Source organism: Carcharodon carcharias, chromosome 2, assembly GCF_017639515.1.
Source record: "Carcharodon carcharias isolate sCarCar2 chromosome 2, sCarCar2.pri, whole genome shotgun sequence".
NCBI lineage: Eukaryota > Metazoa > Chordata > Chondrichthyes > Lamniformes > Lamnidae > Carcharodon > Carcharodon carcharias.
In genome coordinates, this window is record NC_054468.1 from 73,192,758 (window position 1) to 73,336,936 (window position 144,179).

At 45.3% G+C, this 144,179-nt stretch overlaps 3 protein-coding genes across 3 annotated transcripts; 1 reads left to right on the top strand and 2 right to left on the bottom strand.

Moving 5' to 3' along the window:
- Positions 1–836: 836 nt before the first annotated feature.
- Positions 837–84,038, top strand: LOC121286797 (integral membrane protein 2C-like). Its single transcript, XM_041203842.1, has 6 exons — positions 837–1,097; positions 52,052–52,189; positions 80,142–80,333; positions 81,160–81,270; positions 81,842–81,992; positions 83,456–84,038. Exons 1-6 carry the CDS (start codon positions 1,005–1,007, stop codon positions 83,545–83,547), a joined length of 777 nt encoding a protein of 258 aa, XP_041059776.1. The 5' UTR covers positions 837–1,004; the 3' UTR covers positions 83,548–84,038.
- Positions 84,039–132,627: 48,589 nt separating this feature from the next.
- LOC121287535 (lysophosphatidic acid receptor 6-like) lies at positions 132,628–133,572 on the bottom strand. The gene has a single exon (XM_041205471.1). The coding sequence runs from the start codon at positions 133,555–133,557 to the stop codon at positions 132,628–132,630; it is 930 nt and encodes a 309-aa protein (XP_041061405.1). The 5' UTR covers positions 133,558–133,572.
- Positions 133,573–141,624: 8,052 nt separating this feature from the next.
- LOC121287546 (lysophosphatidic acid receptor 6-like) lies at positions 141,625–142,539 on the bottom strand. The gene has a single exon (XM_041205481.1). The coding sequence runs from the start codon at positions 142,537–142,539 to the stop codon at positions 141,625–141,627; it is 915 nt and encodes a 304-aa protein (XP_041061415.1).
- Between the last annotated feature and the right edge of the window lie 1,640 nt (positions 142,540–144,179).

Sequence of the window (144,179 nt, forward strand, 5' to 3'; positions counted from 1 at the left end):
TGAGAAAGGAGTTTTTACACCCACGGCGTTACTATGGCTGAGGTTTTGAGCCCTTGGGAGATGGGTCACTCTGAATAAGGGCACAGTGCTCTGGGTGCTGATCGTTTTTGTGGGAATCCTCCATCCTGGGAAGCCACAGGAAGAGGCCTGGGGCCTGGCTAAGGAACCAATGTCATAAAAGTTCAAGGAAGTTTTTTTTTAATCACGTTGGAAAAGTCATCGCAATCATGGATGCGGCTTACAGGTTTGAATCGAAGAGGCAGAATCATGAATTACAAGCAAAAAGGCAATCATGTGAAGTATCTGCCTGGGTTGCTGTGCCCGGGGCTGGCTGTGCTTCTCACGGGCCACTGACTATGGTCCACCGGACACCCAAATAGGTGAAACACTATAGCGTTTCTGATGCTAACAGATGGGTTTGATATTCTTTTATCCAATATTGTATTTTAATTGAATGGTGGCCCATAAAATAACGCCTGATTATGGTGTACCAATGTTGCAAACTGTAATAGGTATTTTAGTATTTTCCTATCAATAAGGTCGGCATTTCTGTTTGAAAACCTATTTCCCACCACTCGCACTTTCCACTCTGAACAGCACCCACAAGATGTTTTGATGCTTTATTTTGTCTGAAATAAATAAAATGGATCGCGACAAAGATGACATTTGTAATAAAGATATGTTAACGCTCTAAATTTATAGGAGAGTAACTAAACAGGGGAAAAGCAAGATGATCTTGCGTTACAATTAAATGAACATTGTTTTCAGCACCTTCAGGACTTCCGCTCTTTCGCATACCCTCCCAAGAAAATGAACACAAAAGGCGTTCCCCTTCTACACACACGCACACAAACCCTGAAACTTCCGGAAACCAAACGAAAGGGCAGATCAGAAGCAGGAAGCGCAGGCAACTGGCGACGTTTTTCATATTTTAAAACATATATTTTAAGATCTGAGGAACGAGAGAGAGTTTAATATATTCCCATCACCCTAAACCAAAAAAAATGGTGAAAATCTCTCTCCCTGCAGCTCTGGGGCAGAAGCCGGAAAAAACAGAAAGCGAAGCGGACAAAACCGAGATCCTCATCCCCCAAGATGTAAGTCTGTTTCAGTTTTAATCAATCGCTTGCCAATAGCGTCACAGCTGTAAACATCGTTTCTTCCTTCGCTGTCTCCGATTGTGGCTCCAAATGTTTCCATGGACTGACAGCTACAAGCCGTGTCTTTCATGTCCATTAAAACTGGAAAGGGTACAGTAAAGTACCATGGAGAAGGGAATGAATCGCGTCGGCAGTGCACCTCGCTGAGTTTTTTGCTCAGCACCCCCTCCCCCTGCGTATTGACAAAAGGATGAACTGGAGCAATTGAACGGTGTTTGAGTTATGCTTTCCGCGCACAAAAAAAACCTACCGCCTTTGCTATCATTTAACGCACAATGTGACGAATTTCGATTTCTAGAATGTCACAGTTAAAATAAGTATGCTTTTAACCTGAGAAATTTCTACTGCATTTTTAATTTCAGAATTACATTTCGTATTGAAAACAGGTTGGTTTTAGCACAACAGGAATTATAAATACTTTTTTTTAATACTAATTATTGACATTCCATCCACTCCTCCGCTCATGGACTAGTGAATAGGGTTATTATTTCAGCTGAAATCCGTTTCTGGGTTACATTATATTGGAAAGCGGTGACAACAGTGTTTATAGCTGGAACTGTTCAAGACTATATTCAAGTTATAGCCGGAAGGTTGAGGCGAAAACATGAATAGGAGGAAGGAATACAGCACTAAATCAAAAGGAAATATAGCGAGAACGCCAACATACTTCACGTACCAGTACTTTTGCAATAATGTTCATTCCTCCGTTCATCATTGTTTCCCCTTTTTTTAAAAAAAGTCACTTGTTAAGTTCATGGCTAATTATAAACAAATGCATTTCCTGATTATTCTACTGAAGGAGAATAATCTGTCAAACTATTTACCTTTCATCCCATTATAGCAAATTCCACAGCAATGGATGACATTAAAATTCAAAACATATCCAGAACACAAACTATTGCTCCATCAGTTAATTTTTAAAAACATTCAGTTGCTCATTTCAGTTTTAAATAACAGTACAATGGAAATGATTGATGTAAAAAAAAGAATGATAGAATTGGTGATTGTCACTTATGATAGAGACTTACAATTTGACAATTTTTCTTCATTTTATTGAAATCCAAATATATCCTGCAAACTGATGCACTAACGTTCAGGTATTTGCATTTAATCTATTCTTGCTGCACTGTTCAGATATTTTTTTGATTTCTGAAAGGGATTAATAAAACCCAAAGGGCAACCAGTTCCAAAACTTTGCACAAGTTATGATGAATCTTTATAAATCATTGGTTTGGCCTTGACTGGAGTATTGTGTCCAGTTTTGGGCACCATGCTTTTGGAAGGGTGTGGAGAATTTAGCGAGGGTGAGGAAAAGATTTATGAGAATGGTTTGAGAGACTTCAGATACAGCAATTGGGTGAATTGGGGAAGCTGGGAGTGTTCTCCGTAGAGAAGAAAAGGTTGAGAGGAGATTTGATACATGTGTTCAGAATCATAAAGGGTCTAGACAGAATATCCATAGAATAACTGTTCCTATTGCAAAGGATCGAGAATCAGAGAACACTGATTTAAGGTGACTTGCAAATGAATCAAAGGTGATATTCAGAAAAAACTTCTTACTCAGCGAGTGGCTAGAATTTGGAATTGGATGGCCTGAGAGTGTTGGAGACAGATTCAATCATGGCTTTCAAAAAGGAATTGGATAAGCACCTGAAGAGGAAAAGAAAATGCAGGGCACATGGAAAGGTCAGCGGCGGGGGCAGGGTGTAGGAGTAGGACTAAGCTCTTTCAGAGAGCTGGCACAGGCTCAATGGGCTGAATAACCTCCTGTGTTGTGATGATTCAATGATTCAATCTTCTATACTGAGGTGACAGCCTTGAACACTGACTGTAGACTATATTGAAAATGTTTCTTTAATCTGCTCAGTTTTTGGGATTGTCTTTATTGTTTTACTGCATAAGGCAATATAGTGGAAAGTGACCAGAAGGAATGCATTTCTATAGAGGAAAATCCAACTTCCATTTAGCTATGATTCCAATACATGGGGTTTACTCCTGTGGACAAATCCCCACGCTAAATGATTTCTATCACTTGACCTTATCTGTGAAAGTGAGTTCTAAGTTGGATGTTTTCCACTTACCCATTGACTATTTTGGAAAGATTGTCATATCATCATGATGAGATAGGGATTTACTGTATTAGTTGAATGCACATAATGAACTTAATTTTTTTATTCATTCATTGGATGTGGGCGACGCTGTCTAGGCCAGCATTTATTGCCCATCCCTAATTGCCCTTAAGAAGATGGTGGTGTGCTGCCTTCTTGAACTGCTGTAATCCATGTGTTGTAGGAACATGCACAGTGCTGTTAGGAAGGGATAATTTTCAGTAGAGGAGTTGTTAGAAACATGATACTCAATTTACACCTTCAAGGTCCCACAAACAGCAATAGCCAGATAATTTTAGTGAAATAAAAACAGAAAGTGCTGAAAAATGTTCAGAAAGTCAAGCAGCACCCATGGAGAGAAAATAGTGATAATATTCTAGGTTAATGACCTTTCATCAGAATCTGTTTTAACAGTATTGGTGAGGGATAAATATTGGCTAGGACATCCAAGAGAATTCCCCTGCTCTTCTTCGAATGGTGTCTTGGGATATTTTATGTTCACCTGAAAGATCAGGCAGATCTTAGTTTAGTGACTCATCTGAAAGACAGTACCTCTAACAGTGCAGCATTCCCTCAGTATTGCACTGAATTGTCTGGCTAGATTTTGTGCTAAGGTTTCAGGAGTGAGGCTTGAATGCACAGCCTTCTGACTCTGAGGTGAGTGCTACAACTGAGTCAGATTCTTTCCCATCACAACGGCTGCAGATCTCTACAAAGGGCAAAGAAAACAGAAATTAAAAAGGAAGAACTCATAGCCCCCGTTAAGCACCATTTTTCTTTAAGGCAATTATCTGCAGAGCATTGGATCTAAAGTCCTTGTCTCCTATTCATTATTAGCAGCTTTAGCAAATAGGCATTGTTCTTTTTTTAAATTCTTGGGATATTGGCATCACTAGTAAGGTCAGCATTTATTGCCCATTCCTAGTTGCCCTTGAGACTTCGTGAACCAGCTATAACGTATTTTTATTATCGAGTTTGAACCTTGTGCTGAAATAGTAGATTAGTATGCAGTATGCCTTGCTGTGACAGAGGAATTCCAATATTTCATTGAACATCTTGATAACTCAAAAAGCCTAAATTTACAACTTCCTTTGAAACATTATTTTATGAGATTTTTTTCCCCAAATTTGATTCTGACTTGTGATTATGTCCCCTTTAGTCAAAAGCCAGATGCCCAACATTTTTCAAAAAAACTTTTTTTTCTGGAGTGGGAGATGATGTGAGTGAGAATGACATGGAGTAAGGGGAACTGGCTCAAAAACCTGGTCACAGAGTTAAGTTTTAAGGACGAAAGAGATAAGACAGATACAGAAAGGGGGAGGGTTTAGAGAGGGAATTTCCAGTGTTTAGGGCCTTGGCAGGAGAAGGCATGGAAGAAATTTCTGCTATTTCAGCACTGTATAACAGACAGTAGTGTGACAATTTAGTAACAGTGGAGGATTCATGAGAGAGCTGAAGAGCTGGGGTGGGGTATCATCAGTGTACATATACAAACTAACACTATGTTTTCAAATGATGTCAGTGAGGGGCAGTATGGTAGATTAGAAATATTCTGCTGATATACTGGTGCCTTTGTGTTTTATCAGTTGTGCCTGAATGTGGTACTTACTTGCCATCAACAAAAGGTAGGATGTGCAGTTCATTTGCAAAGCAAAATTGACTTGAAATGCATGATAAATTGTTGAATAACTTTTACAAAAAGTTAAGCAATTGATGTACTGCTTCTGCTTCAGCTAATTTAATAATAAAGGACCCCTGTCATTAATTTTTTGCACTTAATTGGGTCCAGTTTGTCACCATTAGAAAAAATGGTAGTGGTCCCCCAAGCTTGTTGTACTTCCAAATAACTTATGATTTGTGAACCATTTCAGAACACACCCAAATGAGACAGTGCCCATAATGTCCACACAATGTAAATGCAAGAAATGTATAATCCCCTGATAACTCAGATTATCCAGTGTATACCTGAACTATACAAAACAGTAAGGTCTCCATTTTGATGCCATATGTTTGCTGAGATGGTTGATTACAGTAGGGGGCTAAAATTGATGATGATGCCCTTGTGTTAGGGAAAATTGTCTAGGATGCCTGCTATTGATCATCAACCAATGGCCCCTATTGGAAGTACATACCTGTAAATGCCAAGTAAGAACCAGATCAGGCCCAGCTGCAAGTGCTAGGATTCAGTCAAAAGATTTACGTTTGAATAATGGCCACTTGGTCGAGGTACCAAGGTGTGACCACCACCCTTGGAAATGTACCTACTAAGTGAGGCAATAGCTTTGAGATGATAAAGGAGAAAGTGCTTCAGTATTCAAAGACCAAATTATGGCTGCTTTCAGAGCGTGTTTGTAATCACATAATGCTGGCTAAAAGTAAGCATACATAATTATGTGGACAAACAAGAGTTAAAGGTCCATGTTGGTGTCAGTGTCCTTTCTAAGCACGCTTAATGAATCTCCACCACAGGGGATATTCTGTAGTTTTTGCCAATTACATGGTAGGGTGAATTGAAACAATCATCAAATAACTCATGTTGAGGCTGACAAAGCTCAGTTTTGAGTGGGTGACTAATAGTAAAGGAAAAGATCATACAGATTAAGAAAGTTTGATAATGTAGGTATAAGATGATTTGGAGAAGCCTTTTGCTGTGCTAAATGGCCTTTCCTTGTTTCAAGCTCGTTTCCATTATTTTATTATAGCTTAAGCTAATGAGTGTGACACCATGGTCAAATCTGACCTACTTTGTACTGTAAACTTTCATAATGGAAGATTCCAAATATATATATTTAAGTATGAAGGTAACAACCCTCATTTGAATGACCAGTCTCTGTTAGGAGCTATGCTGTCAGCTGGAGACCTGGGAGGCAGCTTTGTGGAAGAAGCAGGAGTTTTTTTTATCAGCAATACAATTAGCCTGAATAACTTGGTACCATTTATTCCCAGTTACTACAGCTGTGCTGCAGATTCATTGTCAGTTTGTAACACAAGTAGTTTTTTTTAAATTTACCTGTTTGTAATTACAACTCTTGCTTATAAAGATGCCCACGTTATCAAGAAAATTCATTCTGTTTCACCTAAAGGTCAGACTGTACTATTGATAGCTGTCACCAAGGAGCAGCTGTATCCAATACACTGTTCCTGTGCAGCCACTACAGAACAGCTGTGTTCATCATCATGTCCCTGTACTGTTCTGTAAAATAGATTCATTGTAACCTTTTTTCTTCATCCAGATATTGCCTTTACTTTCTTGTACTGTTTGGATGCTCATTTGTTAGGTATAGACTTTATCTACTTCCTATATCTTCTGAAGCTGAGGTGCAGTATGATTAAAAGTGTTGTATAACAAACCAATATCTAGAAGATCTGTCTGTGCTGTGCTGTATTAAAGGAATATACTTAAGCAATTTCCTCATGTACACACTGTTTGATGTGCATAAACCCACAATCTGTAGGATCAACAACAACTTGCATTTCCATAGCACCTTTAATACAGCACAATGTTAATGGGGGAAAGTAGCATTGGGGTAATATAACTGAACTACTGAGACCTGGACTGATGCTCTGGAGACAATCCCACCCTGGAGGACTTTAAATTCAATTAATTAACCTGGACTAAAAAAATTGTTGCAAAAACCCATCTGATTCACTACTGTTCTTCAGGGGAGAAAATCTGGCATCCTTACCTAGTCTAGCCGACATGTGACTCACAAACCAAATCAGTGTGTTTGGTTCTTAACTGCCCTCTGAAATGGCCTAACAAACCACTCAGTCTTAAGCAGCTCACCAAGGCCTGCTCAAGGGCAATTAGGGATGGACAAAAAATGCAGGCCTTGCAGCAATGCTCACATTTCAGGAACAATTTAAAAAAAGAAAAATTGCCAAAATACTTCAAAGGAATGTAACCAAACAAAATTTCACACCCAACCACTTAAGGACAGATGAGCAGATGCTTTAAGAGGGGGTTTTACGGAGCATCGTAAAGGAGGAGTAAGACGTAGCAGAGGCAAGGAAAAAGACAAAGGATGAAACAGACCAGTGCTCATAAGAAATAAACAGAATAAAAATGTAGATTTATAGACAGAACATGTGGCAAATATACATTAGTTCAGCCAGCATCTAGTTTGCAGTTCAGGTGAAGGGTACTGTTAAAGCGTTATGTTTTGATCTTGAATACCTTTGTTGTGCGGTCTTGTCCCCTATTTGTAATAAGTTGCTCTGCAGACAACTTTCTAAGTGGGAACATTAAGTTTATTTATAATGCAGCAACTACATGTGTGCTTTCAGCTCCATCTCTATCTCTACACTCACTGAGAAGCTGGCTGACATTGCTAACACATTGGTTTACACAGATCATGTGATCTGACGTCACACGATTATTCTTAAAGGTACATTTCAACATTTAACAAAACCATAATTGCTACAAATACAGGGTCTGCTAATTACTTCTGAGTGATCGGAGCATCTTATGTTTAAGGGTGTGTCCATACTACCCAATGTCTAACTGTCAAACAGCTTAGGCCATAAGTATAACAACAGTTTTCATTGAGGACCTAAACTGGATATTTGTATATTTCACATATGCTCCCATGTGCATCTTTACAATCTTTTCCAATCTTTTTGGAAAGCTTATGGAGTATACACTTAGTAAGATGAGGACAGAGTGTAATTGTTAAGCTGCTTATTTCATAGCAAGTAAACATACTGATCTATGGTTAAAATTAGCTTCACTGAACTCAAACAGTGCAACTTGTCTTCTTGTACAAAATAATGAATAGCTTCAGATTACTCACAACAATGGATCATATTGGTTCACTTAAACAAATTAACTTCTAATTACTCTCCTGTATTATAATCTTCTGAATCAAGCAAATGGTTGTCAATGCAGCTTTCTGCTAAAAATGTTGACTGATTCTAACCTTTTTTAATCAGTTGAATTATAATTTATAAATTTTAAACAGGCAATTAGTTGCTCAAACAAATAGAACTATAAAATTCAGCTCTTGCACTTGTGGTTTCAGTGCTATGGATGCCGTTTTGGTACAAAAATGGCACTGCTGTGCGAGCACACTTCTGATGTGGCCTCATATGTTAAGCCTTTCATTCCTGGGATCATTCTCGTGAACCTCCTCTGGACCCTCTCCAGGGCCAGCACATCCTTCCTGAGATACGGGGTCCAAAATTGCTCACAATATTCTAAATGGGGTCTGAGCAGAGCCTTACAAAGCCTCAGCAGCACATCCCTGCTTTTATATTCTAGTCCTCTCGAAATAAATGTCAACATTGCATTTGCTTCCTTAACTACCGACTCAACCTGCAAGTTAACCTTAAGAGAATCCTGGACGAGGACTAGTCTGCTGGAGGACAGGTTTCTGGATTGCTGTGACATCCTGCAAAACACTGTAAGCATTGCTGTCTGCAGCCATGATGGCAGCAGGCTGAGCCTGCGTGGCTTCAGTCTGAGTTCCCATTGCAGCACTCAGACATTGGGTGCCTTCTGCTTGTGCTAAGACATCGGTCATCAGATGCTGCATGATGGTTGGGTCTGCAAGTGCTCAGGTGGAGCTGGCTACCACTTCCACTCTGAAAAGCATGGTATCCAAGCTCTATGCAAAGCCCTATGCCAAGGTGGTGCAGCACCACTCCATGACCTGAGAGTGGTATCAAGCTTTCTGGCAGGATTCTTGATGCACCAAGCATTTCAATGTGCATGCCCATCAGCATTTTTCTATACACTGCCTCAACATATTCTTCAACCAAGTCCTCTGCAGTTTAACATGTGCGACCTCACCCTCCTGGGAGCTGGCTCCTGTGGAGCCCTTTCTCCTGCCCTAGTTTCAGGCTGCTCATGCCCATTGACTTGCCACATGCAGATTAGCTTCTATGCTACCCTTTGAAGTATATGCGGTGTCTGTGCTGGTGGCTACAAGTGACAGATCAAGTGACAATGTGTCTTCATTATCAGTCTCTTCTTCCGCTCTGACTTCATGCTCCCACAACAGTACCTGACCACGTGGTACTTCTTGGGCATCTGAAAGGATACCCAAGATCTTTGTCAATGTCCGCATCTTCATTTCCTGCTTGCAGATGTCCTTGTAGCAGACGTATGGACATCCAGAAGGTCATGACCTAGTGGCCAGTTCACCAAACAGAGGTCTTTGGGTGTACAGCCATCATCCATCCGATGAATGTGGCTGAGTCAGCAGAGCTGTCATTGGCTTAGTAATGAGCATATGCTGATGGAACTAGCACATTCAGAACCTCTTCGTTGGTGACCTTATCCTGCCAAGGGATGCCAAGGAAAAGTCTGAAACAGTGAAGGTGGAAACTGCTCAGCCTTTTCTCCAGCCTAGCATATGTTGCCCAGGTGTCACTACATTGGAGGAGTGCATTGAGAGTGCAGAATGGTAGACTTGCAGTTTGGTGTTCTCAGTCAGGTTGCTGTTGTTCCACACTCTCCTCTGGACATGAACTGGCCACTGTGTCATGACCTCCTGGGCGTCCATACATCCACTACAAGAATACCTACAAGCAGGATATAAAGATGGCGGGATTGACACTGACAACTGGGAGACAGTCATTGACGGATGTGACTTCAGGAAGCTGTTTAGAGGAGCATTGGAAGAAAGAAGCAGAAACGAAAAGCTCAGCTGGCCTGAGGCCTAGAGAAAACAGTGAATTCTGCACCTTCACCAGTGGGTGTGGATGGGGTTGGCAGTGAAGAGGGGAGTCAAAGCAAGGATGGGGAGCAGTTTCAGTGGGGCCCCCTTCCTGATCCTGGGTCCTTCGAGGTGAGCTTCCGACCTCATATTCACTCCATTACTAAGACTACCTCCGTAACATCGCCTAACTTCATTCTGTTTCAGCTCATCTGTTGCTGAAACCCACATCCATGCCTTAGTTACCTCTACACTTGACTATTCCAAAACACACCTCTAATTTTGGCCTCTTGAGCATCCGTGATTTCTAATTGCTATACTGTCGGTGGCTCTGCCTTCAGTTGCCCAGGCCTAAACTCCAGAACGCCCTCCCGATACCTCTCCACCTCTACCTTTCTTCCTTTGAGGTACTCCTTAAAACCTACCTCTTTGACAAAGCTTTTGGTCATCTGACCTAATATTTCTTTGTGGCGCGGTGTCTTGTTTTATAATGCTCCTAGCGAGCACCTTGGGACATCTTAGTTTATTAAAGCTGCTATGTAAATATAAGCTGTTGCTGTGAATGGTCATGGAACAGCACTCTGCTGTAGTTCCAGATGATGTTCAGTACACTTTATCTTCTACCTTGTTGCACTCAGGATTAATGTAGACTTTTAGAATAATGTAGACTTTTCAGCTTTATGACATTTAAAATATAGCTTTACAGCTGATTATTAAACTAAGAGCCCTTGGGAGGTTTTAGGTGCTTGTCATTGACACTGATGGAGGTTTGCACTGAAAAACAGGCATAAGGGTACTGGAAAACTGCAATGGGAAAATGTTAAATAATTTTATTGGATAATTCAAACATTTCAGAATTAGCAAGTACATTATTTTACATCTAGTGTTACAGAGCCGTTGCTTCTCAATGTATTGGTGTTGCCTTTTCCGTTTAGTTCTGGTGATTGTAGCCATTGTAAGTGCATAGTGTAGATTCATGGTTTATATATCTTTTCTAACCATAAGTTATTTTGGCTCTTCTAGCTTAGATTTCATGGAGAGTCTCAAGTGTTGAAAGTGTCGAGCCTTCACCTCGAAACATCAAATCCTGATTGAGAATTGCATTTAGCTACATGATTTATCCTATGCCTCCGCAGAATCTCACTCAATTTTTCAAGCAATAAAGCATCACTTTGAGACTCATTTTAAGTTTAAAAAGTATCAAAAGAAATTATTTTACAAAACGTGGAGCAAGAACATCAGTAACAGTTGTAGAATATTGATATATATTTACAATAGATACATCCTCCCCAGACCCTTGAGTGGACATAATATCATCTCTTCAGCCTCTGAAAGACACAGTAGTCAGGGAGAAACAGTTCCCATTGACAGAATGATCGAGAACCTGGGGGACCGATTTAAGGGTGATCGGCAAAGAGGCAACTGCAACATGAAGAAAAGCTTTCTTTATGCAGCAGGTGGTTAGGATCTGGAATACGCTGCTTGAGACTGTGGTGGAGGCAGCTTCAATCATGATTTTCAAAAAGAGAATTAGATGACTGTCTGGACAGAAAGAAAACTTGCAGGACTATGGGGAAAAGGTGGTTGGGGGTGGGGGGCGGGGGGTGGGGGGTGGGGGGGGCGGTGCGGCAGGGGAGAGGAACTAGGTGTGTTGTCTTTCCAGAGAGCCAGCATGAACACAATGGGCTGAGTGGCCTCCTGTGTTGTAACTATTCTATGATTCTAGCTTTTGGTATGACATTCACGAGATACACAGTGCCTCCCTATATCAATTATTATCAATTGCTGTGTTCCACTCCTTCATCAAATTTTTCTTCCCTGCTCTTCTGAGGTATAGACTTCATAATACTTCACCCAAGTATACCTAGATCTTAACTGGAGTGTACCTAGGCAGTAATTGTTAACAGATTACTTAACAAATTATTTGAGCATGAAGGGCATTACACAAGAGCACAATTCTATTCTCACTCAGTGTTCACACACATGAATTTCCAGCTGGAAAAGCAAACAGGAGTGGGCACTTTGATTATTTTTTCTAACTTTATAATCCAAGGGCTGCTGAATCCAGTTTTATCTCTCTCATTGCTGCTCTGTCTAAGAGCAACTAACTTTCATCTTATTGAGAGGCCAAACCCTCTATCGGAATCATGTCAGTCGTTAAATGTGCAAGGATCCTTTATTCCTATCCATACCCAAATTATGATATAACTCTGGTATGATTCAGGATGCCTTTTTTTAGGCAAGTGCAATAATAATTAGAAAGTGTCCAATTATTAGTGATACGCTTTCCCACCAGTAATGGTGCTTAGCAAGTGTATCACCCATATTGGGAAAGAACACATACATCCTCAATATACAAAGCACCCAGTGATGAGATATTCCCCATGTTTTGCTGGCACCTTGTTATTTTCCCACTATTTTCTAGCCTGCACCTGATGCTTCATTATTTGTTGTGCTTCTTCCCCATCCTACTGACTTGCCCCTCATGTATGAAAACTGCCTACATTTTATTTCCTTTAAAAGATTAATTTTCTGTGGTTAAAATTCAGATACCTTTGGTGGGTGGAAACAGAACATAGGAAAATTAGAAAAAGAAAATCACCAAAGCATTGCTGAACTTGTTCCAAGCACTGACGTGCAGTTTGTATTTGAACCATTGTGGAAAATTGAAAAGAAATAGGTTAGTTGAAATATTCCATTCTCATCCTTAAATAAATTTCCTTGACTTCTTTGTACAGTACACAAGCATGTATACAGTATTATGCTTGATATCTCTATAAATAGATGCAATTGGACAACAAAGCTTGTATGTTGAAGCCCTTGGTGATGATGCAATGCACATAAGACTTCACTGTTGTATTGCAAGCACTTGAGTAGGGAAGGAAGATTTCAACACCAGAATAAAAACATCAACAAAACGCTATGTGTTTACTCTGAGGACGTTGTGTAAAATTATGAAGGGCCTAGCGAGAGTGATTAGGAAGAATCTATTTCCTTTGCAGAGATGTAATAGCCAGGGGTCATAGATTTAAAGTAATTGGAAGAAGGATTAGAGGGGATTTGAAGAGAATTTTTTTTTCTACCCAGAGGGTGGTTAGAATCTGGGATTCACTGCCTGAAAGTATAGTAGAGGCAGAAACCCTCATCATTAAAAAATACTTGGATATGCACTCGAAGTACGGTAACCTAAAGGGCAATGGACGAACCTAGAAAGTGGGATTAAGCTAGATGGCTCTTTTTTTGGCTGGCACAGGCACAATAGGCTCCTCCTGTGTGGTAAGTTTTCTGTTAGTGCTAATGAAGAGCTGCTCTTTTTGACCCTGCATCATCCTCCGGCTCTCCTTATTGTTACAAATTTATATGTAAAAAAGATTTCTTACAACACTAAGAGAGAAAATAAATTAGTATATTGGAGATTGCACATGCACTAAACATTCAGAGGGTTAGATATATCTTTATTGGCATATTTGCTTTTTTATATTCTTTCTTGGGATGTGGGCATGGTTGAAATTTGTTGCCCATCCTTAATTGCCCTTGAACTGAGCAATTTGTTAGGCCATTAAAGAGTCAATCACATTGCTCTGGGTCTGGAACCACATGTAGGCCAGACCAGGTAAGGACAGCAGATTTCCCTCCCCAAAGGACATTAGTGAACCAGATACAAAAACAGAAAATGCTGGAAAAACTCAGCAGGTCTGACAGCACCTGTGGAGAGGAAAACCGAGTTAATGTTTTGAGTCTGTATGACTCTTCTTCAGAGTCAAAGAGAAGTAAAAATGTGATGAAATTTATCCTGTTTAAGAGGGGGCTGGAGCAGGTGAAGCTGGATAGGAGGCCAGTGATAGGTGGGGGCAAAGGAGAGATTGACAAAGATATCATGAACAAAAGGACGAACTGGGTGTTAATGATCGTGGTACTGGCTAAAGGAGGTGCTGATGGTGGCATTAAGGTAAGAAAGCAGAATATGATAATAGTAGGACAAGGGTAAGCACCCTGAAAAGAACAACGTGAACAAGTGACAGATGGACCTTGTGGGGGTGGGGGGAGGGGACAGTAGTGGGAATAAAAGATCGAAAATAGGATAAAATGTGGGGTTAAAACAATGAATAAATGAATAAAAATGAAAATAAATAAAAATAAGTGGATAAAAAATAAAAATAAATAAAAATGAACACTGAAAAAAGGGATAAAAAAGGAGTGAGGATAGAGGAGAGAGTTCATGGTTGGAAGTTGTTGAACTCAATATTCAGTCCGGAAGGCTGTAAAGTGCCTAGTCGGAAGACGAGGTGCTGTTTCTCCAGTTTGCGTTGAGCTTCACTGGAACATTGCAGCAGGCCAAGGACGGACTTGTGGGCATGAGAGCAGGGTGTTGTGTTGAAATGGCAAGTGACAGGAAGGTCTGGGTCATGCTTATGGACAGACTGAAGGTGTTCTGCAAAGTGGTCACCGAGTTTGTGTTTGGTCTCTCCAATGTAGAGGAAACCACATTGGGAGCAGCGAATGCAGTAGACTCAATTGAAGGAGGTGCAAGTGAAGTGCTGCTTCGCCTAAAAGGAATGTTTGGGCCTTGGACAGTGAGGACGGAGGAGGTAAAGGGGCAGGTGTTGCACCTTCTGTGATCACATGGGAAGGAGCCGAGGGAGGGGGTTGAGGTGTAGGGGGTGATGGAGGAATGGACCAGGGTGTCTCGGAGGGAACGATCCCTGTGGAATGCTGTCAGGGGGGTGAAGGGAAGATGTGTTTGGTGGTGGCATCATGCTGGAGTTGGTAGAAATGGCGGAGGATGATCCTTTGAATTCAGAGGCTGGTGGGATGAAAAGTTAAGACAAGGGGGACCCTATCATGGTTCTGGGAGGGAGAGGAAGGTGCGAGGGCAGAGGCGCGGGAGATGGGCCGGACACGGTTGAGGGCCCTGTCAACCACAGTCGGGGGGAAACCTCGGTTAAGGAAGAAGAAAGACATGTCAGAAGCACAGTTTTGGGAAGTGGCATCATCGGAACTGATGCAATGGAGGTGAAGGAACTGAGAGAATAGGATGGAGTCCTTACAGGAAGCAGGGTGTGAGGAGCTGTAGTTGAGGTAGCTGTGGGAGTCGGTGGGTTGTAATGACAATTAGTGGACAGTCTGTCACCAGACTTTGAGACAGAGAGGTCAAGGAAGGGAAGGGAAGTGTCAGAGATGGACCATGTGAAAATGATGGAGGAGTGGAAATTGGAAGCAAAATTTATACATTTTTTCCAGGCCCAGACGGGAGCATGAAGCGACACCAAAACAGTCATCGATGTACCGAAAAATGAGTTGTGGGAAGGGGCCTGGGTAAGAATGGAACAAGGAATGTTCCACATAACCCGTAAAGAGACAGGCATAACTGGCGCCCTTGCATGTACCCATAGTCACATCTTTTATTTGGAGGAAGTGAGACATGTTTAAGGAGAAATTGTTCAGTGAGAGAACAAGTTCAGCCAGACGGAGGAGAGTAGTGGTGGTTGTTGGGGATTATTCGGGCCTCTGTTCAAGGAAGAAGTGCAGAGCCCTCAGACCATCCCGGTGGTTGATGGAGGTGTGGAGGAATTGTTCAGCCATGGTGAAGAGGAGGTGATTAGGGCCGGGGAACTGGAAATTGTTGATATGACATAGGGCATCAGAGGCATCGCGGATGTAGGTGGGAAGAGACTGGACAAGGGGAGAGAGAACGGAGTCAGGACAGGAAGAAATGCATTCTGTGGGGCAGGAACAGGCTGACACGATTGGTCTGCTGGGACAGCCCTGTTTGTGGATTTTGGGAAGGAGGTAGAAGCGGGCTGTCCGAGGTTGGGAAATTATGAGGTTGGAAGCTGTGGAGGGAAGCTCTCCAACGGTCAGTGACAGTCCTGGAAACAATGGCTTGATGTTCGGTGGTGGGGTCATGGGGTCTTGGTGAACCAGATGTTTTTTTTTACAACAATCAATGATAGTTTCATGGTGACTATTACTGAAACTAGTTTCATATTCCAGATTTATGCTTGAATTTAAATTTCAGCAGCTGCCTTGGTGGGATTTGAACCCATGTCCCTAGAGCATTGGCCTGAACTCTGGATTTCTAATCCAATGGCATTACCACTACATCTCTCCTGTTTAATTTGGCCAGCAGCAATTAATGCCAATATTACAATTTTAAATATGACTACAACAGCTGCCTTGCCAGGGTGACTAGTTTAAATTTGATCAAACAATTACCTATGGCTGTGCATATCCTGTTGCTACTGCCTGAGCCTATTTCAAACAACATATTGTACAGTGATGTGCAAACAGCTAAGAATCATTTTTTTCATAGCACCTCACCTAGAGAAGCGGGTCTACAGATGTATTCGGGCAGGCTGGACTGAATGATTAATATTGTTGTTAAATTTTTTTGTCAAGTCGAATGAGGGTATATTAGATTTAGATGTATTAAATGGAAAAATAAAAGGGACAGTCTATTTTGGATAACATGATTCCTTGGTGCTAATCCTTTGGCATAGGCTATGTTTCTTATGATTACAAGATATCCTCTTTAGTTAAGAACTAAAAGATCTCCCTGCTGCAGTTTTACCACCCACCTAACAGAGTGACTATATAATTAAAACAAAGAACATTTCTTTACTAATTATAGTCTTCACAAAGCTGAGATAATCTTGTACTATATTTTCAATTATGGTGCAGAATTGCAGTCTTCAGAGGGTCACAGCTTCTGTAGTTGGCTTGTCAACAGTACAGGGGGTAAAGTCTACTTTGTTGCATGAGAGCACATTTTATTATCAGTCTTAACATTAAAAGCAACCATGTTCCTAAAAGTATAAAATGTTTATCACTCTATTGTTTACAAGGTGAAGCCAGGAACAAATTGTTTGAATCAATCAGGTCATATTGCCTGACCTGGTAATTAATTGGTAAGAGAGCAGAAGACAAATAGCCAGCCTTTTCAACTCTTTTCTTCTCCGCCGATGCTGCCAGACCTGCTGAGTTTTTCCAGGTAATTCTGTTTTTGTTTTGGATTTCCAGCATCCGCAGTTTTTTTGTTTTTATTAGCCAGCCATTCATATTCTTTCTTGTTCGGACAATGGAATTCTTAGTCATGACTCCTGCAAGCCAGGAAGCTTTGATGATTTTGATTACTTTTATACTTTAAAAAAAAATATTTATACCTTTTTACTTCAAATAAGCAGGCTGGCAGCCTAACTCCTTCAGTTCCCTTTGCTCTGCACTAAAGGGAGCCCATGAACTTGTCTTTCTTATTTAAGAACTTTTCTTTAAGCTGATGTGGTCCAAGGTGCAGAGGTTATTGCCTAGTACTGCAACAGCGTCAGGAATTTAATTGTTTTAAAATACTTTTGAGAAGTTATGTATTTTTTTGCTCTACTGACGGATCTTCAAGATGTTATCTCAGCAACAAGGAGGCGTCTAATGAGGATTTCAATCAAAACTATCTTATTGCTTTTGGTCTGTTGAATTGCTATTATTTGATGCTGTTCTTGCTGAATTTTGAACTCAGTGTATTATTGCTGTCATTGAGGGTTGTGACTGTGGGAATCTCTCTTTAGCTTTCCTCAAGCTGTCCCAGTCTATTTCTAACTAAACCAAAAACAAAAATACCTGGAAAAACTCAGCAGGTCTGATAGCATCTGTGGAGAGGAATACAGTTAACATTTCGAGTCCATGTTTTGGATTTCCAGCATCCGCAGTTTTTTGCTTCTATTTCTAACTAACCCTGATCTGTGTTCAAATCCATATATGCTGGGACAATAAGTTCGCTCATCAGAAACTTAATGTTAAAAAGAAGAAGCTTTAAAGATTTTCCCATGGACTAATATGGAGCCCAAATTATATTTGTTTCCTTGTGCCTCAGTGTTTTAGTCTATTGATGATGAGCTCTTCCTTACCCTAAAAGATTATTTTTTTTCCCCCTCACCAGTTCATTACCGTATTCCTTCTGCTTAGCACCAGGACACAGTCTGCATACACAGAGAGAAAGAGAGTGAAAGAAAAATGTAGTATTAGAGGGCTAAACAAAGAGAAAAAATGTTGTTAAAAATGTTACAATCAAGTATGATAATGATTTTTGCCCAAATCTCTAATGTTCTTTCCTTCCAACTCAAGCTTCATTCCACTTTCAGCCACCACTCTATTCTACCAAGCAGTGCTCCTGGTTCCTGGACTCGACTTCTGTGCCTGTACTGATTTGTCTTTGATTCTTGTTTCAATCTTTCCTCTTCCACCATTTCTCTGCACCCACCTGTATTGACTCCTGACTGATTCTTTGTTCATTCTTTGAATCCACCGACCTTTTTGGATCAACTGACACTTTGACTGATACTCTGCTCCAAGATAACTTTTAACATGTTAGCTTCCCCATCTTTGGATTTCATTGCACCTCTTCCATCTGACTCTCAGACATTGGACTATTATTTTCTCTCCTCTTTGCCCTCAGTCTGAAACTTATCCTTACCTCATATTGATTTCTGTCATGTTTATGTAACTTAGATTTCCTTTGAGTCTAGTTGTGTATGCATCTCTTCTGCCACACTGGACCTAGCTCACTACTCCTATTTTCTTCAATATATTTTGGGCCCTCTTCTCTCTCTCACTTTTTCCTTCTACACATCACTACTTCACAGAATATCTTCTCTCCTGCTGTTCTTTACTGGCATTCCTCTTCAGTTTCAAAGGCTTTAGGCTATAATGGAGAAGAGACATTCAGTTGTAAAGAGGATAAAGGAAATGAGGAATAAATTTGGTTTAATTTTGTTTTTAATCACATACAATAGTGGATAGGGTAAGTAATTACATCACACATATCCAGTCAGGTACTTGAATTATTGAATCATCAAAGAGTCCTTATTAACCAGTATCTTTGCTGTTAAGTCCTGAATGATATAAAAAGAGGTAAACCAATCATTCAGCAGTGCTCCCATGCACAATACTATAACATGGAACTAATGATAGACAGGGTTACTTCAAGCAATGGCATTGTCATTCACTCAACTTGCCTGTTCTAAAGTCCCCAGTGAAAGTGTACAAATGTATTGTCATATGACAAATGGCCTATTTGTAGGTAAATGTCAGTCAATGTCTTTGAGTAACATATTTTCCTGATTCAAAATTGTGGCATTGCCAATTCCAAGTTGACAGTGCAGGGAAATGCATCCCGCCTCATGAGGGTATTTGTATCATATCACGATGCCCTCATTCACATTTCAAAGGATACTTGGAAGCCAGCCAGTTTGTGGTTTTCTGACTCATGAATTGGGTTTGTTAAACTCAAATGCTACACTTTGAGATAGCACAATGAGGCATGACATCCTGCACAGATCACAGTTGAGGTGATTATCTACTACTGTTGTGCTGGTCCCTGAAAACTCTGAAAGCACAATTTAACAGACTGTAACTTTTAAAGGCTTGTTGTGGGATCCTACTTATAGTTATCATAAGAACCTAACATAATAAACAGGAGCAGGATAGGCTATTTGGCCTCTCGAGCTTGCTCTGCCATTCGATAAGATCATGGCTGATCTGACTGTGGCCTGAACTCCACTTTCCTGCCTGCCCGCATAATCCATAATAAATCAACACCTGGTGGCCAGTAATGATGTGATTATCTGCACTCACTATGGGTTTCAGTGTGTGCCTGCAAGCAAAACTCTTATTATATTAGTGCCAGAAAAATGACCTTTCCTTATCAGGATTGAAATCAATCCTAATGGACTAATAATTGATGTTTTGTGGTGCTATGTGCAAAAATATTTGTGCCATGAAAAGTAAATCCAGTCAGCAGCTGTGTGCATACTTTGGGAATACCAGAAGCAAAATTCAACATAAATCACTGCCATTGAGAGACACAGTGTTCTTGCCCCAAGCTTCTCTCATGTATTTTTAATGGCTGTTTGGAATTGAATATCTTTACATTGACATGTATTGTTATCAGGAATGACAGTTATGAGGTTTTTAAACACATAACTCATATGAGATTTTGCCCATATTTTGTTATCTCATGCCAACTTGTGATAAATTGGAGTTCAAGTGTTGGCAGCATGTGGACAGCATGCTGGGGGCAAAATAGGTGTTGGACAATAGTACAGCATAAGTGATAGCAAATCAGAAGCCTGTTTTACACTCATTTGTTTTTCTTTTTCATTGACTTCAATGGAGGAGGTTTAGAAAGGGCTGCTGATTCTCCGTCTCCCACTATTATCCAATCCCCACAGTTTCAAAAAAGTAGTTGCTTTCAACCTGGAGGTATTCAGTTAAAACTTAAAATACTTAAATCTTATGATGTAGGCTAGTGTAGAATCAACTAACAATCCATCTTATTTGGTTTGCAAGGCCTGACTAATATCAGTTTTTCAATTTTAGTTTGGATACTACACCCTTAGTTCAGATAATTCCATATCCCTTTGAGATAGTTGGAATGACAAATTGCCATTTTTGACCTTGTACATAATGTGGCTGGGAAATAGAGCCAAAGTGGAATATGCACTTATGGTCTGTTCAGCCCCACTTACAGTCAGAATGCCAACATTATTGCATTAGCAAAAGCAGCAGTTTTTTTTTCTTTATGCCATTAGTGGTAGCATAAAGTCAGCAAAGCAACTCATAAGCATAAGCAGCAAAATTAGGAATGCTGATTCCTTCCACATTTCATACCATCTGAACCCTTCCAGCTAGGCACATCATCAGCACTCAGCAGCTTTTCCTGGACACCAGTAAGATGCTGATTTTCATATTATAATGAGCTGCTGAGGATTGGACATATGCATCAAGGATTGCACTAGATGAATGCTCACAGAAAAGAGGCTAATTTTAAGAGATCAGCAAATGTTCACTTTTCATTTGTGTGTCTTCCAGAAACCAGTAGGGGTCAGTGTTCAATTTGGAACTTATTATTCCACATACACAAACCACCAGAATGAGTTTCTGCATGGTACCAAATGTACATATTTATGCTTCATTAAGGAAGAGTGAGGAACAGGTATCTACTGCTTATCTTACATCATTGACACATTTATCACACCATCAACTCCCCCTCCCTCCCACCTCAAGCCACATATATCAACTGGGGTGATTATACCTCAGTTTGTTTAGGGAAAGTTATCCTAAAAGGTTCAGTTTTTCTAGAGATGCTGTGAAAGAGCTTGACCACATACATGTTAATCACAATAAGTGCTTATCATGGAAGAATGAGTCCAAAACTGGTATTTTACCTCACACTAGGTTATTCTTAATACAACAAACTTTTCACATCCCTTCCACACTAGACTGTTACAGCTGTACCCATTTATATTATTTTAATGGGTGAACCAATGCCCATCACCTGTTTTAACAAGCAGTTGTCTTTAACAATGTGATTGCTATACAATGTAATTGCCAGTCAACAAGCAGATTGTCAAGATCCAATAGCTAAGTGGTTATGGTACTGGGTTGAAATACCCCAAGATCAAGAGTTCAAATCCCACAATGGCAAACTATGAAACAACTTAACTTCATCTGAAACAGATGGAAATGGGTTTGCTTGGCCTAAATAGCCAAGTGGTTATGGTACTGGGTTTGTAACCCCAAGACTCAAGAGTTCAAATCTCACAATGGCAAACTATGAAACAATATAACTTCATCTGAAACAGATGGAAACAGGTTTACTCAAAAAGAGTATCAAGAGTTCAAATCTCACAATGGCAAACTATGAAACAATGTAACTTCATCTGAAACAGATTGAAACGGGTTTGTACTCAAAAAGAGTTACCGGTCTTGTGGAGTCCGTGGACCATGTATACATAGGGTGTTGTAGGCTGCACTCCCTTTTTAGTTATTTGAAAAACCTTTTATTGATGTTTTGTTTGCACTTCAGCCCCACGCTCCTGATCTATGGGCACCCGGTGCGGAAGGGGGTCGGGAAGGAGGAGGACCTCCTCGTGAACCTGCTCCTGGGCCTGGCCAAGTTGGCCATTAACAGGTCCAGGCAGCGGGCGATCGACGGGGGAGTCCCGCCCGATTGTTTGTCCCTCTTCCGCGGCTACGTTCGCTGCCGGATGTCCCTGGAGAAGGAGCACGCGGTGTCTGCTGGCACTCTCGAGGCCTTCCGTGCTCGGTGGGCACCGCGGGGACTGGGGTGTTTTGTTGACCCCTTTAATCACATTTTGATTTAAAGTTTGTAAGTTTCCTTTAAAACTTTGTTCTTGGTTTTACAGCTGACCTGAATTAGGGGCTGTGCCTGATTTTTCCCAATTTTGTTGATTTGGTTTTCATTTAAAAGATTATCAAGAGTTCAAATCTCACAATGGCAAACTATGAAACAATGTAACTTCATCTGAAACAGATTGAAACGGGTTTGTACTCAAAAAGAGTTACCGGTCTTGTGGAGTCCGTGGACCATGTATACATAGGGTGTTGTAGGCTGCACTCCCTTTTTAGTTATTTGAAAAACCTTTTATTGATGTTTTGTTTGCACTTCAGCCCCACGCTCCTGATCTATGGGCACCCGGTGCGGAAGGGGGTCGGGAAGGAGGAGGACCTCCTCGTGAACCTGCTCCTGGGCCTGGCCAAGTTGGCCATTAACAGGTCCAGGCAGTGGGCGATCGACGGGGGAGTCCCGCCCGATTGTTTGTCCCTCTTCCGCAGCTACGTTCGCTGCCGGATGTCCCTGGAGAAGGAGCACGCGGTGTCTGCTGGCACTCTCGAGGCCTTCCGTGCTCGGTGGGCACCGCGGGGACTGGGGTGTTTTGTTGACCCCTTTAATCACATTTTGATTTAAAGTTTGTAAGTTTCCTTTAAAACTTTGTTCTTGGTTTTACAGCTGACCTGAATTAGGGGCTGTGCCTGATTTTTCCCAATTTTGTTGATTTGGTTTTCATTTAAAAGATTATCAAGAGTTCAAATCTCACAATGGCAAACTATGAAACAATGTAACTTCATCTGAAACAGATTGAAACGGGTTTGTACTCAAAAAGAGTTACCGGTCTTGTGGAGTCCGTGGACCATGTATACATAGGGTGTTGTAGGCTGCACTCCCTTTTTAGTTATTTGAAAAACCTTTTATTGATGTTTTGTTTGCACTTCAGCCCCACGCTCCTGATCTATGGGCACCCGGTGCGGAAGGGGGTCGGGAAGGAGGAGGACCTCCTCGTGAACCTGCTCCTGGGCCTGGCCAAGTTGGCCATTAACAGGTCCAGGCAGCGAGCGATCGACGGGGGAGTCCCGCCCGATTGTTTGTCCCTCTTCCGCAGCTACGTTCGCTGCCGGATGTCCCTGGAGAAGGAGCACGCGGTGTCTGCTGGCACTCTCGAGGCCTTCCGTGCTCGGTGGGCACCGCGGGGACTGGGGTGTTTTGTTGACCCCTTTAATCACATTTTGATTTAAAGTTTGTAAGTTTCCTTTAAACTTTGTTCTTGGTTTTACAGCTGACCTGAATTAGGGGCTGTGCCTGATTTATCCCAATTTTGTTGATTTGGTTTTCATTTAAAAGATTATCAAGAGTTCAAATCTCACAATGGCAAACTATGAAACTATGTAACTTCATCTGAAACAGATGGAAACAGGTTTGTACTCGAAAGAGTATCAAGAGATCAAATCTCACAATGGCAAAACTATGAAACAATGTAACTTCATCTGAAACACATGGAAACGGGTTTGTACTTGAAAGAGTTACATGTTAACCTCTAAGACCCGGTGCGGAAGGGGGTCGGGAAGGAGGAGGACCTGCTCCTGGGCCTGGCCAAGTTGGCCATTAACAGGTCCAGGCAGCGGGCGATCGACGGGGGAGTCCCGCCCGATTGTTTGTCCCTCTTCCGCGGCTATGTTTGCTGCCGGATGTCCCTGGAGAGGGAGCACGCGGTGTCTGCTGACACTCTCGAGGCCTTCCGTGCTCGGTGGGCACCGCGGGGACTGGGGTGTTTTGTTGACCCCTTTAATCACATTTTGATTTAAAGTTTGTAAGGATCCTTTAAACTTTGTTCTTGGTTTTACAGTTGACCTGAATTAGGGGCTGTGCCTGATTTATCCCAATTTTGTTGATTTGGTTTTCATTTTAAAAGATTATCAAGAGTTCAAAGGCCTTCCGTGCTCGGTGGGCACCGCGGGGACTGGGGTGTTTTGTTGACCCCTTTAATCACATTTTGATTTAAAGTTTGTAAGGTTCCTTTAAATTTTTGTCCTTGGTTTTACAGCTGACCTGAATTAGGGGCTGTGCCTGATTTATCCCAATTTTGTTGATTTGGTTTTCATTTAAAAGATTATCAAGAGATCAAATCTCACAATGGCAAACTATGAAACAATGTAACTTCATCTGAAACAGATGGAAACAGGTTTGTACTCGAAAGAATTACAAACCTCCCTATCTCTGTAAACTCCTCCAACCAGTACAACTATCACGATCTTTGTAACCATCTCCAGACCCTACACCCCTCGCTATCTCTGTAAACTCCTCCAGCCCCTACACCCCTCACTATCTCTGTAACCAACTTCACTCAATACAAACCGCCCTATCTCTGTAAACTGCTCCAGCCCCTACAACCCATCCTATCACAGTAAACTCCTCCAGGCCCTAGAAATCCCCCTATCTATGTAACCTCCTCCAGCCCCTACAAACCTCCCTATCTCGGTGAACTCCTCCAGCCGCTACACCACTCCCTATCTCTGTAACCTCCTCCAGCACCTACACACCTCCCTATCTCGGTAACCTACTCCACTCACTACAACCCTACGTTTTAAAAAAGGCTTGGCCTAATTAGCCAAGTGGTTATGGTATTGGGTTTGTAACCCCAAGATCAAGAGTTCAAATCTCATAATGGCAAACTATGAAACAATGTAACTTCATCTGAAACAGATGGAAACAGGTTTACTCAAAAAAGAGTATCAAGAGTTCATTTTGGCCTAAATAGCCAAGTGGTTATGGTAATGGGTTTGTAACCCCAAGATCAAGAGTTCAAATCTCACAATGGCAAAACAATGAAATGGAAGAGACATTGAACAAATATTTCCTGGGCCTGGCCAAGTTGGCCATTAACAGGTCCAGGCAGCGGGCGATCGACGGGGGAGTCCCGCCCGATTGTTTGTCCCTCTTCCGCGGCTACGTTCGCTGCCGGATGTCCCTGGAGAAGGAGCACGCGGTGTCTGCTGGCACTCTCGAGGCCTTCCGTGCTCGGTGGGCACCGCGGGGACTGGGGTGTTTTGTTGACCCCTTTAATCACATTTTGATTTAAAGTTTGTAAGTTTCCTTTAAACTTTGTTCTTGGTTTTACAGCTGACCTGAATTAGGGGCTGTGCCTGATTTATCCCAATTTTGTTGATTTGGTTTTCATTTAAAAGATTATCAAGAGTTCAAATCTCACAATGGGAAACAATATAACTTAATCTGAATACGAACAGATGGAAACGGGTTTGTACTCGAAAGAGTTACATCTTAGGGAGGATGGTCAGGCGCTAGTGTGCCTACGCACACAGGTGGCGACTTTCCGCCTTCAGACCCTGCAGCGATACCTCTACGTCGAGCCTCCTCCTAGATGGTGTGCCCTGACGATGTATTTCTTCCGTCAGGTGCACGGCCTGAATTATGACGTGCAGCTCCTGTTTATAGAACAGCTGGGCCTCGGTGGCTCCTTGCAGGCGTTGCCCGTCTTTTACCAGGACCTGATCAAAGTCTGGAAAGTGGTCGCCTCGCGACGCAGCTCTCCCCCGTCAGGAGTAGCGGCTATCGTCAGAGAGCCGCTGCTCAGGAATCCGCCCCTCCGTCCTTTTCAGGAGAGGAAAGGAGGGCTGTGGCCGCAGGGGTGACCAGGATCGGGGACGTGCTGGGTGGCAGAGGACTGGGCTGGATGCTCCCACAGGAGTTGGTGCGACACGCGTCTGTGAGTGTCCAGGTCGCAGCCGATGCCATCCAAGACCTGAGAATGGTCGTGCTCGGACCCGACGTTACTTTGGGTCTTGAGGCGGCCCAGGTGCGCGGTGGTCTTCCGTCTGAGCGTTCCCCTGTTCGGACAGAATTCCATATTGGCCCCAAGCCCCGAACCCTCCCTCGGGTGCTGGTGCCCCGCAATATGAGCCGCCTCGGGGACATGCCCTCTGTGCCTTTTGGCACAGCAAAGAGGGGCTTTTTGTACGGACTGCTGCTGCACACCTTCCATTTTCTCGCCCTTGTCCGTCGACCGGACACGCCCTGGCGTGCCTTGTTGCCGTCCGGCGGCGGAAGCCCCCGATGGGAGGCCCTCTACGGAGGTGTCCTCCCCCTTTCTATCGGAGACCTGGGTTGGAGGGTGTTGCATGCAGCAGTCCCTTATAATAAGAGGATGCATTGGTTCGCGGACTCTCAGGACACGTGCCCTTTTTGCGGTCTTGTGGAGTCCGTGGACCATGTATACATAGGGTGTTGTAGGCTGCACTCCCTTTTTAGTTATTTGAAAAACCTTTTATTGATGTTTTGTTTGCACTTCAGCCCCACGCTCCTGATCTATGGGCACCCGGTGCGGAAGGGGGTCGGGAAGGAGGAGGACCTCCTCGTGAACCTGCTCCTGGGCCTGGCCAAGTTGGCCATTAACAGGTCCAGGCAGCGGGCGATCGACGGGGGAGTCCCGCCCGATTGTTTGTCCCTCTTCCGCGGCTACGTTCGCTGCCGGATGTCCCTGGAGAAGGAGCACGCGGTGTCTGCTGGCACTCTCGAGGCCTTCCGTGCTCGGTGGGCACCGCGGGGACTGGGGTGTTTTGTTGACCCCTTTAATCACATTTTGATTTAAAGTTTGTAAGTTTCCTTTAAACTTTGTTCTTGGTTTTACAGCTGACCTGAATTAGGGGCTGTGCCTGATTTATCCCAATTTTGTTGATTTGGTTTTCATTTAAAAGATTATCAAGAGTTCAAATCCCACAATGGCAAACTATGAAACAACTTAACTTCATCTGAAACAGATGGAAATGGGTTTGCTTGGCCTAAATAGCCAAGTGGTTATGGTACTGGGTTTGTAACCCCAAGACTCAAGAGTTCAAATCTCACAATGGCAAACTATGAAACAATATAACTTCATCTGAAACAGATGGAAACAGGTTTACTCAAAAAGAGTATCAAGAGTTCAAATCTCACAATGGCAAACTATGAAACAATGTAACTTCATCTGAAACAGATTGAAACGGGTTTGTACTCAAAAAGAGTTACCGGTCTTGTGGAGTCCGTGGACCATGTATACATAGGGTGTTGTAGGCTGCACTCCCTTTTTAGTTATTTGAAAAACCTTTTATTGATGTTTTGTTTGCACTTCAGCCCCACGCTCCTGATCTATGGGCACCCGGTGCGGAAGGGGGTCGGGAAGGAGGAGGACCTCCTCGTGAACCTGCTCCTGGGCCTGGCCAAGTTGGCCATTAACAGGTCCAGGCAGCGGGCGATCGACGGGGGAGTCCCGCCCGATTGTTTGTCCCTCTTCCGCGGCTACGTTCGCTGCCGGATGTCCCTGGAGAAGGAGCACGCGGTGTCTGCTGGCACTCTCGAGGCCTTCCGTGCTCGGTGGGCACCGCGGGGACTGGGGTGTTTTGTTGACCCCTTTAATCACATTTTGATTTAAAGTTTGTAAGTTTCCTTTAAAACTTTGTTCTTGGTTTTACAGCTGACCTGAATTAGGGGCTGTGCCTGATTTTTCCCAATTTTGTTGATTTGGTTTTCATTTAAAAGATTATCAAGAGTTCAAATCTCACAATGGCAAACTATGAAACAATGTAACTTCATCTGAAACAGATTGAAACGGGTTTGTACTCAAAAAGAGTTACCGGTCTTGTGGAGTCCGTGGACCATGTATACATAGGGTGTTGTAGGCTGCACTCCCTTTTTAGTTATTTGAAAAACCTTTTATTGATGTTTTGTTTGCACTTCAGCCCCACGCTCCTGATCTATGGGCACCCGGTGCGGAAGGGGGTCGGGAAGGAGGAGGACCTCCTCGTGAACCTGCTCCTGGGCCTGGCCAAGTTGGCCATTAACAGGTCCAGGCAGTGGGCGATCGACGGGGGAGTCCCGCCCGATTGTTTGTCCCTCTTCCGCAGCTACGTTCGCTGCCGGATGTCCCTGGAGAAGGAGCATGCGGTGTCTGCTGGCACTCTCGAGGCCTTCCGTGCTCGGTGGGCACCGCGGGGACTGGGGTGTTTTGTTGACCCCTTTAATCACATTTTGATTTAAAGTTTGTAAGTTTCCTTTAAAACTTTGTTCTTGGTTTTACAGCTGACCTGAATTAGGGGCTGTGCCTGATTTTTCCCAATTTTGTTGATTTGGTTTTCATTTAAAAGATTATCAAGAGTTCAAATCTCACAATGGCAAACTATGAAACAATGTAACTTCATCTGAAACAGATTGAAACGGGTTTGTACTCAAAAAGAGTTACCGGTCTTGTGGAGTCCGTGGACCATGTATACATAGGGTGTTGTAGGCTGCACTCCCTTTTTAGTTATTTGAAAAACCTTTTATTGATGTTTTGTTTGCACTTCAGCCCCACGCTCCTGATCTATGGGCACCCGGTGCGGAAGGGGGTCGGGAAGGAGGAGGACCTCCTCGTGAACCTGCTCCTGGGCCTGGCCAAGTTGGCCATTAACAGGTCCAGGCAGCGAGCGATCGACGGGGGAGTCCCGCCCGATTGTTTGTCCCTCTTCCGCAGCTACGTTCGCTGCCGGATGTCCCTGGAGAAGGAGCACGCGGTGTCTGCTGGCACTCTCGAGGCCTTCCGTGCTCGGTGGGCACCGCGGGGACTGGGGTGTTTTGTTGACCCCTTTAATCACATTTTGATTTAAAGTTTGTAAGTTTCCTTTAAACTTTGTTCTTGGTTTTACAGCTGACCTGAATTAGGGGCTGTGCCTGATTTATCCCAATTTTGTTGATTTGGTTTTCATTTAAAAGATTATCAAGAGTTCAAATCTCACAATGGCAAACTATGAAACTATGTAACTTCATCTGAAACAGATGGAAACAGGTTTGTACTCGAAAGAGTATCAAGAGATCAAATCTCACAATGGCAAAACTATGAAACAATGTAACTTCATCTGAAACACATGGAAACGGGTTTGTACTTGAAAGAGTTACATGTTAACCTCTAAGACCCGGTGCGGAAGGGGGTCGGGAAGGAGGAGGACCTGCTCCTGGGCCTGGCCAAGTTGGCCATTAACAGGTCCAGGCAGCGGGCGATCGACGGGGGAGTCCCGCCCGATTGTTTGTCCCTCTTCCGCGGCTATGTTTGCTGCCGGATGTCCCTGGAGAGGGAGCACGCGGTGTCTGCTGACACTCTCGAGGCCTTCCGTGCTCGGTGGGCACCGCGGGGACTGGGGTGTTTTGTTGACCCCTTTAATCACATTTTGATTTAAAGTTTGTAAGGATCCTTTAAACTTTGTTCTTGGTTTTACAGTTGACCTGAATTAGGGGCTGTGCCTGATTTATCCCAATTTTGTTGATTTGGTTTTCATTTTAAAAGATTATCAAGAGTTCAAAGGCCTTCCGTGCTCGGTGGGCACCGCGGGGACTGGGGTGTTTTGTTGACCCCTTTAATCACATTTTGATTTAAAGTTTGTAAGGTTCCTTTAAATTTTTGTCCTTGGTTTTACAGCTGACCTGAATTAGGGGCTGTGCCTGATTTATCCCAATTTTGTTGATTTGGTTTTCATTTAAAAGATTATCAAGAGATCAAATCTCACAATGGCAAACTATGAAACAATGTAACTTCATCTGAAACAGATGGAAACAGGTTTGTACTCGAAAGAATTACAAACCTCCCTATCTCTGTAAACTCCTCCAACCAGTACAACTATCACGATCTTTGTAACCATCTCCAGACCCTACACCCCTCGCTATCTCTGTAAACTCCTCCAGCCCCTACACCCCTCACTATCTCTGTAACCAACTTCACTCAATACAAACCGCCCTATCTCTGTAAACTGCTCCAGCCCCTACAACCCATCCTATCACAGTAAACTCCTCCAGGCCCTAGAAATCCCCCTATCTATGTAACCTCCTCCAGCCCCTACAAACCTCCCTATCTCGGTGAACTCCTCCAGCCGCTACACCACTCCCTATCTCTGTAACCTCCTCCAGCACCTACACACCTCCCTATCTCGGTAACCTACTCCACTCACTACAACCCTACGTTTTAAAAAAGGCTTGGCCTAATTAGCCAAGTGGTTATGGTATTGGGTTTGTAACCCCAAGATCAAGAGTTCAAATCTCATAATGGCAAACTATGAAACAATGTAACTTCATCTGAAACAGATGGAAACAGGTTTACTCAAAAAAGAGTATCAAGAGTTCATTTTGGCCTAAATAGCCAAGTGGTTATGGTAATGGGTTTGTAACCCCAAGATCAAGAGTTCAAATCTCACAATGGCAAAACAATGAAATGGAAGAGACATTGAACAAATATTTCCTGGGCCTGGCCAAGTTGGCCATTAACAGGTCCAGGCAGCGGGCGATCGACGGGGGAGTCCCGCCCGATTGTTTGTCCCTCTTCCGCGGCTACGTTCGCTGCCGGATGTCCCTGGAGAAGGAGCACGCGGTGTCTGCTGGCACTCTCGAGGCCTTCCGTGCTCGGTGGGCACCGCGGGGACTGGGGTGTTTTGTTGACCCCTTTAATCACATTTTGATTTAAAGTTTGTAAGTTTCCTTTAAACTTTGTTCTTGGTTTTACAGCTGACCTGAATTAGGGGCTGTGCCTGATTTATCCCAATTTTGTTGATTTGGTTTTCATTTAAAAGATTATCAAGAGTTCAAATCTCACAATGGGAAACAATATAACTTAATCTGAATACGAACAGATGGAAACGGGTTTGTACTCGAAAGAGTTACATCTTAGGGAGGATGGTCAGGCGCTAGTGTGCCTACGCACACAGGTGGCGACTTTCCGCCTTCAGACCCTGCAGCGATACCTCTACGTCGAGCCTCCTCCTAGATGGTGTGCCCTGACGATGTATTTCTTCCGTCAGGTGCACGGCCTGAATTATGACGTGCAGCTCCTGTTTATAGAACAGCTGGGCCTCGGTGGCTCCTTGCAGGCGTTGCCCGTCTTTTACCAGGACCTGATCAAAGTCTGGAAAGTGGTCGCCTCGCGACGCAGCTCTCCCCCGTCAGGAGTAGCGGCTATCGTCAGAGAGCCGCTGCTCAGGAATCCGCCCCTCCGTCCTTTTCAGGAGAGGAAAGGAGGGCTGTGGCCGCAGGGGTGACCAGGATCGGGGACGTGCTGGGTGGCAGAGGACTGGGCTGGATGCTCCCACAGGAGTTGGTGCGACACGCGTCTGTGAGTGTCCAGGTCGCAGCCGATGCCATCCAAGACCTGAGAATGGTCGTGCTCGGACCCGACGTTACTTTGGGTCTTGAGGCGGCCCAGGTGCGCGGTGGTCTTCCGTCTGAGCGTTCCCCTGTTCGGACAGAATTCCATATTGGCCCCAAGCCCCGAACCCTCCCTCGGGTGCTGGTGCCCCGCAATATGAGCCGCCTCGGGGACATGCCCTCTGTGCCTTTTGGCACAGCAAAGAGGGGCTTTTTGTACGGACTGCTGCTGCACACCTTCCATTTTCTCGCCCTTGTCCGTCGCCCGGACACGCCCTGGCGTGCCTTGTTGCTGTCCGGCGGCGGAGGCCCCCGATGGGAGGCCCTCTACGGAGGTGTCCTCCCCCTTTCTATCGGGGACCTGGGTTGGAGGGTGTTGCATGCAGCAGTCCCCTATAATAAGAGGATGCATAGGTTCACGGACTCCCAGGACACATGCCCTTTTTGCGGTCTTGTGGAGTCCGTGGACCATGCATACATAGGGTGTGGTAGGTTGCATTCCCTTTTTAGTTACTTGAAAAACCTTTTATTGATGTTTTGTTTGCACTTCAGCCCCACGCTCCTGATCTATGGGCACCCGGTGCGGAAGGGGGTCGGGAAGGAGGAGGACCTCCTCATGAACCTGCTCCTGGGCCTGGCCAAGTTGGCCATTAACAGGTCCAGGCAGCGGGCGATCGACGGGGGAGTCCCGCCCGATTGTTTGTCCCTCTTCCGCTGCTACGTTCGCTGCCGGATGTCCCTGGAGAGGGAGCACACGGCATCTGCTGATACTCTCGAGGCCTTCCGTGCTCGGTGGGCACCGCAGGGACTGGTGTGTTTTGTTGACCCCTTTAATCACATTTTGATTTAAAGTTTGTAAGTTTTCTTTAAACTTTGTCCTTGGTTTTACAGCTGACCTGAATTAGGGGCTGTGCCTGATTTATCCCAATTTTGTTGATTTGGTTTTCATTTAAAAGATTATCAAGAGTTCATCTTCTTAACAATCTCATTGAGGCAATTGTGAATTCAGTTTGTTGCTTGACACTGAGGAGAGAAGGTGTGTGTTGTTGGTGCTCCTCAGTGTTTCTGTGACTGATACTACTGCTGCTTTGGGGTTGTTGCTTCTGCTGCTGTTGCTGCTTCTGCTGCTGCCTTGCCCCTGTTTGAGCCAAGGGAGAGAGAGGGAGAGAGGAACAACTGCTGCTGCTTTGGCGTTGTTGCTTCTGCTGCTGTTGCTGCTTCTGCTGCTGCTCCTCCAGTGCTGCTGCTTTGCCCCTGTGGTGCCAAAGGAGAGAAAGGGAGAGAAGAGAACAGTTGCTGCTGTTGCTACAGGACAGGAAGGCCAGGAGGCCAGGACTGAGTTGAAAAACAACATCCTAGGTGGGTGTCTGAACTGTGTATTTTTGTTTAAGGTGGGGGCAATTAAGGACTGTGTTTTGTAGGGGGAGGCAAGAAGACTGCCAGAGGGGTTGGGGAAGGAAGAGAGGGAGGGTGTGTGTGTGTGCTGAAACCATCTTTCTGCCGCCCCTCCCCCAACCCAGCCCTTTTCCTGGTAAGGCCAGCAGTAGCTGGTGAAGACATCGCCTCCCCCTGCCTGAAGAACATCAGGCCCCCACCCACCGTCCATCCACCATCAAGGACACCCACCTGGACATTTACCTCTTTCCTTCCTGTGCCTCCCTGTCTTTTACTCCTCTCCCTCTTCTCCTCTCCTGCCTAAAAGAGGGGAGGCTGTTTCTACCTCTCTCCCCCACCCCCTTTCCTCCCTAGGGAGAAACACTACGTATACTTTTTAAAAAAAAAAAAATATATATATATATATATATATTAAAAATTTAAAAAAAACAAAATGGCCAATCCTTCCCAGGGTGGGCGTGGCTCTGGCCCTAAGGCCAATTCACCATCGCCTGTGGCCGGGCCCTCGAGGGCTAATGTGGAGGCGGTTTTGTCACCGGTGGCAGGGCCTCAAAAAAAGAAAACCTATGCGGGGGTGGCTGCTTCTGTGGCTCCAGCTGCTCCCGCTGCCCTGTCACCTTTCCGCCTCCTCACCAGGGCCCTTGGGGTAAAGAGCTATGCTCACCCTGAAATGACAATAGAGGCCTGCGTAAAGGCTATGGCTGGGGTCGTCGGCCCCTCAGCCATTGTCGCGGCCTCTAAAATGTATGGGAAGGCCATATTCTTCTTGAGGTCCGAGCGGGCGGTGCACCTCGCCCTGCAAAAAGGACTCACTGTGGGCGGGACTTTTCTGGCGGTGGATCCCCTTGAGGCCACCGCCTAGAGAATTATTATTTCGAACATCCCACCTATTCTATCCAGTGAGCTCCTCCTCCCCCACCTTAATAAACTGGGGGAGGTCAGGTCGGGGGTTGCACCAATCCCGCTCGGCCTCAAAGACTCGGCCCTCCGCCACGTGTACTCCTTCCGGCCCCAGGTATTTGTCCGCTTGGCCCAGGAGGAGTGCCTGGAGGGGGCCTTCACTATCAATTTTGAGGGGACCGCCTATCGGGTCTTCTGGACCGCGGAGGGCGTGCGGTGCCATGCTTGTAAGGAGGTGGGGCACGTGAGGAAGAACTGCCCCCCCCAAGGCCATGAGCCCCACCCAAGCGGCCGCAGCTGGCACGGCCCCTCCTCCCCCCGCCACCACTCCATCTCCCTCCCCGCAAGGGGAAGCGACGCCGGCGGCCACTGCCATCTCGGCTGCCGGTGAGGCGGGGGGAGAGCCCCTGCGCCGTAAGAAGGCGCGGAGGAAGACCCGCAACCTGGAGGCGGCCCCTGAAACGCCCCAAAACTCCCAAACACCTGCAAGTACCGGCTCGGGGGTAAAAACATCTTCCGGCCCTGGCGTCGTCCCTGCGTGTGCTCCCGGGGCCGGCGGGGAAAAGACGCGGGACCCCGAGCTGGTTATAGAGAAACCCAAACCCCAGAGGGTGGAGTATCCGGGAAGGCTGGACAAGGAGGAGTGGGCCTCGGAGATGGAGGTCTCCCTAACCCCCAGCCTGACCCGGAAGAGACGTGACGCTTCGGAGGAGGAAGTGGGCGACGCCCAAACTGAAGAAGTTGGGTGTGTCCCTTCCCTCGGTGAAGAGGTGGTGGCGTCTCCACCAAGTAAAACCTCGCCCTGTCCTCTGGGGAACCCGAAACCCCTGCACCTACTCCCACCACTGTTCCCCTCGTCAACCTGCTGCAGTCCCCTGAACAGGGCCCCTCGGGGGTCACTGAGGGCACCTCCCTTGAGGTGGTGCCTGACTCAGGAACCCTCGATACCCCCGAGGTACCTTCTGGCTCGTCGGGGGACTGTAGCTTTCAAAATTTAAAAAATGTTAACGGGTCATTGGGTGGCGGTGAGAAGGAAGGCCTTCCCGCTCCCTCCCAAACCTCAGCACCGGGCATCCTAGTTTTAGGTCAGGAGCTTGTCCTGAGCTCCCCGGACGACCCGGTGCCGGGAGGAGAGCGGGCATCAGAACTGCCGCTGCCCTCTGACCCAAAACCTTTAGAGGAGACCAGAGAGGACCCCTCTGGCCTTGATCCTGGGGTTGGGATCAAGGTACAGGTGGAGCCAACTGGCAGCTCCGAATCAGCCCCCGTACTCAATGCGGGGAAGGGGTCGGAAGCTGGAGGCGACGACCTGGAGGAGCACGGGGTGTCCGTGGTGAGTGCTGGAGATTATGCTGAGTCGCTCTCGAGCGAGGTGGTGGATCCCCTGGTGCCCTCCACTGACTCCCCTCTCATCCCCCCAAGGGAACTCCGGGACTTTTTGGCGAGTCATCGCGGTCGCCGAGACAGGGTTCAGTTGGCCTTGGACCGGTGGCATTAGTTTCCGCTGGTGTTCTGGTCCACTCGCGAGGCTCTCAAAGCTCCCGAGTTGGATAGGAACGCGCGGCGGAGGGTCCAAACATTTCTCGCTGGGCTCCTGAAGGAGAGGAAGGACTAAAAAATCCTCTTCTTTTTTATTTAAGGAGAAGGTTTGATGTACCTTTGACAATGAAGACAACTATAGCCAGCCTCAACATCCGCGGCAGCAGGGGCGCACAGCGCAGGTTCCAGAACTTCTCGGTCCTCGGACGGGAAGTATGCGTTGTGCTTCCTGCAAGAAACCCATACCGTTCCGGGAGACGAAGCCACGTGGCTCCTGGAGTGGCGAGGGGGGGTCTACATGAGTCACCTGGCCTCCAATTCGGGCGGGGTGGCTATCTTGTTGGCCCCGCATTTTCAGCCGGAGATCTTGGGGGTCAAGGAGCCGGTGCCAGGCCGGTTGCTGCACCTGACTGTGCGTCTGGCGGGGGGGCGGTGCTTCACTTTGTGAATGTGTACGCTCCCCTGGGCACGCAGCAGCAAGCGAGCTTCTTTGAAGAAGTATCCACTCATCTCGGCTCCATCGACGCTGGCGAGTGCATCGTCCTCGGGGGGGATTTTAATTGCACCCTCGGGGTCTGGGACCGTCACGGTACCCCGCACTGCACGCGAGGTGTGAGTAAGTTGCGGGACCTGGTCAGGTCCTTCGACTTAGTGGATGTCTGGCGAAATCTCCATCCTGACTCCAGCGTGTTCACATTTGTGTCACCTGGAGTCGGAGCGTCCAGACTCGACCGCCTTTACGTTTCGAAGGCGTACGTGTCCTGCGTTCCGGCTGCTTCTATGCAGCAGGTTCCGTGCACGGACCACCGTCTGGTGTGGGCGGAGCTCACTTCGTTCTGCGCTCGGACGGGGTCCGTGTACTGGCATTTTCACAACCTGTTGTTGGAGGACCAGCGGTTCCTGGACTCGTTCCGTCGCTTCTGGGCCGGCTGGAGAAGGAAGCGGGGAGGCCTCCCCTCCTTGAGGCTATGGTGGGACGTGGGCAAGACTCACGTCCGAGTTTTCTGTCAAGAGTACGCAAAGGGGTTGACAAAGAGACGCAAATCCAGGGTCGAGGAGTTGGAGAAGGAGGTGCTCGACCTGGAGGCACGTCTCCATCAGCCTAATGCGGACGCGGACCCGGCCCTGGGGTCGGTGTACAATGAGAAGAAGGGCACACTGCGGGACCTGCAACTGGTCGGGTCTCGGGGCGCGTTCGTGAGGTTGCGGATCCGGTTCCTCAAGGAGATGGACCGCGGCTCCCCCTTCTACTCGCTGGAAAAAAGGCACGGGGTCCGTAAGCAGCTCTTTACGCTGCTGGCCGACGACGGATCCCTTGTCTCGGATCCGGAGGGCATCAGGGCCATTGCCCGAGATTACTACACTGCCCTGTTCTCTCCGGATCCGTCCAGTGAGGAGGCTTGCAGAGTTTTGTGGGAGGACCTGCCGCAGGTCGGCTCGGAGTGCGCCGGAAAGCTCGACTCCCCTATAAGTCTGGGGGAGCTGACCGGCGCACTCGACGGTCTTTCTAGGGGCAAAACCCCGGGACTAGACGGGCTGACCGTGGAGTTCTTCAGGGCATTCTGGGACGTCTTGGGGAGCGACTTCGCGGGGGTCCTGGGGGAGAGCATCGCTACCGGGGAGATGCCCCTTTCGTGGCGCAGGGCCGTGATTGCCCTGCTGCCGAAGAAGGGGGATCTCCGCCTTCTAAAAAACTGGCGCCCGGTCTCCCTCCTCAGCACGGACTACAAAATCTGCGCCCGAGCCATGTCTTCTCGACTCGGCACCGTGCTGGACCACATGATCCACCCTGACCAGTCCTACACCGTCCCGGACCGAACCATTTATGATAACATCCATCTGGTCCGGGACATCATCCACCATTCCCAGAGGGCTGGTCTGTCGAGCGCCTTCCTGTCTCTCGATCAGGAGAAGGCGTTCGACAGGGTGGATCACGAATACTTACTCGGAACTCTGCGAGCTTTTGGGTTCGGGACGCATTTTGTCGCCCGGATCCGACTTCTATACACCGCCGCGGAGTGTCTAGTGAAAGTTAGCGGGTCCCTGACGGCGCCCCTTCGCTTTGGGAGAGGGGTACGTCAGGGCTGCCCCCTGTCTGGCCAGTTGTATTCTATTTGCGTGGAGCATTTCCTGCGCCTCTTGCGGTGGAAGTTGTCGGGATTGGTTCTGCGCAGGCCGGGCATCGGGGTGGTCCTTTCGGCTTATGCCGATGACGTGCTCCTTATGTTTAGTGACTCGGCTGACCTGCGGAGCATGCGCGAGTGCCAGGAGGTCTACTCTGCCGCTTCTTCTGCCAGGGTCAACTGGGGTAAATATTCTGGACTCCTGGTCGGTCAGTGGCAGATGGATCCCCTACCCGAGGAGCTCAGGCCTTTCACCTGGAGCAGGACCAGCCTCCTCTACCTGGGGGTCCATCTCTGCCCCGCTGAGGAATCCTGGCCGGCAAACTGGCAGGAACTGGAGACGAAAGTCACCGCTCGCCTGCGGTGCTGGACAGGACTGCTCCGAGTGCTATCTTACCGAGGTCGAGTTCTGGTCATAAACCAGCTGATCGTCGCCATGTTGTGGTATCGGCTGGTCACTTTGACCCCTCCCCCGGACTTTGTCACAAGAATCCAGAGATTGTTAGTTGACTTCTTCTGGGACAAAAGATTGCACTGGGTCGCTGCCGAGGTTCTGAGTCTCCCACTTAGGGAGGGTGGTCAGGCGCTAGTGTGCCTACGCACACAGGTGGCGACTTTCCGCCTTCAGACCCTGCAGCGATACCTCTACGTCGAGCCTCCTCCTAGATGGTGTGCCCTGATGACGTATTTCTTCCGTCAGGTGCACGGCCTGAATTATGACGTGCAGCTCCTGTTTATAGAACAGCTGGGCCTCGGTGGCTCCTTGCAGGCGTTGCCCGTCTTTTACCAGGACCTGATCAAAGTCTGGAAAGTGGTCGCCTCGCGACGCAGCTCTCCCCCGTCAGGAGTAGCGGCTATCGTCAGAGAGCCGCTGCTCAGGAATCTGCCCCTCCGTCCTTTTCAGTGGTTGGCGGAGAGGAGGGCATTGGCCGCAGGGGTGACCAGGATCGGGGACGTGCTGGGTGGTGGAGGACTGGGCTGGATGTTCCCGCAGGAGTTGGCGCGACGCGCGTCTGTGAGTGTCCAGGTCGCAGCCGATGCCATCCAAGACCTGAGAACGGTCGTGCTCGGACCCGACGTTATTTTGGGTCTTGAGGCGGCCCAGGTGCGCGGTGGTCTTCCGTCTGAGCGTTCCCCTGTTCGGACAGAATTCCACATTGGCCCCAAGCCCCGAACCCTCCCTCGGGTGCTGGTGCCCCACAATATGAGCCGCCTCGGGGACATGCCCTCTGTGCCTTTTGGCACGGCAAAGAGGGGCTTTTTGTACGGACTGCTGCTGCACACCTTCCATTTTCTCGCCCTTGTCCGTCAACCGGACACGCCCTGGCGTGCCTTGTTGCCGTCCGGCGGCGGAGGCCCCCGATGGGAGGCCCTCTACGGAGGTGTCCTCCCCCTTTCTATCGGGGACCTGGGTTGGAGGGTGTTGCGTGCAGCAGTCCCTTATAATAGGAGGACTCTCAGGACACGTGCCCTTTTAGCGGTCTTGTGGAGTCCGTGGACCATGTATACATAGGGTGTTGTAGACTGCACTCCCTTTTTAGTTATTTGAAAAACCTTTTATTGATGTTTTGTTTGCACTTTAGCCCCACGCTCCTGATCTATGGGCACCCGGTGCGGAAGGGGGTCGGGAAGGAGGAGGACCTCCTCGTGAACCTGCTCCTGGGCCTGGCCAAGTTGGCCATTAACAGGTCCAGGCAGCGGGCGATCGACGGGGGAGTCCCGCCCGATTGTTTGTCCCTCTTCCGTGGCTACGTTCGCTGCCGGATGTCCCTGGAGAAGGAGCACGCGGTGTCTGCTGGCACTCTCGAGGCCTTCCGTGCTCGGTGGGCACCGCGGGGACTGGGGTGTTTTGTTGACCCCTTTAATCACATTTTGATTTAAAGTTTGTAAGGTTCCTTTAAACTTTGTTCTTGGCTTTACAGCTGACCTGAATTAGGGGCTGTGCCTGATTTATCCCAATTTTGTTGATTTGGTTTTCATTTAAAAGATTATCAAGAGTTCAAATCTCACAATGGCAAACTATGAAACAATGTAACTTCATCTGAATAGGAACAGATGGAAATGTGTTTGTACTCAATAGAGTTACATTAACAATGCAGACCTCCACTTGTGCTTCATTGCAGGCATGGTAGACGGGCCTCGGTGGCTCTTTGCAGGCGTTGCCCGTCTTTTACCAGGACCTGATCAAAGTCTGGAAAGTGGTTGCCTCGTGACGCAGCTCTCCCCCGTCAGGAGTAGCAGCTTTCGTTAGAGAGCCGCTGCTCAGGAATCTGCCCCTCCGTCCTTGTCAGTGGTTGGCGGAGACGAGGGCTGTGGCCGCAGGGGTGACCAGGATCGGGGACGTGCTGGGTGGCGGAGGACTGGGCTGGATGTCCCGGCAGGAGTTGGCGCGACGCGCGTCTGTGAGTGTCCAGGTCGCAGCCGATGCCATCCAAGACCTGAGAACGGTCGTGCTCGGACCCGACGTTATTTTGGGTCTTGAGGTGGCCCAGGTGCGCGGTGGTCTTCCGTCTGAGCGTTCCCCTGTTCGGACAGAATTCCACATTGGCCCCAAGCCCCGAACCCTCCCTCGGGTGCTGGTGCCCTGCAATATGAGCTGCCTCGGGGACATGACCTCTGTGCCTTTTGGCACAGCAAAGAGGGGCTTTTTGTACGGACTGCTGCTGCACACCTTCCATTTTCTCGCCCTTGTCCATCGACCGGACACGCCCTGGCGTGCCTTGTTGCTGTCCGGCGGCGGAGGCCCCCGATGGGAGGCCCTCTACGGAGGTGTCCTCCCCCTTTCTATCGGGGACCTGGGTTGGAGGGTGTTGCATGCAGAAGTCCCCTAAAGTAAGAGAATGCATAGGTTCACGGACTCTCAGGACACGTGCCCTTTTTGCTGTCTTGTGGAGTCCGTGGACCATGCATATATAGGGTGTTGTAGGCTGCACTCCCTTTTCAGTTATTTGAAAAACCTTTTACTGATGTTTTGTTTGCACTTCAGCCCCACACTCCTGATCTATGGGCACCCGGTGCGGAAGGGGGTCGGGAAGGAGGATGGCCTCCTCGTGAACCTGCTCCTGGGCCTGGCCAAGTTGGCCATTAACAGGTCCAGGCAGTGGGCGATCGGGGGAGTCCCGCCCGATTGTTTGTCCCTCTTCCGTGGCTACGTTCGCTGCCGGATGTCCCTGGAGAAGGAGCACGCGGTGTCTGCTGGCACTCTCGAGGCCTTCCGTGCTCGATGGGCACCGCGGGGACTGGTGTGTTTTGTTGACCCCTTTAATCACGATTTAAAGTTTGTAAGGTTCCTTTAAATTTTGTTCTTGGTTTTACAGCTGACCTGAATTAAGGGCTGTGCCTGATTTATCCCAATTTGTTTGATTTGGTTTAATTGGTTTCACTTAATAGATTATTGCCTTCAATTTCAACATGCTCGGATCCTATGCCTGCTGGGGTAGATAGGAATGAGTGATGTTGTTGTGACGTATCTGGTAGATCTGGGGTATTGTGCTGTTCTGCACCCAAGAAAAGGAAAGAAAACTGTTGAGAATGATTAAATCTCATGCAAAATGAGTTCTCGTCACGCACTCTGAAGACTGAGAACCATGATTGAGATGTCAGAACTTCTAACATGTTTAAAACCATAACCTTTGGGATTAACTGTATTCACTGACCTCGTTTTCCACCTTCTCTGATGCATTTTGGACCACTATGGGACTATGACCTTGGGTGTAAAAACTGCTATCTTCTTGACATCTATTTGCTTTAAGAGGACCTCAATGCAGCTATTTGAAAACATGGGGCTTTTTAGAACAATTGCTTTAGCCTGCTCCATCTTGTAATATATTCTGAAGTGAATCTTGCCTCCTCAAACCTTTCCCACTTTAGGATCCCACTGGAGGTTTTTAAAGTTGTGACCTAACAATGCAGTTATTACACACATAGGGAACTAACTTCTCTAAAATTAATGAATGCATCATGGTATTCTGAACGTGGTGGCTTGCAAATAAATTGTCTATTGTGAAGCTTGTTGTTCCCACTTCTGCTCCAGTATATATCTGGACTCTAGATGTTATTTTCTTTCACTGTTTTATATATACTAATTTGGTTTTGCATGCCTGCCAATCCTTTTATTAAGGACTTGCAGGTAGGGGTGGCAGAGAAATGATGGTTCAACAACATAGCTGCTCAGCAAATCCGTGTACTTGTATTATCAACCTGTGTCCCTTGTGTGCCAACTGGTCTCTGAATAAATATCATAGCAGGGAAATAAAATAAGAGGACAGGAGTTGTTTCTTCCTAATAATTACATTGCAAGCAGTATGGCTTGTAGGGAAGAAACATCAGAACACAATATAGGATGAAAGGAACTTTCATTGGTGTTACATTTAATGCAATATACGCTCACTACTTATGCTTGTTCTGTGGAAAAAGCGATTGCAGTTACTGACTGAAGTCTCATGTTTGTTTTCTCTTACTGCATGACTTCAGGTGTAGTTCTTTTAGGATGTTTTTCACTCTTCTGAAATCATCAGTGTTCAATTTTATATTGCATTTGTCAAGAAAATGTTTTGAATGTTTCAGGATTTCTGCACACGGTTCAGCATCATCATTTTACAGCCGCAGACCTGACAGAAGATAGTTTGCCTTGTGGTTTTAGTGCTTTAATTAGTAACAAGAGTTCCTGACTGGTACCCCATCTGCTGTTGGAAGCCAGAATGGCCAGGAGTGTTGTACTTATCACACAAGGACAGCGAACTCCAGGAATTTCTGGAAACATAGCCTTAAGAAACACATGCAGTGTTACAATCGAGTCAGCAGGTGTGAGCTAACTCCTCTCTTTGTCTCACTCCTGAGTTGGTTATAAACAGAGTTTGAATTTACAAGGGAGCTGATATTGCCACTTTAATATATATTGCTAAAACTCACTCAAGTAAGCATGCAGGAATTATTGACAAAAGATTTAAAATATACAAATATGTCCAACTACCCACTAATAAAAAAATAAGTCACACACACTCCACCCCACTCCGCCCCAAGCATGCAAAAAGAAGACATAAAATTCCACAGAGTACCAGATATAATAAACTTAGCCAAGTAACAAGTGAAGTTAGGCGAAAAAATCATTGTGTCCAAATGCTTGTTTATAGCTAAAGGGTCCCTTTCCACAGTAGTTGCTGCTTCTTGGGCTTTCTCACTGGAAATAATGGTGTTGATTCGGAACTCCCATTTGCAGCAATGAGGTCTTCCAGTGGGTTTTTCAAATCACAAACAGCTGTGCTTTGATAGAGGGTTTAGAAGAAAGAATGATGGGGTAAGGCTGTTGCCCCTGTGGCAGTCTCGCTCTCTCTCTCTCTCTCTCTCTGAATATTCAAAAATCCAGTATCTTTTTTATACTTGAGTTGGATCACATGACCGCTCTGAGACCTCCATAGACTGTGTCTCCATAAAAGCAACTTGTGTCCTTTGCAAATGCAAAAAAGTAGCTGCTGTAGCCTGTATCCTTTGTTCAGGAAAAGTTGCTTTTCAAAGAAGTTTAATACAAATGTATGTCCAGCTGATGGCATTATAAATTAATATTTTATATAATGCATCTTCATAACAAAAGACAGATTATAGGTCTCATCCTTTGAGGAATTAAGATGATAGGTTTGTTGAACAATAAATAATTTATATTTATCCATGCAAGAAAGAGAAACCACTAACCTTTTTGCCAAGCTTGAAAACTGTATATTTAATTATTCTACTTTTGCATTATGTAATCCTTTGGTCCTTTCTGATAGGTTGTTTTCAAAGGTAGATGTAACAAATATAGTTGATAGTATTACAATTTTGTTTAGTTCATAAAGAATTAAATAATAGACTACAGATCAAAGTTGATACAGGAAAGGAAGTTTATAGCCAAGAAATCTGGTACAATACTGTTTTACTCTAGAGCTCTTTGAGAATTTGAAGAGGAAGGTATAAATTAGTAATTTAGAGCTGCCTTTTGTAAATTCTGAGATTATATATTGCTGACTCTATTAAATAGTAAGAATAAAGACCAATGAATATTATGTCCAAAACAGAGAGCTTTGTTCTGCCATCATTTTGAGATAAATGATTTGTCAATTATAAAAACAAAAAAAATGCGGATGCTGGAAATCCAAAACAAAAACAGAATTACCTGGAAAAACTCAGCAGGTCTGGCAGCATCGGCGGAGAAGAAAAGAGTTGACGTTTCGAGTCCTCATGACCCTTCGACAGAACTTGAGTTCGAGTCCAGGAAAGAGCTGAAATATAAGCTGGTTTAAGGTGTGTGTGTGGGGGGCGGAGAGATAGAGAGACAGAGAGGTGGAGGGGGTTGGCGTGGTTGTAGCGACAAACAAGCAGTGATAGAAGCAGATCATCAAAAGATGTCAACAACAATAGTACAATAGAACACATAGGTGTTAAAGTTAAAGTTGGTGATATTATCTAAACGAATGTGCTAATTAAGAATGGATGGTAGGGCACTCAAGGTATAGCTCTAGTGGGTTTTTTTTTTATTTTATATAATGGAAATAGGTGGGAAAAGGAAAATCTTTATAATTTATTGGGAAAAAAAAGAAGGGGGAAACAGAAAGGGGGTGGGGATGGGGGAGGGGACTCACGACCTAAAGTTGTTGAATTCAATATTCAGTCCGGAAGGCTGTAAAGTCCCTAGTCGGAAGATGAATCAATTAGTTTATTTCCATTCAGAGAAATCATTAATTTCTCCATAATCTACATTGGGACTTGCACTGGACTGACTAATCTTACTTTATGATAGTGTATATTTTTGAGGTAAGGCTATGTGGCAATATGTAAATGTAAGACCCCTCTCTGGTCTAAAGTTTCTAGCCTCTACTCTGGGTATCATTGGCACAAAACAACTTAGATCTTGTTCCATGAAATGTGGTACCCGTTTATTAAAACAATGAGCAATAGTACATACTCATGATAATACCGGTTGCTTAGTTTCCTGTGAGTCAGAGTCTGTCTCGGTGGTCAATCTGCTGATGAAGCCTCCATGCATGACTTCTGAGTGACTGACAGGTCACTCTAACCAATGCAGCAATGATGTATTTGTGTGCTCTTTCTTTATATTGTTTTTGGGTCTGGTCATGTACCACATAAGGTAGTACCTATTTTTAGCCCATTTAATTGGTTTTCAATTACATCACTGTCCTTTTGACACTTTCTCCACATGCCTCCTATTTATTCCCCTTTGAAGGAATTTCAAGGTCCACGCTTGAATAAACATGGCCATTTAGCTTCACTTGTTATCTCCTGTGCTGTTATCAGTCCCTAAGGGCCAATAGAGGAAGACCAGGTTTATTAGCTGTAATGAGCAAAAAGGGATCTGTCTTTCTCACGGTCTGAGGCAAGCATTTCAGCACAGTTTTTAATCTTTTTTGCAGTAATTGCTGATTCTAGCAAGGTTCTGCCTTGGCTGATCATGCATATTACCCATCATGCATTCCTCCATGCCCATTATACACAGTTCTTAAGATGTCTTCGATCTCGAGCTACTTCTTTCACCTCGATGTTCCATGTTACTACCATGAGACAAAGTCTGCACACAGGGCCATATCACATTCGGTTTACAGTCAATAATATAAAAGAAATAAAGAAATAGTTACACGGTAAAAAAGTAAGTAATTCGTTGGCTTACATGGAGCAGCAATTTTCAAGCCAGCTACTATATTTCAACACAACATGTGCTTGCAGGCCATGTTATAATGGCCTGAAGTTAGGATTATCCTTGCAGAAGAATTCAAAACAAATGAGTGCATCAGACAGCAATCTCAGTGGGTAGTTAATGATGCATAATATTTAGAACTGTATTCACTTCATCTAATATTGTTGAACAACTAACATCTTTAACAAGTGTATGTATTTACCTTACATATATTTTTGTCCTAATTTTAAAGTTAGTCAGTCCTTTTTGTCAGTTATGACACAAACACCATTTCTCTGGCTCAGTGGGAGGACCAAGAGAGCAGCTGTTGAACCGCTGACATGGAATTTTACAGCACAAAAGGAGGCCATTTGGCCCATCATTGCATGCACTGACTCTTTGAAGGTAATCATATGCCACTGTCTTTTCCTAAAGCCCTGCAATTTTCTCCCCTTCAAGTATTCATCACTATTGCACTGTAACTGTTCGCTCGGGAGGGTGTGTACAAAAAACAAAGGTTAACACACTGTTTAAATCTCTTCAGGTTAGAAATGTTAGGGTGTATTAATGGAGAACCCAGGACCTTCTACTTTAGGGAACAATTGCTGTGCCACATTAGAAACATATTAAAATAAAATAAACTCCATATAAAAAAAAAGACATTTAACTCTAAAATATAGCACAAAAAAGTTCTAAAGATATTTTGAAAATACAAATTAAAATCACTGTCTAATGCCCAGTTTGTTGTTTTTTTTCATGTTTGACTTTAATGCCATATGGATTCTATGACAGAATAGTTAACATTTTTATAATAGTCCATGAAAATATTTAGGTCTGACTTAAGCACACTTGGCTTAATTTCATTGCTATTTGAAATAACACATTTTATTTGTCCTCTCAAACCATTTTTCTTTACAGAATAGCTATTTCTTCTTTCAATGTGAAATCAAATCATATAGATCAATATGCTGGTAGTTAGATTTGGTCATAATATGTATTAATTAAAAGCATGACATAACTGAATAGCATGACATCAAAATTGCAAACTCCTGTGTTTAAGTTAATGACTATATAGGCATGGATATAAATGTGCTTTGACCATTTGCAGATGGTTATCACAGTGAAGAGTTAACATTTGCTGAAAATTGTTTATAAACCAATCAATAGTTTAATCAATAGAGTGAGTCTATTCAGAACTTCTCTAAATATATGAAATGCAGAATAAAATGGGTTGTCTTTTCAAAGTGGTTCTTAATGATGAAACAAGCACTTGTGCTATAGAAGTAAATAAGAAATCATTCTGTTAGACAATCGGCATAACATTAAGCCAAATGTAAATAAGACACTATTAAACTGGATACTAAACTTGATAAAATTACTTGGATACAATGTATTCTAACTTGTATGTTTTGGATTTTTTTCTGAAGTGTTAAAAAGACTGACAGGAGAAACTGCAATGGAACAATGGGTTAAAAGCAAAAAACTGCAGATGCTGGAAATCCAAAACAAAAACAAAAATACCTGGAAAAACTCAGCAGGTCTGACAGCATCTGCGGAGAGGAACACAGTTAACGTTTCGAGTCCGTATGACTCTTCAACAGAACTTCTGTTGAAGAGTCATATGGACTCGAAACTTTCCTCTCCGTAGATGCTGTCAGACCTGCTGAGTTTTTCCATGGAACAATGGGTGATCTTTAAGAAGGTGTTTCAGGTACAGGCTATGTACATTCCAACAAGGATGAAAGGGAGGGAACCAAAGCCAGGACATTTTGGATGACCAGAGAGATACAGAATATTATAAAACAAAGAGTGTATAATGCATGTCAGGCCTGGTTCTTGCTTCAAGAATTCACCTAATATAATAAGCTGAGAGGCAAAGTGAATAGGAAATTAAGCTTGGCAAAGAGAAAATATGATAATAGAATGGTAGCATAAAAGGGAACCTAGAAATCTTGAATTGGCATGTCGTTGGTTATCCCTTGATTTGGGAATGATGTCTGCTTAGGGGCATGGGCTTCTGCCATGTCTCTTGATGTGACTCAGTGGGCAATTTTCATCCCACATATCTTTGGGTAGGTGGGGAGGGACATCACACTAAGTAGTGGGATCCAGAGTGCAGGACTTTCTTTCCTTCCCTGCCAACACTCTGCCTCATCATTAAGATGTTTGGACGCACTGTGTTGCAGCTTGATGGACAAGCTGTCGTCATCTTGAATGATCGGTAGCAAACTCCTCCCAGTCATTAAGGTCAATGCTTCTTTAAGGAGAGCTTCAGAGTATCTTTGAAGTGTTTTCTGGCAAATTGGCCATTTGAAAGTTGCAAGAGGAGGACCTGATGATTTTCAGCCATGTGGACACTGTAGCCAGTTGAAATTGATTTTGCAGGACTTGCCTCAATGATTGTGGACTTGGCTTGAAGAAGGATGCTAGTGTTTGTTTGATGGTTCTCCTTCCAGAGAATGTGACGGAAACATTGCTGATGGAATTTCTCTAGCTCTGTTATGTGTTGCCAATACACAGACCAGGCCTCGCTGCAGTACAGGAGTGTGGTAATGACATCTGTACACTTGGACTTTTGTTGACTTGTGGAGGACTTTGTTGTGAAACACTCATAGTTTGTAGAAGGCTGAACTGGCGCAGTTGATCCATTGTTGGATCTGCTCCTCAATGGTGGCCTTTTGAGACAGGTGACTGCTGTGGTGTGATAAGTGCTCAACATATTCCAGAGTTTCTCTGGAACGTAAATCAGAGGTGGAATATTTGGCTTGATATATAAGTTTTGTTTTGGTGACATTAAAGAAAAGGCCGAGTCTCTTGTATGCAGAATTGAAGTGATCACAAATGGCATGCTGATATGGTGCAGAGTGTGCAACAACATTGCAGTCATCCAAAACTGTAGGTCATAAACACTTATGGTGGCCAGTTTAATTTTGGCACGGTGGTGACTGAGGTTAAAGGGTTTTCCATCTAGATGGTATTTAATACTGACACTAGAGGGCAGTTGATCTTTGATGAAGTGAACAGTCACCAGGTAGATTGTAAATAGTCTGAGGACTATCACATAGCCTGGCTTGACACTTGTCTGGATTTTGAAGGCATCTGTTTCAGATCTCCCACTCAATTATTGAAAAAAATTGACAGGCATTTGGAGAGGTTTGAATTGCTTAAGAGCCAGTGCGGATTTGTAAAAGGCAAATTATATTTGACTAATTGAATTTTTTGATGAAGTAACAGAAAAGGTTGATGAAGGGAATATGTTGAATGTTGTCTATGTGGATTTTAAAAAGGCATTTAAGAAAATACCACATAAAAGGTTGGTTAACAAAATTGAAGCTCAGGAATAGGAGGGTTAGTGTCAACTTTGATAAACAATGGTTTAAGGACAGAAAACAGCAAGTCATGGTGAATTGTTTTTCAGTATGATTAACAGTAGTTTTCTTCAAGTGTTAGTGCTAAGACTACAGGTTTTCTGCTATCTATAAATGACTTGGATATTGGAATAGTGTAAAATTTATAAATTTTCTGACAATGCCAAACTTGGAGGTGTGACAAACAGTGAGGATGTTACCAGCTAACAGCAACAGGACATAGATAGGCAAGCAGAATGGGCAGACAAGTGGCTGATGGCATTTAATGCAGAGGAATGAGGACACATTTTGGCAGACAGGGAGAGGCAATATATACTAAATGACACTGTTCTAAAGATTGTGCAGGGACAGGTGGACCTGGAGGGTCATGTCCATAGATCTTTGAAGGTGACAGAACACATTGTCAGAGTAGTTAGCAAAGCATATGGGAGCTTGGGCTTCATAAATGGAGGTCTTGAGTACAAAAGCAGTGAAGTTAGGCTGAATGGTTATAAAACTCTGGTTAGGCCACAATTAGTACATTGCATCCAGTTCTGGTGACCACACTTTAGGAAGAATGTGAAGGTCCTTGAGAGGTGCAGAGGTGATTTACTAGGGTGATTCCAGGGATGAGGGATTACAGCTACAAAATTATGCTGGAGAAGTTAGGATTGTTCTCCTTGGAGCAAAGGAGGTTGAGGGGAGATTTGATTGAGGTATACAAGATTATGACAGATTTAGATAAGATAGACAAAGAAAAGTTGTCTCCATTAGCTAATGTTATGAACGCTCGGAGACACAGATGTAAAGTTTTGGAAAGGGATGCAAGAGTGATGTGAGGAAGAACTTTTTTACACAGTGAATGGTAGTGACCTAGAACTCATTGCTGTGAGAGTGGTAGAAATGGAGACAATCGATGATTGATAATCAAGGAAATTGGATTGGCAGTTGAGGGAAATAAACTTGCAGGGCTACAGGGATGGAGAGATTGTTCTACAGTGAGGCAGCATGAGCTCGATAGACCGAACGGTGGTCCCCTACACCATAATGACTCCATAACCCAATGACGAGGATTTTCAGCTCAGCGTACGAGCATGCACCCGACACGGCCAAGCGCGAAACAACGCTTGTCATCATGCACTCACATGATATTTCGGTCGGCATGCACCCGCGAGAGTTGGCAACATACCCGCTGACAGTTAAGGAGTCTATTAAGGCCATTAATTAATTAATTAACCCACATTTTTCCCTGCCTGTCCAACGTTATAGTTGGCGGGTGGATGAATAGGCAGGTGGCTTCTGAATTTTTTTGCGAAACCTCATCCATGGTGGGACCAGGTTTCCAACAGTAAATAAAAAATTTTAAAAAAATTTTAAATCAATTTAACATGATCTTCATGTGACTGAGTCACATGCGGGGACATGGTTATATCATTTCTAACATCTTTATGTGCCTTCAGGGAGCTTTCAGTGAGTGCTGTCCCGCACGGGTGCAGACTTCAACGCTCACACTCCTCCCGCCCCCTCCCTGGCAGTGCTGAGGCTCTCAGCGTGCATTTCACGCTGGTTGGCCGTTAATTGGTCAGCCAGAGTGAAATCGCAGTCAGGGCCCGATTGCAGGTGGCATATAATTTCGTGGCTGCTCTCGGGCCCACCCGCTGCGCCTGCCCTATGTTAGAATGTAACAATAATGCTAGTGTCTGGGCAGTTAGTGTGGACTTGAAAAATATTCTGCCTGAATCTAAAAATCTATTTCTATATTTATTCCATCAAGGTAAAATAAATGGATATACAATCATGTTTCTATAATACAAGCTTTCAGTGTGGGGTGTTAGAAGTTGCCAACAGCCCTCACTACATGCTGTTAGTTTCCCATTGCTTACAAGCTGGTTGGATGCTTGAACAGATGGCAGCCAGATCAGATGCTGAAACACATGTGGCTTCAATAACAATGACACACTTTTTCTTGTGAGGCTACTCTATTGGCTCCTGTCCAATTTATTTATTGTCCTTTAAAAGCAGTTGCTTTCATAACCATGAGCTTGAGCATCTTATTAACATACAAGGATTGAATTTTCTCAAAGCTTCTCTTACTCCACCACTTTGACAGACCCACCTGTTCATGCAAGTAGATAAATCCTGTTGAAGACACAGTGGCACTGCGGGGGAATTCAACCAAATTCCTGGAGATAATTTCTGCAATTTTTAGTGAGATGCACTGAAAGTTTAGTATCCTTACTTATCAGATACAGTTTTATATTAAACCCTAATGTTTATTGATTCTTGGTTCATTGGTCTGGAATTTGTGGCCAGTGGAGAAGGAATGATGCTTGCTGCTGACTTGGAGAAAAGCTGACCACAAAAATTTAACAGATTAGGGTATCAAGTCCCCCAAATCTAATGTGGCTTTAATTTTGGGACCATCTACATGGGATCTGTAGTGTTCAGCACCAACGAAGTGATCGAGCTGGCTGATCAGCTAATCAGGTTGAAAAATTCCCACTGACAGCAAACTATGAAGTTAAAACAATGGGTCATAAGTCACTTTTGTTTTTATAAAAAGCAAAATGAAGATTGGAACATACTCATGGAATTAAGATAGAAACTGAAATATCAGAAACTTTAAATAAAATGAAAAATATTTTTTGTATCTTAAAGCAAATTGACATTTTTAAGTGTTATTATGAATGACTGAGACTCCACACTTGTATAAAAAATAGTTTTTCAGGGTTAGAGAGGTTCTTCAACAATAATTTTGACCTTGTGTTCCATTAAAATCTCAGTTACATCTCATTCAACATGGCATAGCATTTTTAATGGTTCTTCCAGAAAGGATAGTTAAAGATCAAATCATTGATTTTATGTTGATTGGATCTGTAAAACCGCAACAGCACACCCTGTGGAGAATTGGAAAATCAATGGCAGCAACCTCAGGATTTCCACGTTTAACTGTGCATTTGTGGATGGCAGAAGCTATTGTCAGTTTTATACAGTAATGATGGTGAATGCTGACAGGTTTGTCATTTTAGCTGCATATTTCAGAATATGCCTTCTGGATCTCTGGTTCTGTGCTGAATTCATATAACTCTGTGTAAACTGATAAGCTTTAATATAAATTGCCAGCTTGCAATGTGTTGTAGTGCCACTTGCTCTTTTTCCAATGTTTCCATATAAATATCTTTGCATGGTGATGTTTTAGGGATTACAATTTTAACTGTACTGCTATACGCACAGTATTCATTCAGTGGAGCACTGTGATGTGATGGTGTGAATTCAGTCTTCCAAGGGAGGCACTCAACAACAGGCAAACATTTAGAATGTCAACACCCAAAATACCAACCAATTCCATTCCATAGGTGACTCATTGTTGCCCTAACAACCCAGCAACCATTTTCTACAGCACAGAATTTGATTTATTTTGTCTTCATTTTGATAAACAATCCTAAACAGACAGTTATCTAACACAATCACATGTGTGTGTGTGTGCTGTGGGAAACATTGCATTTTCTGGTCTTACATTAAGTATTTGCTTTTATATGCTTGGCATTCCTACGAGGCCATCCACCGAAGTTAATGTGAGAACTGGAGAAGTCCATAGAAATTTTGTCCAATTGTTCTTACTTGGATTGTGCAGTTTGAAATTGTGACTCATGGGTTGGAAAGAGCTGCTGTTAGCACTATTGCCTGGCTGGTAGATAAATTCTAAATGTGAACAACAAGACCTGTTACTAGCAGCGACTTGAGATATGAGAAATTGAATGGGAGTGTGGAATCAAACTTTATATGTGACCGACAAGGCTCCTTGGTCTGCCAACAACAGGTGAAAAAGCTTATACGGACATGGCCTTTAATGTCTAATAATTCACTTCTCTCTTTTCAGGATGTGGACACTGTTCCAGCAAGAGCTCGGAAGTCGACCATTAGTGGCTTCTGGTGCCTGACACTTGGATTGGTTATCCTTCTTTCTGGACTAATCTTGGGGGCTGTCTATGTCTACAAGCACTATTTTGTTGCTCGGGTATAGTATATATTTTATTGACTGAAAGTATAATGTTTCTTAAAATATGAAAAAAATTGTTTGACTATAACGAAATAACACCATAACTGCAAAAGGAGTCAACATTACCACCATGTGACATTGATTCACAAGACTTGGTTGCGGGGGGGGGGGGGGGGGGGGGGGGAGTCAATTTTCATTTTCTTACCATTACCAAAACAGAGCAGTAGACCAATGATATTTTGATTTCCCACTGGCCCCTGAGGCCCTCCTCCCTGCCCCACCCCGTTCACCCTTCGGCATGATTTTAAAGCAGGCCTCAAAATGGGTGACCAGTGGTCTCATCCAAAAAGAGATGAGGGGCTGATTTCTCGCAGAATTCCACGAAGTGCGGTAACAGGCGGGTAAAATGGAGTCCTACCCACCAAAGAAAATGGCAGGTTTTCACACCATATCTTCCCGAGCCCGCTTCATTTTATATTCACTCCCACGAAACACATCGTTTCCATGGCGGGCAGGCTCTCATTCGCCCGCTTACCATCACCCCGCTGTTGCATCACGCCGGCCGCCATCTTTAAAAGGCAGCCGCCAGCAAAGCGCTCATTGCCACCAGCTCACCACCGCTGCCAGGGAGACATGGCCAGCAAAAGCAAAAAGGCTGCAGCTCCCCACTTCAACGGCGGCTCCCTTGAGCGACTGCTGGATGCTGTGGAGGCCCGCTGGGACGTGCTCTACCCCCACTCTAGCCGCAGGATGGGTAGCAATGTCACCAACCCGGCTTGGGAAGCGGTGGCAGCGGTGGTTGGTGCCAACGCTCTTCAGAAGAGGACAGCAACCCAGCACTGCAAAAAGATGAATGATCTCCGTTCCGCCAGGGTAAGTCACTCTTTTCATCACTCCCAACTCTCACAGTCTCAAACCCATCACACACCCACAAGGCCCTCACTCACTGCCAGTGCAAGGGACATCACCATTCACTCTCTCCCACACATTGTCATTGTCCTCGGCCCAACCATGGGACCACTCACCACCCACACAGGCCAGGCATTCTTATCATCTGACCTGGTAGGCATCCTGATAGACTCTCCTCACCCCGATCCATGCAGGACAAACTGGCTCACAACAGGAGAGAAAGGTCACAGACATGTGGATGGATGCCGGAATTCAAAGTTCTGACAGAATTTGAAAACAGAGCCATCCAGCTGGCCGGCGATGACCGGGACCGGTCCTGTACTGACAGTGGGGTCAGCGCTGCTCTACCAAGTGAGGATCCAACAGTGCAACATCCATCAGATAACTATGCCTCTTTCACTGGCCACTGCTTTTGCAGGCACATCTGGGAAGCAGCCAACAGAGTCCACAATCCAGAGCCTCCAAGTAAGCTCCAAAGAAACCTCTGAAGAGGAATCTGAAGGCACCGTCCCTGAAGTCCCATCACAGCACTCACCCAGACCCTCCACCGGTGCAGAGACACACACCTTGGTGGGGCCTAGCTTTAGAGTAGCCTCGGGATCACAATCTGGTGAGCACATCACACTTCCTGATCTACAGCAGGCGGAGGCAGGGACTTCTCAGGTCTCCAGCACTTGGAGGACTGTTGGAGGCCAGAATGTTGCTGAGTCAGTCAGATGATGAGCCTCTGTACTCGGTCATACCTCAGTTGCTGGAGCTGCAAAGGCAAGCTTGGGAATATCAGGAAGGGATGTCCGCTGCACTCCTCAGATTGCAAGGCACGATGAAGGAGTCCGTCCATTTTCAGGCTGAGGTGATAGCGCTGGCATTGCAATGCACCGAGGTCAACACTGGTAGGATGGCGGCCGCCATGGAGACCTTGGTCCAGGACATCGCTCCTGCACTGCTGTGCATGCTTAACTCTATCGCTGATGCCGTAGTTGACCTCCAACAGTGCTTATGCGAGAGGGGTGCTGGGAAGCTCGATCTCACTCCAGCTACCCCTACCACTCACGGAGTCAGCCAGAGGCCCTCAGGCACCCATAGTGAGGAGCATCAGCAGGTGCACACTCTGGGGCCATCCACCCAGGTGACTCTGGGAGTGACCGGCCCATCTGACTCCCTGTGACCTCTGCAGATCCAGCTTCGCAGGCCAGCGATGGTGCCATTGCTACACAGCAGGACCCCGAAAGCAGGCCAGGGCCCACCAATTCTTGGCCCTTCAGAGGATGCCTGCCAAAGTCATCACAGACAGGGTGTCACAGTCAACAGGCTGCCTCCACCTCTGCTGTGGATGTCTGGGGAGCACCAAGATGAGGCAGCAGGGTTAGAACAGTAAAGGAGAATTAACTCTTTTGGAGTTAAAACAATTAAACTAAATTAACAAAATAAGGGATAAATCAAGCACAGCCCCTAAGTCAGGTCAGCTGTAAAACCAAGGACGAAGTTTAAAGGAAACTTTAATCACATTTTGATTTAATGTTTTTAAGGGGTCAACAAAACACCCCAGTCCCCGCGGTGCCCACCGAGCACGGAAGGCCTCGAGAGTGCCAGCAGACACCGCGTGCTCCTTCTCCAGGGACATCCGGCAGCGAACGTAGCCACGGAAGAGGGACAAACAATCGGGCGGGACTCCCCCGTCGATTGCCCACTGCCTGGACCTGTTAATGGCCAACTTGGCCAGGCCCAGGAGCAGGTTCACGAGGAGGTCCTCCTCCTTCCCGACCCCCTTCCGCACCGGGTGCCCATAGATCAGGAGCGTGGGGCTGAAGTGCAAACAAAACATCAATAAAAGGTTTTTCAAATAACTAAAAAGGGAGTGCAGTCTACAACACCCTATATATACATGGTCCACGGACTCCACAAGACCGCAAAAAGGGTATGTGTCCTGAGAGTCCGTGTACCTATGCATCCTCTTATTATAAGGGACTGCTGCATGCAACACCCTCCAACCCAGATCCCCAATAGAAAGGGGGAGGACACCTCCGTAGAGGGCCTCCCATCGGGGGCCTCCGCCGCCGGACGGCAACAAGGCACGCCAGGGCGTGTCTGGTCGACGGACAAGGGTGAGAAAATGTAAGGTGTGCAGCAGCAGTCTGTACAAAAAGCCCCTCTTTGCCGTGCCAAAAGGCACAGAAGGCGTGTCCCCGAGGCGGCTCATATTGCGGGGCACCAGCACCTGAGGGAGGGTTCGGGGCTTGGGGCCAATGTGGAATTCCGTCCGAACAGGGGAACGTTTAGACGGAAGACCACTGCGCACCTGGGCCACCTCAAGACCCAAAATAACGTCGGGTCCGAGCACGACCGTTCTCAGGTCTTGGATGGCATCGGGTGCGACCTGGACACTCACAGACGCGCGTCGCGCCAACTCCTGCGGGAGCATCCAGCCCAGTCCTCCGCCACCCAGCATGTCCCCGATCCTGGTCACCCCTGCGGCCACAGCCCTCCTCTCCGCCATCCACTGAAAAGGACGGAGGGGCGGATTCCTGAGCAGCGGCTCTCTGACGATAGCCGCTACTCCTGACGGGGGAGAGCTGCGTCGCGAGGCGACCACTTTCCAGACTTTGATCAGGTCCTGGTAAAAGACGGGCAACGCCTGCAAGGAGCCACCGAGGCCCAGCTGTTCTATAAACAGGAGCTGCACGTCATAATTCAGGCCGTGCACCTGACGGAAGAAATACGTCATCAGGGCACACCATCTAGGAGGAGGCTCGACGTAGAGGTATCGCTGCAGGATCTGAAGGCGGAAAGTCGCCACCTGTGTGCGTAGGCACACTAGCGCCTGACCACCCTCCCTAAGCGGGAGACTCAGAACCTTGGCAGCGACCCAGTGCAATCTTTTGTCCCAGAAGAAGTCGACTAACAATCTCTGGATTCTTGTGACAAAGTCCGGGGGAGGGGTCAAAGTGACCAGCCGATACCACAACATGGCGGCGATCAGCTGGTTTATGACCAGAACTCTACCTCGGTAAGATAGCACTCGGAGCAGTCCTGTCCAGCGCCGCAGGCGAGCGGTGACTTTCGTCTCCAGTTCCTGCCAGTTTGCCGGCCAGGATTCCTCAGCGGGGCAGAGATGGACCCCCAGGTAGAGGAGGCTGGTCCTGCTCCAGGTGAAAGGCCTGAGCTCCTCGGGTAGGGGATCCATCTGCCACTGACCGACCAGGAGTTCAGAACATTTACCCCAGTTGATCCTGGTAGAAGAAGCGGCAGAGTAGACCTCCTGGCACTCGCGCATCCTCCGCAGGTCAGCCGGGTCACTAAACATAAGGAGCACGTCATCGGCGTAAGCCGAAAGGACCACCCCGATGCCCGGCCTGCGCAGAACCAATCCCGACAACCTCCTCCGCAAGAGGCGCAGGAAAAGCTCCACGCAAATAGAATACAACTGGCCAGACAGGGTGCAGCCCTGACGTACCCCTCTCCCAAAGCGAAGGGGCGCAGTCAGGGACCCGTTAACCTTCACTAGACACTCCGCGGCGGTGTACAGAAGTCAGATCCGGGCGACAAAATGCGTCCCGAACCCGAAAGCTCGCAGAGTTCCGAGTAAGTATGCGTGATCCACCCTGTCGAACGCCTTCTCCTGATCGAGAGACAGGAAGGCGCTCGACAGACCAGCCCTCTGGGAATGGTGGATGATGTCCCGGACCAGATGGATGTTATCATAAATGGTTCGGTCCGGGACGGTGTAGGACTGGTCAGGGTGGATCATGTGGTCCAGCACGGTGCGGAGCCGAGAAGACATGGCTCGGGCGAAGATTTTGTAGTCCGTGCTGAGGAGGGAGACCGGGCGCCAGTTTTTAAGAAGGCGGAGATCCCCCTTCTTCGACAGCAGGGCAATCACGGCCCTGCGCCACGAAAGGGGCATCTCCCCGGTAGTAATGCTCTCCCCCAGGACCCCCGTGAAGTCGCTCCCCAAGACGTCCCAGAATGCCCTGAAGAACTCCACGGTCAGCCCGTCTAGTCCCGGGGTTTTGCCCCTAGAAAGACCGTCGAGTGCGCCGGTCAGCTCCCCCAGACTTATAGGGGAGTCGAGCTTTCCGGCGCACTCCGGGCCGACCTGCGGCAGGTCCTCCCACAAAACTCTGCAAGCTTCCTCACTGGACGGATCCGGAGAGAACAGGGCAGTGTAGTAATCTCGGGCAATGGCCCTGATGCCCTCCGGATCTGAGACAAGGGATCCGTCGTCGGCCAGCAGCGTAAAGAGCTGCTTACGGACCCCGAGCCTTTTTTCCAGTGAGTAGAAGAAGGGAGAGCCACGGTCCATCTCCTTTAGGAAACAGATCCACGACCTCACGAACGCGCCCCGAGACCCGACCAGTTGCAGGTCCCGCAGCGCGCCCTTCTTCTCATCGTACACCGACCGCAGGGCCGGGTCCGCGTCGGGCTGACGGAGACGTGCCTCCAGGTGGAGCACTTCCTTCTCCAACTCCTCGACCCTGGATTTGCGTCTCTTTGTCGACCCCTTCGCGTACTCTTGACAGAAAACGCGGACGTGAGTCTTGCCCACGTCCCACCATAGCCTCAAGGAGGGGAAGCCTCCCCGCTTCCTTCTCCAGCCGGCCCAGAAGCGACGGAACGAGTCCAGGAACCGCTGGTCTTCCAACAACAGGTTATTAAAATGCCAGTACGCGGACCTCGTCCGAGCACAGAACGAAGTGAGCTCCGCCCACACCAGACGGTGGTCCGTGCACGGAACCTGCTGTATAGAAGCAGCCGGAATGCAGGACACGTACGCCTTCGAAACGTAAAGGCGGTCGAGTCTGGACGCTCCGACTCCAGGTGACACAAAGGTGAACACGCTGGAGTCAGGATGGAGATTTCGCCAGACGTCCACTAAGTCGAAGGACCTGACCAGGTCCTGCAACTTACTCACACCTCGCGTGCAGTGCGGGGTACTGTGACAGTCCCAGACCCCGAGGGTGCAATTGAAATCCCCCCTGAGGACGATGCACTCGCCAGCGTCGATGGAGCCGAGATGAGTGGACACTTCTTCAAAGAAGCTGGCTTGCTGCTGCGTGCCCAGGGGAGCGTACACATTCACAAAGTGAAGCACCGCCCCCCCCCCAGACACACAGTTAGGTGCAGCAACCGGCCTGGCACCGGCTCCTTGACCCCCAAGATCTCCGGCTGAAAATGCGGGGCCAACAAGATAGCCACCCCGCCAGAATTGGAGGCTAGGTGACTCATGTAGACCCCCCCTCGCCACTCCAGGAGCCACGTGGCTTCGTCTCCCGGAACGGTATGGGTTTCTTGCAGGAAGCACAACGCATACTTCCCGTCCCTGAGGACCGAGAAGTTCTGGAATCTGCGCTGTGCGCCCCTGCTGCCGCGGATGTTGAGGCTGGCTATAGTGGTCTTCATTGTCAAAGGTACATCAAACCTTCACCTTAAGTCATTAAAAAGAAGAGGACTTTTTAGTCCTTCCTCTCCTTCAGGAGCCCAGCGAGAAAAGTTTGGACCCTCCGCCACGCGTTCCTATCCAACGCGGGAGACTTGAGAGCCTCGCGAGTGGACCAGAACACCAGCGGAAAAGAATGCCACCGGTCCAAGGCCAACTGAACCCTGTCTCGGCGACCGCGATGACTCGCCAAGAAGTCCCGGAGTTCCCTTGGGGGGATGAGGGGGGAGTCAGTGGAGGGCACCAGGGGATCCACCGCCTCGCTTCAGAGCGACTCAGCATAATCTCCAGTGCTCACCACGGACACCCCGTCCTCCTCCAGGTCGTCGCCTCCAGCTTCCGACCCCTCCCCCGCATTGAGTACGGGGGCTGATTCGGAGCTGCCAGCTGGCCCCACCTGTACCTCGATCCCACCCCCAGGATCAAGGGCAGAGGGGTCCTCTCTGGTCTCCTCTAAAGGTTTTGTGTCAGAGGGCAGCGGCAGTTCTGATGCCCGCTCTCCTCCCGGCACCGGGTCGTCCGGGGAGCTCAGGTCAAGCTCCTGACCCAAAACTAGGACGCCCGGTGCTAAGGTTTGGGAGGGAGCGGGAAGGCCCTCCTTTTCGCCGCCACCCCATGACCCGTTAACATTTGTTAAATTTTGAAAGCTACAGTCCCCCGACGAGCCAGAAGGTACCTTGGGGGTATCGAGGGTTCCCGAGTCGGGGACCACCTCAAGGGAGGTGCCTTCAGTGACCCCCGAGGGGCCCTGTTCAGGGGACTGCAGCAGGTTGACGGGGGTAAGAGTTGCAGGGGTAGGGGTTTTGAGTTCCCCAGAGGACAGGGCGAGATTTTACTTGGTGGAGACGCCACCACCTCTTCAACGGGGGAAGGGACACACCCAACCTCTTCCGTTTGGGCATCACCCACCTCCTCCGAAGCGTGACGTCTCTTCCGGGTCAGGCTGGGGGCTAGGGAGACCTCCATTTCCGAGGCCCCCTCCTCCTTGTCCAGCCCTCCCGGACACTCCACCCTCTGGGTTTTTGATGTTTGATTCCCCGGCTCGGGGTTCCGCGTCTTTTCCCCGCCGGCCCCGGGAGCACGCGCAGGGACGACGCCGGGCCCAGCACTCGGCGCCTTAGCGCCCACGGACCCGGGAGCACACGCGGACACGACGCCGGGGCCGGATGATGTTTTTTCCCCCGAGCCGGTGCCTGCAGGTTTTTGGGGGTTTTGGGGCGTTTCAGGGGCCACCTCCAGGTTGCGGGTCTTCCTCCGCACCTTCTTACGGCGCGGGGGCTCTCTCCCCGTCTCACCGGCAGCCGAGATGGCAGTGGCCGCCAGCGTCGCTTCTCCTTGCGGGGAGGGAGATGGAGTGGTGGCGGGGGGAGGAGGGGCGGTGCCAGCCGTGGCCGCTTGGGTGGGGCTCGTGGCCTTGGAGGCGGGGCAGTTCTTCCTCACGTGCCCCGCCTCCTTACAAGCATGGCACCGCACGCCCTCCACGGTCCAGAAGACCCGATAGGCGGTCCCCTCAAAATTGATAGTGAAGGCCCCCTCCAGGCACTCCTCCTGGGCCAAGCGGACAAATACCTGGGGCCGGAAGGAGTACACGTGGCGGAGGGCCGAGTCTTTGAGGCCGAGCGGGATTGGTGCAACCCCCGACCTGACCTCCCCCAGTTTATTAAGGTGGGGGAGGAGGAGCTCACTGGATAGAATAGGTGGGACGTTCGAAATAATAATTCTCTGGGCGGTGGCCTCAAGGGGATCCACCGCCAGAAAAGTCCCGCCCACAGTGAGTCCTTTTTGCAGGGCGAGGTGCACCGCCCGCTCGGACCTCAAGAAGAATATGGCCTTCCCATACATTTTAGAGGCCGCGACAATGGCTGAGGGGCCGACGACCCCAGCCATAGCCTTTACGCAGGCCTCTATTGTCATTTCAGGGTGAGCATAGCTCTTTACCCCAAGGGCCCTGGTGAGGAGGCGGAAAGGTGACAGGGCAGCGGGAGCAGCTGGAGCCACAGAAGCAGCCACCCCCGCATAGGTTTTCTTTTTTTGAGGCCCTGCCACCGGTGACAAAACCGCCTCCACATTAGCCCTCGAGGGCCCGGCCACAGGCGATGGTGAATTGGCCTTAGGGCCAGAGCCACGCCCACCCTGGGAAGGATTGGCCATTTTGTTTTTTTTTAAATTTTTAATATATATATATATATATATATTTTTTTTTAAAAAGTATACGTAGTGTTTCTCCCTAGGGAGGAAAGGGGGTGGGGGAGAGAGGTAGAAACAGCCTCCCCTCTTTTAGGCAGGAGAGGAGAAGAGGGAGAGGAGTAAAAGATAGGGAGGCACAGGAAGGAAAGAGGTAAATGTCCAGGTGGGTGTCCTTGATGGTGGATGGACGGTGGGTGGGGGCCTGATCTTCTTCAGGCAGGGGGAGGCGATGTCTTCACCAGCTACTGCTGGCCTTACCGGGGCAAAGGGCTGGGTTGGGGGAGGGGCGGCAGAAAAATGGTTTCAGCACACATACTCACCCTCCCTCTCTTCCTTCCCCAACCCCTCTGGCGGTCTTCTTGCCTCCCCCTACAAAACACAGTCCTTTATTCCCCCACCTTACACAAACAATAACATTGGACACCCACCTAGGATGTTGTTTTTAGACACAGTCCTGGCCTTTCTGTCCTGTAACAACAGAAGCTGTTCTTCTTCTCTCCCTCTCTCTCCTTTTGCTCCACACGGGCAGGTCCAGCAGCAGCAGCAACAAACACCCTCAAGTGCAGGTCCAGAGCAGCAGCAAACACCCTCGAGTGCAGGAGCAACAGCAACAGCAAACACCCTCGAGGGCAGGTCCAGCAACAGCACACAGCAGAAGCAACAACCCCAAAGGCAGCAGCAGAAACAGCTGAAACACTGAGGAGCAGCAACACCACACACCTTCTCTCCTCAGTATCAGGGAACCAACTGAATCCACAATTACCTCCACGAGATCGTTAAGAAAATGAACTCTTGATAATCTTTTAAATGAAAACCAAATCAACAAAATTGGGATAAATCAGGCACAGCCCCTAATTCAGGTCAGCTGTAAAACCAAGAACAAAGTTTAAAGGAAACTTACAAACTTTAAATCAAAATGTGATTAAAGGGATCAACAAAACACCCCAGTCCCCGCGGTGCCCACCGAGCACGGAAGGCCTCGAGAGTGCCAGCAGACACCGCGTGCTCCTTCTCCAGGGACATCCGGCAGCGAACGTAGCCGCGGAAGAGGGACAAACAATCGGGCGGGACTCCCCCGTCAATCGCCCGCTGCCTGGACCTGTTAATGGCCAACTTGGCCAGGCCCAGGAGCAGGTTCACGAGGAGGTCCTCCTCCTTCCCGACCCCCTTCCGCACCGGGTGCCCATAGATCAGGAGCGTGGGGCTGAAGTGCAAACAAAACATCAATAAAAGGTTTTTCAAATAACTAAAAAGGGAGTGCAGCCTACAACACCCTATGTATACATGGTCCACGGATTCCACAAGACCGCAAAAAGGGCATGTGTCCTGAGAGTCCGTGAACCTATGCATCCTCTTATTATAAGGGACTGCTGCATGCAACACCCTCCAACCCAGGTCCCCGATAGAAAGGGGGCGGACACCTCGGTAGAGGGCCTCCCATCGAGGGCCTCCGCCGCCGGACGGCAACAAGGCACGCCAGGGCGTGTCCGGTCGACGGACAAGGGCGAGAAAATGGAAGGTGTGAAGCAGCAGTCCATACAAAAAGCCCCTCTTTGCCGTGCCAAAAGGCACAGAGGGCATGTCCCCGAGGCGGCTCATATTGCGGGGCACCAGCACCCGAGGGAGGGTTCGGGGCTTGGGGCCAAAGTGGAATTCCGTCCGAACAGGGGAACGCTCAGACGGAAGACCACCGCGCACCTGGGCCACCTCAAGACCCAAAATAACGTCGGGTCCGAGCACGACCGTTCTCAGGTCTTGGATGGCATCGGGTGCGACCTGGACACTCACAGACGCGCGTCGCGCCAACTCCTGCGGGAGCATCCAGCCCAGTCCTCCGCCACCCAGCACATCCCCGATCCTGGTCACCCCTGCGGCCACAGCCCTCCTCTCCGCCAACCACTGAAAAGGACGGAGGGGCGGATTCCTGAGCAGCGGCTCTCTGACGATAGCCGCTACTCCTGACGGGGGAGAGCTGCGTCGCGAGGTGACCACTTTCCAGACTTTGATCAGGTCCTGGTAAAAGACGGGCAACGCCTGCAAGGAGCCACCGAGGCCCAGCTGTTCTATAAACAGGAGCTGCACGTCATAATTCAGGCCGTGCACCTGACGGAAGAAATACGTCATCAGGGCACACCATCTAGGAGGAGGCTCAACGTAGAGGTATCGCTGCAGGGTCTGAAGGCGGAAAGTCGCCACCTGTGTGCGTAGGCACACTAGCGCCTGACCACCCTCCCTAAGCGGGAGACTCAGAACCTCGGCAGCGACCCAGTGCAATCTTTTGTCCCAGAAGAAGTCAACTAACAATCTCTGGATTCTTGTGACAAAGTCTGGGGGAGGGGTCGAAGTGACCAGCCGATACCACAACATGGCAGCGATCAGCTGGTTTATGACCAGAACTCGACCTCGGTAAGATAGCACTCGGAGCAGTCCTGTCCAGCGCCGCAGGCGAGCGGTGACTTTCGTCTCCAGTTCCTGCCAGTTTGCCGGCCAGGATTCCTCAGCGGGGCAGAGATGGACTCCCAGGTAGAGGAGGCTGGTCCTGCTCCAGGTGAAAGGCCTGAGCTCCTCGGGTAGGGGATCCATCTGCCACTGACCAAAAGAAGTAACTCTTTCGAGTACAAACACGTTTCCATCTGTTTCAGATGAAGTTACGTTGTTTCATAGTTTGCCATGGTGAGATTTGAACTCTTGATACTCTTTTGAGTAAACCTGTTTCCATCTGTTTCAGATGAAGTTACATTGTTTCATAGTTTGCCATTGTGAGATTTGAACTCTTGATCTTGGGGTTACAAACCCAGTACCATAACCACTTGGCTATTTAGGCCAAGCAAAGTTATATTGTTTCATAGTTTGCCATTGTGAGATTTGAACTCTTGCTCTTGGGGTTACAAACCCAGTACCATAACCACTTGGCTATTTAAGCCAAGCCCAAGATGTAACTCTTTTGAGTACAAACCCGTTTCCATCTGTTTCAGATGAAGTTACATTGTTTCATAGTTTGCCATTGTGAGATTTGAACTCTTGATCTTAGGGTTATAAACCCAGTACCATAACCACTTGGCTATTTAGGCCAAGCCTCCTCACTGTTTCAATCCAACTGAAGTATCAACGATTCCAATGAGCTCGTTAAGGAGAATTAGTTGCACAGCCTTGTACATAATGTTGACTATTGTCAATAAATTCCTAAGAATGTCTCCCTGCCTATGGCTCCTTGTTCTGATGAGCAGTGTTCTTGTCACTCAGATGTGAAACATTTCTGCGCAAGATAAAGGCAGGTGTCTCAGTCCAGGGCTTCTTCCCTGTGCTCTGTGCAGCCTTCAGGCAAAGTGATGGTCCAGCCTCATGCTCTCTGGAAACATTACTGATGCCTGCACCTTGGCGGTGCTTTTAATTGTTGCCAGAATGTAGTGGACAGGGGCACAGAGTTCTCTCATCTTCTGTGTGCTCTCAGCACCTTTAAGGTGGTGTTGGCCCCCATCACACCAGCATCTGCAATCAGTGATGCTGTGCACCAGCTCCTGAAGAGCTGAGGTGCTGAAGGGGGACACAGCATTAGATGCACCTAAATTTTCATGGCAGCGTCTCTGAGATGGTCCTGATCATGGAGCAAAAGCGAGCTACCCCTGGCCAGACAGGAATCAAACATTCTCAAGGGCTAACTGTAGATCGATGGAGCATCCTCACTGCATGTTGTCATCATCCTGCTGCGATCGAGCGACTATTAGGGCCTCCACTGCATCTCCATGACAGGAGCACTCTCACAGAGGGTATTGGTGCTGCCATAAGCCGGACTGGAGTCAAACGTTCACAACTGTAACATGAGAATCTACAGGGACACTTCCTGCATGTCGTCGTCAAATTCCATAAACCTGGAAGCTATGAGGGCCTCCTGCATGTGCCTGCCTCATCTGGTCAGTGTGAAAGCCTCATTCCCCATTGTCATCACCACCCAGGACCCCCTCACCTTCATCCCCGGCGGTGGAGACAAGCAGCTCCTCCATCTCCTCCTCAGCCAGCTCCTCACCCCATTGCAGCGCCAGGTTGTAAAGGGTACAGCAGATGACGATGATGCATGCCATCCTCTGTGGACTGTATTGCAGGGCTCCACCAGACCGGTCCAGGCACTGGAACCACATCTTCAGCATCCCAATGGTTTGCTCCACCAAGTTGCGAGCTGCAGCATGAGCTTCATTATACCGTCGCTCCGCTGCAGTCTGGGACTGTCACATGGGTGTCATCAGCCACACCCTCTGTGGGTAGCCCTTGTCCCTGAGGAGCCATTCCTGCAGCTTCTATGGACCCTGGAAGACTGCAGGGATCTGCGAGCAACTCAGGATGTAGGCGTCGTGCACACTCCCTGGAAACCTTGCGCACTCCTGCAGGATGCGTTTCTGCTGGTTGCACACCAGCTGTGCCTTCAGTTAGTGGAAGCCCTTGTGGTTGGTGGAGTCCACTGAGTGTAGCAATGGAGACCTGAGCGCAACATGAGTGCAGTCAATCACACCCTGCACCTGTGGGAATCCTGACATCAGGATACTGGCTGTCCCGGTCCCGGGCGAAATGCATAAGGTTGTGTGCTATGGAGAAGATGGTATCCGTGACCTCATGGATCCATTTGTGGGTGATGGATTGTGAAATCCCACAGAGGTCACCTGTGGAGCCCTGAAAGGAGCCACTGACATAGAAATTGAGTGCTGCAGTCATTTTCACAGCCACTGGCAGTGGATGCCCTCCATGTCCCCTTCGCGCCAAGTCCTGCAGTAGCTGGTAGGTGTGAGCCACCAGGTCCCTAGACACACGCAGTCGTCGGCAACAATGGTTCTCGGTCATCTGCAGGAATGATAGGCGGCGTCTATAGACCCTGGGTGTCACTAGGCACCGACCAGCCATGGCTCACTGTCACTCCTGGGCAGCTTGTGCAGGAGTACCTGCTGCCCCTTCTTCCTGAGGTTGCTGCTGCTGCCTTTGCGCGGCCAGGTGCCTCAACCGCGCTTTCTCCTCCTTCTTCTATGGTCTCTGTCGGCCATCAGGCATACAGCTAGATCACCGCAATCCATGATCCTGGTGTGGTCCTCCTGCAGCATGAAAAATAAAAAGATGGGGTTACCATGGCTGTAGTTAGCACCTTTCCTGGCCCTGTGTGACCGCCCCTTAATGCTTCCCGGAGAGTGCTGGTCACCCCTCAGATGGCCAGAGATGAGTGCGCTGCATGGCTGCCCTGTCAACCTGCGACATGGGGGACGCTGGACCAAACCAGGATGCTGAGATTACAAGGAGCTTTGAGCACCTCCAGCAGTGACTGCTACATGGCCAGCTTTAGCGAGGAGATTGTACAACATGTACAGCCCAACTGCTCCGCGGTCCAATAAAGTGGTGGCAGATTTGAAGTCTATGCCGGGGGGATTGGGGGGTGGTGGTAAGGTATGGAGCGCTTGGTGGCCCTTTGGTGCCTCCGTGATGCTTGCATGGGTGGGCAGGCTTGGAGCCCAACCCCAATCATATCACTTGGCTGCGCCTGATCTGTCTCAGTTGCAGAGGGATGGTCAGTTTAAACAGGTGTCCCTAATGCGTGGCCATTTCCCTCGCTTCCCCTGCCCCCCATGTCGATTGCTTGTGAGCGGGATGCAGCACCAGGGCAACACTTGACCGCCCGCCTGCCCACCTCAGCAGTCGTCTCTGAGGCTGGCCAGCACTTACCCCCAGGCATTTACTCCCCCAACCCCTCCGCAGTCGCCTCCGGGGCCAGGCATCAGTCGTCCCCCCACCCCCCGCTGCCCCTGAGGCCTATAAACAACGAGCAAGCTGTAGAGAACACTGCTGCTCACTCACCTCAGTTCCCCCAAACTGCTGGCCGTCTAGTGCATGTTGCCTGCGTGCTGTTGTGAAACACTTCGCTGTGCTTTCCCGTATTACAATTAGCTCTCTGCCAACCAATGGTGGGAAACATAACCCGCCTGGAAGATTGCGATCTGCCTTCATGCCGTCGTGAAGTAGGTCCTGCCATATTTCCGCGCATGCCACCTATCACGCCCACCGCCAGCGGGCTCAGAAAATTCCTCCCAAGAGCTTTACTTACATTTTCAGATGTCCATTGGTACTTGACATATACAGAATCTAACCAGTGGTCCTTAAAGGAGTCACTGGAACCTGCTTTCAAACACCCAAAAATAATCTTTTGGTTCTGATTTTTGTGTAGCTAAGAGGAGCCCACTATCTGTTCTTTATATTCTTCTTCCCCAACCCGAACAGCATTGCCTAACTCCCACTTCATTCTTTTGTGCATTTTCGACTGAGAACTACAGATGAGTTGCTAGGTTCCCACCCCTCCCAATCCACAAAATGCCTGTCAGTGCTCATTAAACAGTGGCTCCTCCCCAAAATTATGCCTATGAGGCCTGACAATGAAAATGGTTTGGGCCTCCCACAGGTGAAATTGGGCAGGCAGCGCATATGCTTTGCTCACTACTTGCCCAATTTTCACTACAGTTGAAAATTGCCCCCATCAAGTGCAAGTTTAATAATGATCCAGTTAATTGGTGTTGTACATACTCATGCTACCGTCTTCTAAAGGAATATGTTCATAAATAAGCTTTGAGTTAAAATATTTATGCTCGCTTGTAATTATTACCTACATCTGTAACTCAGACCTTCCCTTAACAAAACAGATTAATGGATGATGTTTGAGCAGAATTTTCCCTTAAGGCAAGAGAGGCATATCTCTTTTTTAGAAGTCATGAAGTTCAGAGCTGAATATGTCTGAAACTCCATTAGCTTGTCATTAATTATTTAGAAAAAAATTCCAGCTTGATTTTGAACATTATTCTTGCTTCAATTTAAAAAAAAAAATCCTTGTATATGGATGTCATAGCTTTTTGGCCATCTAATTGGCATGTTTTATTTAAACCTTCAATCTAAGTTTGGTGCTAGTTAATTTGGAGACGAATTATTGGCAAACCATGTTGATGTTTTGATGTTGTCCCTCAGTTTTTAATGGTGTTTAAATATTAAGTAGAACAGCATTAAAATATTTCAATTTTTGCTAACTGATGTTCTACTTTGTGTACCCCCTACTTTTGTTTCTTTGATTTTCAACAATGGCCTATCAATTTGATCAGTAATTACTGCAGGGGATTATGGCTCTTTTTCCATTCTGCTGGATTCAGTAACTTCTACCAGTTTATAAAAATGTAAATCCAGCAATTGATCAAATTAAAAACAAAAATAATTTGAAGACTGGTTCTATTTACAAGCTCACAAGCAGTATGGTTTCAACTTTGCAAGTTTTAAATAGCACTTTGAGAATTGAATACAGTTCTATAAGTTATTAAACCATTAGAAATGAGTGACTTAGTTCTCATAATGAATATCCAGGGCTTTGATTACTGCTGATGAGGTCTCTGGGCAATGTAATGGCACTGCATGTAAAAGGCTATTGAAATAATTCCAATATATTTTCATTTGAAGCTATCCCCACTGCAGTATAAGTTATGGTTCAAGAATTGAAAAATTTCAATAGAAAATGGTTAACAATGATTTTTATCATGATTATCCTACTGACATCAATTTTCCACATATTATATAGTACACCAAAATGTTAAAACAATTTAATGAACAGCTGCTATGATGATGCCCATTTCATTATACATTAATTTTCACTCAGTTTAAATTGCCTGAGACTCTTACATTCTTTCTAAGGCCTGCAGTGCTTTTTCATAAAGAAATGAAATACACAAAGTACCAGCAGATGAGATTCTTTATTTATCAGACTCATACCTTTTAACTGATCTTCTTTTAATTGAGATATTCTGACATTAAGTGGTGTCTATGGGAGTACAGCAGTAGTGTATGTAAAATCCAGCTTCTCACTCCTGATATGAATCTGAATTCTACAATGTGAAAAATTGCAAACTGAACAGTATGAGAAAAACTCTATTTCCAGATATAGGGGCAGTCACAGTGAGTGGGCAAGAACATGGCAGATGGAATATAATGTGGGAAAATGTAAAGTTATCCAACGTGGTGAGAAAAACAGAAGTGCAGAGTATACCTTAAATGAGAGATTGGGAAGTGTTGATGTTCAAAGGGACCTGATTGCCCTTGTTCATAAATCACTGAAAGCTAACACATAGGTACAGCAAGCAATTGGGAAGGCATTAGCATGTTGGTCTTTATTGCAAGACGATTTGAGTACAGGAGTAAAGAATTCTTGCTGCAATTGGAGCCTTGGTGAGACTGAACCTGGGGTATGTGCATAGTATTGGTCTCCTTACCTAAGGAAGGACATACTTACCATAGAGGGAGTGCGACAAAGGTTCATTAGACTGATTCCTGGGATGATGGGGTTGTCCTGTGAGGAGAGATTGATGAGACTGGGCCTGTATTCTCTCGAGTTTAGAAGAATGAGAGGTGAACTCATTGCAGCATAGAAAGTTCTTTCAGGGCTCAACAGAGTAGATGCAGGAAGGAAGTCTCCCCTGGCTAGGAGGTCTAGAACCAGGGATACAGTCTCAGAATAAGAGAGAGACCATTTAGGACTGAGATGAGGAGGAATTTCTTCACTGAGGGTGGTGAATCCTTGGCATTCTCTATCCCAGAGGGGAATGGAGGTTCAGTCATTGAGTATATTCAAGACAGAGATTGATAGATTTCTAGATATTAAACTTATCAAGCTATCTGGAGATAGTGTGGTAAAATGTCAGAGGTAGAACATCAGCAATTATTAATTGAATGGCGGAGCAGGCTCAAGGGGCTGAATGGCCTACTCCTGCTCCTATTTCTTATATTCCTATGTTCCTCTTGGAAGCTCCCAGTTGACTTTTATTTGAGAGACAAGTCAGTAGTCCAAAACTGAACACAGATATACACGTTATATTTTATTTATAGGAGGAGAATTACTTCTGAAATTAATAAAATGGCATTCCCTTTTAAATATTTTCCATAACAAGGTCGCATTCTCTTTACCGGCTTGGCCCAGTGCATTAATAGAAGACGATATTGCATAATAACCACAGTTTGGTACCTCAGAGGTTGAAGTGCTTGCTTCCAAACCTTACTGGACTCCAATCTTTCTAGCCAGAATGCAATGATTTGTCAGTTCTTCTGTCTACTAGGTAAAACACCGAAAGGCAAGAAAAATGATCCACTGCTTGGCCTACCGCAAGTAAATCTGCTGGCTGTTATTGAGGAATATTTTTCAGATTGATAGAAATTTCCAAGGCCTGGAGATCCTGTCTGACTTTTCATATAAAGTGGACCAGTTGGACGTAAAAAGCTTTGAGGAAAGACAAGCTGGGGAGAATAATTTAAGCCTGAATGAAGAAAATAAAAACCGTAGCATAGCTAATAAGCTTCCCTCTCTGTATTATGAAACATTACAACAGAAGATGTAAATTACATAACAATAATTGGAGCCTTAACAGCCAATGTATGCAAGACTATTATTAATCTGGAGGGCATGGGTTTTTGTATTAGATATACAGTCAACTTCACAGAAGAATGTGGATAGTTAATTCATACAATTAAGATAAAAATCCTTTACAGGAAAACAAGCCTAAATCTAATGACACATTGTATTTGGAAAAGCGGATCTGATCTGCTTTGTTACTTACTTGCATGACGAAATGAAATCTAACACAAGACAGTGATATATACAACACACATCACAACCAGTGGGGTATTAAAGGCATTCTAAATTGTAACAAATATTTCAGGCCATATAGTAATAATATAAAGCAATAAAAATGACCAGGAATAGCATAAATTACAAGTTAAGATTGATATCTAAATAAAGAAAAATTAAATAGATTTATTCAGTTTCTTCCAACTGTGCTCTTTGGTACAAATATATCATTTAAATCATTACTTGTCACACTGAAGCCACAATGAGTGTGACATTTAGCAAGCTGTAATTCTCCCGTTACAGATTTTAATAAGTCCTGCTGGTAGATGGATAATCCAAGCCTGAATAGCCAATAGCAAATCATTAGCCCAGATCTTCAGTCTCTAGATCATCAGATTTACGACACAAGATGTGTGTTGGGACCCAGCGGAAGTGACCTCCGTGGGGATTGCCCAAGAAGTTTGAATTTCCAAAGGGCAATTCCCCTGCTTCCTGGGACCCTCCACAAAAGTCTCCGGCTCTAAGTTGAAGTTGGAGATTTCGGAAAGTTCCGTGGGACTTACCCGAACTGTTATGCAGGAAATGTTAGGTAGTAAAATCCTAGTCTAACTCCAGGGTAACTACAGAGCTGACCCCCCCAGTCACTCACACCAACACACCCCTGACTCCCCCCCTTTGAACTCCAAATAAACCCCTGACCCCCAACTAACCACCCTGACTCCCCAATGAACCCAACCCGAACTGACTACTTCCCCTACCACCCAACTACCCCTGCCAACTATCCCCCTGACCTGGCCACCCGAGTACCCCTTCGACCAGACCTGAACACCCCCCACCATCTGACCAACCCCATGAGCCAACCGGACTACACCTCCTGACCCAACTCAACTACCTCCGAACCCAACCACTGCCTTGCCCACCTTCCACTCTACCCAGCTGCCACCTTACCCATCTATCACCTCAACCACTTCCCACCATACCCACCTTCCACCTCAGCTACCTGCCACCCTACCCATCTGCCACCTTACCTACCATCTACCCTAACCACCTGCCACTCTATGCACCTACCACCCCACCACCTTACACACCTGCCACCCTACCACCTTCCACCTCACCCACCTTCCACCTCACCCACCTCCTACCCTACTCACCTACAACCCAACCCACCTACCATGCTACCTACCTGCCACCTCACCCACCTGTGACCCTACCCACATGCCACCTTACCTCCCTACCACTCTACCCATTCATCCACCCTACTCACTAAGCTATCCATCTACTCACTCGTTCACTAACATTTGGACATTTAAGCTTACCATATGGTCGCTAGTGCCATAAACAGTCTTGTCTTCCCACACACACATGCATGCACACATTCCCAAGAAATGTGGAGCAGTGACGAAGCATGGAATGATGAACAAGTGTCTTAAAGGAGGAAAGCAACCACAGAGGCAGACAGGTGTAGAGAGGGAATTCCAGAGCTTGGAGCCTGGCTAACAAAGACACTACCACCCATGGTGGAGCAATTATATTTGGGCATGCACAAAAGGCCAGAATTAAAGAAGTGGGATTAGAGGAGAATACAGGGATAGGGAGGGGAAAGGCCATGGAGAACTTTGAAAACAAGGATGAGAATTTTAAAATCAAGACATTGCTTGACTGGCAGCCAATGTAGGTCATTGAGCAGTGGGGTGATAGGGGAAGTCATGTCCCAATACCAGCATGTCCTATTCTGAACTTCAGACTAGTTTTTATATTTTAAAATGGGACGCAAAAGACTGAAAAGATGGCTACCATAGGGTCACTTGATTTCTTTTGTGGATTGAAACCACTCCTTTGTCTCAGGAGTGATGAAAATGAACATTTAAGACTGATGTGAATCAGTGCTCTTTCCTGAAACCAATCCAAAAGGGTATGATCAAAATTGAATGGGTCATTCAAAAACAAATACACTTGCCTTCTCAGGATTGAAACCACAACACAGGATGTTGGAATCAATATGAACATCACCCTTATTTGGAAAAGGACTTGGATTTGTAGAAAGTCATTGCATGAGACAGCCATGGTTTCTGTCTACTTTTAAAATTATTTAGAAGCTGTTTGCAGGCAGTTCCACCAAATTCATCAATATAGCTAGAGGTAATTCAAACAGCCAAGGTATTTAACACAAATATCTTGTAAGTGGGAGATCCCAGCGGAGAGAAGGACTCCACCAACATGTTCCAATTTCAAATCCACTGCGAACCAACCTCCTAGAAATTTGACTACAAGAAACCTCACAGTCTGCTGAGAATCCCTTGCTTTACACGACCCACAGTTCAAATTTAAAGCATCAAAACCATGCAAGAAACTACAGGTCTGCCATGTGGAAGTCAGAGACTGTAAACCAAAGACTGAGATAATTATAAACTGTAACAATACATTACCATCACATATATCTAATCTTTGTCTTTAGGAGAGTGTGTATGAAGTCGCATTTAATTTGGGTAAGTGTAGGAGAATAAATGACATTTTTAAACTCACAAAAAATTGCTGCTGGAATTATTTAATTGGGACTCACACTCCAAGGGTAAGAAAAAACACCTCTTCCATCACAAAACATACAGGTCACAGGTACTAAGGGAACACAAACATTCTGTGACAGGGAATGCAACTTGCTGCGAGTTAAGTCACGGGCGGCAGAGTTTTGGATTACTTCAAATTCATGGATGGTAGAATGTGGGAGATACAGCCAGGAGTGTGTTGGAATAGTCGAATCCAAAGGTAACAAAGTCATGGTTGAGAGGTTCAGTAGCAGAGGAGTTGAGACGGGATGAAGTTGAGCGATATTAAGGAGGTGGAAATAGCCAGTGATGGTACAAATCTGAGGCTGGAAGCTCACTTCAGTGTCAAATGTGACACCAAGGTTGAGAACAGATTGGCTTAATCACAGACTAGGGAGATTTAAGGCCAAACTGGTTTGGAGGCAAACACTTTAATTACTGAGGTACCAAATTGTTTTAAGTAAACAGCATTGCCTTCTATTAGTATATAGGGCTACCTCACATCAAAAAATCAAAAACAGGAGAAGCAATTAGTTGCAGTTAGTAATTCCAGCTAAGTGGAATGACATTGAAGTGAGAAATGTTGTCCATGTCTATCAATACTACCAATATTTCTCAATAACAAAATCAGATTTACTTGCAGTAGGCCAACGAGCAGACCAATTTTTACCTCTAATCAAGGCTGATCATTGCAATTTTTGGATGCTTTAACTATCAGATAAAAGATCTGACAAATCATTGCATTCTGGTCAGTGTGGTTTGAGTCCAGACTGGTTTAGAAGCGAGCGTTCATTCTTGGAGAGAGCAGATTGTGGTTATTATGCTATATTATCTGCTATTAGTGTACAGGGCTACCCTGGGTAGATTTAACCAAACCCAAGAACAGTAGAATCAACCAGCTACAGCTATCATGTGCAACTCAGTGGAATGACCTGAGGTGGTTATTTTTAGATGCTTTATCAAGCTGACAGCAGAAATGATACATTGTCTTACTTTTGTGAGGCAGAGTTGTAAACCAGCAGTTTAATCATTTTGTTGCCAGGCTGTAATAAGCAGTATTTTCTTGGATTAGTTTTTTTTTAAATTTTGTACACAAAGCTTCAGGGAGGGAAGGGAACTGGTGTTATGTAAGATCTTACAAAGGGAATGATATTTTATTAAGTTTAGATTGAGTTCACCTTGGTCAGATAAATATAGTATTCAAGTTTCAAGTTTAGAAATACCACTCAATTACAATTTGTAGTTACATTAAGTGGCTTAAAAAGTTAAGCTATAAATTGAAACAGTGTTAACATCTACCTGGTAGTAGTTTAAACTATTGCCTCAGTTTAGAGAAAAAGGAACTTTAAAACTCACCAAACAATGGATTACCTTCTTACCTAATTGACCCATAACTTCTGGTGGTTTGGCAATTGAGACAGATCTGTGCAGTGCAGCCAGTTCCCAAGGTCTACAATCAAGAGCAGCTCAGTCGAAGGGAAGTGTTATAGAGTTGATCTTCAGACAACTTTTCTTAGTGTAAACATTTAACTTTATTTATAAGACAGCAATAGCAACTACATGTGTGCACCAAACTCCATAAATAAAGAACTCTCTCCTGTAGAGGTTCCCCACACTGCTATCACATTGATTTACATAGATCATGTGATCTTACAACACAGGATTATTCTTAAAGCTACAGTCCAACATTTATCAAAACGATAATTACTACATTCCTCCCCCTTAACTTTTTTGTACATTTTGTATTTTACAAGGATATTTATCTCATAACATTACAATATTTACACAGGTCATGAAATTACAAATTCAGTCTTGCAGGTGTTTTCCTAATCCATGTGGAACATCACAGCTCCCCGACTTCAGATTCTTTTATAGGAAATACATTCTGTGGAACTGCATTAACATCACGTACCTCATTAGGCACATGCAGTTCAGTGTCTTCCACTTTGACAGATACATTGGGCATGTCTGTCCTTGGTTGAGCAGCTTAAACTGAAATCACTAGTTCAGTAATGGTTATGGATGGAACATCATTTTGTTGGGATATTTCTCTTTTTCTTAAATGGTCCACATGCTTATAGGTGATCTGGCCTCCACTTCCATGTAGTACAACAATGTCCGTTAACAGAACTTGCTTTACCAGGTAACCACTTCGGCCCCCCACCAAAATTCTTTACATATAGTGCTTCTCCAACAGTAAATTGTCACTCAAGACAATGCAAATCATGAGTCACCTTTTGGTTCCCTTGACTTTTCTCCACCTTCCCCTCCTAATTAGGAAGTATTAGGCTTAGTCGTATTTGAAGGTGGTGCCTCATTAGTAATTCTACATCCTCTTTCTATGTGTCTTCTTCCTACTTCGGAATTTAGTCTCACCCTTCTTTTTGACTTCACTGTTGGTCAGACTTCTCTCAGATGCGGCCTCACCTTGTCTTGGTTCACTAGTTGAGCTACCCATGAAATCATTATCTACTCGCATCTTGGAAAGTTCTACAACTTTTGCTTTCAAGCCTCTTTAGCTTCATTTAGCTGATTCTTCAGCTCTTCTGTCTCCTTCTTGTATTGTTGGTTTCCTCCTGGAAACTTGACCATTGATGCATCTTCTCTGTCAACTGGTTCTTCTCTTTGTTCAGAGAGGTGTTAAATTCTTCCTGTTTCTCTTTGTGCTTTTCCAGAGGCACAAACTTTGACCTGGGGGATCCTTGTAGTGTGTGAATGTCTTTCAATAGGTTTTCCTTTTCCTTGCAAAGCTCACTTACTTTATGTAGAACTCTGTCATTCAGCAGAGCCCCCTTGGGTTTTTTCTGCGGTTCTTCCATGTCGTTGTTTAAGACAATCTTCATTTCTTCAGGTTGTTGAATGCTTAAACACTCCTTTTTCAACCGTTGTGGTCCTTGGACTCTCCAGGCTCTTTCTGAAGTACCTTGCCTTGTTCCTTTTTCAAGACAGGAACTCTTCCAGCTTCCTTTTGAAATCTCATTGGCCAATCAAGGTTAATTCCCCTCAACCAATTTCGACTTAGAAGGCTTGGTCCTCTGCCTTTGAATACCATTATGGATAGATGTGCCAATTGGTGTCTATAATGAACAGTTGCTCTGGTAATACCTTTCACTTGGATTTCTGCACCTGTGTACGTTTTCAACTTGGCAGATGCTTGGTCCAAAATTAACTGTTGATCACCATCGTTTAAATATCTGAAAGTGTGTTCTCCCTGTCTACTTCAATTTTTAATGGTTTACCATTCACTTGCACTGTGCCTATAATTGGCTCTGTCCTCCCAACTTTCATGTTGAATAATGAATAAATGTCAGAATTGGTTGTTTCTGGCTCTTTTATACTATAGACTTCATTGGACTTCGTTTGTTGCTTGGAGGCCTGTTTAAATCTCATTTTGTACTGTCTCATTATGTGTCCATTTCTGTGACAAAAATAACATTCTACTTTTAAAATTGCCAATTGCTTGAAGACTGATTGTTTCCACATCAATGAAAAATAGTTTTCGATTTAGTTGCTAAGTTGTTTCTTTTCATTTTTTGGTTGGTGGGGGCTGTTTCCCACCTCGTGGTGGAGTCCTGGCTTTTTACGCCACTTTTGGCTGACTTTTCCTACCCGACTAGGAGAACAACACCATTTTGCACCCCTTGAATTGCTTGTGAACCCCTTACAGTGCTTTCTATCGCAAGTGTTACTTCTAATGCTTTCTTAAAATCAAGAGTCACTTTAGCCAGCAATCTTCGCTAAATAGCATCTTCTTGCACACCAAATACCAAATGATCCCTGAGCATGTCATTCAGGGTTTCACCAAAATCACAATATTCTGTCAGTTGTTTTAATCTTTCCAAGTGGGTAGGAATGGTCTCCCCCGGGGCTCTATTCCCGAATTGAACCTGAACCTCTGCATTTTGACTGAGGGCTTGGGTTGAAAATGTCCCTTAATGAGGTCTACTGATTCAGTGAAAGTCTTCGAATCTGGGACGCTGGGGGCCATCAAGCTTTGACTTAAACTGTAGGCCTTGCTCCCACAAATACTCAGGAGAATTGATCTCCTCTTTTCATCCCCTGTGATTTCATTTGCTTGAAAGAAGAATGCAAGATGTCCTATGTATTGAATTCAATCATTTGTGGCTGGCTTAAAGGGATCGATTCTGCCAAACTGTTTCCGATGAGTACATCTTCTTTTATTTTTAACAAACTTAGATACTCACAATTGCAGTGTGAGGTACAGCACAGAATCTGATTTATCCTCATAGCCAGTTTGTTATAGAGTTGACCTTCAGACAACTTTTCTTAGTGTAAACATTTAACTTTATTTACATGACAGCAGCAGCAACTGCGCATGTGCATCAAACTCCAAAACTAAAGAGCAACTCTCTTCTGTAGACGTCCCCGCACTGCTAACACATTGGTTTACACAGAGCATTGATCTTACAACACAGGGTTATTCTTAAAGCTGAGTCCAACATTTATCAGAACTATAATTACTACAGGAAGGAAGCCAGCCTTTTTTATGGCACCAGCTGCCGTAAAGCAGATAAGCTTAAAGGTAAAAACAAAAAAACTGCGGATGCTGGAAATCCAAAACAAAAACAGAATTACCTGGAAAAACTCAGCAGGTCTGGCAGCATCGGCGGAGAAGAAAAGAGTTGACGTTTCGAGTCCTCATGACCCTTCAACAGAACTGAGTGAATCCAAGGAAGGGGTGAAATATAAGCTGGTTTAAGGTGTGGGGGGGGAGGGTGTTGGGTGGGGGGAGAGAAGTGGAGGGGGTTGGTGTGGTTGTAGGGACAAAGAAGCAGTGATAGAAGCAGATCATCAAAAGATGTCACAGACAACAGAACAAAAGAACACATAGGTGTTAAAGTTGGTGATATTATCTAAATGAATGTGCTAATTAAGAATGGATGGTAGGGCACTCAAGGTATAGCTCTAGTGGGGGTGGGGGGAGCATAAAAGATTTAAAAATATTTTAAAATAATGGAAATAGGTGGGAAAAGAAAAATCTATATAATTTATTGGAAAAAATAAAAGGAAAGGGGGAAGAAACAGAAAGGTGGGTGGGGGTGAGCTTAAAGGTATATCTCTTTGAGAAGCCAGGGAGAAGGTAAGTATACAAGGTAAGTGGGTAGGATTTGATGGTCAGGGGGAAAGGGTTGGGGGGGGAACAGGTGGTTTGAAGGGGAACTGGGGGGGACCGGGGGAGTGTGTCGGGTGGTCAGTGGTGGAGATTTGTTGGGTGGTCAGCTATGGGACTGGGGCAGGAGGTCAGTGGGTTCGGGTGGTGAGGGGGGGGTATGTCAGGTGTCAGTGGGGAGGTGGGTCAGCTGGTCAGTGGCAGGGGCAGGGGGTCAGGGGAATAGTCGTGGGTGGGTGGTAGTTGGGAGGAGGGTAGTTGCGGTGAATAGTCGGGAGGAGGGTAGTTGGGGGTGGGGAGTGGGGGGGGTGGAGGGGGCGGTGGGGTTGGTTGGGTGGGAGTCCCATGGGGTGTCAGGGTGGGCCACTGCAATAGTTCCCAGAAGTTAGAAGTGGTTTTAATTCTCCTAACTTTTTCTGGGTAACTATTACTGTAAGACAGTCAGAACCCTCCGACGTTTGCAATTTAAATCGCATTATCTGGTGGTTCCCATTGCAGGGCAATTGCCCAAAGGAAGTTTGAACTTCCCAGGCAATTGTCATGCAATCCTTATGTAGAGCTTCCAGGGGAGAGAGGGGTTGGAGTTTCCCAGTTCATCTTTGGGGTAACTCCCCACATCCCAAAGCTTGGAAGTTACAGGCCAGTGTCTCTGAGACTTCAGCCTTGATGTTCCGGTGTCTCTCACTCTCTTTCTTGGACCACTTCTTATTCTGTAAAGGACCAGAACAGCATCTCTTCCCTCACTGCCCCCAAAACCCTCACTGTAAAGGACCAGAACAGCATCTCTTCCCTCACTGCCCCCAAATTCCCCAGTTCAGCACTCCATCTAGTAGTACTCTATCGAGCTGGCTTCCGTGCTCATCCAGATTTACCAATATCAAGGAACTTTTCTACTTCTTGGCAACAGTATCAGCTTTAAGCACTCCTTGGTCAGTTATAGAATGCATCAGTTGGTAAAATGCCTTGTTTCCCTGTAGCTAAGAGCTGGTGGCATTATAAATAAAAAGAAATTAAACGTTTTTATTTATATAACCATAACATGTCCCAAAGTGCTTTACAGCTAATGAAGTACTTTGGAAATGCAGTCATTGTTCTAATGTATGAATGGTAGCAGCCAATTTGCTCACAGGAAGTTTCTGCAAACAACAATATTGTGATATTGATATAGTAATAGAGCAAAAAAGTGGGACGATTTCCCTATTTTTGCCATTCCTACCAAGATCATAAAATCATTTTTTTGGAATCTTTTCACTATGTTTAGAATGTTGCTAATAAATAGGAACAAGTGAAAATCCTACTCCTTCAGACTTAGAAGAACCCCTTCTGCTGCACCAGTGTATCATTTCTGACTCCCACGTGAGTTATCTTTGTGCTACCTCCAAGTGAGACTGACTAATTGCTGCCAGTTGTTACTGGATTATGAGCAGTTTTACACTGTGGAGGATCATCCGCTAAAAATTGGGTTAAGACTAGACATTCAATTTATCGCAAAGGTTTCCAATTGGGGCTTGTGGACCTTGTGGGATTCATGAGCAGATTGTAGAGCACCTGTGAGGTCAGTTGGTCCCTGACCATCTGTGGCTGGATATGCTGCTTGGCTCAAGAATTCTGTATTCAATAACTTTCTGTATTTGTTGACATTGGTGACATGTCTGATGGGTAACGAATGGGATTTGGTGATCACACGTTTTACACAACTCCCGATTTTTGTTACCATTAGAGTTTGCTACTGTTGATGTTTGCTAATAAAAAGAATATTTCCTGTAGTGATATCACTCTTTGATTAGCTGAATTGGCCTTTTAAAATTCAGAATTTGAGGGGCCCAAATTTCCTTCAAGTTAACAGTGTAACAATACCTTATGCTCACAAGGGTGCATGTGCAAGGGATGGAGCCTTGATATGCAAGGGCACTGGCCTTTACCTAGCCATATGCCCATCTGAAAAGCAGGAAGATGCATAATGTGTCAGTCTACAAATGGTTGCACTCTGATACTGCCAAGAAAATTAGGGAAAGGCTATCTGATATATTGCTTTCAGAATGTTTATTTAGAAAGCAAATGGCAGACCCTACAAAGTGAACATTTGTGATATTCATGGGTGTTAACTATATTGAAGACTTCAATTATTTCCTCTCTCTAAATAGCACCCGCAAGAGAATATGTTTCACTGCAGGGTACTCTATGATGAAGATTCAGCCTACGCACCATTCAGAGCCGGGATGCAACTGGAAGAGGATGTAAGAATTTACCTGGAAGATGAAGTTGAATTGATTAATGTCCCTGTGCCCCAGTTCAGAGGAGGAGATGCTGCTGATATCATCCATGATTTCCAGCAGGTGAGTTACTGAGCTAACTATAAGTCGCCATAATAAACTTGTAAGTGAATGAGTCATAAAAAATATAAACAAAAATTGTAACAAGAAGACAAACATTTTGCTATTATTGCATAGTGTGTGATGTTACTTGCCAGAATTCAAACACACTGTCCAATTCTAGAATTATTTATGGTGGTATGAGCACTCTGTATCGTAGTGGAAAGTCACAGATGCACTTGTACCATTTTCAATCCTTTGGCTCCTCATAATTTCTCAAACTCAGTCCAGTGTAGGAAATGTTAGACAAAGGGCAGTTGCTTTCTTATAAGGGGGAAGGGGCAAATCAAAGTGCGGGCTTGCACCAGAGTACTTACCAGAAGCTGGTGTCAGAGCAACATTCATGGGATACTACCTTTCTGTCTGGCTTGTTATTGTTCCTCAGCCTTGTTAGTAAATAAGGCTTATGATGAGATTTCTTGTCAATATTTCCTGAATGGAGAAAAACACAGGTTGAGGCAGGGACTTTATTAAAGTAAAACTGTGAGGGATCATTTTTCCCTCCTTGAAAATACAAGAGCAGTTACTAACTGTAGTTGTCCACTTACCTTGGTTTTCCATGACATGTAAGACATTTAGGAAATTGCTGCCCCGTTGCTGAACTTTGAGTCTCAGGATCATGTTAGAATTTTAGGTGTGTGGTAACACATAAAGGATGTTCTGTCCAATAATTAAGTTCTGCACTGTGAGGATGAATTTATTAAATCCATTGTGGACTCCAGAGTCCCATGTGGGAAAAGCAGGGAAAATAATTTCCCCAATAGAAACTACATTTGTCTTTTTTTTGTAGAGGTTGACTGCTTATCATGACATTTCTCTGGATAAATGCTACGTAATTGAACTGAACACCACCATTGTAATGCCACCTCGCAATCTCTGGGAACTGCTTGCCAATGTTAAGGTAAGTCATCTTTCTTTGTATCGTCCTTCAAGATTTGTTAACAGATTAATTTGAATACTGTATAAATGGGAAATATTCTATTTAGTAATACTAGAACAGGTTTTCAACTTAGTGCATGGAAATTAAAATTGGTGCTTTCAGTAATAGGCAGCTGATTTACAATGGCAGTTTTACACAGGGTTATAAGTTGTAAGTCTACAGACGATCCAAGGATTGAAAGTGAACTATGCAATTTGTAGAACAAAATGTTAATACATTTGATTCAGCTTCCTTTGTTCATTGCTTTAACAGTGGTATTGACCTATTTATTTTAAATTATTTTCATTACTGTCTAAACTGTTATGGTTCCTCAGCCCTGTTAGTAAATGATTCTTATGATGAGGTTTCTTGACAATGTCCCCTGTGTGGTGACAAATACAGAATGAAAGACTTAAGTAAAATTGTGAAGGAACTTTCTCCCTCCTTGAAAATCCCAAATCATGCACTAACTGGAGAACAAACTGTCCTAATGTGTAGATCTGTGCAAATATAACTTTTTTTGAGTTAACAATCAGATTGTTAATCCTCACAGAAGGGAACCTACCTGCCACAGACATACGTTATTCAGGAGGAGATGGAAGTCACAGAACAAATCAGCAACATGCAGCAACTGGGTACCTTTATCCACCGGCTGTGCAGTGGAAAAGAAACCTACAAGCTGAAACACAGGAATGTTAAGAGAGGTAAGCCCTGTATGTGCGTTTTCCATCTCATCTAAGATGAATGGTGCTCATCTGAGACATGAGTGCTGATCTGATCTCATCTAACAATAGATAATTTTTTAAGGAGCTATGTGTAAATTAATTTTAGTTTTTCTGTCTGCAATAGTAATAGTTGCACTATTATGTGAGGCAGTAAATGCAAAAACTGCTGAAACTCATTAGAATACAGTCAACAGACCTGAAGTACCATCCAGCCCTCTGATTCAATATCTGATTACAAGGCTGTGATTGAAAAGAGGTGCATTTTGACTAAAACCTTACAGTCAAACTCCACTATGAAGCCCCAGAATTGGAAATGCTTACTAGTAGAGAAGTGAACTAATTGGAGCTAGACTGTGCCTAATAGGGACAGTACTAATATGTAGGAGCTGATACAGAATGTGTCTCACAGTGACCTAAGAATACTAATCAGCCAGACTGGTTTGAACCCCCAAGTGAGTAAATATCATTCTTGTAATAATATACTGAAAGAAGCTGATTTATATCAAAAAAAGTATGTAACCCCATTGCTTAAGGCTGAATTCACAGTTCTAAGAGAAAAGGAAGAAATTCTGTGAAAAAACAATGAAAGTGATTGTGTTATCCAGCAGCATGGTCTCACAAGTAAGAATAGCTCTTGTCTGGCTTGCATCAACATGTCTTAATGCTGCTCTAACCACATATAAACTGACAAAATCTGGTACAGCTTCAACACAATTGTCCTATAAGGGCAATGAGCAGAGCAAATTATACTGTTTTTGGTTAATTATATCATTATAACAGCTGTAATAAACCATCTCACAAGAAAATTTAATATGATGACAGTGTTCCTTTTAATCGATTACACAGAAATAATTATAGATAGTACAGTCATGACAATTGCAAATGAACATATGCGCACTCTTATGGACGAAAACAAATTTGGATCTTTAAATAGGAAATGCATTTCTTACTATGGGAAAACAATGTGATTGCTTATTCAAAAAATGGAAGCAGTATAATCTATATAAAATGCTATGTTTACATGCAGTTTCTGATAACTTGTTCTCTCATAAATTTCTGTGTCCAAATTTATCATGGAAAATGACTATGTAACCTTGTAAAACTCTTCTCTAGCGCCATTGCTGGTGAGGGGATGTAATCACATTATGAAATGTTATGTAGTTGTTTTCATTAGAAATGTGGACATATGAACTTATAATGGAAATATAAATATGTGGAGAGAATGTAGGATTGTTAAGTGGGGACCAAATTATACCTGCATTAATTAACCTCAGCCAGGTAACCCTGCTTCACCTCAGAGTGACTAGTGGTATGGAAAAGGATGAGGATAGTGCAGAATTAATGTTCAAAAAATAGAACAAAAACTCCCTCTTTGCATTGAACAGTGGTCAGACATGTGCATTTATAGAATGTACCAGCTATGGTGTCCCTTTCTGTTTCAGCCATTGAGAAGCGTGATATCAAGAATTGCCAACGCATACGACATTTTGTAAACGTGTTTGTGGTTGAAACATCCATCTGTGAAAAGGACTGAACTCCTGAACTCAATGGCTTACAGTATCTATTTTATTCAAGGCACAGTTGCTTGCAGTTATTCTTGCACTCAAGGTCAACAATATATTAGTTTCCTGCACTCTTGTTCATGTTTTTGTGATGATTATGTAAACCTGCTAATTAAGTGGTCACACTTGCATTTTAACATTGCATTAGTTGCTTTTTGCAATTCACCAGCCTTTATGCTGATGAACAAATCAGAACAGAAAGGATAGCCTCTTCCCACCTTTAACACTGCATGGCTGTATCTGTTGAACATTTAAATTAAGAGTATGTATTTCACAAATTCATAATTCACAAGTTTCAGTTGAAAAGACAAGTAACAAAATGACTATTTCAACCAAAACGAGAAAAGAAAAATATACACCTGAGCCAAAAATGAGTGTTGCGTATATTTATGCTGTAAATGTAGCATAGAAGTAAATGACATGCTTGAAAGAATAAAACTGATGAATGAAAAGTGGACTCAAATTTTTGTTCATGTCTCTATATCTGTGTCTCACAGTTTCTTTAGTGCAGTTTGGGACCGTTTGTCCTGTGTGTTGTGAAAGCAATGTCCATTGTCACATGCTTGGAGAAATTTTTCCTGTTCAGCTCTACTGTACCAAACCACACAAAACACCCTTTTGAAACAAATTGAGCGCACAGTATGTTGATGTTTCAAAGAACAGGCCCATCATTCATTTTTCCTTCTGTGTTGTTCATCATGCCCATAAAACATGAGGAAGGAGACACATTCAAGCTGTCACTTGCAATTGAAAACCTTATATCCAAATCCTTGTAACAGCTCACCTGCATGATTCATGGTTATCTACTGAAACAAAGGATAGGTTTCAGGATGGTGACAAGTCTGCCAATAATTATTTCTTTACTTTTAAACAATGGAGCAGTGTAGCGACATTAGTTGCATTATGTTGCAATTGTTATTCAGCACAGGGAATAGTTGCATCAGTCACCTGTTTGATTTATGTTTGGGCAGCACATTGACTGAAATGACAAGCAAATCTCTATGCTTGTTTGGGAGGAGATGGAAACAAAAGTGTTGCAGGAAGAAGTGATGTTTGATGTAGTATGGTGGTAGCTGTTCTTACACCAGGGCAACTGGCCCTATGATTGTCTTGAGCCTGTGGAGAGACTCTGTTCATTACCTGTATTCAAATATCTATGTCATGACCTGCTGATATGCTTGTTGGCATGAAGCAGAAGCAAGCACTAAAGCTCTGGTGCCTAATGATCTTCATAGGTGTCTCTCTCATCATGGACCATATTATTGGTGCTTCTAAACCAATTCCCGTTATGATTTTTAAGTTGACCACTAGCTGACTTCGATTCCTTGCAGTTCCTTGATCTCCTGTATTTTAAAAAAAATATTTTCTTGGCCCTGGTGAAAACTTAGAAATGCTTCAATTACAGTCACTTTCCTGATGAAGCATCAGACAATATTTGGCAATTTTAAGTTCTAACTAAATATTTGAGGCAGAAATCGAGCAACAGAGGGATGATAAGTTGGGATGTAACTTGTCTCCACTAGGCTTCCTCCCCTTGGATGAGGCAGAGTAGTGTTCCTGCACCTACACCCCATCCTCCCTTCTGCCAATTTGGGAGCATGTCTCAATGGGATAGAAAGGGGCTCGACAGGTCCCCATTTTGAGAATTTAGTACAGGATCATGGTGAGATCAAAGTAACAGGAGGAGGTTCCCATGTAGTGTTAGGAAGAAAAAGTAAAAGATTCTCACTAAAAAGAAATCATAAATATTGATAATAGAATCCATTTGTTATGCCTTCTATAAGTTAGAAATAATTACACATTACAATCAAGATGCTGGATCTTCATCGAGTGTATTTCTTTCAGTTCTCCATGTGGCTGGTAGACTGAGACTGATACATTGTCCCTCAGCAGATGGCTGCAATGCAGCAGAGAGTGTAGTACTCCGGGATATGTATTCACACAACAATTAGTTCCTAGCTCTTTGCAAATGATATAACAATATAGCATCCCTCTTTCCTTAAAAAAAATGCCTCTATATCAATACAACTCTTCCGATCATTAACTTTTTTTTAAACAAAAGAAGATTGACAATCAACTTTTATGAATAAACTGAACCTCCAAGAGTCTTCTATAGCGTGTTTTCTTTTCTCAGAAATACATTATTCACGGTATCCCTTAGGTGGGGAATGTTTTGCCCCCATCTTGTACATTTGGCATTCATCGGTCTCAGGAGTCAGTTGGCACACTTTGCTTCTAGTGTGTAGGAGTCTTACTCGTTGCTAATATTGAGTTGCTTGCTGGTGATACTGTTATTTTGCACAGCTGTTGATATTGTTTCGGATAGTTGGTGATGTTGCTTGTGTTGCCGATAATCTTTTTTGCTTTTCCAGTTCAGGTATAGGTCGAATATGGACTCTGTTGCTTCTCATTTGCTTGGCATTTTGGTCTCAATGATGTATGACCTTGGAGTCTCAGCTTCAACAACTTTTGCTGGGCTCCAAGTTTTCATGATTGGATCCTGTACATATACTGTTTGTCCTTTCAACAAAATCAGAAGGGATTTAGCATCTTGTTGAAGTGCTGATCTCCAGCTATCTCTGCATCAGTGAGGTGTTGTCTTACTTCCTCATGGTCACTTGGAGAAACTATCTTGCTCGGCAGAGTTGTCTTATAATTTCCTCCTTTCAACTGCTCTGCAGGCAATTTCATGTCGGCCTTAACAGGCGTAGATCAGACTAATAAAAGGCAAGGTTTGTGTCTTGCTTTGTCTATCGGCATCTTGTGAGGGTTCGCTTGACCGTCTGGACGTGTCTTTCTATAAATCTGTGATCCTTGGTAATGTGGTGATGATGTTGAACCCATACTCTTCAGCAAATTCCTGAAATTTTCTGGAGATGAATTGGGTGCTGTTGTCACATATTATTCTTTCAGGAATCCTTTTCTCAGTGAACAGAACTCTCACCTTTTGGATAAAAGGGAACTTTGAGCAGTAGCCTTAAATTATGAGATACCATTCTTGATTATGTGAATAAATGTGCCATGGTCTGGGTGGTACTTCACTAGCTGTCATATGTTTCAGCTGTGTATTTCTGTACTTCTGTCATATATTGCATGTAGATATCATTCTTTCGATGTCTTTGTAGATGTCTATCCAGTACACGGATGACCTGTCTCTTAGCTTACAGTTCTCCATTCTGATGTGACCTTCATGTATCTTCTAAATAAATTCTTTGTGCATTGTTTTGGGTATACATAGGATCCAGCTATCAGAGCACCACCTTCCTGTGAGATGTCATCTTTGTACTGTGTATCGTTGGCTGTGTTTGCTATATCTTATCAGGCCATTCTTGGATTGCTTGCTGAGAGAGATATGTATGAAATTTCTCACATCCATACATGACTGCCAAAGGCTCTCTTTTAATGTTGGCATATCTGGTCTCAGTTGATTGTGGAGCTTTTATTGCTTCATTAACATCTTTGGGATTCAGGCCAGTTCTTAGGTATCCACTTGGCTTCTCTCTCACCATGACAGAATTTACCCAATCTGTAACCTCTGTGACTCTGGCAAACACTTTATTTTCTTCCATCTCTTGGAGCTTTCTTTCAAGCTTTCCTCTTAGTTCTATTGGTACTTTATATGAGGGACTCAGTGATTTGTTGCTTGATCAATAGTGATGTGAAACAGAACATCTTCAAAACATCTGACTGTCTCATCAAAGCACTGTGGGTACATTTGTACCAGATCTTCCTTGTGTCTAATTGGATGGTGCTTTTCAATGGGTGTACTATCTTCAATCCTCAGTATTGCCTCCTTCACCTCATTGTTCATTGAAATTAGCTGCAACTCTTCACAACTGCTCAGCCCTAGGTTTGTACGATCATCCGTTTCAGTGACTTTGGCCAGGATTTTCCAGCCCCATTGTGGTGGGACCCGCCACAGAAGATTCGGCGGTCCAGCCAAAAGTCCATTGACTTTCAACGGGACTGGACAATCCCGGCAGTAGGCGGGACTGGAAAATCCCACCCACAGAACATACAGCTAACATTTTCTCTTTTGCCTGTTTCCCTGATCTATCTTATTCCTGGCTGCATCCCCACATGCCATCAGCATGACGTTGCTCGGTTTCAGAACGCCTTTCCTTGGATAACCAACTTTTTTCAAATTTTCAGGAAATATCCCTAATATATTCAGAGTGGGATGATGTTACTCTATTCTCCAGTATCAAGCTTTAGCTTCAGATTTATTGTGGCTTATTTCTCATCCTTCCCCAGTCTAAATGGTTGTGTCAATTTCTTTTCTCTTGGAACTGACATCCAGACATTTCATGCAGTTGTATGGCTCTGTTTATTGTGTTCTCAAACTCCTTGACACTTTCCAGGGTATGGATGTTTTGGTTTCTTTAACTTCTCATTTGCCCTGTTGTCCTGTCTTTGATAATTCATTTACCAGCTTCATTCTTTGTTCTGCACATATTTCCTGGGGAATTGGTTTTCCACAAACTCTGCAGTTTGATCCATATGTGGGACATTTCCTTCTGTCTGTGAACTCATATGGTCATCCGTAGCCCTTGCACATCTTAGTGTGCATTCTTTTGTTGCTATTTCACTGCATCAAATCTTTCTCTTGACTCAACTGAAAGAAAGCTGATTGATCAGTCACCCCTGTCTACTCGTTGCCTCATGTGCTATACAGCCTGCGATATTGTGAGCTTGTCCTTTCCAATTAAATCTTTTTGTATGTCAGGGTGTTCAGAGCCCCAGATGAGCTGATCTACCAGCCTTTCATCTGTAGCCTTGAATTTATATTTTCTGGCTGTCTTTTTCCATCTTATGAAATTGTTAACAGACTCACCTGGTTCTTGCCTCGGGCCTTTGGAATCTTATTGGTGGATCCGGGGTTTGAGTGGAGATGTGTGTTGAACTTTTCAAAAATTTTGACTGAGTTTCTGCTGTTGTCTTCACTCATATCCCTGGTAAGAAATAAAATAAATGTAGCATATTCCCTCCTGCCTACAAAAGAATGTAGCTGACCCTTTCTCTTCACTAGGGCCTTTAGAAAGCTATTGACTGTCAATCCATACTTTTGTTCAAACTTCTCAAATGCCTCTATGACATCATCAGCTTACCAATTCCTCATGGGCTGGAGCTGTGCATTCATTGCCACGGGGGCCATTTTGTTTTCGCACGATTCACTCAGTTTTTCTCTCTTTGGCCTAGTTCCGGTTGATTATTAATCTAATTCATTTGAAAGGCTTGGGTCTTACTCCCAGACACCTGGTGCCGTCATGTTATGTCTTCTGGTCCCCATAATTTAGAAACAATCACACTTTTAGACCCAAAATGCTATTGTTTCATCGAGTATATTTCTTTCAACTCTCCATGTAGACTGATGGACTGATACATTGGCTCAGAACTTCCATTGAGTGGCAATCACTGTTGGATTGCCACTCCACTCCTTTTTTACTTACCCAGGTCGGTAGCTGCATACGTCTCGCCTGACCTTCTATCCTGGGCCTTGTGAGAAATGTACAGTGCAGATGTGCCGGATTCTTTGCAGTGCAGGGCAGCAGCATCGAGGGAAGTGAAGCCATGCCCCCATTTTATGGCACTAGCTGCTGTAAAGTGGTTAAGTTTAAAGATCCCAGCAACTTTAAGAAGCCAGGTACAAGTTAAGTGGGTGAAATGTTAGAGTGGTCGGGGTTTTTTTGGGGTGGGGTGATTGGAGGAGAGTCAGGTGGTCTGGGTGGGGTTAAGTGGTCAGTGGGGGGAGGTCAGGAGGATAGCTTGGGTTAGGGATTTAGTTGAGGGGTTGTTGGAGGATGTCCGGTGGCTGGGGTTGGGGAGTTGTTGGGACTGTAGTCAGGGTGGGGCGAGGTTTGCTCAAAGTAGCAAAACTGGCATTGCCCATTCAAGAAGTATAGGACTGCTTTGCGGTTAGCACAGAAGCCTGATAATGAACAGGTCAGCACACACATCTATTCCACTGGCAAGCAGCGCAGACAATATTTTAACAAGGCATTGTGTTAATGAGGAAACAGTAACCTATGAAGAAGTTATTAAAGCCTTTGATTCGTATTTCAGTCTTCAGAGGAACACTGTTATAGACCGGGCAAGGTTTAACAGATGCACATAGGAATCCAGAGAAAGATCATTAGTGATCTGTATCGTTTGGCTGATTGTTGCAAGTGTGGGGTTCTAAAGGACTGCATTATGGTGGGAGTGCTTGATGAAGGCTTATCTGATTTTCTGCAGTCCAGGGAAGATAATATTGACCAAGGCAGTGCTAGTTATGAGACAGGCTGAGCTATGGAAGCAGAACCGAGTTTTAATCCAGATTGATAGAAAATCCTTGTGGAGTCTGACCACTGAATAAGTCCAGTTTGTGAGCAACAGAGGTACCAGCACACCTATTAAAAAGCAGATGCAGAGCGAAGAATGAGCAGTCGCCGCCATTATCCAATGTTTCCATTGTGGCATGACAAAACCCCATTATGGCCTATCCTGCCATAAATGCACAGTGTCATTCCTTCAGGAGGTGGGGCCATTTCAAAGCGGTACCCCAAAAGCCTCCTACTCCAAAATTTAAAGCGAGACCAATCAGATCAAACATTATCCAGGAAATAGAACATATGGAGGAACAGGAAGTGTCTTTTTTGGGTGAAGTTGCAAAATCCAAGGGAACCATTTGGATTGTGGATATCATAGTCAATGGCCACAAAACCAATTTTAAATCAGGCATGAGTGCAGGGGTACCAATTCTTTCTCGTATAGTAAAAGTCTAATGATGACCATGAAACCATTGTTGATTGTCGTAAAAACCCATCTGGTTCTCTAACGTCCGTTAAGGAAAGAAATCTGCTATCCTTAACTGGTCTGGTCCACATGTGACTCCAGACTTACAGCAATATGGTTGACCCTGAAATGACCTGGCAAGCCACTCAGTTCTCAAGGGCAATTAGGGAATGGGCAATAAATGCTGGCCTAGCCAGTGACACCCCCATCCCATAAACAAATAAAACAAAGCAGAGAAGCTTGAATAACTTTGCAGCTTCTTTATTCACCAGTTGCAGTAGAAACTTAAGTCCACCCAGTACTAGTCTCCATAGAGGAAGCTCCTGCAGCCACTGGAGGACATTCTGGAAATTGCATTACTCTTTGAGTCGAGGGTGGATGAAGAAGGAGACCACTGACGACAGTGACCAGCCAGAGGATGGAATCCTGGACCTCACCCTACTTTTTGAAGAGTGAGTGGATGGGATGGAATCCTGGACCTCACCCTACTTTTTGAAGAGTGAGTGGATGAGGTCAATTAACCAAGATGCTAATAACAAGCGTGACCAGAGTGCCAATCCACCTGACTGTTCTGGTAAGGGCACTGATAACATACAACAGCCTGGTGCACACAATGACAAAGAGAAACCAGGAGCAGAAGATCTGACAATGGCCAGTGAGACAATTGCAAAACACAAAGCTGATTTCTCAAACCCTGATGTCAAGACTGAAGAGGATGTGACTGAAGCTGCTAACATACTAACTACTGATCTCACACATACCCTTCAGATGTAAAAGGAAGTGTAAATTCTCAGAATCTGGAGGAGGCAGCAGAACAACAACCTGACCCAATAAAACATAATCTAGTAGCAAAACCTGAGGTGACATTCAGCTCTATTCCAGATGTTGCCTTGACTGCTGAAGCTCTCACAGTGCCAATACCTCGCCAACATTACACTCACACTGATGTCAAAGTGCACATGCCAAATAATCACAAGCAGAAAGAAAAAACCCGACAATATTAACAAAAGTATCAACTGCACTTCAGAATAATTTTCATTCTTTTTGACTATCAGATTTATTCTTGAATGTGACATTAGGATTTGTTAAAAATTCATTAATGGGATGTGGGCATCATTGGCTGGCTCAGCGTTTATTGCCCATCCCTAATTGCCCTTGAGAAGGTGGTGGTGAGCTGCCTTCTCGAACCACTGATGTCCATGTGGCATAGTTACACCCACAGTGCTGTTAGGGAGGGAATTCCAGGATTTTGACCCAGCGACAGTGAATTAATGTTGATATATTTCCAAGTCAGGATTGTGAGTGGCTTGGAGGGGAACTTCCAGGTGGTGGTGTTCCCATGTATCCGCTGCCCTTGTCCTTCTAAATAGTAGTGGTCGTGAGTTTGGAAGGTGCTGTTGAAGGAGCCTTGGTGAGTTGCTGCAGTGCATCTTGTAGATAGTACACACTGCTGCTACTCTGCATTGGTGGCGGATGGAGTGAATGTTCGAGGATGTGGTGCCAGTCAAATGGGCTGTTTTGTCCTAGATAGTGTCAAACTTCTTGAGTGTTGTTGGAGCTGCACTCATCCAGGCAAGTGGAGATATTCCATCACACTCCTGACTTGTGCCTTCTAGATGGTGGACAGGCTTTGGGGAATTAGGGAGTGAGTTACTCACTGCAGGACTCCTAGCCTCTGACCTGCTCTTGTAGCCATAGTATTTATATTTTTAGTCCAGTTCAGTTTCTGGTCAATGGTAACCCCTAGGATGTTGATAATGGAGGATTCAGCAATGGTAATTCCGTTGAATATCAAGGGGTGATGGTTGGATTCTGTCTTGTTGGAAATGGTCATTGCCTGGCATTTGTTTGGTGTAAATGTTACTTGTCACTTAGCCCAAGCCTGCATATTGTCCAGGTCTTGCTGCATTTGGACATTGAGATTACACAACATTTCCTTCCAGGTACAGGAATCAATGAATATACTTAAGGAAAGATAAAAGCAAAATACTGTGAATGCTGGAAATTTGAAACAAGAACAAAAATTGCTGGAAAAACTCAGCAGGTCTGACAGCTTTGTGGAAAGGAAGACGGAGTTAAAGTTTCGAGTCTGAATGACTCTTCATCAGAACTAAAGAGGAATAAGAAATGTGGTGAAATATAAGCTGTTTAAGGGGGGTGGGTGGGACAGGTGGAACTGGATAGAGGGCCAGTGATAAGTGGAGGCAAAGGAGAGATTGCCCAAGATGTCATAAACAAAAGGACAAAGGGGTGGTGATGGTAGTGATATTAGCTAAGGAATGTGCTAATGGTGACATTAAGGGTAGAAAGCAGGATGAGCAAGTGACAGATGGCCCTAGTGGGGTTGGGGTAGGGGGAAGGGATTGAAATAGGCTAAAAGGTGGGGATAAAACAATGGATGGAAATAAATTTTAAAAATAATAATAGAAATAGGTGGGAAAAGAAAAAATATATATATAAAAAATATAATAACGATTAGAAAAAAGGCAATCAAAAAAGGGGTGAGGATGGAGGAGAGAGTACATGATCTCAAGTTGTTGAACTCGATGTTGAGTCCAAAAGTGCCTAATCAGAAGATGAGGTGCTGTTCCTCCAGTTAAGCAAAGGGTGCTTTTGCAGTCGCTGTAGACACTGATCATAATGGAAATGACACAATGCCCCACAGGTGATATCGTCATTTCCCTCTGTTGTCAGCTAGTGTACCCCAGGTTTGAGATTCGATGTTTAGGACCACCATGGTGCACTTGCAAGCATCCTTGCTGTGAAGCCCTGGGCGTCCTACTGGTCATCTGGCTTCGGATACTTTGCCAAACAGAATATCCTACATATGTAACTATCTTCCCACCTGTGAACATGTCCAAGCCAGTTAAGTTGTCTTTGCATGATGAGCACCAATATATTTAGGAGCTTTGCCTTTGAAAGGACTGCTGCATGCGTGACTTTCTCCTTTTCTGAGACACTCAGAATATACCAAAAACTGAAGATTAAAGTTACTGACCTCCCTTTCTTGGTAGCTGTAAGTCACTCATGTTTCACAACCATGCTGCAAGATACTGATAGCACAGGCCTTCATAAACCAGTATCTTGGGCATAACCACAGCAACACTGTGTCTATACGAGGTACGAGGTTATATGTAACTAAATTGCTGTATTTAAAGTTCATTTTAAATAATTCCACTTCAACAACCACGAAGACACCCTGTAAAAGCTCAGCCAGTCATATTTGTTAACTTTCAGCCTTTATTACAAGAAGAGTAGTTCCACATATTAACAACGTATACATTCTACACTTCCACAGTAGAGTGCGGGGTAGAATTTAAACTAATCATATGCCTATGTTTTGTAGTTTCATTTTTTAAGTCATCCCTTTTTCTCATTTATTTATCCTGCACTGGAGATTCTTGCATGTGGAGCTGTTTAAGTTTACAAAGCCTGGTGAGTGATTGTGCACCAGCAATTTGCCCCATTAAAGGTGAAATATTTAGGTTCAGGTCATTAATATGGGGCTAGGCGTCCTTCATTAACCGATTAATCACTATCACTATTCTCCCTATCACTATTTTACAGATCTGGCAGCTCTTGCAGTAACTTTTGTCTTTCTACTTCTTCCTCAGTTTGTTGGTGTTGATATGTCATTAGTCACCCAGGCCAGAGAGAAAAATCATGGGTCCAGGTGCTTCTCCTGTTTCCGAACCCTTTATCCCCCCTCCCCACCTTAATCCTCCTCCTCAGTCATGCATGATATTTTTTCCTCTTTCAAGATTCACCAATCAATTCAGCAAACAATCACAGAAAGGTCCTGGTAAAATGTTGGCATCTGGTTACAAATATCATCTGATATATGGGCGTGTTTTTGGCAGGTGGGAACTACATGTAAAATAGGTCAGGTGGCTAGCCCACCCACTCCCGAACTCACCCCCATAATATGATAGGTGGGTGGGCACCGAGTTTGGCAACCTATTCACCATATGTAAATAAATAATTAAGTGCTATTTAGGTTTGTTAACAAGCCTATTAACCTGAATAAGATGCTGCCCGTGCCATAATAAGGCTGGCTTGGACAGTCGGGTGGGAGTTGGCAGACCATTTTTAAAGCCCTATATGAAAGGAAGGTAGGGGAGCACAACATTTGGGGTGTGGCCTGTGTGTATTGCCCCCAAGATGTTACCCCCCCTTCCTTCCGCACCACTTGCCTGACAGAACCCAGCCCCCCAATCCCCTCTGCGTGGGCTCTGGGATTCCACCCCACCCTAAAACCCCAGGATTTACCTTCTTGGGGAACTGGCCAATCAGCTCCCGAGTGCAGGACTTCCGATGTCCGCACATAGCGAGTTGGCCGACTTTAGTTCTGGGGAGTTTGGGCGGAAGCAGTGGCGGGGGAGCAGGCCGGCCCCCAGTAAAATGCAACCCATGGTGTAGAGGTGCCTGCTCCCTGGAACAGCGATTCATTTGATTACCCTGGTCTTTCTCAAAACCTTTTTAAAGCAAACTTCAAATACTTATCCACTTCCCTTTTTAAAAGCAATGATTAATCCTGGTTTTGTTCAAGCATTCCTAGTCTTAATAACCCCTTGTGTAAAATTAATGCTTTATAACTTCTCCCTACATTATTTTTGTGACGATTTTAAATTCATGCCCTCCCATGACTGTGTACTTGTGACCAAAGGCTTGTTCAAGGAGGTAGAGGCTGACCTGTGCAGGGACCTAGGGGAAGAGAATATTGTTTTCACCAAGTCCTAGTTAGCATTAAACACACCCCCACTGAATGCCCAAGTACATTTGCAGAAAGATTACATGATTGTTACTTTAAGACCCAAGAGGAGGAGGACAAGCATGGTAACGTGGGAGACCATCAGCAATTAATGTTAGACGACTCTGACTCCTCCACTGTCATCATCCACGACCCTTACCCTAACCCAATGAAGGAATACCTTCACCCAGCTGGGAGTATAACATACATTTGAGTCAAAGCAGGGTGTTGTTCGCAAACATCAAAGATTTTTTAAAAATTGTTTTGAGGAAGAAGCTAAGAAGTTTGGGAACTGTAGTAACTAGATGTATTGTCCTTCCCTCCTGTCAATCATTCATCATGTGATGCGATTACGGGGGGTTCGATCAATAAGTTTATTATGTGGGTAATCCTGTGGGCAGGGATTCTGACAGAGAGATTGAGTCTAGCGTGCAAGTGCCTCCACATGTCTCCTAAATAAAGTTTAACCTTTTCTTCCCCAAACCTGCTGCTCCATCAAGTCATTACATTTGGCACCAAGGAAGAAACCGACTTCTGCTGTGCACCCTGCCCTGGTCATTGTGAGTAAAACTTACCAGTTGTGTCGCTGTTTGGAACAACCCATCCATATGATGCTAACATTGAAGACTGGAGTCAGTATGTTGAGCGCCTCAGGTTTTACTTCGTTGCAAACAAAATTACCACTGAAGATAAAGGTAAAACTATCCTGCTAAGTGCACGAGGAAGCAAAACTGATTTGAAGCCTGACTGCCCCGAATGTGCCCATTTCTAAACCATACAGTGAGTTAATGGAACTCAGGAAATCGCACATTCAGCCCAAACCGCCTGGTAATCCTGCAGCGCTTCAAGTTTAATTTGAGAGTTCATGCCCTGGGAGAGTCCATTGCTGCCTTTGTGGCAAACCTGAAACAGTTAACTGAATGCTGTGAGTTTGGGGATGCCTTGAATGATATGCTGCAGGACAGACTTGTATGTGGAATCAAGGACGATGCTATACAGCACCACTTGCTAGCCGAATCCAACATCGATTTCAAGCGTGCCCTGGAACTTTCTTTCTTTCGTTATGGAAAGTGCCGCGAAAGACTCGCAGGCTTTGCAGCATGTGGATAATGGCGCCATACTCCTTGCTGGGCAGGAATCTGCGTGGCGCCAAAAACAGAACAGCAGATTTTAAACGTCTATGCCCACTACACAAAAACTTAGGAAGCCTAATTGTAACACGACAGGCAATAGATATGCAATTGCTAAAATGTGGAGGAAATCATGGAGCAGACGTTTGGAGGTTCAAAGAGGCAGAATGTAATTATTGTCACAGGAAAGGACTCCTGGTTAGGCAGCACAGAACAAAGGAGAGGCAAACAACAAAACAACAAACCAATCTAATTGAGCTAACTGATACAGCAAAGGCTGAGGCTGCTACTACTGATGTATATTCTCTGTATCATGTGACTGCTGTTAAATCTGAGCCTATTACAGTGATAGTGAAAGTGAATGGCAAGCAACTGCAGATGGAGGCAGATACCGGTGCTTAAACTACTGTTAATGGGAAGTACACATTCAAGTAACTCAGTGAAGGGGGTCAGACATTGACATTGGAGCAGACATCTGTCAAGCTGAGAACTTACACTGGAGAATCCATTCAGGTCAAAGGTATTGTTGCTGTCCCAGTCTGCTACAAATGTCAAGAAGATATAATAATTCTCCTAATGTTATTGGAATTTATTGTAAGATAGAGTAATAGTGGGATGTGACTATGGACAGAATTTTTCATATGGCAGGTGGGCTCGGCGGGAGCGGGCAGGGTGGGCGTGGAGCTGATTGCCGCCCACGATCGGCTCCGTGCTGCCACTTTACACAGGCAGGCCAATTAAGGCCAGCCCAGCGTAAATCATGGCCCTCGAGATCAGTGGGATGGGGCGGGCGGCGGCGGGAGGCCAATGTCCGTCGGGCCCAATGGCGACTTGGTGGCCTATTCAAAAACAGCACAGGCAGACGTTCTAAGGCTACCATTGATTTTGGTCAGGAGCTACATGATGGAGAACGTCCTCAGAGAGCAGACCAGGTGAGAGTGCAGGTTGGCGGTGCAGTTGGCCCCGAGGTTCTCTGATGAGTGCCTCGCCGCCCTCCTTGAAGAGGTGGCAGCACGCCACGAGATCCTGGTACCAAGGGATGGGAGGAGGAGCCCCCCCCACCTAACAAAGCATGCCTGGGAGGAGGTGGCATTATGGGTCAGCTCCCACGATGTGGTAAGACACCCCTGGGTGCAGTGCCGCAAGCGGTTTAATGACCTCCTGCGATTGGAAAGGGTGAGTACTGTGTTGGCATGGGTCACTTAGCACAGCAATTAGGTTGGCCAACCCCTGTAGCCCACTGTTCCCACCCCGCCGACAACCTCAGAATTTTGATTTTGTATTCATCCCTTCATTCGTGGGATGTGGGCTTCACTGGCTGGGCCAGCATTTATTGCCCATCCCTAGTTGCCCGTGAGAAGGTGGTTGTAAGCTGCCTTCTGGAACTGCTGCATGTGTGTAGGTACACCCATAGTGCTGTTAGGGGGCGAGTTCCAGGATTTTGACCCAGTGAAGGAACAGTAAAACATTTCCAAGTCAGGATGGTGAGTGACTTGGAGGGGAACTTCCAGGTGGTGGTGTTCCCATCTATCTGCTGTCCTTGACCTTCTAGAGGTCGTGGGTTTGGAAGTTCTTACAGTGTGAGTGGCAAATGTGATGGAGGCAGCATCTGGGCAAAGGGTTCAGCCCTGGCTGCTTGGAGTGAGTGTACAGTGGCTCCAGGGTCACGAATCAGATGAGCCCTGCAATGTTTCACTCAGGTGGGGTTGGCCAAGCTGCAGTAGCAATGCAGGTACAGGGTGGACTAGTCAATGCTCCCCTCTCCTTTCAGGAGAAAACAGCACACAATAATACTTAGAGGCTGTGGACTGGCGAAGGGCTGCTCCAACTCCTCATCATCACCAGACACGAGCAGGAGGAACTGGAGCTGGAGAGGTGCCATGCGCCCGGGTCAATTGGCTGCAGTGAGGTTGGGGTGCCACTGGGGGATAAGAGTGCCGTGCACTGAGGTCACAATGTCTGTAAGGGCAAACACTCCACTGTTGACTGTATGTTGATTTCAGCATCCAATATGGGATCTCCATTGATTATGGAAGGAGGAGCACATCTTGATCCAGGTGTCAGGCATACACATTAACAGTGTAACGACTTCAGCTAATCAAATGTCCTTGTTCTTCCTTTCAGCATCACCAGAGCACGCCCAGACTCAGGAGGTTGAGGGACAGCCGCTGACTCCTGAGGGCACAGAAGATATAAACACACCAGCGTCACACCCTCTCAGCCAGGCAAGCACCAGCACAGATACCAGCGCCTCGGTGGGAATAAGATCACCGACTATTATCTCTTTGAGGGCACTTCACACTCGCTTGAGGTGCAGGTGGAGGCAGAGAGTGCCCAGGGCTCCAGCAGCCGGAGGAGTGCTGGGGGCCAGGAACATGCTCATTCGGTGGCTGATGATGGGCCTCAGGAGTCATCCCTGAGGCAGCAGAGGCTGGAGTCCAGCAGGGTGTGCGGGAGGATCTGGTGGAGATACATGAGGGAATATGTGCCATGGTCTCCATGATGGAGGAGTCCATGCGGAGCATGAGAAATGCAATGACACTCATGGCCGAGCACAATGCCGCCTCCATGGAGAGAGTAGCGCCTCTCATGGAGAAGCCCCTCCAGGAGAACAATCAGGGCTTCCTCGGGATGTGCTTGGACCTGCAAGCCCTCACAGTTGCATTGACCTCAAGTGGTCAGGGTCAGTGTGGGAGATGGATTGGGCACCCAGTATCCCAGCTGGGGGTCCGTCCATCAATGGTGAACAGGGAGGTCCAAAGTGACCTCGCATTGGTGCATGAGCTGCCTGTTGTCTCTGTGGGCTCCTCTCAGGGCACTCCGGATGATGGCAGCAGCTCCTCCACACCCCTGCCAGTGACCGTGGCATCTGATGAGGCTGCGAAGACTGGGGAGATGCCAGCCATGCCACTGGCCGCTCCCTCCCAGGCGGGGCCAGCACAGTCTCCAAGGGTCAGAGGACGCCCGCCAAGGTCATCAAGGCCAACAGGACAGCAGAGTGTGCAGGCTCTCCAATGCCATTGTCAGCAAGGGGAGAGCACCTAAATGTAGCACCCGCAAACGTAGATGTAAAGCACCTTAGGCACAACACGGGCTTATCATGAGTGATTTTCTTTTGCCCCACTTTAAATTACTGTTAAGTTGGTGTGCTGTTCAACACCTGTTAATGTTCTTTGATTTCTTTATGCCAAGCTGCAAATCATTAAATGTGTTGGTTCACAACAAGCCTCTGGGTGTTTCATTAGTTCTGCAGGTGAAGGGTAACCCATGATGTTATGAGTGACTTGTTTGTCATTGAACTTTATTGAAGTGGCACATAGTTCATGTTGTTGACCAAACAAATGTTGCTGTCAGGTGTCGAGCATGGAGCCTGCGGCCCTGGCATGTGGTGCAGGCTAGGCTAGCTGAAAAAGCATTGAATCAAAGCCTCCCGGGTGTCCCTGCCTCCCTGGAGGTTGCCCAGGTCAGCGTCTATGCCCTCAGCATTCTCCTGAGCGTGCTCATCCTCGGACTCACTATTGGACTCATCTTCTGTTGCTAGAGCAGCTGCGTCAACATCTCCTTCATCCACTGCGTCCCCCCTTTCCAGCGCCAGATTGTGGAGAGCGTAGCATACAACCACTATCAGTGACACACGATCTGGGGGTATTGGAGTGCTCCCCCTGAATGGTCCAGGCCTTGGAAGTGCATCTTGAGAAGACCAATGGTTCTCTCTGCCTTGTGGAGGCGTGGCTCCTATTGTACAACTGCTCGGCCTCTGTTCTTGGATGGTGGAGAGGCGTCATGAGCCACCTTTTGAGGGGATAGCCCTTGTCACTCGCCAGCCATCCAACCAGTTGGACTGAAGCACTGAAGTGCCCCGGCACCTGGGAATGTCGCAGGATGTAAGCGTCATGGGAGCTGCCTGGGTACCTTGCACACACTTGCAGAATCCACATCGTGTGATCACACACTATCTGCACATTCATGGAGTGGAAGCCCTTCCTGTTGATGAAGGCACCGGACTCACCCGCTAGTGCCTTGATGGCCACGTGTGTGAAGTTGATTGCATCCTGGATGCAGGGGAACCCAGAAATCGTGGCAAAGCTTCTGGTTCGCTCTGCCTGGTTGGCCTCATCCGTGCGGCAGTGAAAGTCAATGCACACCTGAACAAAGCGGCTGTCACCAGCTTGGCACAACTATGGACAGCTGATTGGGAGACTCCACAAAGTTCATCCACTGACCCCTGGAAAGAGCTGGTGGCATAGATGTTGAGGGCAACTGTGACCTTCAGCGCCACTGGCATGGGGTGTCCACCACACAGTCGGAGCTGATCTCAGGGCCGATCATCTGACAGATGGAGGTCACTGTCTCCCTTGAGAGACAGATCCTCCTTAGGCACTGCGCCTCAGACATATTGAGGTAGCTGCATTGCTGCCTGTATGCCCTGTCAGCAGGATAGTGGCATCTTCTGTGGCCCCCTTCTTGAACTTCCTGTTGGCCCTGCGCCCCTTGTGCCTGCGCCTGTCCTCCCACAGGTGGCTCCGCTGGAGGCTGAATAGGGGCACCTGGCCTCCTCCCACTTTTGGCCCTCTTTTCTTCCTCAGAGGAGGTGCCTCCAGCAGAGACCACAATCCCCATTCTCAGGCTAAGGGAAGGCTGTCTGATACCTGAAAGGCCCCAAGTGTTATGATTCCTCCAGAGTCCTGAACTGAAGCTCGTTATTTCTGTTATAGCAGCTCTGAAGCAAAATGAAGTTGTCATTTCTCTTCTTAATAAACGTTTAATCTAGTTTTATAAAAACTTAAAATACTTATTATTATATACTACTAAATGTGAAATTTATACCAATTGAAAATTAGTTGTGACAGTTGTTTCAAGTTTCCCCCTGGGATTTGAACAGCGCAGCATTTACCACCTGCTGTGTCATAACACAATTAGACAGCCCAACTGCCTATGATAATCATAAAGGGGGAGTGGCCCAGTCTTTTGGGTCAAGGTTGGCTGCAGAAAATAAAACTTGACTGGTCAGAAATATTCCATTTGAAGCCTGATGGAAGAAATATGAAACTGTTTTTCAGGACAAATTGGGAAAACTGAAGGGCATGCCAGCTAAAATGCACATCAACTCCCAGGCAACAACATGTTTCTTCAAGGCCCGACCAGTGCCTTACTCACTGAAAGAAAAGGTGGAAGCAGAGTTGTGCAGGTTGGAAAACCTGGGAATAATTCAGCCTGTCCAGTTTTCTGAGTGGGTGCACCTATAGGCCCAGTTGTCAAGCCAGACTAGACTATACGTATATATGGTGACTACAAACTGACAGTCAACAAAACAGCAAAGTTTGACAAATACCCCATTCCTAGAATCGATGTTAGCAGAAGGCAAGTCATATACAAAACTAGACATGAGTCATGCCTATCAACAATTAGAATTGGATAACACATCATGAGAATACATGACAATTAATACCTATGAAGGCCTTTACCAGCACATCTGATTACCTTTTGGAGTTTCATCAGCATGTGCTATTTTTCAGCAAACCATGGAGAGTCTCCTGCAGTGACTTCCATGCGCGGTCGTTTACTTAGATGACGTTCTCATCACTGGACTGACCGAAGTTGAACATTTAGCCAACTTTGAGGAAGTGCTGAGAAGATTTATGGAAGCAGTTGTGTGTTTGAAGCAAGAAAAATGCACATTTCGAACATCCGAGATGACCTACCTGGGTCACTGAGTGGACGCTATGGTGTTGCATCCTGTTGAAGACAAAGATGCACCATCATCCTCTAATGTGACAAAGCTTAAATATTTCCTTGGTATGATTAATTACTATAGCAATTTTTTACCTAATCTATTCACTGTACTGGCGCCATTACATTTGTTGCTGAGGAAGAACCACTGCTGGTCATGGGGTTCACAGCAAGAAGAAGCCTTTGTAACAGCAAAGAAACTGCTTTGTTCATCATGCTTGTTGATACATTATGACCTAACTAAAGAGCTAGTGTTGATGCGTGATGCTTCTCCTTATGGTGTAGGAGCCGTTTTATTACATCGAATAGAGAAGAAAGACCCATTAGCTACATTTCAAGAACACTTTCCCAAGTTAAAAAGGGCTACTCTCAGTTGGAAAAAGATGGATTATTGGTTCTAATTGGTGTCAAGAAGTTTCACCAATAACTACATGGGTGACATTTTACAATTGTGTCTGACCATTAGCCGCTGACAGGTTTGTTTAACAAAGAAAAAGCTATTCCGCCTATAGCTTAAGTGAGAATCCAACACTGGACTTCGATGCTATCAGCTTATGTACCCCACTGGCTCACATATAACCAATGCAGATGCACTTAGTCATCATCCATTACTGGGTAATCTTGTCCAAACATCCATTCCACAGGAGTTAGTGTTATTGTTAAACTTCTTGGATTCATCACCTGTATCTGCCAAACAGATAAAGAATTGGACAGAGCCCCAGTACCGTCAAAAGTCAAAGACTTTGTTTTACAAGGATGGCCAAAAACACTTGTGTCTGATGACTTACGACCATTTTACTCCAGAAACACTGAACTGAGCTGTCAAGACGGAATTTTGCTGTAGGGTTCAAGAGTAGTGGTCCCATCAACGGTAGGGAGTCACTAATGGCATAGCTCCACAGTGCACATCCAGGCATATCGAAGATGAAGATACTGGTACATAGCTACACCTGGTGGCCAGGAATAGACAATGACATCGACAACATGGTTAAAGACAGCAGCTCCAGAAGTTACCTATTTCAGCTCCTCAGAGACTTGATTTGTAATCACCAGGGACTGTACAAATGTTTACTATTTTTTTTGACATGTTTTGTACTGTAAATATAAGATGTTTAAAGGGAAGGAATTGCAGCAACTAGATGTATTGTCCTGCCCTCCTGTCAATCACTCATCATGTGATGCAATTACAGCGGCTTCAACCAAAAGTATTTTACGTGGGTAATCCTGTGGGTGGCGTTTCTGATGCAGAGATTGTATCTAGCGTGCAAGCACCTCTACATATCCCCTAAATAAAGTTTAGCCTTTTCTTCACCAAACCTGCTACTCCATCAAATCATGACAGCAACAATTGAAATTAATTTAAAATGCAATGAGTTTCTATGCCGAGGAAATAATTTTTTAAAGCATTCAGATCTTTGATCATAGTGTCCCAGTCCAACTCTTGCCTTAATTCTAAGGAGCATGCAGTTAGGAGGATCTGTTTAAAATCATCACTTACTAACTCTGGGCGTGAGGCTGAAAAATTTCCTATTTCAGCACGAGAAGAAGGGAGTCAGAGTTCAAGTCCTTTGAGACATCAAGTTTGTCTGCTCGGGAACTCTCCTGGTCCCCCTCTAAATCTGGAAAGAAGGTTTCTGTGAAACACACTTCAGGAAAATTTCCCCAAACTTCATCTTTCAATGTTTAACCATTTGACTTCCCTTGCCTGGCAAACATACTACCCCCTTCTGGATTTGCAACGCTGCTTTTAATCTCTGTATTTCCTTCTGGCACGGGGTGTGGTTGGCTCCTGCTTGACTTCCATCCTGAACCTGCTGACACAACACCCTATATGCAGCTAGGATGTCTGTCAGCTATCAGTCTGCCAGAGAGAGAAATCATGGGCCCTTGTGCTTCTCCTGCTTCTGGGCTCCTTATTCCCCCCTCCCCACATTAATCCAACCCCCCTCCGCTCAATCGTGCATGATATTTTTTCCCCTTTCAAGATTCACCAATCAATTCACCAAACAATCACAGAAAGGTCCCAGTAAAATCATAACGTACCATTGTTGGCATCTGGCCATAAATATCATCTGATGTATGTGCAGCATGGGTCATTAATATTAAGAGCAGCAACAATATAATGCAGTCTTAGTTTGTATGCACCTTAAAGGTGATCCTACCATGACTATTAAACAAGCCAGAGACTATGAATTTTACTCTAATATCATCGTGCAATATTTATAATTTTACAGGAAAATATCCCATTATTTATTTATAATATTGAGCAGATGATAACATGGATTTCGGTGACTGCCTCAGCCTTCATTAATATGTTTTACACATTACTCCATGTGGAAACAATGATAGGAAATTAATATTCACGGAAAGATTCAATGCTTGCAACCCAGACTGCACAAGATCTTTTCCATTCTGTAGAAGTAGAAGACTTTCTCCTGCCTGGGTGCATGATATTATGCTATATAATTATTTCATACAAGAGATGTAATTGGATTCTATTTTATCAGTAATCTCATAGAGTAGAAAGATCAAATGATTCCTGAACAGCAAAGTGCAATGATTGAACAACATTTGTTGTTAACTTCAGTGAAAAGTGTTGGAGTCCACAGGTGTCTCTGTGTGGTAACTTTTAAGAGGCCAGAAGGACAAAGATTGAATGGTTCACATTAGTATCTGTGTTTTCTTGATTAGCAAGTCTGAAGACTCTGCTGATTGCTGCTTCGCACAACAATGTATTTTCAAAATCTACTATGCAACACAACTTTATCATAACATTTTGAAAACATTTTTGAAAACATTTTTGAAAACTGTTCAAGTCCCTGAGACAGCTCTGTGCCTCAGGGAGATTTTCGAGCATGCACTCGCACACATGCTCAAAGTTTGTGCCCGCCCTCCTCTCCCACCTGCACAGGCAGCGCTGAGCGACGCCGCTTGCATTTCACGCTGGGCGGGACTTAATTGGCCCACCCGCGTGATACCATGGTCTGGCCCCAATCACGGGTGGTGGTCAGCTTCCTGACCGCCCCCGTTCACCACCGCCAAGCCCGCCCAACAAGGGCAAAATTCTGCCCTTAGTGACAAATAAGGATTTCAAGGGACTTTGCAAGTGTATTAAAATGGGCCATAGTGAGTAATACCCTGAATTTTTAGGTTGGTGGGTGGGCAAAGTTGATGGGTTCTGGATCGGCTGGGGAATGGACCGCCGACTGTAATTGGCCTCCGACTGCGATTGCATGCTGGCTGGCCAATTAACGGCCAGCCACCATGAAACATGCACTGAGAAGCTCACCGCTGCCGGGGTGGGGGTGGGAGGAGAGTGGGCACTGATGTCAGTGCGGGCGTGGGTGAGCGCTCACAGGAAGCTCCCTGAAGGCAGAGAGCTGCCTCAGGGAGCTGAAGACCTGAAAAGCCTTAAATAAATGGGGCTGCTTGCTGATGCAACCTTGTGCTGAATATCCATAAAACATCCATGCTGTTCCGAGGGGAATCAAATTGCCAACGTCAATCCATAAAGGAGCAAAAAGAAGGTCTTGAAAAATGGATTGTGTAGTTTGAAATGTTGGGATCATTTTCCATTTTGTTCCTTCTTTGATCAGCCAAAGAGTTCCTTTTTTAATCCAGGTGCCAGGTGACTACGGGAGTGTCCGGCCCATCGGATCCCTTCTTCCTGTGGCCCTAGCAACTCCAGCTCCATAAGCCGAGGAGGGTGCCACTGCCACACAGCAGAACATCAAGCCAGGCCAGGGCCCTCCAGATTTCAGCCCTCCAGACGATGCCGGCCAAGGTCATCACAAACAGGGCCTAGCAGTCAGCAGGCTGCCTCCACCTCTGCTGTGAATGTCCAGGGAGCACCAAGATGTAGTGGCAGAGTTAGGAAAGTTAAGGAGATGTAACTCTTTCAGAGTCAAACAATTAAACTAAATCAACAAAATGAGGATAAAATAAACACAGCCCCTAAGTTAGGCTAGCTGTAAAACCAAAGACAAAGTTTAAAGGAAACTTACAAACATCAAATCAAAATGTGAATAAGGGGGTTGATAAAACACCACAGACCCCTTGGTGCCCACCGGGCACGGAAGGCCTCGACAGTGCCAGTAGACACAGTGTGTTCCCTCTTCCAGCACACCCAGCCGCGAACATAGCTGCGGAAGAGGGCCAAACAGTCGGGTGGGACGACATCCTTGATCGCCCACTGCCTGGACCTGTTAATGGTCAACTTGCCCAAGCCCAGGAGCAGGTTCACGAGGAGGTCCTCCCCCTTCCTGGCCCCTCTCCGCACTAGGTATCCGTAGATCAGGAGCGTGGGACTGAAGTGCAAACAAAACAGTAATAAAAGGTTTTTTAAGTAACTGAAAAGGGAGTGCAGCCTACAATACCCTATATAAACGTGGTCCACAGACTCCACAAGACCACAAAAAGGGCAGGTATCCTGGGTGTCCGTGAACTGGCACATTCGACGATTGTATGGGATTGCTGCGTGCAACACCCTTCACCCCAGGTCCCCGATAGAAAGCGGGAGGACACCTCCGTCGAGGGCCTCCCAACAGGGATCTCGGCCGCCGGATGGCAACAAGGCACGCCAGGGCGTGTCTGGGCTGTGGTCGAGGGCACGGAAGTGAAGGGTGTGGTTAAGGAGATGTAACTCTTTTGGAGTTAAAACAATTAAACTAAATTAATAAAATAAGGGATAACACAAGCACAGCCCCTAAGTCAGATCAGCTGTAAAACCAAGACAAAGTTTAAATGAAACTTACAAACATTAAACCAAAATGTGGTTAAAGGGGTCAATAAAACACCCCAGTCCCCGCGGTGCCAACGAGCACGGAAGGCCTCGAGAGTGCCGGCAGACACCGCGTGCTCCCTCTCCAGGGACATCCGGCCGCGAACGTAGCTGCGGAAGAGGGACAAACAATCGGGGGGGACTCCCCTGTTGATTACCCGCTGCCTGGACCTATTAATGGCCAACTTGGCCAGGCCCAGGAGCAGGTTCACGAGGAGGTCCTCCTCATTCCCGACCCCCTTCCACACCGGGTGTCCACAGATCAGGAGCGTGGTACTGAAGTGCAAACAAAACAGTAACAAAAGGTTTTTTAAATAACTAAAAAGGGAGTGCAGCCTACCACACCCTATATAAGCATGGTCCACGGACTTCACAAGAACACAAAAAGGGCAGGTGCCCTGGGAGTCCGTGAACCTATACATTCTTCGATTGTAGAGGACTGCTGCATGCAACACCCTTCACCCCAGGTCCCTAATAGAAAGCGGGAGGACACCTCCGTCGAGGGCCTCCCAATGGGTCCTCTGCCGCCGGACGGCAACAAGGCATACCAGGGCGTGTCCGGGCAGTGGTCGAGGGCAAGGAAGTGAAGGGTGTGGTTAAGGAGATGTAACTCTTTCGAGTTAAAACCATTTGAACCAAAATAACAAAATTGGGATAAATCAGGCACAGCCCCTAATTCAGGTCAGCTGTAAAACCAAGAACAAAGTTTAAAGGAAACTTACAAACTTTAAACCAAAATGTGATCAAAGGGGTCAATAAAACACCCCAGTCCCCGCATTGCCCACCGAGCATGGAAGGCCTCGAGAGTGCCGGCAGACAGCGTGTGCTCCCTCTCCAAGGACATCCGGCCGCGAACGTAGCCACGGAAGAGGGACAAACAATCGGGTGGGACTCCCCCGTTGATCGCCCGCTGCCTGGACCTGTTAATGGCCAACTTGGCCAGGCCCAGGAGCAGGTTCACGAGGAGGTCCTCCTCCTTCCCGACCCTCTTCCACACCGGGTGTCCATAGATCAGGAACGTGGGGCTGAAATACAAACAAAACAGTAAGAAAAGGTTTTTTAAATAACTGAGTGCAGCCTACCACACCCTATATAAGCATGGTCCACGGACTCCACAAGACCACAAAAATGGCAGGTGTCCAGGGAGTCCATGAAACTATACATTCTTCGATTGTAGAGGACTGCTGCGCGCAACACCCTGCACCCCAGGTCCCTGATAGAAAGCGGGAGGACACCTCCGTCGAGGGCCTCCCAATGGGTCCTCTGCCGCCGGACGGCAACAAGGCGTACCAGGGCGTGTCCGAGCGGCGGGCAAGGTCAAGGAAGTGAAGGGTGTGGTTAAGGAGATGTAATTGCACAGACTCGGCATGAGTGTTAATCTCTTGTATATACTGTTCACTATTGTCAATAAACTCCCAAGAATGTCTCCCTGCCCATGGCTCCTTGTTCTGATGAACAGTGTTCATGACACTCAGATGTGAAACATTTCTGCACAAGATAAAGGCAGGTGTCTCAGTCCAGGGCCTCTTCCCTGTGCTTTGTGGAGCCTTCAGACCAAAGTGATGGTCCAACCTTACACTCCCTGGACACATTACTGATGTCTGCACCTCAAGAGTGCTGGTCATTGCTGCCAGAATGTTGTGGGCAGGTGTCACAGAGTTCCATCATTTTCTCTGTGTGCTCTCAGCATCTTTAAGGTGGGACTGCTCCCATCCCTTCAGCATCTGTGACCAGTGATGCTGTGGTTCTGAAAAGCTCAGATACTGAAGGCTGACAAAGGATCAGATGGTTTTAAAGTTTCATGGCTGCGTCTTTATGATATGACCCTGATCACAGAGCACAAGCGAGCTGTCCTTGGCTAGACAGGAGCCAGACATTCTCGGAGGCTATGTGAAGATCTATGGAGTGTCCTCACTTTCATCATCATCATCCTGCAATCGAGTGAATATTAGTGCCTCCACTGCATCTCCATGACAGGAGCAATATCATAGAGGGTACGTGCGCTGCCATAAGCCAGACTGCAGTCAAACGTTCGTAGATGAGATGCGAGAATCTTATGGTGTCACCTCACTGCATGTCATCATCATCCTCCACAAATCTAGCAGCTATCAGGGCCTCCTGAGCACACCTGCTTTGTCTGGTCAATGTGAGGGCCTCATCACCATCATTGTCACCTTCGAGGGCCTCCTCATCCTCATCCCTTTCGACACCCTCCTCATTGGAGGAGACCTCCAGATCCTGCATCTTCTGCTCAGCCAGGTGTTCTCTCCATTGCAGAGCCAGGTTGTAAAGGGCACAGTAGGTGAGGACGATGCATGACACCCTCTATGGATTATATTGCACGGTGCCACCAGACTGATCCAGGCACTGGAACGTCATTTTCAGCATCCTGATGGTCTGCTCCACCAAGTTGCAAGTTGCAGCATGAGACTCATTATACTATCGCTCTGCTGCAGCCTGAGGCTGTCACATGGGTGTCATCAGCCACGTCATCTGCGGGTAGTCCGTATCCCTGAGAAACCATCCCTGCAACCTCTGTGTACCCTGGAAGAGGTCTGTGACTGATTGGAAATATAGGAGTCATGCACATTCCCTGGAAACTGTGTGCACACCCTCAGAATGTGTTTCTGGTGGTCGCACACCAGCTGCACATTCAGCGAATGGAATCCCTTGCGGTTGACTTAGTTGACAATGTGTTGTTGTAACGATGCCAGCTGAGGTTACCCTTGGCCAAGCCTGACCCCAGAGTGGAACCCAGCTTGATAGATCCTAATTTTTATTTGTTTGTTTAGATATGTGGGGAGTAGCTACTGATCAGAGGGACAGGGGTCAGCTGATGAACTTTTAACAAAAGAATAAAGCATTTATTCAACAAGAAAAGATAAACTATATTACAATACTCCTTCACCCACAACTATACCTTTTCAGATACTTACAGATTTTTAAGGGTAATGCAAGTTACAAAAGCTGTCTTATACTCTAATTGTACACAGTAAGTACACACCACACTCTGAAACCAAGTGACAGATGCCACCCCAGACAGATGCAATGGATCGCTCCTCAACTCCCCCAGATGCTTGTCACACCATGAACCAACCAGTCTCACTGAACTCTGTCCTTCACATGAGGGTTTCCAATCTCCACTCTCCAAGACCTTGCCTTGGAATCTGCTCCCAAACCGATGCTTTCCCTCAGGTGCCTTCTGCAAGGGTTCAGCTCCAGGGTTTCAAACTCTCCTTCTGATGTTACTCTTCCCTGCGTCACCATATGCATTCAAGCTGTCTTCCACACACTCTGTCCCTCTGATTCAGCCATCAACAGTACACCACTGCTTCACATGCCCGAAACAAAGAGTTATAGATCTTCAGTTGTGATTTTAGACCTTTGTGCCTCTTGCAAGATGTTCTCACTTTAAGTCTGCTGTCTGCAGCTTTTGTCTCTTTAAATCTGAAGTTTGAAGTTTTCTCTCTGCCCCTCACTTTTAACTACACTTAACAGGATAACTTTTCCAGGTTCCTGTCCTTCCTTTGACTAGAAGGTCTTCTTAAGACTTTCTCTTCTTCCACTCCCTTGGATTCTTGGGGTTTTTCTTAGCTTGGGACTTCTATCTGTCCCCCCTTTGCTCCAATCTCTTGGAACAGCATCTTTCAGAACTAACTGCAATCGAACAGCTTCTATAACAACGGCTGTTTATCTTCTTCTCTGTGTATGTCTGTGAGAAGGATCTGCCTCTCTAGGCCTCTGTTGCTAGGCAACAGTCCAATCCTTCTACCCTTTTATGTTTACCTTCTCTTTAGGGGTCGTAAAATTCCTTATGAGAAACGTAAGAACCTTTTTAAAGTGAAACTAAAGCTCCATTTGATCTTTCTTAACTCACAGATACAGAAATACAAATCAAACTTAAACTTAAAAGCTAAAACTCATTCCTAACACCCACAAATACCAATATAACTTACTTAGACTATCTTTATTTCCTAACAGTTGCGACTGAGATCTGAGCGCCATGTGAGTGCAGTTGATGGCACCCTGCACCTGTGGGAAAACCAAAACCTGGGCAAATCCAATTGCTCTTGCATCCTGGCTCTCTTGGTCCTGGGTGAAAGCACAAAGTTGTGTGCCCTTGTTAAAATGGTATCCACAACCTCAAGAATGCATTTGTGGATGGAAGCTTGTGATATACCAAAAAGGTCACCTGTGGAGCCCTGAAAGCAGCCACTGGCATAGAAATTGAGCACCGCTGTCACTTTCACTGGGAGTAGATGCCCTCCATGTTCACGTGGCACCAAATCTAGCAGTAGCTGGCGGGTGTGACCAATCAGTTCCCTAGACATGCACAGTCTTCAGCGACACTGGTTCTCGGTCATCTGCCAGAATGAAATGTCTATAGACCCTGGGTCTAGTCGACCAGCAATGGTGCATGGGAGCCCCAGCTGCTCCTTCTTCCAGAGGCTGCTGCTCTTCCCTCTGTGCTGCCAGGTGCCTCAGTCACTCTCTCTCTTCCGTTGTCTTTGCACTTTGTAAGCCATTAGGCACACAGCTACTTCACCAGGCTCCATGATTCTGTTGTACTCCTCCTGCAGGATGAAAGAAAGAGACGTGTGGGATAGCATGGGTGTACTAAGAACCTCTCTTGATTAAGTCTGAAGGTCCCTTAATGCATCCCGGAGAGTGCTGGCCACTACTTGGATGCCCAGAGATTAATGTGATGCATGGTTGCCCAAAACCCGTCCCACTCTACCTGGCCAATTGACGGCAGCTTTGCCCATTGGATTGCATGCTGTGCTCTCAGCTCAAGCGCAGCCATTCTCCTAGCCTGCACTTCAATGCTGCACTGTTAGCTTGAACCATGGGGGAGACTGGTCCAAACCAAGATGATGACATTGTAAGGGGCTGTAAGCACCTCCACCAGTGACTGCTCCATGGCCAACTTTAGCAAGGAGATTGTACAACGTGCCCAGTGGTCTAACTGCTCTGCAGTCCACTAAAACGGTCATTAGTTTACAGTCTCTGCCTGAGGGGTGAAAAGCTCTGGAGCACTTGGTGGCAATTTGATGACTTTGCATTTCTTGAGTGGGTAGATAAGTTAGAGGTCTGACTCCGATCATATCAATATAACTGCACCTGAGCTGTCTCAGCTGCTGGGGTATGGTCACTTTATACAAGATGTCCCTAATGGGAGGCCACTTCCCTTGCCCACCACACACCCCCTCACCCTGCATGTGCTTGTGTGCTACCCTCAACCGCAGGGCAGCCTTTGACCCCCGTCCCACAATTTGCCTCAACCTTGAAGTCTAAAAGGCAGCCCGTCATTGACGGGCTGAGCAGACAGTTGCAAACTGGTTTCATGACGTTGTGAAACCAATCTTTGGCCTTCTTGCCATATTGTCCACTCATGCCACAGAACATCAGCAGGCATGGACTATTCTGCCCAATGTTATTTTCCTTTGTTGTCTTTAATTCTCCAATGGCAAAGATTTAATGAGAAATAAGGCTGATGTATATGTACCTTTAAAGATGCATTTCTTAAATTGCTGTCAATCATGACCACCTTCTCAGGTTGTGATATATTAGTCCCATAGCTTTTTTCAGCCTACAACCTGATACTGTTGGACTGTATGGTGGTGTGGCATATTGAAACATCAATCTGTGGGATAGTGGAAAATCAAGTTTGTTTCTGCCTTCCTCTGATTTTTTACTTTCTGGATTTCAGCTGCTCAATGTAGGGAGGTGCCAAGCTTAACTTTGGCCCTTCCCCATAGTGGAAGGAAAAATGAGAAGAATCATTGCTGTGCTGCTTTTATAAACTTCCATCTTCCCAATGTTGTGGCTGCACTCCATTAATTTCTCTTTTTGCAAAAATATACTTTATTCGTAAAATATCTAAAAGAACATTACAAAACATTTCAAAACGGCTATCACAGAAGGTGCAATGATATTCAAATTATCTACATAGATCATGTCACACTCTGAGATGCTTCAATATAATTGTGGCAATTGTGGTACATGTAGCATTTACTGTATCCACATTAAATGTCAGTCATACAGCTTGAGAGGTTCTATACAATTTCCAGCCCTTCAGTGCACTATGGCTGAAAGGCCTTAGACAATGACCTTTCCCCATTACACCTCTGCAGCGGATGCCCCAAGCTTTAGCACATCCCTCAGCATGTAGTGCTGGACCATGGAGTGTGCCAGTGTACAACACTCTGTTTAGGGCTACTCTTTGCACTGAAAGACCAATAAATTTTGGGCAGACCAAAGAGCACATACTCTATTCAATTTATGTAGCCATTAGATGGGACCACTGGGAGTGATAAGATGTGTGGGGCTCTGAGAGAAAATATGATTATCACTCTACACATTTTGCTCAAGTCCTGTTGCTGGACTCTATCTTATCATAGGCACTAATTGGCATGTGAACAGAACGACTGACATCAATGCAAATGAGCGGACTCATTGAATTCTGATGCAAACAGATTGGCACTAGTGGGTGCAGCTGATTTTCCATTGGTGTAAATGAGATGCAACTCACCATCAGCTTGAGCTCTAAGCCTGATTGGGGTTAGGCATTTTCAGAAGTTGCAGTACTAGGGCATTATGACTGACCTCAGTTTCTCTATTCCCAAGGTCCCTATTCTTGATTAATATCCAATGGGCCTTGTCCATCGGCAGCGTAAACTTAAAGAATGACCCCACTGATAGCTGCATGGAAAGATACATCCTCTTCTGATTCAATCATGAGTTAGAAATTTAATGCACTGCATCACAGAGTTAGATACTTCAGCTGAGCAGCATGATTATGTGCAGATTTACTTTCAGAATGTAAATTTTAACCCTAGTCAGTAAGAATGAACTGCAGTTAATTCAAAATGATTTGAGGGATGGTTAATAAATCCTGCCTGATTGCTAGCGTAAGCAACATTTTGAAAAGTTTAGGCTTAATATTAACTTTGCACACATAAGCAGCAGTGCAACACATGTTCCCCACTTTACTCTGATGTCAACCCCCTTCAACCTTCAATATCTAAAAGTATTTTCCTTCAATTTCTTTTTCCTATCTCTTCTCTTCATGACTGTCCCAGAGTTCCTAAAAGACTCTAAGTTATCCTCTTTGGTGTATCCAAATGCATCATAGATTTTCCTTTCCAACCATGACTTATGCTTCAAGGTCTTCCTTCTCTTCCTGTTTCATAAGCCTTTTTGAGAGGAGTAACACCCCCACCCCCTTGCTCTTAACAATTTTTGGGAGTAGGGAATACTATTGAGTAGTAAAATCTTGAAATTACTTCATTCATGCAGCAGTTGAGATGCTAATGGAATGAGTGAATGAGAGGCAATGAGTGAAAGTTGTGGAAAAGAATATGTTCCCTAAAAAGCTGCTCCTTAGCATGTAGAAGATAATTGTCTCAACCAAAACCCACATGCACCAGGAAGAACTTTTTAAAGGAATTGGCTGCAGAGATAAAGGGGGCATTCGTTGAAATATTCCAGCATTCACCGGATTCCAGGGGGGTCTCAGCGGATTGGAAAACCGCTAATGTGACGTCCCTGTTCAAGCAGAGAGGGAGATAAAAGGCAGGAAACTATAGGCCAGTCAGTCTCACATCTGTCATTGGGAAAATGCTACAGTCCGTTATAAGGGAAGAAATAGCAGGACATTTAGAGAAGCTTAATGCAATCACACAGACTCAACATGGTTTTGTGAAAGAGAAAATCATGTTTGACAAATTTGCCAGAGTTCTTTGAGGATATAACAAGAAGTGTTGAAAAGGGGGAGCCAGTAGATTTACTGTATTTGGATTTCCAGAAGGCATTTGATAAGGCGCCACACAAATGGTTATTGCACAAGATTGCTCACGGTATTGGGTGTAATGTATTAGCATAGATTGAGGATTGGTTAACACACAGAAGACAGAGAGTCAGGGTTAATGGGTCTTTTTCAGGTTGGAAAGATGTAACTAGTGGAGTGCCACAAGGTTCAGTCCTAGGGCCTCAATCATTTACTATCTGCATTAATGACTAAGTGGAGGGGGCAGAATGTAATGTACCCAAATTTGCTGATGATACAAAAACAGATGGGAGAGCACGTTGTGATGAGGACATAAAGAATCTGCAAGGGGATATAGATAGCTTGAGTAAATGGGCGAAAAATTGGCAGATGGAGTTTAATGTAGGAAAGTATGAGGTCATGCATTTTAGTAGGAAGAATCAAAAGGCAAACTATTATTTAAATGGAGAGAGACTCCAACAATGTGCAACACAGAGGGATCTGGGTGCTCCTGCACATGAAACACAAAAAGTTAGCATGCAGGTGCTGCAAGCAATTAAGGAGGTAAATGGAATTTTGGCCTGTATTGCTAGGGGCTTGGAGTTGAAAAATAGAGAAATCTTGTTACAACTGTACAGGGTGTTGGTGAGGCCGCACCTGGAGTACTGTGTACAGTTTTGGCTCTCGTATTTAAGAAAGGATATACTGGCACTGGAGGCAGTTCAAAAGAGATTCACTAGGCTGATTCCTGGGTTGAAGGGGTTAACTTATCAAGAACGATTAAACAGGTTAGGCCTTTATTCATTAGAGTTTAGAAGAATGAGGGGTGATTTTATTGAAATGTACAAGATTCTGAGGGGGCTTGACAGGGTAGATGTTGAGAAGATGTTTCCACTAGTGGGGGAATCTTGAACTAGGGGACATAGGGCAGAACTTCCTGGCTGCTGGGAGGGCAGAGCAGGAGCGGGAACATGTGAGGATGGAACCGTTCACCACTCGCGATTGGATCCGCACCGGCATTTTGCATTGGCAGGCCAATTAAGACCTGCCCAGGGTACTTCATGACTCTTGTGCATAGCGGGAGTGGGCGGGCGGCGGTGGGCACACTCAGCCCCCCAGGACCAATGGCAACCCAGTGGCCAGTATAAAGGAAAGTCTAGCTGCCTCGGAAAGGCTGCTCGCAATGGTTGGGCGAAGGGCTCTGCAGAGGGGCAATGGAGGTGATGCAAGTCCGGAGGGTAGGCCATCAGGGCAGGCCAGGCTGGAGGGTAGTCCATTGGGGCAGGCCAGGCCGGAGGGTAGGGAGGGGGGGCCAATGTGCCCCTCATTTTTCCAATGGCTGCCTTGCTGCCCTCCTTGAGGAGGTGGCAGCGCGGCAGGAGGTGCTGGTTCCACAGGATGGGAGGAGGAGGACCCCCACATGACCAAACACGCCTGGGAGGAGATGGCGGAGGTGGTGAGCTCCCGCGATGTGGTGTGGCGCACCTGGATCCAGTGTCGCAAGCGCTTAAACGACTTGTTGTGCTCTGGAAGGGTGAGGACAATGTTGGCATTGATCATTTGACCCAGCAGGTTGGCTATCCCCCCTGCCCCCAAGTCTGAGTGTAGTGACTGCGCTGAAACATTGACAGCATGTGCCCTTTGCTGGGTAGGTCAGCAGATATTGTCCATGCCGAGATCGGCCTGAGAGAGTGGTGAAGAGATGGGTTCTGCACCTGCAGCATGTGTTACACTGAGACCCACATGACTGTTTTGGGGGCATCCTGGAGGAGCTGCACCAAGGGCGCTCTGCTTGAACTGCAGGACATGTCCAAGTCAGGGTGATGACATGCTGAGGGGGGAGCTTCAAGGTGGCATTGCAATGAACCATCTGCTGCCTTCTGCGCTCCACGTGCTTGCGCCTCCTTGCTATGGAAGGTTATATCGTGTGGTGCCTCATGTGATGTAGGCAGCATATGGCCAAGATGGGGTTGGTGAGGTGGGGAACAGGTCTAGCACCTTTGTGTGGGTGTTTGGCAGCAGCGGGAGGTGAGGAGGCATTGAAGTCCTGATATGTCCCACTCTGGTTGGGGTGGGCTGTGCACAAGGAGAGTCCATATACAGTTTGCACTAATCAATGCTCTTCTCTCATTTTCAGGATAAGAATGTTCCTAATGCTGCAGAGTGTGTGAGGAGTGGCGGCAGCCAGGCGCAGATCACCATTCTCAGCCGGTTTGAGCAGGAGTCCCTGGATTTGTAGAGGCGCCATGCGCCCAGGTCCACTGGTGTTGGTGAGGCTGTGATGCCACTGCCAGGTATTTATGCCTAGCAGTGAGGTCAGCATTGTTCTCCCAACAGCCATGGCAGTGTTGAATATCAAGTGATTTAGTTTTGCAACATGGCTTGATCATTGCTTATGGAAGGATGAACAGATAATGATCTGGGAGACAGGGATGCACTTTGTAATTGTCTCCACAGTAACTGTTCCACTGTCCTTGTTCTTCCTTTCAGCATCATCAGAGCAGGGCCGGGAGGAGGAGCAGCAGATGCCCCCTCTCGCACCTGAGGGCCCTGAAGTCTCACCAGTGTCACACCATTTCTGCCAGGCAGGCACCAGCACAGATGCTAGCACCTCGGTGGGAGTTAGAACATCGGCTAGTGTCCTGGGGCACTGTGGTGAGGGCACTTCACAATTGCTGGAGGAAGTGGCAGAGACAGAGAATGCCCATGGCACCAGCAGTCGGGGGACTGCAGGGGACCAGGCACATGCTCAGTCGATGCCTGATAATGTGTCTCTGGAGTCGTCTGTGACACAGCAGGGGCAGGAAATGCAGCCAGGTGTGCGGGAGTATCTGAGGGAAATACATGAGGCTATGCTTGGCTTGGTCTCCGTGGTGGAGGAGCCTATGCAGACGATAGCCAAAGCAATGAGACTCATGTCTGAGCATCATGTGTCCTCCATGGAGATAGTGGCAACTCTCGTGAAGAGGCTCCTCCAGGAGACCAATCAGGGCTTTCTGGGTATGCGCTCTGACCAGTAGGCCCTCACATTGGCATTGATCTCAGCTGCTCAGTGCCAGTGTTGGAGATGGTCTGTGCACCAAGTTTCCTAGTTCGGTGCCCATCCATCCACGTTGAGCAGGGAGGTCTGAAGCGACCTCATGTCGGCACAGCAGCTGCCTGACGTCTCAGTGGGCGCCTCTCAGGGCGCTCCAGAGGAGGGTGGCAGCTCCTCTGCCCCTCTCTCTGTGACCGTAGAATCCAGTGAGGCTGTGACGACTGGGGAGATGCCAGCTGTGGAACTGGCAGCTCCCTCCCAGGCGGGGCCAGCACAGGCTCCACAGGCCAGAGGACAACCGCCAAGATCATCGAGGCCAACAGGACAGCAGAGTTAGCAGGCTGTCTCAGATGCCACTCCCAGTGATGGGGCAGCACTAAGACTTGGCACCCAGAAACGTAAACATAAGGCACCTTTGGCACACCACGGGTTTATCACTGGTGTTTTTGTGTTGCCTCGAGATGAGGTCTTTATGATTTGCTTTGAATTGGAACTTTGCTTAAGTTTCTTTGCTTGTGATATTAAATTCAGACATGTCACCATGGCTGAGGGTGCCTCTTTTCTTCTGCAGGTGTATGGTTTCCAAAAATGTTATGAGTGCTTTGCGGGACATTAACAAGGCCCTTAGTTACTGTTCCTAACCTGGCAGATTTTGCACTTAGGTGTTGAGTATGGAACCTACAGCCCAGGCTCATCCTGGTGGCCCATCTGTAGTGTGCTAGCTGAAGTTTCGTTGAATTAAAGCATCCTGGGTGTCCCTGCCTCCCTGCAGTATGCCTGGGTCAGCGTCTACCCCCTCAGCATTCCCCTGTGGATGCTCATCCTCGGACTCACTGCTGGACTCATCGTGTGCAGCCTCAGCCACTGCATCGACGCCTTCATCATCCACTGCGTTCCCCCTTTCCAGAGCAAGATTGTGGAGAGTGCAGCATGCAACCACTATCACCGACACAAGATCTGGGGGGTACTGGATTCTGCCCGCTGAGCAGACTGCAAGATCGGAAGCGCATCTTGAGAAGGCCGATGGTTCTCTCTAGCACAGCCCTTGTGGAGGCCTGGCTCCTATTGTACCGCTGCTCAGCTTCTGTTCTTGGATGGCGGAGAGGCGCCATGAGCCACCTTCTGAGGGATAGTCCTTGTCACTCAGCAGCCACCCATCCAGCTGGGCTGGAGCACTGAAGAGCCCCGGCACCTGGGTGTGTCTGAGGATGTAGGCATTGTGGGAGCTGCCTGGGTACCTTGCACAGACTTGTAGAATCTGCATCCTGTGATCAAACACTATCTGCACGTTCATGGAGTGGAAGCCCTTCCTGTTGACAAAGGCACCAGGCTCACCTGCTGGTGCCTTGATGGGCTACTCATGTACAGCCTATTGCACTCTGGACACAGGGGAAGCAGCAATGGCTGCGAAGCCTCTGGCTCGCTGTGTCTGGCTTGCCTGGTCCCAGCAGAAGTGAATGAAAGTCAATGGACGCCTGAACAGAGCATCTGTAATCTACTTGACACAAATGTGGATAGTTAATTGGGAGACACTGCAAAGATCACACACTGAGCCCTGGAAGGAACCAGAGGCATAGAAGTTGAGGGCACCTATAACCTTCAGAGCCACTAGCATGGGGTGTCCACCTACATAGTTAGCGGAGGTCTCAGGCCCAATCATCTGACAGATGGAGGTCACTGTCTCCCTTGAGAGATGGATCCTCCTTCGGCACTGCAACTCAGACATATTGAGGTAGCTGCTCCGCCGCCTGTATACCCTGGCAGGAGGATAGTGGCATCTTCTGAGGCCCCTTCTGCCTTGGTCTTCTTGGCCCTGCGCCCCTTGTGCCTGTGCCTCTCCTCCCAAAGGTGGCTCCCCTGGAAGTTGAATGTGCACTCCTAGCCTCCTCCCCCTTCTAGCCCTCCCTTCCACCTCAGAGGAGCTGCCTCCACTGGAAAGTTCAGCTCCCATTCCCAGGCTAAAGGAAGGCTTCCTGAAACCTGCAGGCCCAAAGAAGATTCCTCACTGCAGAATGCTGACCTGAAGGTTAAGAGTGCAGAAAAAGCAGCTGGTATTCATGTTGCAGATCACACAGGCAAGTTTCAATACTTTGAAAAATCAATACTTGACTGTGCACACTTGCGACCCCAGTGAGCCCTCTTATCCCGCCCATGGATGAGATTTATACAAACGTGCCCTACCCGCCTGCCCGTTGTGCCCATGCGCTGACCCGAAGAATGCATGGGTGCCGAAAAATTGGCGTCGATTGTTGAGTCAAGGGCCTTAAGTGGCCCGTTAATTAATGGCGGGCGCGCATCGGACATCATTGCACGCCCGCCCAGTGAAATATTGTGACGGTGCACAGTGACGCTCGCCCAACATCACCGCGCATCATTTTACACGTGGAGCTCCAGGGCCTTCCACGTCAATGGGAAAATTCTGCCCATAGTTACAGAATAAGGGGACACTCATTTACAACTGAGATGCAAAGGAATTTCTTCTCTCAGGGGGCAGTGAATGTCTGGAGTTCTCTACCTCAGAGAGTTGTGGAGGCTAGATCACTGAAAGTATTTCAAGAGGAGGTATATAGATTTTTGAAATACTGGAGAGTTGAGGGTTGTGAGGAGCTGGCACAAAGGAGGAGTTGAGGCCTGGGCAAATCAGGCATGATCTTATTGAATGGCAGGGCAGGTTTGAGAGGCTGAATGGCCCACTCCTGCTCCTATTTCTTATGTTCTTAAGTAAGCAGCAGAGAAAGAAAGGCGGCTTGTCTCATTGAACAGTTTCTTTAAAAGCCCACAAGCACCATTTAGATGCCTGATGACAATGAATACCCATCGATAGCATCTCTACGTTTTGGTTACTTTAAATAAAATTTTATTTACTAAAGATCAATGTCAAAATCTTTTACCATGTGGAACAATAGATTTAAACTTTATTTCATAAATGCCACAACACAAGAAATGCTTTGCAAAACATTTTATTCACAAAACACAATGGGGCAGTAAAATGTGAGACTTATCATGGGTACATATCAATACACACTTTCTAAATGCCTTGCAAAATATTTTTGTGATAATACTGTCATGTAGTAATCAAAGATAATTTCATGTCAAAAAGTGCATATTTGCTTTCTTGGGCTAAAAAGATGTAATTGCTTTAAAATCTATAATTTGTGAGAAATCAGGAACCCTACCAATCTGCTATCAACAAGTGATGGAACAGGGAGACATCTATTATTTCAGGATAGAGGTAAAGTCTAAAGTAAAAAGTGCTGTAGTTTGATTCACAGAGGATGTGGTCAGGCAATATAAATTATTTTGTCTCAGGCTTAAAGTGACCAGTTACCAGAATCACAGAATCAGAGTGCAGAAGGGGCCCTCTGCACTGACACGTGAGAAACACCTGACCTACCTACCTAATCCCATTTACCAGCGCTTGGCCCATAGCCTTGAATGTTATGACATGCCAAGTGCTCATCCAGGTACTTTTTAAAGGATGTGAGGCAACCCGCCTCCACCACCCTCCCAGGCAGCGCATTCCAGACCATCACCATCCTCTGGGCAAAAAAGTTTTTCCTCACATCCCCCCTAAACCTCCTGCCCCTCACCTTGAACTTATGTCCCCTTGTGAATGACCCTTTAACTAAGGGGAACAGCTGCTCCCTATCCACCCTGTCTATGTCCCTCATAATCTTGTACACCTCGATCAGGTCACCCCTCAGTCTTTTCCGCTCCAGCGAAAACAACCCAAGTCTATCCAACCTCTCTTCATAACATAAATGTTTCATCCCAGGCACCATCCTAGTGAATCTCCTCTGCACCCCCTCCAGTGCAATCACATCCTTCCTATAATGTGGCGACCAGAACTGCACACAGTACTCCAGCTGTGGCCTCAATAAGGTTCTATACAACTCCAACATGACCTCCCTACTTTTGTAATCTATGCCTCAATTGATAAGGGTAGGTGACTCATATGCCTTTTTCACCACCCCACTAACATGCCCCTCTGCCTTCAGAGATCTATGGACATACATGCCAAAGTCCTTTTGTTCCTCAGAGCTTCCTAGTGCCATGCTGTTCATTGAATACTTCCTTGTCAAATTACTCCTTCCAAAGTGTATCACCTCACACTTTTCAGGGTTAAATTCCATCTGCCACTTATCTGCCCATTTGACCATCCCGTCTATATCTTCCTGTAGCCCAAGACACTCAACCTCACTGCTAACCACCTGGCCAATACTTGTGTCATCCGCAAACTTACTAATCCTACCCCCCACATAGTCATCTATGTCATTTATATAAATGACAAATAATAGGGGACCGAGAACAGATTCAAGTGGTACGCCACTGGACACTGGCTTCTAGTCACTAAAGCATCCTTCTGTCATCAGCCTCTGCCTCCTACAACTAAGCCAATTTTGAATCCACCTTATCAAATTACTCTGTATCCCATGTGCATTTGCCTTCTTTATAAGTCTCCCATGTGGGACCTTGTCAAAAGCTTTGTTGAAATCCATATAAACTACATCAACTGTACTACCCTCATCTACACACCTTGTCATCTCCTCAAAAAAAATCAATCAAATTTGTTAGGCATAACCTCCCTCTGACAAAGCCATGCTGACTATTCCTGATCAAAACTTACCTCTCCAAATGGAGATAGATACTCTCCTTCAGAAATTACTCCAATAGTTTCCTTACCACTGACGTGAGAATCACTGGCCTGTGGTTCCCTGACTTATCTCTACAACCGTTCTTAAATAGCAGAACCACAATAGCTGTTCTCCAGTCCTCTGGCATCTCCCCCATGGACAGAGAGGAATTAAAAATTTGGGTCAGAGCCCCGGCGATCTCCTCCCTTGCCTCCCTCAGCAGTCTGGGACACAAATCACCTGGACCTGGAGATTTGTCCACTTTTAAGCCTGCCAACACCTCCAATACCTTGTCACTCCCTATATCAATTTGCCTAAGAACCTCGCAGCCTCTCTCCCTGATTTCGATACCTTCATCCTTATTCTCTTGGGTGAAGGCGGATGTGAAATATTCATTCAACACTCTAGCGATGTCCTCTGGCTCCACCCATAGATTGCCCCCTTAGTCCCTTATGGGCTCTACCCTTTCCCTGGTTATCCTCTTCCCATTGATATACTTATAGAATATCTTGGGATTTTCCCTACTTTTACCAGCCAGAGCTTTCTCATATCTCCTCTTTGCTCTCCTAATTGCTTTCTTAAGCTCCACCCTGCTCTGTCAGTACTCCACTAATGCCTCTGCTGATTTGCTTCCCTTGTACCTGCTAAAAGCCTCTCTTTTCCTCCTCATCATATCCTGAATACCTCTGGTCATCCATGTTTCTCTGGGATTGTTACTCCTTCCTATCACCCTAGAGGGAACATGTTGAGCCTGTACCCTCCCCATTTCCTTTTTGAACACCCCCCACTATTCCTCTGTAGATTTCCCCACAAGTAACTGTTCACAGTCTATCTTGGCCAGATCCTGCCTTATTTTACTAAAATCCACACTCCCCCAAGCCAAAACATTTTTTTGCAACATGTTGATTTCTTTGTTCATAATAAACTTAAACTGTACCATGTTGTGGTTGCTATCGCTAAAGTGCTTGCCCACCACCACCTCAGCCACCTGGCCGGCTTCATTCCCCAGAATTAGGTCCAGCACCGTGCCATCCCTTGTTGGACCATCTACATATTGACCTAAAAAGTTCTCCTGTACACGTTTCAAGAAATCCATTCCATCCAAGCCCTTAACACTATGTCTATCCCAATTAATGTTGGGAAAGTTGAAATCACCTAATATAATTACCCTATTGTTATTGTTTATACACACCTCCACAAATTGTGCACATATTTGCTCCTCAATTTACCACTGACCATCTGGGGGTCTATAGTAAACACCTAACAATGTGGCTGCCCCTTTTTTATTCCTAAGTTCTATCCACAAAGCTTCATTCGATGCCCCCTCCAAGATATCATCTCTCCTTACTGCAGTAATGGACTCCTTAACTAATAATGCAACGCCTCCTCCTCTTTTACCCCTTCCCCTGTCTCGCCTGAAGATTCTATATCCCGGAATGTTGAGCTGTCAATCCTGCCCTTCCCTCAACCACATCTCAGTGATGGCTACTATATCACATTTCCACCTGTCAATCCTCACCCTTAACTCATCCGTTTTACCTGTTATATTCCACTATAACCATCTAGTCTCTAATCAAAATAAAAATACATATACAGTCTTAGCTTAGAATACTGTCGTTTTAGCAGACTCTAAGCTTTCATGATGGCAACAAAGGCTTTGTAAAAGCCTTATCCATTCAATTGATTGCCCTGTATTGATGGCCCAGTGTGAAATAATATTAGCTACCAGTGGACAATTGTTTTTGGTCTCCTTCCAAGTTCCCACCAACATTGATGCCAATGTCCAGCCAATTCAATTCATTCCATTTGACATTAAGAATTATCTGAATGCATTAGACGCAGCAAAGTTAGCTGCACCAAAGCTAGCTGTAACTCTATCTAAGCTCTTTTAGTACAGATATTGCAACTGCAATACAAATTATCATCCAGGTATGACCTATCCATAAAATAATAGGACTTGTAAATAACCTATTTTTATTTTTCTTGGGCTATGGCTTTACAATTGGACTGTGGCTTTAAAAACTACAATGGCTGCAGTTGTAGACATGTTAACTGGAACAGGATATTGAATATACAATGTTGCTCTCTCCTGGAACAGAATGTGCCAGGTTGGGCAAAATGGTGCCAGAAAGGGGTTCTGAACCGCCTAGCAAAACATTTAATTGGCTCCTGATCAGGTGACCAAGGTTTTGTGTGACAGCAATGAGCAGAGAGATCTTAGCCTGCAAAGCGAACACACCTAAAACCTCTCTCCCCTGCGTGGGTAAGATTCCAGTAAATCTACAAGGCTAGCTAGCTGGCTTTTTCTTCATATCTCTGTAACCTGCCCGTTCTGAAAAAAAACCCTGCCAAGAGGAAAAGGGGAAAATCACCAGCAGAGACATTGAAAGGCAAGTTTTCAACCAGTGAACTACATCTGAAAGTGCTGGAAGACCACCTCGTGTCATCAACAACAAACTGCAAGGAATTTGGAAAGACATCAATCAAAAATCAACCCATCTAATCCCATACTCCGGATTGGTGCTGTTGAACTGTTTTATCTCACGCTTAAAATCCATGTTTTGTATGGCCAGAATTTTACAGTCGACACACCGGCATGTAAAATGACGCATGATGACATTGGTCATGCGTCCCGACATCATTGTGCTGTTTCGCGATGTTTTGTTTGGTGGGCGCACACCGAAGTCAGCTGTGCAATAATTGATAGGCCTATTAAGGCCATTAGCGAAGTAATTAATGTCAAGTTTATGCTGCCCGTCCAACCTAATGGTTGGCGGGCAGGCGAAAAGGCCAAGCGGCCTTTATGTTTTTTTAGGAAACCTTGTCCATGAGCGGGATGGGGTTTCCTAATGCTTTTATGAATTAAATACAAAGTTTTTATGGAAAATAAAAACATGCCCCATCTCATGTGACACAGTCACATGACGGGATATGTTTCATTAAATTTTTATTGCATTCATGTTTTTTTCAAAAGCGCTTCAGTCTCCCTGAGGCAGCTCCGTGCATGAATTGGCCCGCCCATGTAAAATGGCGGTGCGGAGCCGATTGCGTGCAGCGGTCGCCTCTGTGACCGCCCCCACCCACTCCTGCTGACCCTGCCCGACGCGGGAAAAATTCAGTTCTATGTCTTACATGAGTGTGTGTGTGTGTGTATAGGGGTTAAGAAGGGGTAGAGTTTAAGTTATAAAGTTAAAAGTTAGTAGCTCATATTTCTTTTGCCACTGGTTAAATACAATTTGTTTAATAAACAGTTCTTTACTCGTTAAGTTTACAAACCTGATGCTTGTAATCTCTTAACCTAAATTAAACAGTTAGGTAGAATTGGGCAATTTGGTAGTCTAATCAAACTTTTCACATTTGTCGTAGTTTGGGGAGCAGTGGGGCTTGATATTATAGTGCACTATCCCTGGTAAGTTGTGACAATCTAATTTGTCAAATTACTGTGTTATCAGCCTCCTTCCAATAATCAGTGGAAGGCACCATGAATCATGCCATCCGGTGATACCTATATACTCTTAGCCTTTCACTGTTTCTCAGTTGGAGTTGCTCCAGGACCTCTCAGCTTCAGACTGCATCACTTCCTGGATAGCGACATGAATATAAGAACTGAATTTAAAGGAGAGATAAGAGTAGCTGCCCGTGGCATCAAGGTAGAATTCAATATATTTTGACACCAGGGAGCAAAACAATCAGAGTCTTGCATTTTAACTATTTCATACTGTCCACATCTAAAATTAAAATATTTGATTAAATAACTGGGATGAAAAAGTGAACAATCTCAATGAGGACAAATAGGCATGTGCAAATTGGAAAATGTAAACTTTCTTATTAGACATCACAGTGGTAGCTTTTATTTTAAAGACCATAGCCCGATTTTCTACAGACCAAACGTTCAGGGGGTGGGGTGGGTTAGTCAGAAAGTCAGGGGGTCCTCATCATTTGGGTTTCCACCCATGCTGTGGAGTTTTAACTGTTAGTGACATCAGCGATCAGTTCCCTGATTGGATGCCAATCTTGTTTACAGCTGGGACTTCAGTCGAGCTGCGAGTTGGTTACTGATGGCTGCAAAAGCAGTTATGTCCATGCTGGGAGCAGAGGTCAACTGGGAGATGGAGGTTGGAGGAAGTAGAAGGCAACAGTGGGGGGAAGGGGGACCACGGGGCAGGGTGGGTTGCGGCTGCCGATATCACGTCCTGAGGCAGGGGCATATGAGATCTTGATAGAGGTGGATGATTGGTCACTAGTTGTGGGAGGATCAGGCCCTGGTGTGGGTGGGAGAGATTGAAGGCCTCAGGTGGAGTGGGGAGGGGGGACAAGGAATGTTGTTAGGGTCTAGATCCCAATCACGGATCCCCTCAGGCAGGTCCTTCAATCATGTGGAAAAGTGTGAAGGCATCTCTCTCCTGAATCACCAAGTCTTTGTCTCTAACAAGTTGCCAACTGCCTCATGGCCCAGGAAACTTGGCTGGCAGCAATAAAAATCCAAAAGCTACATGACAATGAGGCTTGCAGCCTCATCATCATGTTTAAAACTGCAACCGCAGCTTTTGTATTGGGCTTGTTTCCTGCCCACCATTCTGCTTCAGTTAAAACTAGACACAAATGAGTTGGAGGTGGATTTGGGTCAGGAAACATCTGTCACTTTACCCCATTTACCCATCCCAACCCATCTGTTTTGCTCAGCTAGGCTTGTGTCCCTTACCACAATAACTGAAGCATTTACATTGAAAAATATTGCAATAGCAAAGCAACTAACTTAAGAGGCAAATAAACGTGACAAATAAATATTTTCTGTGTAATTCAGCTCTATTGCAAAGTAGAGCACAAATATATGGATCTGAATTGAGCAGTCAGTGGTAAATGAGTGACGCTTTCCACTGACCATGAATAAAGCTGCCCACAAAGATCTAGCAATCTCTGTGGTGTGGAGATCCTTCTTCCTGAATTTGGTTTAAATCTAGAGCCAGGTGAAGGGGTTGTCTTGACTTGCAGCAGCAGTGATGTCAGCATGCAGGTAAGCTGTCAATTACACTGAAATATTCACACACACAGCAAACCCGGAAGTTAGATTCAGTAATACATTTCACCATAAATTAAAATTTCAGATAGCTAAATATATGATTATGATTGAATTAAGGTATAATCTAAACTAAAAAGCAAATGTTAGAAGAATATTACATGTGGAATGGTTTATCACTATGGAGAAATTTGATATTCCACAATTATAAAATAAGCTTCTCAGGTGCTAGTAAGGATGGTTAGCAGTAATTATGAAGTTACTATGCTGTTAAAAAAAATTTACAACACATTCAACAAGATATACATTTTTCAAGGGTTTTTAAAGTGAGACTAAGATGTAAAGAGTTGGACATTCTTGTCAGTTCATTGATTTCCATTGATTGCAGTTGGCCTTCAGCATCCTCTGGATTAGTCTAGAATCATTGACATCACCTTCTGGATTCACTGTTCTTTTGCAGATGTGCAGACTCCAGAAGTTGCTGTCAGTTTCAGTAGCAAGATGATAGTGAATTCTGACTGTTTCAATGTCATTGCCACCATAGAGTCTGTGCCATTACGTGCACATTAAAAATCTCACATCTATGTGCACTTCCTGACTGCGATGCCTTACTTGTTATCATGTTTTTGGCACACTTTTGTGCAAACTTTCTATTTTGAATCCCTGCTGCTCAAACTTCAGTGGAAGAGTAGAGGATGCTCAAGAGAAACGACATAAACTGCAATTTTATCTGGTTACAGTGGGATCAAGGAACCCCATGGAGATTCCCCCAACCTCACCCTGTCTCTCCAATATGTCCACATTTCTAATTGTTCATAGCAGCAGCAGTTTTTCACAATGACTACAGCAGCAAGGAGATTAAAGATGAACACCGTCAACCCATGCATTTCTAAACGTTTACTTATTTTGTCTTTGAATGATGGATTCTAAGAGTTTGTTCACAACTGACATTAGGCAAACCATGCTTTAATTCCACTATTTATCTATCCTTTCTTAAAATCCTAATATCTCTCCATTACTTCCTTATGTGGCTTGCTGGCGAGTTTTGTTTGATAATGCTCCAGTGAAACCTCTTTGGGTGTTTTACTATGTTCATGAGGTGCTTTATAAATATATGATGTTCTTGAACAAGGACATCAGATACCCACAGCTCCATGGCACAACTTAACAAAAACCCAAAAATTGTGACCAAAATCTTTGCTATTCTCTGACCTATTTTATCAGCTTAGGGTGTGTACCACCAGAGCCCAGTGACTTATTCACCTTGTGTTCCACTTTTTTTTTAGGACCAAGCCCTTTTTCTACAGTCAGCTCTTTCAATTTTCCACATCTTACTTTAGCATGCCTATGTTTTCACTTTCATCACTACTTGTAAAAGCCAAAGCAAAATACTTATTTGTTGCCCTAACCCTCCACAATTAGACTCACTCCTTCATTCTTGAATGACCCATCTTCTCTTTATCAATTAATTTTAAATGCTTATAAAATCTTGTACTTTTTAAAATATTATTTGTTCATCTTCCTTCAGATTCTCTTTTAGCCCTTCTAATCTCTAATTCTTCTACTTACTACACTTTCCATATTCCTCATTATTATCTTTTGTATTGTTAGCTCTAACTTTATCATTTTCCCTCTTTTGAGTTAAAGGTTAGTTATAACTGCTCCAAAATTTCATGGGATTTTTGGAATTTCCATCTGCTTGGGGCAGGGTTGAGGTGGGTTTCCCTAAATTGGGTTCCTGCTTCTGGCCATGAATATGGACTCGGTATGAAAGTGTTGATTGGTGTAACGAAAATGATGACCAAAAGAGCTTAAGATGTATGAGCAGAATTGGGCCATTCGGCCCATCGAGTCTGCTCCAATGAGATCATGGCTGATCTGATAATCTTCAACTCCACTTCCCTGCCTTTTCACCATAACCCTTGATCCCCTTACCGATTAAAAATCTGTCTATCTCAGCCTTGAATATATTTAACGATCCAACCTCTACAGTCCTCTCCAGTAAAGAATTCCACAGATTGACTACCCTCTGAGAGAAGAAATCCTCCTCATCTCTATTTTAAATGGGCGGCCCCTTATTCTGAGATTATGCCCTCTGGTTCTAGACTCTTCCACAAGGGGAAACAACCTCTCAGCATCTACCCTGTCAAGCCCCCTAAGAATCTTATGTGTTTCAATAAGGTCACCTTTCATTCTTCTAAACTCCAGTGAGTACAGGCCCAACCTACTCAATCTGTCCTCATGAGAAAATCCCTCTGTCCCCAGGATCAACCTAGTGAACCTTCTCAGGACTGCCTCCAATGCCAGTGTATCCTTCCTTAGATAAGTGGATTAAAACTGTTCACAATGTTCTAGGTGTGGTCTAACTAGTGCCTCGTATAGTTTTAGCAAGACTTCCCTATTTTTATACTCCATTGCCTTTGAAATAAAGGCCAACATTCTATTTGCCTTATGTATTATCTGCTGAACCTGTATGCTCATGTTGTGATATCTTTGACAGTGAACTACAGGAGGCTCAGGTACAAGTTACAATCATTTATTCGAGCAATCGCAAGGAGAGAACCACCTCAAAGCAGCTTGAGGTAGCACTCTACCAAATTACAAGTATACAGCTTATTTATACATCACTGATCATGCACAAGAACATTGTTCAGATGCCAATCTTGTCAGCTTATAGGTTTACATTAAACAAATATCTCTGGTTCTAGGTGCATACATCCCCCTTCACCCAGGCAGGGCCTTCTCCCCCTATCTAATCTGGGACCATCTGTCCTTTCCTTATCGGTTGACGTGCACACTTAATCTATCTTGTTTTCATCCTCTGTCTCCAGTCTGGTTCCCAGGATCTTTCTGATGATTGCAGGCCCTAATGTTGTGCAAAGTTCATCTGGTAACCCTTAACTGTTAATGTACTTGATGGCAATGTCTGCCTGGAGGTTCTAAGTAATTCCCTTTCAATAAATTCTTACTGCATTCCCTCTTAACACTAGTTTTTTAGGATTCATGCACAAGGACCCCAAAGTCCTTCTGTGCTGCAGCTTTCTTCAGTCTTTCTCCATCTAAATAATATTCAGCTCCTCTATTCTTGCTGTCAAAGTTCATAACCTCACGCTTTCCCACATTATATTCTATCTGCCACATTTTTGCCCACTCACTTAACCTGTCTATACCCTCTATAGACTCTTTGTATCATCCTCACCACTTGCCTTCCCACCTATTTTTGTGTCATCTGCAAACTTGGTGATAGTACATTCATTTCCGTCATCCAAGTCATTATTCATTAGTCATTATATATTGTAAATAATTGTGGCCCCAGCATTGATCCCTGTGGCATTACAGGTTGCCATCCTGAAAATGCACCCGTATCCTAACTTTTTGTCATCTATTAGTTAGCCAGTCCTCTATCCATGCTAATATACTACCCCCAACACCATGGGCTCTTCTCTTATTAAGTATCCTTATGTGTGGTACGTTATCGAATGCTTTTGGCAATCTAAGTATACTACATCTACTGGTTCTCCTTTATCTATCCTGCTTGTTACCTCCTCAAAGAATTCTAATAAGTTTGTCAGGCATGATTACCCCAGATAAGATGTACTGACCTCTGGAAGGATGCATTTTGGTCCCACTAGTACAGCTACCATTTCCTACCACTGAGACCATATTGATACCACAATGACCAAAAAAAAATTTTTTTGTCCTGTCAATTAAACAAAGCTACAGTTCTCATTTGCAAGTTGAATTCTTAAGTGAATCTGCCATTAATTCCAAAGAGAGAGAACAGTTATGCCTTTTAATCTTAAAGGGTACACTCCAACAACCTATTTTATATACTATAATTTTGTAGTCCTTAAAAATAGTGCACCGTCTGATTTGCCATGAACAGTGACAAATATATGGATGATTTGCTAATTATTTTTAGTCCCAAGGCAACCCAGGATTTTGAGTACCCACTTCAGTAGCGAAGTCCAATGTGGATCCCAGAAGCCCCACATTAGTTTCACTTTGATTTAGCTGTTATATCATTAATTAGATTCTTGGCAATAGGTAGAATATCTTAGCAATAGGTGCAATAATCAGACATTCTAACTCATGTCTTGATCTAATATCCAGAGATTCACTTCACAAGGATTGGCATCCTTTCTGATTCCAGCTGTTGATTTTAAACACAAATCAAGCATCATTCCAGCTGGGGCTCAAACCTGGCTGATATTAATTCTTTGATCTGGAATTAGCTATTTGCATCAACACGCAGGAGTACGAAGGTTACCAAACCCTCCTTATCTCAATTGCAGCAAACTGGGCATGGACCCATTGGAGAGGTCATTCTGGGTAGGTTACTTAAGAGGGAGACCAACATGAATCACATGTACCACATTTACTTCTGGATCTGTGCAAGTTGGAATCTTTCCTATCAAGTAGAACATACTATAAATCTTTCTTCCTGTTTTAACATTAAAAGTGTTTTCTTTCAGTGCAATAGTTGTCTTTAAAGTGAATCCCATGTGTATTTAAGGAGTTTTTAAATTTGAAGATAACATGGTTCTGCTTTAAAAACATCAATGTAAAACGTCATTTTGAATTTTGCATCAACAGCTTCCTACTATCTTCCCAAATGTATTAATATACAAAAGACATTTTGTGAAGAATTTGAATGAAAAGTTTTAATTTGTTACTTCCATGCTGCCTCTCATTTCCCTATTCTTAACTGCCTTCGATTTGCACCATCTGAACCTTTATTTTGTATAATTTATTCTGCTTACCCTGTTTTAATTCTTCTGATCTACAATTTTATATTTATGATTAAAACTTCCTTTTATCTTGTATCTCTTCTGACTTATCCTCCATTCTGGACATCTGATCCAAATCACATAAATTTGGGCTACACTTTTTACAAGCTAAAAATTATTAAGAAATTGACTCCTGGGAGCTTGACTCTGAGATAAATGGCAATACTTGACTTTATGCACACACTCAAAACAATTTGCAAAAATATAGAAGTATCAGTATAAATACAACCTAAAATCCCATCAGTAATTGAAAGAAAGTCATTCCCAATGCCTATATTTCCAGTCATTCATGATTGAACGTTCTGGAACCTGGTTCTGATATTGAAGTGACTATAATCAAATGTTAATTTTGCCTTTTGGGCTACCCTTTGCAAACATAAAGATCCTAATAAAATAAATCTGTTACCTCTTGGGTAGCTGCTCAATAGTAAATTAATGTTTTTCACCATTTAAAATTCTATATCCCAAACATTGGAAAGCTATTTTTTAATTCTGTTATCATGTCAGTTCATCATGAGACTAGCTTCATTACCAGTATCCACTGTTCTCTATTTCAGTGTTATATGCAGGCCAGTGGTAGATGATTATAATTTGATCCAGGCACGTGATCTAGTTGAATCCTGCAACTCATCTAATATGGGTTCAAACTGTATTCTTGATCTTTGATTTCCAGAAACCCTTAATGATCGAATAGTAGTACATTCCAACCAGGCAACAGTTTGTGGTCGCCAAACATTGAGAAATCTGGAGAAAGGCTCGCAGAGATGTCTGGTAATCAGTTGTAATATATTCCTGCCTTGCTAAAAAGTACAGCAGCATGGCTACATGATATGGTGTAAAGCAGAGAAGGAAGGTCACCAGATTTGGAGAGATAATGTTCATAGATGCCTTCATGCTTATATCGTCTCTCTCTACATCCACTCTTTGCAATGTTCTGATCATCTGAATACTACAGAAAACCACAGCAAATGCAGAAATTAAATATATGAGTTCCATACTCAGGGGGATTACACCTTTTTTCCAAAACTCAGAAAAACCTACGAAACATATTTCTTTGGATTCCTGCGGACACTCGGTTTGGGTGTAATATGGAATGCTTACAGACCAGATACAAACCCACACCACAGTACAGGCGATGATGGCTTTCTTTGGAGATCTGAGGGTTTGTGCCAGAAAAGGATGCTTGATAGCGGTGTACCGATCCACTGATATTAGCATTATTAACAGGATTGTCCCGTAAGTGTTCACAAAGTACAAGGACTCCACAAACTTGCAGAATGTTGTTCCCAGGTGCCACTTTCCATATCCATTGTCGGCGTAGATTTTGAAAGGCAGGGAGAAAAGCAGAAATATATCACAAATGATCAGGTTTGTCATGTAGATCGTAGATTCCATCCACTTCTTTAACCTGATGCAGAGCATGTAGAGTGCAACCGAATTAATGATCACTCCCAGGATGAACGTTGGTATGTGCAGTACATACTGAAATGTCTTCACGAATTGAAGGTCCGTTGTATGGTTCAAAATGCATATATTTGCTGAAAGTAGAAGCGGGAAATTGGTTGTGTGCATCGGTACACGATATCCGAGTACGTTTACCAAGTTCTGTTTTATGTTTAAATTTGTTGTAATTTTCTATCTGTCTCACAATTCCAGGAGTGTAAACATTTCACAAAAATGAACTCAAAACCCTGTATTATAAGAAGTAACGGCTGATAATTCTTAGTTAAGACCTGCAGTCACGCTGTTTCGGAGATTGGCTCGGAATACTGAATTTACAGCTTCTAGCATGTCCTGTGCCAGCCGCCTCTCAGAATCAATGGTGGCATCAAGAGAAAGCTATGTTGACGTAATCAGGAACTAGCTGCTTCTTGTGATGAATGGGCGTGTAGGAAACGGACTTAAAAAAAAATGCCCGTTCGTTATTCCCCACCAATTTGCAGGTGTTTTATTTGGAAAAACGTGTAAGAATTGTTAAAAGGACATCATGCCTTCGTGTCAGGATGGCTTAGTGTGGACAAATGGAGCGGCCTTGTGGTGCTGGGTCACATAGACCAAGGAAATCCCAGGTTTAATCACTATCTGTGCTAAGCTAACTGATCTCAACTTGGAGTGTTGCATTTGCCTGCCAGACAGATTTTCGGCCTTGACTGTTGTGGTCCAGTGATCCCTGCTGGACAATGTGTGTATATTAGAAGAGGTTCGGGTGTGACTGTCCCATGGCAGGCTGAAACTTTGTTTAAATTCATTCACGGGATGTGGGCGTCGCTGGCTGGCATTAATTGCCCATCCCTAATTGCCCTTGAGAAGGTGGTGGTGAGCTGCCTTCTTGAACCACTGCAGTCCATGTAGTGTAGGTACACACACAGTGCAGTTAGGGAGGGAGTTCCAGAATTTTGACCCAGCAACAGTGAAGGAACGACGATATATTTCCATGTCAGGATGGTTAGTGACTTGGAGGGGAACTTCCAAGTGGTGGTGTTCCAATCTATCTACTGCCCTCGTCCTTCTAGGTAATAGAGGTCGTGGGTTTGGAAGGTGCTGTCTAAGGACACCCACTGAATTGCTGCAGTGCATCTTGTAGACAGAATACACTGCTGCTACTGTGCATCAATGGTGGAGGGAGTGAATGTTGTGGATGGCATGGCAAACAAGCGGGCTGCTTTGTCCTGGATGGTGTCAATCTTGGGCCTGGACTTAAGTCTGGAGGTGTATTCTGCCTGAGGGTGGGGAGGAGGGTGGCTCAATTGTTGTGAGGTTGGAAAACCCCAAATAGTGTGTTTCCCAAATGTCCTCCTGAATGTAGCTAAAAAAAAACCTGTGGGGTTGCTGCCCACAAGTAACCTGATTGATAGGCTGGAAGTCTTTCTGCTGGAGTGCCTACATCACAGAGTTGAAGCCAAAGAGAGCAAGCCGGTGCACTGAGGGAGTAAGAGGGATCATGGTGGTGAGGGTGTGTGGAGTACAGATCCCAGGGAGGTGGGGCTTGTGGTGGTGTTGCGTGATGGTCCAGGTGCGGGAGGGATAGATGATGGGCTGGAGATTCCAACTGTGAGCTATCCTTTGACGGATGGGGTGGGGGTGGGAGGGTCCAATGGGAATGGGAGGGGAGCAGGCAGATTCCCAAGATGGGGGTTTTATTGGTTTGCTTATTGAACCTGAAGGAAGCACTTCTGCTTCTCCTTGTGCACAAGCAGTGTTGTAAGAACACTTAACTCATTGGGGGAGTCCTATGCCTATTAGCAGGCGGAGGGCCAAGTAAGATAATGGCTATGCCATCGCCTTCCCAAGCTGCCCCCCATAAGATGGTGGGCAGGTAAGGTGTCAGCCAGTCCATCTGCCCATAGGCCTACTAATGGCTAATTAAGGGACTGTTTCTACCTCACACCCCTACAATTATATGTGTGGCTGGGGAAGATGGAATAAAGGAAGCTAGCCCACTACTTCACTATGTCAGGTGAAACGGCGGGAAGGAAGGGGGTTACCTCCTTTGGGGGTGCCCTGTGCTCATCGGGGGCATCCCCCCGTGATGTTAACCCTCCACTTTTTGACTCGCCCTCCAGAACCCGATCCTCACACCCCGCCCCAGCCAAACTGCCAGATCCATCCCTGTCCAGAAACCCTGAACTCACCTTTCAGTCCTGAATCCATGTTCCTTCTCCTCAGGACGGCTTGTCTTCCCAGCAGCTGCTACTACTGCATTCTGGCACTGCTGGGACTACTCAACTGCCAGCCAATCTGATTGGCTGTCAGCTTTTGAGGGCGGGACTTACTTTGCCTGAGGAGTGAAGTCCCACAATTAGCTCACTAAGGCTGCCCCCACAGTATTCTCCATGGGGTCAGCCTGTTTAAAAGTCAGTCGACTTGTGAGCAACTTTTCTACTGGGGGGGGGCGCTAGCATATGCTCTCACCTGTAAAATTCAGCCGATGCATTCCGGCCTTCTCAACTCATTGAACTGACTGGTTAAAAATAGAATAACTGTTAACCCGAAAGTACAAAATTTCATTATAATATTTAAATGACCAGCCCTTTCAAATGATTTTAAGTGGCCAACCCTATGCCTCATCTGCCTCAGTTGAAACTGGAAGTGGGTGGAATCCTGACTGGTTTTGTCTCTGTTACATAGGGCAGAAACATCCCAGGTTTGCACTAAGTGTGGTAGTGGGCAGGTAAAAGGGCATTTTACCCACTGGCTGCAATGGCAGCTTTTCAAGCCGTATCGTCCCAATCTCACTGCATTAATCATGCATTCCCGGGAAACACGCCATTTTGCTGATGGGTGGCATCCAATTCACCGGCCACGCCATCACCTCGCTGCTTCCTCATGCTGGGTGCCATATTTAAAGTGCAGCCTCGTGCACAACTCTCAGTGCTTTCAGCCCAGGGCTGCTACTCAGAAGATATGGCACCGAAAGGCAAGAAGACTGCAGCCCCCTGATTCAGCGACGCACCCTGGAACATCTTTTCGATGCTGTGGACGTCCGCTGTGATGTCCCCTACCCCAGCTCTGGCCACAGGAGGGGTAGCAACATCATCAGTCCAGCTTGGGAGGCGGTGGCGGTTGTGCCCAGCGCCAACGGCCTGCAAAAGTGCCGAAAGATGATGAATGATCTCTGTTCCTCCAGAATAAGTCACTCTTCTCATCACTCTCAACTCACACACTCACAAACCCATCACAAATGAACAGGGCCCTCACTCATTGGCAGTTCAAGGGACATCACCATTCACTCTCTCACACACACCTGCATTCTCCTCACCCCTTCCATGGGACCACTTATACTTATCATCTGGCCTGGCAGGTGCCCTGCTTACACTCTCTTCATTCCTATTCATGCAGGTCAAGCTGGCACAAAACAAGAGGGAGAGGCTGCAGACCGGGGGAGGAATGCCTGAAATCAAGATCCTCACAAACTTTGAAAACAGAGCCATCCAGCTGGCTGGCGACAATCTGGACCAGTCCTGTGCTGACGGTGAGGTCGGCGCTGCTCTACCAAGTGAGGGTCCAGCAGTGCAACATCCATCAGACAACCATGCTATGAGTGATGTGTCCTCTATTGTAGACCACTGCCATACATTAATTATCTCCCCTTGCTTTCACAGGCACATCTGGGAAACAGCTAAGGAGGTCCATGACCCAAGTCTTAGACTCAAGCCCCGAAGACACCTGGTAAGAGGAATCTGTTGAAATCCTCATTGAAAACCCATCACAGCGCCCACTCAGACCCCCCACTAAGCGCAGAGACACACACCTCGGTGGGACCAAGCTTTAGAGTAGCCACAGTGTCAAACTCTGGTGAGCTCATTGCACTGTCTGATCCACAATAGGTGGTGGCAGGGACTTCCCAGGCTTCTGGCACCCAAGGGACTGCTGGAGACCAGAAATCTGCTGAGTTCGAGTCAGATGAAGAAACTCTGGATTCGGTCATACATCAGTTGCTGCAAAGGCAAGTTTGGGAACATCAGGAAAGGATGTCCTCTGGAGAGCCAGTGGATAAATTGGTTTTGCTCTTTCAGAATTCCCTAGATTCTACAACAGACTCCACGGTTTGGAAAGTAGCAAACATAACACTGCTGATCGAGAAAGCAAGGAGAGTTGCCAGGGAACTATAGACTAGTTAGTCTGACATCAGTAGTAGGGCAAATGCTAGGATCTATTATTAAGGACATGGTAATAGGGCATTTGGAAAATCACAATATAATTAAGCAGCATCAATAATTAATGGCCACTTAAGTGCCTCATTCCGCCCCCACAGTTATTTTATCCGTGGCAGATAGCAAGCAGGTAGCTCGGCAGCTTTCACTGCAAGGGCTGGTGTTGGGCAATAAGGTGGCATCCTCCTTTGGGGATCCCATGTGCCCATATGAGGCATCCCCCATTTCAACACTTTCTCCTTGGCCTCTCAAACCCAGACACCCAGCTCCCTCACCCCGACTTCTTGCTGGGGCCTACCAGCCAGGTCCTGCTGATACCCCTGACTTACCTTCAGTCCAACCTGCATAACCTCCTCTTCTTTGGGGACGCCTGTAGCCCAAGCAGTGGCCACCGCTCAAACCTGGTGTTGCTGGGACTACAGAGCTGCCTGCCAACTGGATTGGCTGTTCTCTAAGGTGGCACTTCCTCACCAGATGAGGGTGGAAGTCTCACCCTGAGTCAATTAACTCCCCGCCATGTAAAATAACTGTGGCTCAGCCGACTTTTTCTTCAGTGGGTTCCCAACCGACTTCTTAGCAGGGGAGTCGTGGGAGTGGCAGGGGTTGGGGTTGGGGGAACAGGGAACATAACTAACAGGGTGAATAAAGGGGAATCAATAGATGAAGCATATTTGCTTTTTCGGAACACATTCAATAAAGCACCACACAAGATTAAAGCTCATGGGATTGGGAGTAATATGTTAGTATGAACTGAGGATTGGTTAATCAAATAAAAACAGAGAGCTGGGATAAAAGGGTCATTTTCAGGACTGCAAGGATCTGTGCTTGGCTCTCAGATATTTACATTTTAAACCAATGACTTAGTGAAGGGATTGAGTGAAATGTATCCAAATTTGATGGCAATGCCAAACTAGGTGGGAAATCGCACTGTGAGGAAGACATGAAGGGATTGAAAAAGGATATAATAGTTATGTGACTGACCAAGAAGGTGGCAGATGGAATATAATGTGGGGAAGAGTAAAGTTATGCTCCCTGGTTGGAAGAATGGAAAAGCAGAATCATTTTAAAAGATAGGAAACTAGTAAATGCTGTGTTTCAAAAGGATTTATCTATCCTTGTACACAGATCACAGAAAGTTAACATACAGATACAGAGAGCAATTAGGAAGGTAAATGGCATGTTATCCTTTGTTGTAAGTTTCAGTTTAAGTAAAAGGAAACCTTGCTGCAATTATATAGGGCTTTGGTGAGAGCGTGCCTAGGCTATTGTGCACACTTTTGCTCCCTTTACATAAGAAAGGATGTACTTGCCTTAGAGTGGAGTGCAAGGTTCACTATTTTGATTCCGAGGATGAGAAGTCTATCCTATGAGAAGAGATTGAGTAGAATGGGCTAATATTCTTTAAAGTTTAGAAGAAAGAGGAGAATCTCATTGAAACGTGTAAATATTCTTCAAGGGCTTGACAGGCTTGATGCTGAGAGACTTTTTCCTTTTATATACTTGAGAAAAGGGCTCAAGTATTTAGGATTGAGATAAGGAGAAATTTCATTTCTCAGATGAATTTTCTGCTGCAGAGGGCTGTGGATGTATAAGTTTAAAACTGAGATTGATAAACTTTTGGGCACCAAGGACATTAAGGGATAAGATGATAGGGCAGGAAAGTGGAGATGTTCAGCCATCATCTCATTTAATGAGTGAGCAGGTTCAAGGATCCAAATGGCCTACTCCTGCTCCTATTTATTATGTTCTTAATTCCAAATCTTAAAGAGTCGTTCACCTTGCATCAGTAGATAGACACAATTAACCAGAAATCATGGTGGGGTTTTATAAATGCTGCTTAAATTAGCTTGCTCTGAACTGCCCTACATAACTTGATTTTCTCTTATATAGAGTTTTGAGATGTTTTACTACATTAATGGTGCTGTATCAATGCAAATTACTGTTGAATGACATAGATTGCAACAGGTCTGTCACCAACTAAACTAAGGTACAATGCAGGCGAAATGTATTGTCATTCAACTGCAAGAGGAAACAAGGACTGAGGTGGTGTCAAAGAACTGCTAAGATTATTTTATTTGATCACATCATTTATACATCAATAGTACCATTTTAAGAGTCAGGCTGGATAATTACAGTAAAGCAGTGGCTAAAATTTGACAGCATAAGCTACAGAATTTAAATTGATTATAAATATCATTATATCTCAGCATCGGCTGGTTTCACTGAACACAAGTACAATGGAGTAATATGAAAACAAAGTATTGCAGATGCTGGGAATCTGAAATGAGGACAGAAAATGCTGGAAATAATCAACAGGTCAGGCAGTATCTGTGAAGAGGGAAAAAGAGTTAAAACATCAGGGCGTCACTTTCGTCAGAATTGGGAAAAGTTAAGATGAAACAGGTTTTAAAGTAAAGGAGTGGGGAAAGAGGGTAGAGAAGGAAGGGACAAAAAGGAGGTCTCTGATAAAATGGAAGGCAGGAGAGATTAAATACCAAAAGGGATGATGGTGCAGGACAAAAGCATGTGGTAATGGGACAAGTAAAGAAACATAGATGGATGTAGATGAAGTGTGAATGGAAATAGCAGAGTCATCATCAATCAAGCTGCAATCTAAAAAAATGAGGGCAAAGATTATGGTCTGAAATTGTTAAACTCAGTGTTGGATCCAGAATGTTATAAAGTGCCTAATTGAAAGGTGAGATGCTGTTTCTCGAGCTTACATTGAATGTCCTTAGAACTGTTTAGGAAGCTGAGGGTGGAAGTCTGAGTGGGAGTGGGGTGGAGAATTAAAATGGCAGGCAGCTGGAAGACTTGGCCATGCTTGGGGGATGAATGGAGGTGTTCTGCGAAGTAATTGCACAATTTGCATTTCATCTCCTGGTTGTATTGGAGACTGTAATGTGAGAAGCAAGTACAGTATAATAAAGTGAAAATCACTTATTTACCTGGAAGGAATGTTTGGGGGCCTGGGTGGTGAGAATGGAGGAGGGAGAAGGAAGGAGGAAAAAGGGAAGGCACTGAATCTCCTGTGTTTGCAAGGGTACATGGGGTGAGAAGCAGTGGGTGTTGGGGATAATTGAGGACTGGACCAGGGTGTCATGCAAAGAACAGTTCCTTCAGATGTGTTTGGTGGTGGAGTAACAACAGAATAAAATCTGATATAAAATCAAGTTCACAACCCTACTGCATTGTGGCACCAGTAGATGGAATAGCTTTCTCTTGGTGATGCTTGCATAAAAATACACAATCTCTTTCATTAGATTGGCTATGACACAGTGCTCTGTCTTCCATTGCAGTGTTCTAGTTTCATCTCTGGAAGTGCTCTGTGATAAATTGTTATTTGCAGTATTTTGATGTTTTGATTGTGTTTTGCTCTTCACCATTTGTTAATCATTTGTACGATCATCGTACATCATCTCAATACATCAAAACATATGCCACTGAATTAACTATAGGTATATACTTTACATTAGTAACTTTCATGTTGAACTTAACCATTCCAGGAACTCTCTAGAGCTCTTTTGATGACTGTTTGAATATCTTCCACTTCCGCTGACTTGACTAACCAAGCCCACACATTCATTTACATGAACCATTTGCAACTCAGGTTGACAAATAGGTCAAGGACATTTAAACTTACTGCTTTCAATTAATTTTACAAATTACACAGCTACACATCCAATGTATATGAATCATTAGGGGGAAGCCAACATTACTGATAATGTGGGCTCAAGGCTTATTGTTAACGTGGCATTGGACCAAGATCCATTGAAAACAAATCCCTCGTGCTTTAGCTTACCATTTCTTTCAGTACATCAGCAGTATCTGAACTAAGGCAACCATATATGTTCAATTAATAAATCCAAAATGTTGGCTTCTTTTATTATCCATTATTCTTCGCACAATGACTGTAGCTAAAGGGGCAATCAATGATTGTAAGTTCATGTAACCGAGCCAAATAGGGCAAAATAAATTCTGGAAGTCAACTGCTGTGAGTTGAAATAGTTTCCTCTGGGCTTTTGATCTTTGATTCCCAGAAACCCTTAATGATTGAATAGTAGTACATTCCATCCAGGCAACAGTTTGTAGTCGCCAAACACTGAGACATCTGGAGAAAGGCTCGCAGAGGTGTCCGGTAATCAGTCGTTATATATTCCTGCCTTGCTAAAAGGTACAGCAGCATGGCTACATGATATGGTGTAAAGCAGAGAAGGAAGGTCACCAGATTTGAAGAGATAATGTTCATAGATGCCTTCATGCTTATATCGTCTCTCTCTTCATCCACTCTTTGCAAAGTTCTGATTATCTGAATACTACAGAAAACCACAGTAAATGCAGAAATTAAATATACGATTTCCATACTCAGGGGGATTATACCTTTTTTCCAAAACTCAGAAAAACCTACGAAACATATTTCTTTGGATTGTTGCTGACACTCGGATTGGGTGTAAATTGGAATGCTTGCACACCAGATACAAACCCACACCACAGTACAGGTGATTATGGCTTTCTTTGGAGATCTGAGGGTTCGTGCCCTAAAAGGATGCTTGATAGCGATGTACCGATCCACTGATATTAGCATTATTAACAGGATTGTCCCATAAGTGTTCACAAAGTACATGGACTCCACAAACTTGCAGAATGTTGTTCCCAGGTGCCACTTTCCATATCCATTGTCGGCGTGGATTTTGAAAGGCAGGGAGAAAAGCAGAAATATATCACAAATGATCAGGTTTGTCATGTAGATCGTAGATTCCATCCACTTCTTTAACCTGATGCAGAGTATGTAGAGTGCAACCGAATTAATGATCACTCCCAGGATGAACGTTGGTATGTGCAGTACATACTGAAATGTCTTCACGAATTGAAGGTCCGTTGTACGGTTCAAGTTGCACATATTTGCTGAAAGTAGAAGCTGGAAGGTTGGCTATATGCGCAAAATCTGACAGTTAATAATGTCTTACTTTTCTCTTGAACTTGCTGCAATTTTCTAGCGCATTCAATTTGAGAAGAATAAATGTCATTAAATTAAATCTTAAACTATATCGGCAACATTGATGTGACAGTAATGCACTTGTCGAGTTTTTCATGTGACATCTATTAACAGCACCGACCACATCCAGTATTGCGTGTATGTCAGAAAGAGTTAAGGACACCCTCATTGTATCTTCGTGTAGTTTATGAAAAAATACAGCAGAACCTGAGACTACTAAAAAGCGAAGGAGCGCGTGCAAATAACTTGTGGTTAAAGGAGCATTGAATTTCAGAGCTCTTGAAATGACATTTACTAGGTCAAAAGTAACATGACTGTTATTTAATGGATGACCAATTCAGAGGCTGTTCTAATGATCTGAAGATATGAGTTCAAATCCCACCACGGCAGTGGGGGAATTTAAATTCAGTTAACTAAATAAATGTGGAATTAAAAGATATAATGTGTAAAGGCGAAATTACCAAATTGTTCACCTTTAAGGGAGGAAATCTATAGTCCCTCATCCATTCTGACCGATATGTAACTCCAGGCCTCTCCCTGTATAGCCTCTCTCCCTGTTGTACATAATCTTTTAGTGCAAGTAACACAACGCAGGAATTAACATAAGAATCGAAGGCGAAACCTATGAATCAACAGGCAACTTGTACTGCTAGATGTATATTAACATCCACAGGATTTGCTAGGGGAATAGTATTTAAGGATTCATGGAAAGAACCACTCAGGGATGAAGGAAACTATTGCAGCATGTGTTCATTGAAAGCTGTAAGTATGTGACTATGCAGTTACTGTGCATGTTGTAAATGTTCCCTGATGGGCTTGCTGAGCTTGGCACAACAAATTGAGTTTTAAATTGCTTGCAGCACAATAGCTGTGTTTCAATTTGCTTTTCATGTCATAGGCTATCTCCTGCCACACTGTGTGAATCAGTCATCCTCCCTATCCAGCCACCATCTGCAAGGCCCTTCGACAGAACTGTCGAAGGGTCATGAGGACTCGAAACGTCAACACTTTTCTTCTCCGCCGATGCTGCCAGACCTGCTGAGTTTTTTCAGGTAATTCTGTTTTTGTTTTGGATTTCCAGCATCTGCAGTTTTTTTGTTTTTACCATCTGCAAGGAACAGCTTTCATACCTCTAGTGCATTTGCCCCAACAAGACCTCAACAAACTATTGGAAAATTCAAGAGTAGAGCAACTTTTTCACTAATCATCAATATTCTTTTCAATGTCACTGAATATGCCTTGCACACAGCAATTTCCTGCAGTATAAAGGGTTAACAGATGGGATCTGCTAATGTATGGTGTAGATTATGATGTACCACTGACATCAGTTTGTCATGCGTTAAGACTCTCTCTCTCTCTCTCTCTCTCTCTCGAGAGAGAGAGTTTGGAATCATGTCTAGGAACAACATGGATACCCTGTAACCTGTTTAGAAGTAGCACTAGTAAACAAGTATTAAGCAGATGCCAGAGTTTGTCTACAGTATGTCTGCTAATAAAATATCACAAAGGACCCAATCTCAGAACATTTCCCATCCACTAATGAG

Bases quoted from the DNA above. Each gene is read 5' to 3' on its own strand.
- LOC121287546 (XM_041205481.1), bottom strand. From the start codon at position 142,539: ATGTGCAACTTGAACCGTACAACGGACCTTCAATTCGTGAAGACATTT.
- LOC121287535 (XM_041205471.1), bottom strand. From the start codon at position 133,557: ATGCACACAACCAATTTCCCGCTTCTACTTTCAGCAAATATATGCATT.
- LOC121286797 (XM_041203842.1), top strand. From the start codon at position 1,005: ATGGTGAAAATCTCTCTCCCTGCAGCTCTGGGGCAGAAGCCGGAAAAA. The intron at 80,334-81,159 runs GTGAGTTACTGA...TTTTTTTTGTAG, and splicing joins TCATCCATGATTTCCAGCAG to AGGTTGACTGCTTATCATGA. The intron at 81,271-81,841 runs GTAAGTCATCTT...TAATCCTCACAG, and splicing joins AACTGCTTGCCAATGTTAAG to AAGGGAACCTACCTGCCACA.